The sequence below is a fragment of the Labeo rohita genome, chromosome 18 (genome assembly GCF_022985175.1).
Source record: "Labeo rohita strain BAU-BD-2019 chromosome 18, IGBB_LRoh.1.0, whole genome shotgun sequence".
Classification (NCBI taxonomy): Eukaryota; Metazoa; Chordata; class Actinopteri; order Cypriniformes; family Cyprinidae; genus Labeo; species Labeo rohita.
The window spans coordinates 17,450,787-17,594,965 of NC_066886.1; the positions used below are offsets into that span (position 1 = coordinate 17,450,787).

A 144,179-nucleotide genomic window follows, 5' to 3' on the forward strand; every position below is an offset into this window, starting at 1 on the left:
GTCAAGTTAACAACATTATTATGAGCAAATGAGTCAAAAGAGATATTTTTACATGTTATACTCTGATTTACACTACCGTTCAAAAGTTTGGGGTCAGTAAGACTTGTAAAAGAAGTCTCTTATGCTCATCAAGGCTGCATTTATTTGATTAAAAATATAGAAAAAAAAACAGTAATATTGCAAAATGTTTTTACAATATAAAATAATGTTTTTTATTTTAACATACTTTAAAATAGAATTTATTCCTGTGATGAAAAGCTGAATTTTTATCAGCTGTTACTCCAGTCTTAAGTGTCACATGATCCTTCAGAAATCATTCTAATATGCAGATTTATTATTAGAATGATCAGTGTTGGATAATATCAACAGTTGTGCTGCCAAATATTTTTTGGAACCTGTGATTTTTTTTTTCAGGATTCTTTCATGAATAACAAGTTTAAAAAGTACAGTGTTTATTCAAAATATAAATATTTTATAACAATGTAAATTATTTATTATTAACTTTTAATAAACTTTTAATTATTAACTTAATACATCCTTGGTGAATAAAAGTATTAATTTCTTTAAAAAAAAAAAGCAATAAAAATGTACTGACCCCAAACTTTTGAACGGTAGTGTATATCCAATAAGTACATATCAAAATAACGGTTCCAAAACTAGGTTTTTGCAGCAATGACATAAAAGAACCATTTCCTCAGAAAACTTTCAGTGAAGAGTTCTTAAAGGAACTTTATATAAAGAATTTTATATTTCTAAAGAATCTTTGTCCATTAAAAGGAACCTTGTTCTGACAAAAAAATTCTGTGGATATTAAATCTATTGTTATGGATTCTTAATGAAACTGTAGATGGCAATATAGATTTTATTTTCAAAAAGGTTCTAATTTTAAATAAGAAAGTTCTAATTTCTAATGTAATCTAAACAACTATGGCTTCCAATTGAAAAATACAAGCAAATAAAGCATTCAGTTATCTCTTTAAAGGCATAGTTCATCCAAAAATGAAAATTCTGTCATTAACTACTCACTCTCATGTCGTTCCAAACCCGTAAGATCTTTGTTCACCTATTAAACACAAATTAAGATTTTTTTTTTATAAAATCTGAGAACTTTCTGACCCTACATATAAAGCAGCGCAACGACCACATTTAAGGCCTCGAAAGGTAACGTGGAATAGAAGAAATTATTGAACAAAGTTGTTATTTTTGTTTTCTTTGCGCATAAGTATACTATTTTAACAATGTCTTTACTACCTTTCTGGGCCTTGAATGTGTCAGTTGCGTTGCTGTCTATGCAGGGTCAGAAAGCTCTCGGATTTCATTAAAAAATATCTTAATTTGAGTTCTGCAGATGAACGGAGGTCTTACGGGTTTGGAACGGCATGAGGGTGAGTAATTAATGACAGAATTTTCATTTTTGAGTGAACTATCCCTTTAAATATTAGGTTAATTCACACTACTGTATGTTGCAAATACAGGTATCTGGGCAGAAGCAAAACTTCCAGATGTTCCTGTGAGAAGATCAATGCCTGCGAGCCGCACAGGAATGTGGATTCTGTGGGAAAGCAGGACAGTGTTTCCGTTAAATCTGAGCTCCTGATAAATGACCTCACACATGACTCCCATATACCGCAGAACCGAGCCAGCTTTCTGTCTCCAAGATTTCACTCCCAGATGCTCACTATAACTTAAAATAGCTCATGAAGAGGATGTAAATATTGTCTTCAATGCATGCATTGTGGAGTAAAGTATTTTGCACATGGCTGAATATGTACATAGATCTGAATATCTATCCATCTATCTATTAGGGCTGTCAGTTTAACGCCTTTACCTAATTAATTAGTTATGAAAAAATAACGCAATTAAAATATTTCAACACAGTTAACGAACTGGCCCCGCCCCCAGACCTCTACATCATCTTACCATCCACACAGTTGATTGTAGATAACTATGATGCAGGGCAACAACTCTATAAATGCAGTTATGCCCTAACTGCATCGCCACCTGCTGGCAGATTTTGTTTCTTATTTAGAATCAATAAAAAAAAAAAAAGGAATATAAAAATTAAAAAAAACATTAAAGGGATAGTTCACCAAAAATTCTTAAATTCTGTCATCATTTACTCACCCTCATGTCGTTTCAAACTTTTTTTGTGGAACATAAAAGAAAATATTTTGAACACTGTTGGTAACAAAGCTGTTTTGGTTACCAATGATTTTAATCTTATGAACAAAAAATACTAAGATGTTTCTCAAATTATCTTCTTTTATGTTCCATAGTTTACGTTGTTGTTTATGTGTAATGAATTTTATGTTGGATCAAATAAAATATTTCTTTACAGTTTTTCACTGTAATGTAACTAAACGTTAACCAATTAACAGGTTTTTACATTTTTACCATCTTTTACTGTTAAAATTACAGTCATTTTGGATAGTGTAGCTTTATGTGGCAAATAGTGAATGACTCATAAATAATGAATAAAAACTATTGTTCACTTTCTTTCTTCATCTCCAAATACCCAAAAATCATCCTAATTTGTTGGCTATTTGAAACACCAGGTAAGAATAAAACTTCATGTTCTATCCTTATAGCTTAGCGATACAGCAGACTTCATTCTTGTTTAGACAAAGCTTAATTTCATTTAAATATTTTATCCATGATGTCACACCTCTGAAAACTGTTATCCACACAATTAACCAGCTTACCAGGAAACACGCACAGTAGATGTTGAATAGCTGACTTAATATCCCATCAATTGTTGAAGACTGGTTTATTTGCACATGTCATTTTGTACGGAAAGGTTAAGTAAACCAGTCAGGGATTGTCATTTTAGGGCTCCCAGTGGTACTGATCGCGCTGTGCATAAAAGCATGAATGATCTCTGGGAGTCCATACCACACATCTGCCTCTGAATAATGCCCTACTCCCTACTGCTCCACATCATGAATCACTCAGGTTTTTTGGAGAGGTTTCATCCTTTGGTGTGGTACTTCATTAATATTTCCAAAAATGTATCAAATGTACCAAACTGATTTTAAAAAGCACTGTCAGATTATAGAATTAGCTGAGGATTAACCTTGGATGATTTTAAACAACTATATATTCAAGTAGGTTGTCATGTACAATTACAAAAGTCCTAAGTTTTGGCCATGTATTTTTCTTTAACAGTTTCGCTGTGTTACTCTCACTGTAGCTTCACAGGGTTTTGATTGGCTGGAAAGTTCTAAACACCCTCTCATATTTTGGATCTAGGTGGCGTGATCACATAACAAGTTTACAACCCGCACTTGAAGAGGTGTTTTGAGTCAGAGCACATACATCTTCCCGTTCTCTCTATGCCTAACACAAGTTTGTGTAGATTCCGACTGGTCAGTCAGGCTGTGCTTGAGGCTTGGTCTTACCCATTGACATCTACAGCACAAACCAAAAAAATCGTACCAAGAATGGTGTGGGAACCACACAGTGTTCGTTCTCCTCAAACCGCAGACAGGAAAAACACTCTACAAGTACGGCACAATCTGTGCATCATCTAACAATAATATCTGTAAAATTAATATCTGGAAAGGTATCCTTAGTGATTGTCCCATATCTTCATGCCTGCTTACACCCAGAAATTTGGTATTACTAACAATTTGACAATTTTTTCTGAAAATATTAGGCTATAATATGTAGTACATCCATGTCAAGTAAGACTGCAAAAGACTACAAATATTTTAAATTTACAAATAACCCTAAATATCACTGTAGTTATTTTTTATGCACAAAAAAAGAATATTGGTATTTATTTATTTATATGAAATTATACCAAATACCTTAATGTCCTCAAAATACAGTAAACTGCCAAATAAGAGTTTAAGGATTTGTTAATTTTGTTTTAGCCAATCCTAAGTATATTTCTATATCTTTAAATGCGATTATTATAACAGAAGACAATAAACATTTTATATGGGCTATGTAAATATGCTTTTTAATTTTATTTGTTTATATTTTATTATGCTACGTTTAATAAAAGAGCAGTAAAAGCTAGGCTGTACATTTCTAATAACAATCTGGATGCATTCTAATTTGCCAATGATCAGAATGGTTTGCATGTTAGGACGTTTTTCGACAGAAAACATTAGGATAGGACAATGTTTGGTTGAGATACAACTATTTGAAAATCTGGAGTCCGAAGGTGCAAAAAAATATTGAGAAAACTTCAAAGTTGTCCAAATGAAGTTCTTAGCAATGCACATTACTAATCAAAAATTAAGTTTTGATATATTTCCAGTTGGAAATTTACAAAATATCTTCATGAAACATGGTTTTTACCAAAAGCAATCATTTTGACTCATGCAGTGTATTTTTGGCTATTGCTACAAATATACCTGTGCTACTTAAGACTGGTTTTGTGGTCCAGGGTCACATTTAAGCTACGTTGTTAAAGGTCATATGCAAACAAATACAAATACAAGATACAATACTTAATTAATTGTTTATTTAACTATTTTTATTAGCCTAACTCACGTTACAACAGCAAATAGCGTACTTTCAGTCCAACTGTCTTAAGCTGTCGTAATAAACATACCGTTTAGAATACAGTTACAAATAATTGAATGAATCTAATATGATTTTTCTGACGCCAATAACAAAACCTTTCTTAATGTAATATACGCTGATGATACACTCGGTGTCTGTTTTAACTGGCCTGCGGTCAACACATCGTAAATAGCCCATGAGTGATTTACAACCACAAAGATGGATTTTCATGCCACTGTTTGTAAGTAAGAAAAGGATGATAATCTGATTTTAGTCACTGTATGCATTTAGCAACATCTGTAGTCTTTTCATGACTTCTGCTTTGTTTACGAGACCACCAGACGAATTGTTTATATGTATTTTTATGAGTAAATAACCCCAGAATTTTCGGCAACGTCTGTGTGACCGTAAAAATGTTCGATGTAACTAATAACAGACGAGAATGAATATGGATTTGGATAATTGTAGCCTTCAAAATGTACGATTTGTAGCCTAATGGTCCGATAAATCACTCTGAGGCAAAGTCCATTTTATAATACACTTGTCTGAATAAATGAATCAGGCCTAATTATGTTTAACATTCATTCAGTGAATTTACGGTTCCTCGTCTGCAGCCAGTTCAACAGAGACAAAATCATATTTATGAAATCCAAAGACACAACAAAATTGTGAACGAAATAAAAAACATTTATTCGATTCGATAAATAAAAATATGTAATGTAGGAAAATCATAAACAGTTTGCGAGAGGGGTTTTCAGATTTTGCGGACACTTTAGAAAGTATTAGCCTGAATTTTTTTTTTCTGACTAAATAATTTCCAGCCTATTACAAAGTAAAAATATTCTAAACATTAAAAGTTTCAAATTAAATCTCCTTCGCCATAATTAAAAAGTGGCCGAAAATTGCAAACTAACAAGCAAACAAACGTTTGTGACTTTAGCACCAGTTTTTATTTTATTTAACCATTTAAGACATGTAAAACGTAATTTTAGCGGGGTGAAGAATGCTTATGAATATGCGTAAATTAATACATGTGCGAGCAAATTACAGTTTATAAACTGCTCAGATTGTTAAGGGCCTTCTTTTACCCTCCACCGGGAGATGTTCCGATACGGAACAATTATAAGATCCAACTGACAACCTGAGCATCAGGTGAAAATTAAACCATACTGTATGTCATTTCCGAAGAGATACATGAATAATGATAAATGAACACACAAACCGCAACTACTGTAGATGCCACTCACCATAGCATGAGATGAGCGCGCCGTCCTCCAGTTTGCTGTCTTCAGGAGGAGTTTTGCATGTGGGTCTCTGCATGAAAAGATGGTACTTGCTGTAGACGCTCTCGGGCGTGCTATCATCCAGTGACGGGCATTCTTGGTGGAAAGGACTCCGCGGCTTGTCCCCGTAAGTTTGACCTTTGGCGGGCAGGAAAGTGGGACTGTATTTGGAGTCGCTCGGCTGGAACGTCCTGTAAGGACTGGCCTGTTGGACTCTTCCTTGTCCTGATGATGACGAATAATATGAATCCATGGAGGTCATATCGCAGTATGAGACGCACGTATCTGCGTTCATACCGACAAAAAACAGAGGCAAATATCCTAACTTTTTTTCTGTAAATCTAAACGTCACCCTCGCTCGAGTCTCCTCTCATTCACAGACGGCCATGCACTTTCTCACACACCCACACCAGGGCGACAGCTGGAGTTGGTTAAAATGATTCAGATGTTTTCCAGAGACTAGGCAAAAGCAAATGCTAGAAAGCGTCTTTAAGGTTAGGAGGAGAGAGAGAGAGAAATGCCTGGACGGAGGATGTTGTCCTGGTGTCTGCTAGAGTCAGCGGTCCCGTCGTGATGAGAGGTCAGACTGTCGAGCACGGGAGCTTTTCCCTCTAACTAACATGTGAGAAACACAACGCATGACAGTAATGCAATTAAGGACAGGAATCACAGAGTATACGGATACGTAGATCAAGCAAATGCCATACGCAAACATTTTACAAATAAATATTTGGAAAAAACTTTCATTATTATTTAGTTAAAATAGTTCAATATTGTAATGTAGAATTTATGGGAAAAAGAGATCATTAGGCCTATAATGATAAAAGTAAGAACGTTTTTTTTTTTTTTTTTTTTTTAAAAAAAAAAAAAAAAAAAACATTTGTAATATAACAAAAAATTCTCTTTCACTGAACTGAGATTTACTACTGGCTGTTATTAAAATAGGGAAGAGTTGTGCAGGTTGAGTTGTAATACTAACGGTTTAATCATCTGCAAATGAGTTGAAAGTACGCTATTTGCTGTTGTAAGGTGAGTTAGGCTAATAAAAATAGTTAAATAAACGATTAATTAAGTATTGTATCTTGTATTTGTATTTGTTTGCATATGACCTTTAACAATGTAGCTTAAATGTGACCCTGGACCACAAAACCAGTCTTAAGTAGCACATGTATATTTGTAGCAATAGGCAAAAATATACATGGGAGTGTATTACAATAAACGGTCTTGGGACTAGTTTGGCTTCCAGAAACTGTCAAATATGTTTGCCAAAAAAGTACTCATCATAAATAGATTAGAAAAGACATTCCATACGCAATACAATATATTTTAAGCCATATACATGATCACCACCTTCCATGTTTTAGTCAAATGTCATGTTTTTTTCTGTATTTTCATCAGTATATTTTAGTATCACAAGCACCCAGATTGTTAAAAATAACAGCTGACAGCTTTAACTAACTAATGGCATCCATCTGCATCTCACCAACACAATTTGCTCAGCAGCATATGAACAGAGCAATGTTTTTGTTTGTTTGTTTGCTTGTTTGTTTTTGGCAAAACATACCAGCAATTTTACGTTTACATTTTCACACTGTAGACATTCAACTAGCAATAAAATACAAACACAAGTATATTTGTATAGTCACAGATCATTTAAGGTAATAAGTGATATATGTGACAAGTGTTTTCCTATAATTAAGCAGCATATTTTAGAAAAAGGAAGCTCTATAATATGTGATCTCTCTGAGATTTCTTTATGTAAAGAGAAACACCAAAATAAAACTCTTTTAAAACTTATGATTACCAGGGCATTCCTTATGATTTAAAAGTTGACATATTCCCTGGCAATGTAACTTGTGATCTTTGCATCGTTTGTGCCTTTAATAACAGACATAACCTGTACATTTGTGACCCTGGACCACAAAACCAGTAGCACGGGTATATTTGTAGGAATAGCCAACAATACATTGTGTGGGTCAAAATGATTAATTTTTCTTTTATGCCAAAAACATTAGTATCTTAAAAACATATATTAAATATGTTCCATATTTTGTGAATTTCCTACCGTAAATATATCCAAACTTAATTTTTGATAATATGCATCGCTAAGAACATAATTTGGACAACTTTAAAGCTGATTTTCTCTTTTTTTTTTTGCACCCAAAAGGGTGTATTTGTTAGCTGTATTTGAAATAAATATTGTCCTTTCCTAACAAACCATACATCAAGGGTAAGCTTGATGTATGAAAGAGCTGATGTATAAATCTCAGTTTCAGAAATTTGACTCTTATGGCTGCTTTTGGGTCACATATTTGTTAATAATCGGCATAATAAATAATTGTAAAAAATGTGTTTTAGGGTTTCAAGACCCTTTAACCATTACAAAGCGGCAGCACTGAGTGCGTTTAAGAAGGCTTAAAATATATTGTATTGCGTATGGAATGTCTTTTCTAATCTATTTATGATGAGTAATTTTTTGGCAAACATATTTGACAGTTTCTGGAAGCCAAACTAGTCCCAAGACCGTTTATTGTAATACACTCCCAAAAAATGCAGGTTTAAAAACAACCCAGCACTGGGTGAAATATGGACAAAGCCAGCAATTGGGTTAAAGGTTTAACCCAACCTTCTGGGTAGTTTTCATTAACTCAACTGTTGCTTAAAAATTACTATATTTCTTACTTTAAATAAACCCAAACTTGAAATTATATTTATTAAAATGTTAAAAAATAAACATAACATTATTTATAAAAAATAACATTTATTAATAAGTTAAATGAATAATAATTAAATAATAAATATTTTTAAGTTGCTTAATAAATGTTCACCTTTTGATTATTCCTGATGCCTCTTATTATGTGTCTGATTTTTAATTTACAACCTATTTTGGGTTCATTTTAAGCCAGCCATAGTCATTTTTGAACAACAGTTGAGTTACTCAGAAGGTTGGGTTTAATCCAAGCGCTGGGTCAAAACAACCCAGTTGCTACATTTGTCCATATTTTATCCAGCGCTGGGTTGTATTTAACCCAGCATTTTTTAGAATGTAGTAGAGTAAGATCTTTTTGACATGCTGGGTTTTTCCGTAAAATTACACACACACAAAAAGATGTGTACATTGTTATTTCATTAAATCTTCCCCAATTAGAAAATGATTTGCAAGGGGAGAAGCCAGTGGTTAGTGGTCACAGTCTGAGTATCCATCAACAAATGTTTGTTCTGTCTATCTAATTACATCTTTGACCTTCCTGTCAAGTTCAAGAATCAACAGGGTGAATAAGAAAAGACCAGATCAGATTTGGACCTGTACCTTGAAGGCTGTAGCTTATATAGCCTTAAACGATAACAGGAATGTTGGGAATTTGTGAAAGCAACAGAATGATTGACAAAAACAACCATTCAGTGGCACCACCGCCACATCTCTCAGTATCGTCATGGTTTTAAAGGTGTGACTCTTTTCAGTTACTCACCGCCTCAACACAATAAGTAGGTGCTATTCAAATGGAAAAAGTAGGTTTACAAAACTTTGCAGACTGTTCTTAAGGAGTATTTCCATATATGTACAAAACAAATCACTAAAATCCTTGTGAATTATAATGATGCTGGAAACAAATGGCCACATTACAAAATACACAACGCTAATCTTGTCTAGGAGCATGGAGGTGTCTAAGAGGGAGTCTCATAGAGATCTGTAATTGAATTCACATGAGATGGGTAGGAACTCATCTGATGAGCTGATTGAATTAGGACCAGTAGTTCCACTGATCTCTAATCAAATAAGAGCACCAAAAAAGACAAAAATGTGCACTATTCTCGCATTTTCTAAATGCTGGCGCTGGCCCTCGAAGTCACTGCAAACCCTTTTTGTGTAGTCATGTGTAGGAGAATCTAGTGTTTCTTTGGTTAATTTTAAATGTTAAGGTGACTACTGTAATAGCAAAGACAGTTACTTATAATTTAACACCAAAAAAAAGATATATATAATCTTTCCTTAATTTCACTACAAGTGAAATTTTTTTCATAATGTATTATTTATGTGACACTGCCTTGTTTGATGTAAATATATAAGTTACTATGGTCCCAAATTCCCAAAAGGATGCGGGTTTCAAAATGTTATTAATATTAATACAAAGCCATATTTAATAAAAGGCCATTTTAGTTCACCCCATCATTTTTGTTAAAGGCATTGTTAACTAAAAAAACTAGCTGAACACTCACTCTCAGCCCATTAGCATTTTTATGGATTATGGTATTTTGTTCTAAAGTGACGTTTTAAAGTTTAAAATGCCTTAATCATAGATTTGTTTCTTATGAAAACATGCAGCTTTTTCACTACATAAGATGGACTGAAGTTGTGTGGATTACTTGTGGATTATTGTGATGTTTTTATCAGCTGTTTGGACTCTCATTCTGATGGCACCCATTCACTGCAGATGATGCATTGGTGAACATGGGATGTAATGTTAAATTCTTCCTTTTACCACACTCATTCTAATTTGTCCTTTTGCCACTTACAGAACTCTTAGGTCATTTCACTACAAACCAAGCACTGAACACAAACTAACCACAATAGCTGATCAAAAAAGTATATGATGAACTGTAATTAGATTGCATATCCTGTGCGGTTTGCTTTGGCTCTAGAGATCCCAGATTGATGTTGATCTGAATTACAAAGACACAGACAAGAAATATTAAATCAAACATAGTGCTGACTGGGTCTGTCAGCAAGAAACGGTTAGTTAACTTTATCTTCAGGCTGAAGTGGACGTGATGACATCATGATGTGTGTTTCGAGAGAGCCTCTGATTGCTCTCCTTAGATTGGCCTCAGTCTTTTTAAAGAGATTCCTCAGTGGTATTTCTGTTCAAGATATGTCTGTATCAGGTTTCAGCTGAGTTAAAAGTGGAATATGATAATTCTGAAAACAAACTAAAAATGACTGTGGGATTCAAGATGAGTTTGACAGAGTTTTGGCTATTGGTTATTCCTCCCCACAAATATATAACAGCTTGAGACCTGAAACGTCTGTTTCATTGTAAATTCTGAAGGGGTAGTTCACCCAAAAATGAAAATTCTGTCATTAATTACTCGCCCTCATGCCGTTCCAAACCTGTAAGACCGTAGCCTTATACCGTAGCTATGAGGTCATGGAGGTCCGGACCTCGGTAGGTTTTTTTATGTTCAAAAATAAAATTTGCCGTTAAACTCCTCATATGAATGTCTTCATGACATGTATAATTCAGTTTTAACAGTTTGCATGTTTATCATCCGTGGTGTGAAAACAATCACTACAAGATGCTGCCAAATGCTGTGAGTGAGTGAGGGCAGGGTTGCCAGGTTTTCACAACAAAACCCACCCAATTGCTACTCAGAACTAACCCAAAACTAGCCCAATCGTGTTTTGGTGATGTGTAAAGGGTGAAATACGTGTTTTTGGCGGGATTTCCCTGGTAAAATTCAAATTTCAGGGGATAAATATCACGTTATTGGGGTCGCTTAAACCTTCGGATATGAAAAACAACCCACGGCAACAGTGTTAAAGTAGCCTGACTTGCCAACAGTGATGTCCCATTCACACGGGGCATCAGCGTTAAAGAAGTCCACTTCCAAAACAAAGATTCACATATAATGTACTCACTCCCTTGTCATCCAAAATGTTCATGTCTTTCTGTCTTCAGTCGTAAAGAAATTATGTTTTTTGAGGAAAACATTTCAGCATTTTTCTCCATATAATGGACTGGTATGGTCCCCCGATTTTGAACTTCCAAAATGCAGTTTAAATGCGGCTTTAAACAATCCCAAATGCAGTTGTAAACTATCCCAGCCAAGAAAGAAGGGTCTTATCTAGTGAAACGATCAGTTATTTTCATAAAAATAATACAATTTGTATACTTTTTAATGTCAAATGCTCATCTTGTTTTACTCTGCCTGGACTGTTTTTGTTCTGGGTCATGACAGTTAGGGTATGTCTCATCTAATGTTCTCCCTCAACTTCAAAATCACCCTATATCGCTGATTTACCTTTTCGTCAAGGGTGTTTGATCTTCTTTGTGTGTTCACTTTGTACAGACTGGGTCGGAACTTCTGCAGTGATGTAGGATGATTTTGAAATGATTTTTGAAGTTGAGGGAGAAAATACGATTTGAGATTAAAAAGTATTTAAATTGTATTTTTTTTTTTAATGAAAATAATCATTTCGCTAGATAAGACCCTTCTTCCTTGGCTGGGATCGTTTATAACCGCATTTGGGATCGTTTGAAGCTGCATTTAAACTGCCTTTTGGAAGTTCAAAATCAGGGCACCATACCAGTCCATTATATGGAGAAAAATCCTGAAAAGTTTTCCTCAAAAAACATCATTTCTTTTACGACTAAAGAAAGAGATGAACATCTTGGATGACAAGGGGGTGAGTACATTATATGTGAATCTTTGTTTTGGAAGTAGATTTAATGCTTTTCATTTACTTCAAATGGAGTGACGTCAAGCATTGCCGAACTGAATTTTGGGTCCGTTGCATCGTGTCACTGCCGTTGCTCGCAACGGAAGTAAAAAAATGTTGAACTTTTCAAGTCCCAATGCAGGCATCAGCCAATCAGATCGCCTTGTGCAAATATACTAGTGCAGACACTAGCCAAATCCGTTCGGTGTAGACGCTGGCCAATCAGCGTGAAGCTTCAGACACGCCCTCCGTGAAACGTTAACGCTGATGCCCTGTGTGAATGGGCCGTGAGCAAGGCCACGGGCGCAGCCTCTCTGTTGCCAGATTCAGCTGTTATAAGCTTTTTTGGACTTGTCATTTCCACTTAATTTGACACTTTAAAACCGGGGTGGCGAACTCTGGTCCTGGAGAGCCGCAGCCCTGCAGAGTTCAGCTCCAACCCTAATTAAAACTCAAATGCCTGTAGCTTTCTAGTAACCCTTCAGACCTTGATTAGCTTGTTCAGGTGGGTTTGATTAGGGTTGAAGCAAAACTCTGCAGCGCTACGGCTCTCCAGGACCGACGTTCACCACCCCTGCTTTAGAAAGTTAATGAAGTAGGACGTTGCAGTTTAGGGTCAGCGATATCTTTATCTTATCTTAATTGCAAAAGAATTGAAATAATTTTGCTTTATTTTTATATTTCAAGTTTTGTTTGTTTTAATAGCAATATCTGGCAACAGATTTTGAGTCTTACGGGTTTGGAACGACATGAGGTTGAGTAATTAATGACAGAATTGTCATTTTGGGGTGAACTATCCTTTTAAAATTGCAATATTTCTGGTTTGTTTTCTTGGATGGGTTTTGACTCTAAGTGTATTTTTTATAGATCCATTTTATGCACTGTTTCTCACAGCATTTCTACGGGTGGTTCAGCAGTTCATTTCATGCTGAAGTAGGAACAGAGGACCTTCTCAACCAGTAATTATCTGGAATGTCCTGACAGAGACAAGACTGAGGCTCTTTCATACTCTAATGAAAGTCATACTCCCTGTCTTAACATGGAAAGGACACTTGTTAAAAAGTGCCATGTCTTTATTCGAAGATGTCAAGGGTAAGACATTTGGGTTGACACATAGGGTTCAACCCATCTCTCACAATTAATTAGCACTGGTATGAAATTTTTTTACCTTAATAATTATATAATATTATTAGATAATGTCCAGAAATGTATATATACAATTAAAGATTTAATGTTATACACATTCAGTTATATTATATAACTAATCTTTACTTTCATCTTTATATATATACGGCTTGTAAAGTCACATGACTCAGGCTTTTAGGTACTGGTTAAAACTAAGTGTTGAAGACAAAAGACCCTCTCATCCCCTTTCCTCTTTACGCCTTGGGCTCACGCGGCCTGCCCACCGATAGCTTATTGAATTACAGCTAATATTTCAATTGATATCACATGGAGCGAAAATGTTTTTTAGTCACCCTCTAGTTCTAAACTTCCTTCAGTTCAGTTGAAATGATAAGAATGAATCATAGTCTTGATTCCCAACTGTTCTGCTATCTGTATAGAATAGGCTTATTGTATATTAGTGAATGTAAATAATGTAATTATCATATATAATTATAAGATCTGCAATAGAGCTACAGACTTTTACTGTAGAGTCTAAAGAAGGATCTGTCGTTTTTTACAAATGAGGAAACCTTTAACCATGGCACAGCTAAACAGAGCAGAGAAGGATTATGGGATATAGCAGCAAAGCTTGTTGTTACCATGAACCCATAAGGCCAAGGACATATTGCAGTTCATTGGCTACGGTATTCAATACAGTATCCCTTGCTTTGTATATGTAAAAACTAACAATGGGTTAGTATTGTTTAGAGGAATGTGAATGTTTATTTTTCACATCAGGCTTCAAATTCCTATCAATGTGGCTATATCTGTGTATTGTTTTAGGAACTTGTATTATTAATACTGACAGCTCTAAAGTCATCTCTTTTAAAGAAATGAGAGAAGTAGAATCTATTATTTTGAGTACATACATTATATGTATTTTTTTTTGTCAGTAATTCAAATGGTGAAATGTCTTCACAAGGTGCATTTAAAGGAACACTCCACTTTTTCCAACTCCCCTAGAGTTAAACAATCGAGTTTTACTGTTTTCAAACCCATTTAGCCGATCTTCGGGTCTTCACTTTTAGCGAAAAATGAAAAGTTGCGATTTTCTAGGTCGATATGGCTAGGAACTAAACTCTCATTTCGGCGCAACAATCAAGGAACTTTGCTGCTGTACCATAGGTGCAGTAGGCGCAATGATATTATGCAGCCGTCCACTCTGCCGGCTGCAACACTCCATCTACACAAACTTAGTGTCGGTCACTTTCAGGCGCTGCGTAATATCATTGCGCCTGCTGCACCCATGGTAAGGCAGCAAAGTTCCTTGATTTTTATGCCGGAATGAGAGTATAGTTCCTAGTCATATCAGCCTAGAAAATCACAACTTTTCATTTTCAGTCAGTCTTAGTACACAATGTAACTACAGAAGTGTCATGTTTTAAATAGGAAAAATATCGTCATTATATATGGTCATTTTTGAGCGAGATGCTATCGGTCTAATCAGATTCAATCATCTATGCTAAGCTATGCTAAAAGTGCTACCGCCAGACCCGGAGATCGGCTGCATGGATTCGAAAATGGTAAAACTCATCTGTTTAACTCTAGGGGACTTGGACAATGAGCCTATTTTCAAAAAAAGTGGAGTGTTCCTTTAATAATGTAATTAATGTAATATTGTATAATATTACAGTTTTACAGTTTAATATAAATGTTTTCAATTGTAATATATTTTAAAATGCAATTTATTCTTGCAATGCAAAGCTGAACTTTCAGCAGCCATTACTCCAGTCTTCAGCATCACGTGATCCTTCAGAAGTTGAATGCTTCTGCTGAAATTGTGCTACATTTTTTTAGGATTCTTAGATGAATAGAAAGTTCAGAAGAACAGGATTTATTTAAAACAGAAAACTTCTTAACATTCTAAATGTCTTTACTGTTCCTTTGTGTGCACGTGTGTGTGTTCTTCCTGCATCCTACATATCACAAGTTATTCATTTTGTGACAGTGAAGATTGTTTCAGAGTTGTAGTTTAAACAAAATGTTCTATTTTATTATCATTTTAATGTTTAAAGTTTTTCAAAATTTAATCTCGTCCTGTTCCCTCCAAGCTAATTTCTCAGAAGGTCAACCATCCCAAAGCACATCCTAGTGATGTTTTGAGCTGATTGAAAGCAGGCCTGTTATGGGAAGGGCAATTACTGCAAGAAACTGGATCAAACTCACATACTGAATCCAAAGTGCTGCCATTTCCCATCACCTACCTGAACAAAAAATGATCCCAGGCATCCCAGCATGTGTGCAGGTTTTGATGCCAATGTGGAATTTGTTGACTTTCCAGAAACCTTCTTAACCCTTCCTGTCACCCCATATCTGATTAAAAGCTGACCTTATGTGTAGTTCAGAAAAGACATGTCTTACACTGACCTATGATATATTTAAACAATACACTCTTGGTGCTTCCCGATGTCGTAGAAGAACCTTTTTTTATCTAAATGGTTCCATAAAGAACCTTTAAAATCTTTAAATTTGTTTCACAAAAGGTTCTTTGTGGTGAAAGAAGGTTCTTGAGATTATTAAATAGGTAAGAAAAAGATGGTTCTTTAAAAAACCTTTTACTGAATGGTTCTTTGTGGAACCAAAAATGTTTTTTTTTATGGCATCACTGTGATGAACCTTTTAAAGCACCTTTATTTTAAGAGTGTAGCACAAGCAAGAGCGTAGTTGGCTCAATCATCAGTGGTGATACACTCCAAACAATCAGCATGATTGCCAGCATAATATTGTTGTATACAACTTTTAATAAATGAGAACTAACTTACAGTGAAACTAAATGGAATCAAAGCAGAAACAAATGTCACATGTCTCTAGGCAACAGCAGTGGTGTTCCTTTTCTGACTGAATCCGTTTTTCGAATTAATCTGTGAAATGAAGGATTCAATGACTCACTCCCTTATCGTAAACTACTGGACTAACAATTCATCAACTGATTCTCTGACCAGAAATAACTGTATAAATTAGATGTTTATTGGTTTCTAATACCCTGCTGAAAAATCTAGCATCGCTGGTCACCAGCATAAGGTATGTTTTGCACACTAGGACCAGCATGGGATGCTGGTTGTTAGTTTGCTGGTTGCTGGTATGCTGGTCCCCAGCATGGTAAGCAGGTGGACCAGCATAAGGTATGTTTTGCATGCTGGGACCAGCTTGGGATGCTGTTGTGCTGGTGGACAAGCATTGTTTTTGAAACACATCAAGCAGAAACACATCAACTACTTACAGCTAGGGCCCTGTGATTTCCGTGATGTGGAAAACATGGATGGAATCCCAGAATCCAGTCATAACAATGGAATTTACTGGATAACGTGGAATGTCACAGAATTTGTCGAAGTTTGAATGAATTAATGAAAAGCAGGTCCAAAATAGGAAAACTCGTCGGATGTCACGCTGGGACATTTTCAGGAAATTCAGGGATCTATCAAATTCTGATCATGTTTGTGGAACTGAATCATGGCAAGAACAAATGAGATGTCTGAGGACCTCAGAAAAAATGTTGTTGTTGCTCATCAGGCTGGAGAAGGTTACAAAACCATCTCTAACAAGTTTGGACTCCACAAATCCACAGTCAGACAGATTGTATACAAATGGAGAAAAGTCAGGACACTGTTACCCTCCCCAAGGAGTGGTCAACCAACAAAGGTCACTCCAAAAGCAAAATGTGTAACAGTCCGCAAGGACCCCAGGGTAACTTCTAAGAAATTGAAGGCCGTTCTCACTTTGGCTAATGTTAATGTTTATGAATCCACCATCAGGAGAACACTAAACAACCATGGTGTGCATGGCAGAGTTGCAAGAAGAAAGCCACTTCTCTCCAAAATAAGCATTCCTGCCCTGCAGTTGGCTAAAGATCAGGTGGACAAACCAGCTATTGGAGAAAGGTTTTGTGGACTTTTGAGACCTAAACAGAACTATGGTTTAAATGAGAAAACACTGCATTTCAGCATAAGAACCTTGTCCCATATGTGAAACATGGTGGTGGTAATATTATGGTTTCGGCCTGTTTTGCTGCATCTGAGCCAGGGCGGCTTGCCATCATTGATGGAACAATGAATTCTGAGTTATACCAGCAAATTCTACAGGAAAATATCAGGACGTCTGTCTGAGAAATGAATTTCAAAAGAAAGTAGGTCATGCAGTAAGACAACGACCACAAACACACAAGTTGTTTTACCAAACAATGGTTAAAGAAGAACAAAGTTAATGTTTTTGAATGGCCAAGTCAAAGTCCGGACCTTAGTCCAATTGAAATGTTGTGGAAGGACCTGAAACAAGTTCATGGGAGGAAACCCACCAACATCACAGAGTTAAAAAATTGTATTGAGGCATGGGCTAAAATTCCAACGATGTTGTGCATGACTGATCAGCAGTTACAAGAAACATTTAGCTGCAGTTATTGCAGAAAAATGGGGTCACACCAGATACCGAAAGCAAAGATTCACATACTTGTACTCGCAGATATGCAACAAGTGTACAAGTAAGTGTACATTTTTATCTCATTTGTTTGATTGGGTTCTCTTTGTCTACTTTCAGGACCTGTGTGAAAATCTAGTGATGTGTTGGGTCATATTTATGCAGAGATATAGAAAATTCTAAAGGGTTTACAACCTTTCAAACAGATTTAAGATTTTTTTTCCCCACTTTCCATACAGCAAAAACTGATCTTCAGCTAAACTGTAAACTTACAGTGAAACTACAACAAATGCATTACTAGTTTTTTAAAGAAATAAAGAAATGTTTAACCTTTGAAGCATCAACTAGATATCTGAAATATACAGTTCTAAATGAAGCACACTCTTCTACTGCAATGTGGAGTTACAGTGAAAATGACACATCTTCTGAACTTTTGGTTCAGATTTATGTTTTGAGCTAGTCTGCTAACTGTAAATCATCATAGATGCGGGGGGGAAAGCTGTAAAGTTTAGAGTGCTGTTTCTGTAAACAATTACGTGTTGTGCAAAATGTATTGAGGCAGCTTAGAAGACAATACAGAAGAACAAAATCCATGCAGATTCTAGTATCAAACTAAAATGAGCTATGGAGATAAAGTGAAGTCAGAAAGTTGGAGGGAAAGATGCAGATGGAATAAATGATAGATTGTAGAAAATTCCCTAGATAATGAAAAACATTTCTTCCCTGTTTTGGACAGGGTTTGGTTTAGTGATGTTTTATCACTTGTCTGTTTATCCCAGTTTCATTTTTTCTAAACACTGACCTGAGTCAGTTTTCTCACAGAACATTTACCCTGTCATTATAGGCTTTGTCGAATTTTTCATAGTCACGTAAAATCATTTTATTTCCTAATCCACATGTGCAAAATGATACCCAAGAGGTTGCCAGCCAAAAATAATTGCTGCAAATAACAAATCTATGGAACACAATGGACACATCAATATGGAGTTTCAAAAGGCTATATGACAGCACCTTTGAACAAAGCATAGTCAGTTTATAATGAACTGCAGATGCACATGTGGATGTTCTATCTACTTTACATTTTCCATGCCCAGATTTGTGGGTTTTTAAAGATCGTACCACTGCAATCTATCTTGTGCTATCTTACAGACACTTTTCTGTGGGTTTGATCTACCTTTTGAAATTTCATTAGAACATTCATGCTTTATATGTTCTATGGGGAACCCAGAATTTGACTGGAATCTCATCACATTCACATGAATGACATCAGACATACTTTTAAAGGAACAGTTCATCAAAAAATGAAAATTTGCATAAGATGCACTCACCCCCAGATCATCCAAGATGAGTTTGTTTCTTCATCAGAGCAGACTTGGAGAAATTTAGTATTATATCACTTGCTCACTAATAGGTGCCATCAGAATAAGAGTCCAAACAGCTGATAAAAACATCAATCCACATACAATCCGCACAACTCCAGTCCATCAATTAACATCTTGTGAAGCAAAAAGCTGCCTGTTGGTAAGAAACAAATTCATAATTAAGGCGTTTTAAGTTTGAACCATCACTTCTGACCAAAATACAAATTTGTATACCATAATAATGCCCATTCATAATGAATGAATCCCCTGTTGTCCTCTCACATCATTGACATATTTTTTTAAAGCTGTCCTTGATCTGTGCATATTTCTCTCCTGAAGAAATGAGTGAGACATTGCTTTCTCGCTGGAGAAAGCAATATTTTGTATATAGAGGACTTTTAGTTGGAGTAAATATAGTTGGAAGCAAAGTTAAAATCAGTCTTAAAATCATCAAGTAATTGCTTGTTTGGACAGCTGTTTGGACACTCATTCTGATGGCACCCATTAATTGCAGAAGATCCATTGGTGAGCAAACGATGTAATGCTTCTCTAAATCTGTTTCGATGATGAAACAAACTCATCTACATCTTTAATGCCCTGAGGGTGAATTTTAGCAATTTTCATTTTTGGATGAACTATTCCTTTATGTTCAAGATCGCTGTCAAATTGGGATAGTTTTATATGTTAGTACACTGTAAAAAACAAAAAACACAATTTGTTGAGTCAGCTTAAAATAATTTGTTACCTTGCTACTTTAAAATTTTAAGTTCAGTCAACTCAAATAAGTTTCGTCAACTTGAAATGTTGTACTAAGTAACAACTTAGATATTTCCGTTTGTTAAACTTAACAGATGGTAAGTAACCCAGCTGCCTTAAAATTTTAAGCTGAATCAACTCAAATATCTAAGTTGTCACTTAGTATAATTTAACATTTCAAGTTGAATAAACTGTTTTTGAGTTGACTGAACATAAAATTTTAAGGCAGCCAGGTAACAAATTATTTTAAGTTGACTCAACAAATTGTTTTTTACAGTGTAGTTACTATTTTAGTCTTTAGTATCCCGTGGAATTGGGCTACATTAACACTGTTACCGCGGGTTGTTCCTGACGTCCGTTGAAGCTGAGTTGAAGCGACCCCAATATCATCATACTTAGCCCCTGAAATACGAATATACCAGGGGAACCCTGACAAAAAACGTGTATTTTATCCCCCGGAGTGCATTTTTTAACGGGGGACCCCCTTAGAAACGTGACTGGGTGAGTTTTGGGCTAGTTTTGTTGTGAACACTTGGCAACCCTGGTATTGTACATTATCCTATAGATCAGTGGTTCTCAATCCTGGTCCTGGGGTTCCACTGCTCTGTACATTTTGCATGCCTCCCTTATTTAATACATCTGATTGAGATCATCAGCTCATTAGAAGAGGGATCCATGAACTGAACTGACAAACTGATATTCTCAATCAGGTAAGTTAAATGCGGGAGACATGCAAAGGATTGAGACCAGGATTGAGAACCACTGCTATTGAGCTGTGTTCTCAGTCAACAGCTGAGATCTGATAGAGCCTTCAAGCGTTATAGACAGCTGGACTCCAGACCAAGTTTTTTTTTTTTTTTTTTTTTGGACAGTGCCTTTATCTGCCATCACACTAATATGTAAGCCTTTTAGATGATGGACCCAAGATTTGAATTCTTAGTCCAGCAGGACTGAAAGGTTTTCAAAGAGTCTCTGTGGCTCAAATGTTCATGTTTAAAACCTTTAATCTTCACCATCAGGCAGGGACTTGCAGAAGAAGCACCAGTTGTGGGTCAGTCCAATCCAGAAACACTTACATATGGGGAGCATTTCAGAATAACTTACAACTCCAAAAACATGTGTAAAAGCCATTGATGGAATGGAAGAAGATTTATGCTCCACAATAGAGCTGCATCAGCATCTCTCCTCATATTTTCTCATACAGTAGTTTCATATCAGAAAGTACAGGCTACTCTACGAGCAATGGAAATCTTGATGAAGGTTTAGAATAATGAAGACTATTTTGCTGTATTTTGAAGACTATTTTAGATTATTTTTGTCCTTCTGATTTTTATTATATTTCTTAAAGTAAACTATCTTCCTCTTGTCATTTTTGTAAAACGCAAAGATTTACACTAATTTCAATTCTCAGTCCAATTCTCACCTTTAACAAACAATTGACTGTGACTTTTGCCTCAATAATCTCCTAATTTCCTGCTTATTAATATTTAGTAAGGTAAGCCTAGTTGTTAAATTTAGGTATTGGGTGAGATTATGGTTGTAAGAATATGGTCATGCAGAATATCAGAATATAAACACCTAAAACGTTAATAATATTCATGGTTAATAATCAACTAGTCAATAGTGAGAATTGGTCCCTACACTAAAGTGTTACCATATTTTTCAATAAAAATGGAAAGTGTACATCTTCAATTATTATATCAAATGTCATTTCTGGTAAACTCAGATACCAAATTGACATTTTAAGCAAATCATACGTCATATTAGCAGATCAATAGTTCACATGCTGTCTTTTGTTAATGCCCATTTGTTTGGATATTTGGCGCCCCCCTCTGTTTAAAGCGAGAACACCAATGCCAATGATGAAGAGCTCCACAAACAACAACACACTTTTATAAAAACAGCTGCAAAACATAAGGACCATCTCACAACAGTGGTTGCCTGTTTTGAATCTTGTTCATGAGTGAGTGAAGGTACACAGCAGCGGTACAACTAACAAAAATGTCTGCGACTGCGTCAAGTGGATGTGGTCAGTCCGACCCAAGCCAGGCTAGTGAAGTGCAGCATTCACTTCTGCTCTGTTCAGACTGTCTCAACACTGGCTTCTGGTAAAGCTCAGCCCCAGAGCTCCTTCAAAGCTGGGAAATGAGATGGAAAACACGTAACAGCATTCAAACTCTGTTTGGAACCTGTGGCTTTCATTGCCCTGACAAGGTTTCCCCCCTCATGCAGGTCTCCCGTACTCTGTGAACCCCAGAAGGGTATGAATATAAAGGATAATACAGTATGGGATACAATATGTGATTATATGTGTTCAGGTGGATGTTTTTGTTAATGGATTTGCACGGTATGCAAATACGTATTTTGAATTAAAGATGAGTTCATTTGAGAATTAAAATATTCCTGATAATTTACTCACCTTGTGTCATCAAAGACATTCATATCTTTCTTTCTTCAGGCGAAAAGAAATTAGGTTTTTGAGGAAACAGTATTTTTCTCCATTTAGTGGGGATAAGCAGGTTGAAGGTTCAAATTGCGGTTTCAATGCAGCTTCAAAAGGGCTATACAGGAGGAATAAGGGTCTTACCTAGTGAAACGTTAAGTAATTTAAAAAAAAAAAATTAATAACAATTGATATACTTTTTAACCACAAATGCTGGTCTTGCACTAGCTCTGGGTCCACTACAAAAAAAAAAAAAAAAAAAACCTTTACAAAAAAAATAAAATAAAAAGATAATACAACGATGTCAGACGATTTTGAAGTTGAAAAAAAATGATATGGAGTTTTTTTGCTGTATTCAACCTTTTTGAACCAGAGTTCAAAACAGAGAATTAACTACGCATGACCTTTCCAAGTTGTATACTAGCATGGCAGAGCTAGTGATAGATAAGCGTTTGTGGTTAAAAAGTATATACATTTATATTTTTACTAGATACCCTTTTCCTCAGCTGGGATCGTGTAGACCTATTTGAAACTGCATGGAAACTGCAATTTGTACACATTAATCGCCAATGAAGTACACTATATGGAGAAAAATCCTGGAATGTTTTCCTCAAAAACGTTAACTTCTTTTCGACTGAAGAAAGACAGACATGAACATTTGGTTGAGTAAATTATCAGGAAATTATAATAATTAGTAAACTGATCCTTTAAGCTGCATGGCTGGATGTAAATGAGAACTTTCTCTCTATAGCATTAGACCTTATTCTGGCTGTGATTCGTTTGTTGTTCTGACAGTCGTTCTCATTTCTCACTTTGTAGGCCTACTAGTGTCTATGATAGTGGTGTTTAGTTAAGTAAAGTGCATTTCCTAACATTTTTTCTAAAAGAAATATTTAATTAACTAGATTGAAGTAAAAAATATTGACTAATATGACTAAATCCCATGGAATTTATAGCATTATGCTGAGAAGCATGCATTTCTTAAATGCATAATTTAAGTAAAAAGAAAAATACACAAAATATATCAGTCATAAAGCATGTCCAAAATTACATAAATAACCTAGGTTGAATTTGTTAAGGATTATGGTTACAAAGTTTGGGGAATGTAATATTCAAGGAAATAAGGTCAAAAATATTTTAAAATAATGTTCTGCTGAACATTCTATTAATCAAAGAATCCTAAAAGACGTATCATGGCTTCCACAAAAATATATTAAGCAGCACAAATTTCTTGAGCACCAAATCAGCAGAACGATTTCTGAAGGATCATGTGACACTTAAGACTGGAGTAACAAAAATTCAGCTTTGCATCACAGAAATAATTGACATTTTAAAATATATTAAAATAGAACAGTATTATAATTTTTATATTCAAATTAAGAGAATGAAAGAATAAAAATAAATCATCTTTACCTTCACATACAGTACATTAAAAAAATCACATGAGCCCAACTTTTGCACAGTACTGTACATTATTGTGTAGTATGTAATCAAATAGCATTTATTATAAGTAATTTGTTTCTGTCATTTATTTCTGTCATGTTGTTATGAGTAAGCAAGTCTCTCTCATGTGAGGAAGAATCAGTAGCTGTATAATCCAGAGTATACAAGTCATTTTTTATTCAGGCTCTAAGAAACATGTTTTCACATTTTATGACAACTGTGTTACTTTCAAACAAATAACACTATAATCCAAATCTAACCTTCTGTGAAAGTAGCAAAGGGAATCTGCTTTTATTGCAATACAGTACAAACTGTATTTACGCTGTTATTAAAAATAAACCAATAGAAAAACAAGTGTATATTGCTGGTGGCGATTTTTGAAAACGAAAATTTACAGCATGTCCATGGCATGGCTCCTGGAGCCAGAGAGATAATTATTCTTTTTTTAGTAAAGGGTTTGTTGCAAATGTTGACAGGATGTTACGTTTCGCTTATGACATTAGCGAAACACTACACTATGCTGCCATTAATTTTGGTCCACTCAAAAATGTCCTGCTCACACACAATGTCCGAATTGATGAGCAGGTAGCGATCTCCAACACAGAAGTGTTTCTGACAGGCAGCGCATTTGAAGCATTCGAGGTGATAGACTTTGTCACGAACACGCATGGTCATTTCAAAGGCCCGGATCCTCTTTTCGCAGGAAGCACAGAGCCCGTCCTGACCAAACAGTCTGTAGAGAAGGAAACATATATATATATATATATAGTGTACTTAAAATATGTTTTGACAAAAAATGCATATAATGTACTTCAACCCTGTAACGTCTACTGTTTCATATTTGATACACACATTTCTAAGATCTCTAAATTATGATCAAAGATTGGCAGTAAAACCTGTTGTACACAATCTACTACATGACTTTTTAGCAAGTAAAATTTTATTATCATTCTAAAAATTAGGTCCGGGTTTTGACAAAAATTTCACTGTTTGATTCTGAAGGTTTGCGATTCGATTTCCAATTCGATTCAATTCAATATCGATTTATTTTGGACATATATATCAGTTACAGTACATGGCAAATTTTCTCAAGGAAAAAAAATATGTAAACTATACATGAGAGTCATTATAATATTGAAGGTTACAATTCTCTGACTTATACAAATGCTTAAATTGCATAACAATTACATAATTATATGTCTACTCCAATTTGTTTTTGGAAATATAAACATTTGAATGGTGGCTGTCATAAAAAAATGACAGATTTATTCAAACATAAATTAAACATTGAAGAACAGTAAATGCTCTTCTCTAGAGTTCGCTTTTCTAGCTGACTAACAAGTTTGGTCGCAGAATATGATTTTTATGAGGTAAATGTGACTTTAGGTGACATTGTTAACCATTATTGACGTCTTTTAGTGGTTTAAACACTGATTAAGCTATTACATAAGACAGGATATGGATCTCGGTCAGCTGTAACATTACTTTTTTTTTAAGATACCTTTAGATGTTTATCCATGTTTATTTCATGTTGAAACTGGTATAAATCGGAGGAGATCAGTTCACGTGCGCTTTGTCGTGTTGCTTTTCTTGAAGTGAAAAGTGTCCAAGACAAGTTCCAAAGTTCCAAGTTCCAAAACAAACATTCATATATAATATACCCCCTTGTCATCCAAGATGTTCATGTCTTTCTTTCCTCAGTTGTAAAGAAATTATGTTTTTTGAGGAAAGCATTTCTGCATTTTTCTCCATATAATGAACTGGTATGGTGCCCCGATTTTGAACTTCCAAAAGAGTTTAATTGCGGCTTCAAACGATCCCAAATGTGGTTGTAAACCACGAAACAATCAGTTATTTTCATTAAAAATATATAATTTAAATACTTTTAAATTTTAAACATTCGTCTTGCCTTTCTCTCCCTGAACTCTGTGTATTCTGGCTCAAGACAGTTAGGGTTTGTTGAAAAACTCTGACCGTATTTTCTCCCTCAACTTCAAAAATCTTTTCAAAATCATCCTATATCACTGCGGAAGTACCGACCCAGTCTTTGCAAAGTGAACAAGCAAAGAAGATCAAACACCCTTAACAAAAAAGGTAAAACAGTGATATATAGGATGATTTTGAAGTTGAGGGAGAACATGAGATGGGAGTTTTTCGACATACACTAACTGTCATGAACCAGAACAAAAACAGTCCAGGCAGAGTAAGACAAGACGAGCATTTGGCATTAAAAAGTATATAAATTGTATTATTTTTAATAAAATAATTGATCGTTACGCTAGATAAGACCCCTCTTTCTCGGCATTTGGGATTGTTTGGAGCCGCATTTAAACTGCATTTTGGAAGTTCAAAATCGGGGCACCATTATATGGAGAAAAAATGCTGAATTGTTTTCCTCAAAAAAACATAATTTCTTTACGACTGAAGAAAGAAAGACATGAACATCGTGGATGACAAGGGGGTGAGTACATTATCTGTAAATTGTTGTTCTGGAAGTGGAGTTCTCCTTTAAATGGTGTTGAAACAGCATTTATTGTTTATTGTAATAAAATGGACAGAATTTGAAATATGAGCCTTTGTTTGATATCAAAAGTAACAAAGCACAAAGATTATTGCGATTGGATGGGAGATGCGCCACAATGTTCCCTTCATTTACTGAGACTATTCGATTCTTGGGATTTGATATTGTTATATCGTATCAATATCATTTCGTAAAAATGAGATAGAATTTTTTACCCAGCCCTACTAAAAATGCCTCTCCTTTAGGTCGTGGTACACTTGTCTTTTTGCTGTGATATCTTACAGATTTTTATAAAATAAACATAAATTTTATATTGTTAGTAGGATTTCAAGTTAACTGCTTACTGGACTGAAGCAACGTAGGTTTATTTGATTCATTCTTTTTTGGAAAAATTGTGTTAAAATCGGTGTATTAATCTCTCAGTCATCATTACATTTAACAGAAGTAGTTTGCAATACTATTACAAAGATCTCACTGATTTACATTACAAGCTATCAGACTTTTAGCATTTTGGCCATATGAATATCAGCATCTGCACTAATTAAATTACATATTTTGCTCAATTTGCATTTTGCAAAAACATTTGGAGTAATATAGACTGCCAAAAGTTTTAACAAATCGAGGAGAAGAGTGCAAAAAACTGTCTGAGGAACAAAAGGCATTTGTGGTTGGCCAAACTGAACCAGGATATCCAGGGCAAGAATCGACTTTGTTCTTATCATTTCCGGTCAGGTGGGTGAAATATTATGCTAATATCCTAATTAATTCTGCTTTTACATATCTTTACCACATATTAACTTTAGTTTGTCAAAATATTGCACCCTTTCCTGCTTACTAAGTCCCTCTCTATATGATTTAACAGCTTCCACACATTTTTTTTCATGTGGCTTAGACAGCATAAATTAGCAGAACAACATTAGTACATTAGTAGTACATTAACCCATTTGTTTACATCCGAGTATATCCAATATGGCCACACATCCAGGTAACCGACCAAACCATGACACAGGTGCACACCCTCTATTTTTAGCTGTACAAAACAGCTTGGTTTGCTCGGGTGCAAATTGGTGTGTCTTACTATATTATTTTAATGTATTATCTTATGAGCACACTGGTTTGTAAACAGTTTTACCGTTTACTGCAAGCTGTTATTTTTCTTGTTATTTCCCTACAGTGGCTAATGAACTCTAAGTCTCTCCCATATAGGCTTATTTCCACGTTGAGGAATAAGGTGGATGTGAGCCTTAAAAGCATAAAAGTATGATACTTAATATTGGTCACCTTCTATTGGTGGCATGTTAAAACCAATAAATGGAATATGTCTCAAAACACAATACAGAAAACCATTTTTTAACAGTTTTACTGGTTAAACGTTGATGGTTTGTAATGTATTTGTAGTGGAAACCATAAGAACTTTCTGTGATGGTTCTATTGTTTTTTTTCAGCAGGGATACTAAACGTTGTGTAAAAGTTTAATAAACGGTTCCATTTCATTTTTATATGTCAGGCTTCACAGAATTAAAAGTTGAAAATCCTGTCAGTCTCACCTGAGGTAGTCTCTCCTGCACAGCTTCCTGCCAAGTTTGTAGTAAAGCCTGCGGCCCACCTCCCCTAAGCGGCAGCCGCAGAGGTCACAGCTCAGGCAGTCCTCGTGCCAGTACTGCTCTATGGCCTTGAGGAAGAACCGGTCCCCGATGCTCTGCTGACAGCCGCCACAGGTCAGCAGCGACGGCGGCATCTGAAGCACCTCGTCAACGGGTTCCCTGTGGATTAGCGGCTCCATTAAAACATGCGATACACCTTTATGAACACCAGATGGCACTACCGCTTATTGTATTGAAAACACTAGCATAAAACTATCGGTTATGAGTGTGCCATACAGATAAAACATGTAAACAGATGCGCAACTATTTTTTTAGATTTAGAAAATGCTTCTTTTCTTTTTTCTACATGTTTAAATGTTTCTTTTTGATTTGTTGATAAATGTTTGCTTAAGCTGTAACTACTGTCACGTGATCCCATGGGAGAAAAGTGTGAAGTGCAGTAGGCAAATGAGACGCTTTGGTTCAGTGCACACACACTTAAATTAACCCATTTATTCCCACTGCTCAAACGTTTGAGTTGGATATTAATACTTATAAAGCAAAAGTGCAGTTTTGTTTTCATGTTAAAATGCATTTTACACAGTCACATGACCAGAGCTGTTTAATCCCCTCTGAATAACGTCTGTTTTATAGCTTCATTAAAAGAAGCATGCAAAACATCTAAGCATTGCCATATTTGGTACATATAATAATTAAAGGGTATATTGTGAACGTAGCCTATTATTAACATTAGGTTACGCTGTCACTTAAATGATCACAATATATAAACATATCAGCGTCCCCATTATAAGAAGACTCATTTATTCACATTATGAAATCATAGATATATTGTTACATTAAATGAAACTACGTAAATAACATCATTGCTTTACCCCCAATAAAAACTGGTAAAAATATAGAAAATTATGCTACGTATTGCAGCTTTGTTTAGGAGCAAGTGTGCCAAGTCTTACTAAGTTTTTAATAAAAAGTTTCCTACAGGGTACAATTGTGGCCAGCTAGGGATAAAGCATAGCTTAACTTTATATTATATTATATATGTATTTATTTTTCTATTTGTAATATAATGCAGCGCTCCATTAGATTTTTAATGCGTAAATATAGAGAAAATACATGTGCTACATGCGCAATCAAATGAGTTAAGGCGACTTTACATTAGTCCAAATGTGATTTTACATACAATTAATCGTCATAACTAACATTGGCACAATTACACTGTGACTTACATTTATTAAATTAAGAGACTCTTGCGTAAATAATGTAATAACCAACACGTTATAATATTTTGCACTTTTTTTGGTTGTATTATATGCAAACGAACACAATAAACATATGGAAACCGAAAGAATGCATAAATTAATGTCTTACTTACTCGTTCGTTTCCAGTGTTTTCCGTTCAATTGTAGATGCCATATTAAATACTGTTCAGGAATAATTGACTAGTGCATTTAATACGCGCACTTCCAGTCAAATATGTCCCACACTCGCCGTATGCGGAGCTGAAAGACCACCAACGTCCTGCAAAATGAAAAACGCTGTAGAGATGCACCTGCTTTGCTGCCTTCTTAGTGCACTAAAGATCAGCAACCTACAGCACACATTATTTACGCTAAATTCCAAGTGCATCCAATGTAGCTTTTTTGCATTCAATTGTCATCCTAGCCTATGTTGTTTCTGAATGATACGTGGTGACAGGCAGATGTCCCCTAGCCGCGTTGTTTAATTACTCCACCAGTGCAACTGCGGGACGATTGTGGCGTTTGCGTCAAGCGTGGTTTCTCCTCTGTGCTGCATTTTGTGATGCAAGTCTCCACAGCACTGTCCCGTAGGGCTGCTGTCTGTGGTCCCGTTATTGTAGGACAGCAGGTATTTTTAAATGGCCCTGCCCCCTCAGTTTCTGCTTTCTTTTCCGACTTCCTGCTCACGACCGCTCGACAATGAGAGGAAATAGCGCTCCTACATGCCGCTAGTCACCAGTCAATTATAAACCCGTCGGCTCGTGACTGGGGGGGTCACGAGCTCAAACGAACAGGCTTCTCATCAAATACCTGGGATCCAAACATTAAAGAGATTTAGGAAACACATGTAATTAACAATGCGTTAATGTTTATGAAAACGCAGGGAAAATCCAAGGACAGCTGCAACATTACGGGGACCTTGACTCCTTGTCACAAGAGCTCTGAAGCCCTTTGTCAGTAATTATGTAAGTCAGATATGAAATAAGCTGTATTTGAATTTTATTATAAATTCTTTAATTTATATAATGCATAATTAAAGCGATTATATAATTTATAGATGTTTTAGTCCTTGGCAATAATGATGTAAACCTTTAAAAGGTTATACAGGGGTTTCAAACTGGGGTCCACAAGCGAGTGCTGGGGGTCCGTGCAAACCTTTAGAGAAATATAGTGTAAAAATGTAAAACTAAATAAATAAATATTTAAATTAAAACAAAGAAAATGAAATAAATAAAGAAATAAATAAATAAAAATTCTGGGGAACCACGGAAATGTTTACAGAAAAACATTGTTGAAAAATTAAAAATAAATAAAATTAAAACAAATAAAGAAAAAATATTAGATATAAATAAACATTTTATATAAATAAAATGAATATATAATAAACATAAATATAATTAAAACAAATAAAATGAACAATAAATAAATACAAATACAATAAATACAAAATAACAAGACAATGCTGGGGTATGTATGTATGCATATAACAAATATATACATACATACATAAATTAAAATTAAAACAAATAAAGATGAACATGAAATAAAAATACAGATTTGATATAATAAAATTATATAATAATTGTAGTAAAAAGTAATACATAATAAACATTATATTAAAATAAAAATTTGTCACAAGTAAAGGGATGAAATAAATTAATAACAAAATAGATTACAAAAGAATACATTTTTTGAAAAGATAAATAAAATAAATGGATAAAAACAAAGACAGATGATAGATAGATAGATTTATAGACATGTATTTATAATATGTGACCCTGAACCACAAAACCAGTCTTGCACGGGTATATTTGTAGCAATACCCCAAAATACATTGGATGGGTCAAATTTATCAATTTTTCTTTTATGCCAAAAATCATTAGGATATTAAGTGAAGATCATGTTCCATTAAGATATTTTGTAAATTTCCCACCGTAAATATATTAAAACTTAAGTTTTGATTAGTAATATGCATTGCTCAGAACTTCATTTGGACAACTTTAAAGGTGATTTTCTTAATATTTTGATTTTTTTGCACCATCACATTCCAGATTTTGAAATAGTTGTATCTCAGCCAAATATTGTCCTATCATAACAAACCATACATCAATGGAAAGCTTATTTACTCTGCTTTCAGGTGTTTAATTTACAATTATGACTGGTTTTGTGGTCCAGGGTCAAATATTCACTTTTCACATTATAAACTAGGCATTCATACATAAAAATTTATAGCTGCCTTTTAAATTTCATGATGGGGTCCGTGGCATTTAGAAGACTGAAACCTGTGCCTTAATTCACAATGTGAATTACTGTTAAAGGCATAATCATATGAAAACACATTCATCTGTAATTGGCATGCAGCTAACAAACACAGCAAATGGCTTTTTCGAACTGTTTTCTCTTGATCTATCTCCTCACACTCATCTCTGCTTGATGTCGTTGGGGAAAAGTCCTCTTATCTTCAGCCAGAGCAGCTCGGGTAGTGTCAGCAGCAGTACTGGGCCAGGAGATAAAAAACACCATGCACAAAACTGTTGGGACATTGAATGTGTCCCAAACATCATCAATGCTCAGGGGTCTTCAGTTGCAGCATCTCAGCCAAATGTTGGCTGTGCCAATTTGGCCCTGATTCTGTGAGGTCAATGATCGCCCTTCAGCTAATTTTACTATTCTGACTTGAAAAACATTTCATCCTAATAAATATAAAGGTCAATTGAGAGTGGGAACAATTTTTGGTGAGCACAAAAGACATATTCCAATGTGTTTGTGTGTGTGTGTAATTATATATGGTTAATGTACAATATTTAAAGAAACAGATTTCCCACAAATCCAGATGATAACATAACTAAAACATTCACTTCTTTGCTTTGAAAGTTTGTTTTTTAATAGCTGTTAAACTGTGTGCATAAGGCGTCCACCATTTCCTGTGGATTGGACACAGCAAACCCAGAGGATGTACAGGAAATGAGCACAGATGAACCTTGGCAGGGGGTGGTATGAGCCATGCTGACTTCCTACTCGTTTCACTTGATCACCCTGTTGGACTCTGATTGGTTGGTTAACTCCAGATGGCCCCCCTTGATAGGAGAAGGGCTTTTGAGACAGCGCCTCGGAAACCACTGACTGTCAACTCATCTACTTGGCAGGAAAAGCTTTCTTAACACAGGGTAGGTTTCCTTCATAAATGGTTAGGGATGTAGTCAACATATCAACACGGCTTGTGACATCTCTGTATGGTAGAAATGTTATTAAGTATTTTCTAAAAAATGATGTGTGTCGTGTATGTGATATATGCAAAAAAACATTCAATACAAGTCTGAGAGCCACAGCAACATAAAATATTATGCAAAGTGCAAAGTAGTCTTTCAGCAAAACTGAAATACATTTAACACAAGCTAAACTTTTTTATATTTTCAAATATATTTTATTTTCATAAATTGTTTTTACAGTACACCTGTTGCAGTAATTTAATTAACTGGTTGAATGTTACAAAGGTCAAAAGTAAAAAAAAAAAAAATAGCTAATAAAGGCCTTAAAGGGATAGTTCACCCAAAAATGAAAATTTTGTCATTATTTCCTCACCCTCATGTTGTTCTAAACCTGTATGTGTTTCTTTCTTCTGCTGAGTACAAAAAAAAGACATTTTGAAGAATGTTGGTAACCAAACAGTTGACGGTAGCCATTGAATTCCATAGTATGGGTAAAATACCATGGAAGTTAATGGCGACCGTCATCTGCTGCACAAAAGAAGATATTATGAAGAATGTTGGTAAGCAAACAGTTGACGGTAGCCGGTAGCCGGTAGCCGTTTTCCATAGTATGGGAAAAAATACAATGGAAGTCAATGGCTACCATCAACAGTAGCACAAAAGAACATATTCTGAAGAATGTTGGTAACCATCTTCTACAGTATGGGTAAAATACCTTGGAAGTCAATAGCGAAAATTTAGCCACTGACTTCCATAGTATGGAAAAAAATACTATGGAAGTCAATGGCTACCATCAACTGTAGCACAAAAAACAACATTTGGTAGAATGCTGGTGACCAAATAGTTGACGGTAGCCATTTACTTCAGTAGTATGTGAAAAATACTATGGAAGTCAAGGGCTACCTTCAGTGACAGCCCAAATGTACATATTTTGAATAAAGTTTGTAACCACACAGTTAATTGTAGACATTGACTTCCATAGTATGGGAAAAATAATACTACTGAATGGCTACTGTCAACTGTAGCACAAAAGAAGACATTTTGAAGAATGCTGGTAACTAAACAGTTGACACTAGCCATTGACTTCCACAGTATGGGAAAAAATACCATGGAAGTCAATGGCTACCATCAAGACATTTTGAATAATACTAGTAACCAAACAGTTAACGGTAGTCAGTTAACTTTTCACAAGACTGTGATGAGGCGTTTTAAAGGTCATCATTATCATAAATCCTTGAAATTTTCATATTTTGATTTTTTAAAAAATGTATGTACATTTATAACATTATACTTTGTATTATATCACCTTTTAATCAAGTTACAAAAAACGAGTTAACGATAATGCGCGGGTGTTTCTAATGCCGCGTCTATGGGAGTGATGATAAATTTGACATTGTTCTCTCTTCTGACTGTCTCTCTCGATTTTTTCCTTTGATTGAAAGTCGTGAAAACACCATTGTGGAGTTTTTCTTTTGTTATTTAAGCAAATGGGAATGCAAAAAATATATTTCTGGTACACTCCCATTCACCGCTCTCGACTTCCGATATGAAAAACCCGGAAATGTGAGAAAGGTCCTTTGAATTCCATGCAAAAAGTTTACAGTAAATGATTGTTGCATAAAGTACATGTTTAGGCCATTGAAACTTCATACAGATTTAACCAGAAATCTGAATACTCCTTAGAGTCCCGGTACTTTGGCTCTGCAAGAGCAGGCTATGATTTATTGAAAGTCCAGCCCTAATAGGAAATGCCACTGGATTGACTGATCATTTGCCATGGAACATGCCTCACCTCAATAACAAAAAACTGAAACCCATTCTCTTACTGGATTTGTTTGACATATTCTGTTTTAATTAGGCTCCAGGCTACATTTAGGAAAAGAGATCCATCACAGGCTGAGTAATCACAGTAAGGCGTACTTCCTGTAAGGAGAGAGCCTGGATGTGTTGTTGACTCTCTGATAGCATATACTCTGAAACAGCAATAGCCAGGCTACTGCTTCCTGCCTCATCTCAGCTTTAACTATTGTTGGCTCATTTTTTAAGAAGCTTGTGTGAACACAATTATTTAGACTAAAAGTAAAGTAAAACCGTCGTGACTACAAGTTTGTGATGTGTTCTTTGTAAACTTCAGACAATCAGTGATCAAAGCGGAAGCCAGTTTGTGAAACTGACAGATATATTAATGGACTTTAAATGTTTAAGTTGAGGACTTCTGCTGCTGTTGCTAAACACAACAGAGAGCGGAAATGAGTCACTCGTTGAAAGAAAGCTTCACTCTCCCACGAGATCTTCCTCTAATCAGTATTATTCCTGAAAGAAAACACCCTTTCAATAGAACAGTGCTATCAAAGAGCAGAGCAACCATGTTAACTGCTTCCTGTATTTGCCAAACAAAACCTCACGCAATTACATTAACATTGTTTTTGAATAGTTTATGAGTTTTACAGTAATAAGAACCCAAAAGAAGCTTTGTTTTTACATCTATCTATATGAAATTATTTTTGCAAAATAAATACTTCGTAAGAGGAATACAAATGCGTAATAAGCTTGAAAAGATTCACATGCAATCGGAGAATAGAATTTATTTTTATATTTATTTATTATTTATGTGCTCAACCTCATACAAATAAATTAGAAAATGTGAATGATGGCGTAATAATTAGTATTTTTGTAGTTATTTATCGTATGTACTTATGAATTTATTGCTTGCGCATTTTTTTTTATTATTATTCCTCTTTAAAGAAGGAAGGTGGTGCACAGAAAGTTCGAGTCGACCGCATTCACTTCAATCTATCTGCTGCCATCTGCTGGACTATAGTTTGATTTCCATTAAATAATTACATTACATAATGACGTATCGTTGCAAACACTTGTTTGGTCGTGTAAAAAATCATAAACGTATTATTTTTTTTAATAAAGACTTCATATTTAGCCGAGAACCAAAACAATAACAATTATAAAGTTGGCGAATCGAGGAAGGGAGGATAATTTAGCATGATATAATCGTGGAAGTGGTCGTTTAGCACGACATAAAACGTGTTATTAGCGAATTAAAATAAAACACAGTTCCACAATAAAATAGGATAATAATGCTCTGTTTATTTCCCTTTATCTTCATGTTTATATAAATTCAGCCTGTTCGTGTTTCACACGCGTTCGGTGACAAATCCAAACGAGAAAGCTTCCTGCGCCTGCTTTGCTACTGAACAAAATATTAGTATTTTCCGCCATCTTCGTGATTCCTACTTACGCGTTTCAGTAATTATTCTATATTGTAAGTAGTATATTTATCATACAAGACGTAACCGTAATAATACACTGCATATAAATATCAGCAGGGCACAGGCAACATCTTGGTCGACTCTAAACGGGGCCCTTTCTCATTATAAACCTTTTCCTCGCCTTTCAGTCGCTCTCAGTTGTCGGTGAGGCCGGCGGGGCGGATCCCATAGTAAATTGGAAGAGAAAATAAGAGCAACACAACCAACACTTCGGCTTATTTGCCTCCAAACGATTACTTTTCTCCCTTGTGGACATATTGCGCATAAAGGTGAGGATAAATATGGATTCAAATCACTGAACGTTATACAATCTGGCTTCTGTAGTGATTTGAGTTTTCAGTCTAATACGCGGACAATGGGTTGCTATGACAGTGTTTTGGAATTTGCACTCTGCTTCTGGCTTTTGTGAAATATCTCTGTTTTGAAAGTTTAAATGATTAAAATACATTTTGGTAGGCTTTTATTCATTGTGCTTGCCTGTCAAAGTGTAATACTAATCTCGTCTGTATGATTTCGTTATATGGAATTAACGTTATGTGATTATTTTAACATGTATAATTAATATCTAGCACTTGGAATCTTAATTGAAAGATCTGGTCGATCTAATTGTAAAAGTAAGTAAATATGATATGACCGAAAATGAAACCATCATCGATCACCGCAGCTTCAAATTGCGTGTGCCATTCATTCGTCTGTTTCAGCCCCTAACTTGTTCTTTATCCTTGATTAGATGCCCTCGGCAACAAATGGCACCAGGACTCTGAAGTCTGCCAGCCCAGACTTGGGATCTGCTCCCGGATCAATGAACCAAATCACAGCCACCAACCAGCTGACTGGAACCCAATCAGAGGCCATGAAGCAAGTGCTGGTGGTTCTTGAAAAGAAAGTGCGCAATATGGAAAAGAAAAAGGTACTGGTTTCTTTTACCAGTCTGTAACGTGTCAACACTAGCATAGCTGATACCAACATAGAAAAAAAAATATATATAGTACATTTTAATTGTCTCAGAAAGCATCCCAATAAACCACATAATTCGCTTCGTTATTTCACACAATCTGATCTTAGTGTATATTTCTTTCGATTATGTAATCACACAGCAACCCTGGAGCTAAATGGTGTGACCTGTTTGTAAATAGACAATAATTTGATTTGTTATTGTTTTAGTGTCAGTAACGTATTATGAACTTTGATCGAGCGTTTGTCCCTTAGGGAAACCTTTAACGCAGTTAATCAGGCCCATTAAACGTTTATGAAACCAGTGCTCTATTTATATGCCTTATTAAATCGTGTTGTATGAACATCTTAATTATAAAGGTAAATCACTTATAAGTTGATGTAATTGCGTCGCATTAACTGTTCTTTGTATGGTCAACCGCAAAGGCTAACCGGCTAGCGTTTGTAGTTTTAGCACATGCTAAGTTAGCTGGTTAACTTTTGACGTTATTTAATTTGTCTTGACAGATGTGTTTACGTAATTACATATTTGCCTTCTCTATATAATCCGCGATATGACGCGAAGTTGTTTCTTAAAAAATTTTTTTTGTCAGTTTCTCCGATCAGTGTTTTTCACCCGCACATGGAGATAAAGCTAACATGGCGTCCTAAAACAGGTTCGGCATGCTAAAAATGGGGAAATGTCGGGGCAAAATTGCATTTAAATAAGTTGGTAATGTTTTGGATGGTTTCAGGCTTGTGCTGTCGTGGGTTTGTCCAGGTAAATGGGTCAGAGGCAGGTGTGTCTTCAGGACACGCTGTAAGCGCCTTTGAACCCTGCAGGTTTCTGAGCTTTGCTTTTATATTCGTTTGTTTATTCGCTTAATAATGCTGTGTCAAAAAAGTAAGGGGTCTGTTTCGGTAGTGGGGAAAAATGTTATTTTAAAAACCTGTTGAACTGTATTGTAGAACACAAAAGTAAATCGTAAGCAGAATGACTGTTAGGTCATGATTTTTGTTTTCTGTAAAGTGCGTAAGTCATTTCCTTTAAGGGATTTATTTAGTTAACAGTTATGGCATCATGCCTTGTATGACTAACAAAAAATGCTGAAAAATTGATCATGCCATGATTTGTCTGGGCTGATTCTAACTTAATGCATTGGTGGAAAGTGAACTTGCCATCTCTCACCAGCTCTGTGAAATGGGATAATCCCTACATAACTTAAACGCATGCTGGAGCTTTCTGGAACAAAGTCCTTGCTCTTGATCCACTTTGAATTGGAAGTTGGTTTCATAATTGCAAATATTGTAATGTACATTTATTTTACAAAGGTTTTTGCTGTTCAGTCAAGGATGCATAGAACTAAGCAAAAGTGAAATTGAAAAACATGGATAATGTAACAAAAAAAATCTGTCAAATGCTGTTATTTTAAACTTTCTATTGAAAGAATCTTGAAGATTTCAGAACTATTTTCTAAAAATATTAAGCACCACTAGATCAGCATATTGAAGTAGTTGCTGAAGGATCTTGTGAAACTGAAGGCTTATAGACTTCGTTCAGTAACGCATACAAACTTACTGACTACAGAATTTGTAAAGAGAGTGTACACTACCAGAATTTTATTTATTTGTATTATTTTTAAAGAAATCTCTTCTGCTTACCAAGGCAGTTTGATCCAAAATACAGCAAAAGCAGTTATATTGTGAATTTTTTTTTTTTTCATGTATGTATGTATATGCATATGTAATTTATTCCTGTGATCAAAGCTAAACTTTCAGCGTCATTACTCCGGACTTGTTGCATGATCCTTCAGAAATCATTCTAATATGCTGCTTTGCTTTCAAGAAGCATTTATATTTTTTATTATTATTATCATCATCATTTTTTTTTTTTTTTTTCTTTGAATAGAAAGCTCCAAATATCAGCATTGATCTGAATAAAGAGGTTTTGTAATATTATACACTCAAAAGCTATATTTATTTATTTTTTTTTTTTTTATTATAAAAATTAATACTTCTATTTAGCAAGGATGCTTTAAATTGATCGAAAGTGATAAAGACATGTATAATGTTACGAAAGATCTATTTCAGATAAATGTTGTTCTTTGAATTTTCTACTCAACGAAAACTGAAAAAAAATTCTAGTCATCTCTTTTTAAATGTTTTTGAGAAGCAAATCAGACTATTAGAATAATTTCTGAATTCATGTGACTGGAGTAATGATGCTAAAAATTCAGCTTTGAAATCGCAGGAATTAATAAACTCTATTTTAAAATGTATTCAGACAGAAAACGGTTATTTTAAATGGTAAAAATATTTCAGAATGATGTTTTTTTTACTGTACTTTGGATCAAATAAATGCAGGCTTGGTGAACAGAAGATACTTCCTTAAATTTTTTTTCTTTTTTTTTTTTTTTTTTTTTTTTTTTTTTTTAATGCTTTGTCACACATCTTTTTTTCAGAGCAAGCTTGATGACTATCAGGCCAGAAACCGCAGTGGGGAACGTCTTAACCAGGACCAGCTGGTAGGTAAACGATTCATATTTTTGTTGTTCATTAATTATTTTTCAGCTTTCTGAAATCTGTCCTTTTTCCTAAATCAATTTAGGAAGCCCTGTCTAAGTACCAGGAAGTAACCCATAACCTTGAGTTTGCACGAGAGCTGCATAAGAGCTTTTTGGCATTGGGTCAAGAAGTGAGTACATGAAAATTTAATTTTCTCTCTTCCATGGCCCAAGGACCTCCAGCTTGTTTTTTTGTGTTGTGAATGTGTGTAGATGTACAACAGAAATTCACTGGAAGGTTTATATGCATCAGTGAGAATCCTGAATCTCCTGCAATCTGTTGCTTTGGATAGATTCAGAAGAGTGTTAAGAAAGCGGCACGTCGCGAGCAACTCCTGCGTGAAGAGGCGGAACAGAAAAGGCTGAAACGGGTTTTGGAGCTGCAGTTCCTTCTCGACCGACTTGGGGATGAAAGTGTGCGGCAAGAGCTACTACAAGGAGCCGGAGGACCTTTGCTGCTTACCGAGAGTGACCTTACTTCCTTGGATGAGTTTTACAAGCTTGTGGGGCCTGAACGTGACCAAAACATCAGGTGAAGTAGACTGTCAGGCCAATCCACACTATTTTCTCTGTGTAGAAATTGTTTGCAAATGAAAATTATGCTGTAAACAAAGTAATGGGTGTTGTTTCATGTGTAATGTGAATTTTCACTCACTTTTAGATGCATTTGGATTTCTTGCAGAATAAATTTTAGACAGGTTGATAAGCATTTGCAGAGCATGTTAAAGAGGTAGTTCACCCAAAAATGTGAATTCTGATATATTTGATTAAATCCGTGAGCTTTCTGACCCTGCGTATACAGCAATGTAACTGACACTTTCAAGGCCTATAAAGGTAGTAAGGACATCATTAAAATAGTCCACAATGTAAGTCACTTAATAACTTGTTTATTTAACCGCTGTTTTAAATTTATCTCGTTTACAACTCCCCTAAAAAAATATATTAAAAGCTGACTTCTTAATTCACTCATTTTAGTTCATCACCATCTTACAAAGTTTCATTATAATTAACGAAGCTTTCTGCACTGCACAGTAAATCTCTTATTTACACTCGGTCAAAAAGGATTCATGAGATATGTCTGTGATGCATTACTCAACGTTGCAAAAATGCGTAGAAACCTTTGAAGCTCCCCTCAGTGCAAACACAAATATGCTGATCGGGTCATTTGCACCGGTGCTCCTAAATATTTTTTCATAGTCGCACGCAGTAGTTTTCAGTCGCTAATGTCACTGAAATGATCGCACTTTAGAGCCCTGTCAACTGTAATTTAATAAAGCTAAGAGAATTCTTTTTCGTGCGCAAAGAAAACACAAATAATGGCTTTATTCAACAATTAATTTGGTCACATGGACTGTTTTGACGGTGTCCTTACTATTTTTGTGGGCCTTGAATGTGTCAGTTGTGTCAGTGTCTATGCAGGGTCAGAAAGCTCTCGGATTTTATCAGAAATATCTCTATTATTGTTCTGAATATGAACAAAGGTCTTATGGGTTTAGAACAACATGAGGGTGAGTAAATTATTGAAAGAATTTAAATTTTTGGTTGAACTATCCCTTTAAGTATAACAGCGTCTTTGTAACTATTTATTGTCGATTTGCCAGTGTGCATCTAGGTAGATTTATTTATTTATTTATTTTTTTTTTTAAATAAAGGAAGCTTAAAGGATTACTTCACATAAAAATAAAAATTAATTCAGTCAGTTACACAAGACTTTTGTTCATCTTTGAAACACAAATTATGGTTTTTAATAAAACATTATTAAAGAGAGAGATTTCTGTCCCTCCATTCAAAGTCCATTTCACCATAACAACCTTATAAAAAAGATGCATATGAATCAAGTGGTTTAATCCAGGGCTTTTGAAGAAATGCAATTTGAGTGAATTTATTTATTTATTTATTTTGTGTGTTTTGTCATGTTTTGGATTGTTTATTCATAATGGGATGCTTTTATCTTGCACAGATTGACTGACCAGTATCAAGAAGCATCGCAGCACTTATGGGAACTTTTGGAGGGGAAGGACAAGCCTGTAGCAGGAACAACATGTATGTCAAATGGACTCTTAAAATTTCTTTTTAGTGTCTGCTAGCTTATAACATCTATGCGTAAGAAGTTTAAAATGAAATTTTTGTTTGTTTGTTTTTGTTTATGTGAGGTGTATCAGCCTTTTCTGGGTTTTCAAGGAATGAAATTGTTCAGCCACTTTTTCTTTGTTTTCTAAATATAAACTAGTATCTGACTGTACTGGAAACTATTTCCCCATGATCCAATTACACTTTTGTGCATGCTGGTACAAGGAGATTTACGTTTTCATGGAAAATCATGTAATATGCTTTGAGAGCTTTCGCATGCATTGTTTAATTTACAAAAAACCTTTATGGTGATCATGATGGTCTTGAGTTTTTGGAAAGGTTTGCCAAAGCAAGACGTAAAAATAGGCAGAGGTTGCATAAACTGCAGCATTCAGCCATGATGCATGTGCTGACTCAGCAGTGAGTGGAGTGGCATCATCCATATCCCTGGTCTCTTGTATCGGAGCATGATCCTGCAGCTGCGTGCTGGGGAAACTCTCCAAGGACACTAACGATGAAAGATAACTTGATCAATGAGGGGAATCCATAGGTCATATTTTTATTTGAGGCACAGAGTAGTCTTAATGCTAGCATGTTAATGGCCAGTTAAAAGGCACATTAAAATACCGCTATTGCTTAATTTGAACTAGTATAAAAATATCAATCCATCACCTACAGTAGCCTTGCCATAGAAAGCTTCTAGCATCTAGCACTTCTTTCAGTGGTGTTCAGTGGCAGATCATGTGGCTCATGGCGTATAAATACATCCATTTGCTATGCACCAGCTGGGCTGGCAGTATGCAGTATGATGGTCCTCTATAATCATTTAAGCTGTTCAGTATTTTTTAGAAACATTTCTAGAATTATTTGAAATAAATGTTTATTCTGCATTGGATGCATGAAATTGATCAAAACTGAGAGTAAAAACATTTGGTTCATAAGATTGCTTTATTATTATTTTGTTTTTAAACGCGATGCTTAAAAGTATCATAGTTTCTAAAGAAAGGGGGGGAAAACGACTTTATGCAACATGACCGTTTTAAACATCAAAGAAGTCCACTTCCAGAACAAAAAATTTACAGATAATGTACTCACCCCCTTGTCATCCAAGATGTTCATGTCTTTCTTTCTTCAGTCGTAAAGATATTGTTTTTTTGAGGAAAACATTTCAGGATTTTTCTCCATATAATGGACTGATTATGGTGCCCCGATTTTGAACTTCCATAATACTGTTTAAATGCGGCTTCAAACAATCCCATATGTGGTTGTAAACTCTCCCAGCCGAGGAGGAAGGGTCTTATCTAGCGAAATGATTGGTTATTTTCATTCAAAAAAAAAATAATGTAAATACTTTGTAATCTTAAGCGCTCATCTCATCTTGTCTTGCTCTGCCGGAACTCTGTGTATTCTGGCTCAAGACAGTTAGGGTATGTGAACTCCAACTGTATTTTCTCCCTCAACTTCAAAAATTCTTTCAAAATCATCCTACATCACTGCAGAAGTACCGACCCAGTCTTTGCAAAGTGAGCATACAAAGATGATCAAACACTCTTAACAAAAAAGGTAAAACGGCAGTGTAGGACAATTTTGAAGTTGACGGAGAACATGAAATGGGAGTCGATATAGCCTAACTGTTACGAACCAGAAAAAACAGCGTTCAGGCAGAGTAAGACAAGACGAGCGGTTGACATTAAAAAGTATATAAATTGTTATTTTTATGAAAATAACCGATCGTTACACTAGATGAGACCCTTCTTCCTTGGCTGGGATCATTTACAACCACATTTGGGATCGTTTAAAGTTGCATTTAAACTGCATTTTTAGGAGTTCAAACTTGGGGGACCATTATAGCCGTCCACTATATGGAGAAAAATGCTGAAATGAAATTTCTTTATGACTGAAGAAAGACAGACATGAACATCTTGGATGACAAGGGAGTAAGTACATTATCTGTAAATCTTTTTTCTGGAAGTGGGCTTCTCCTTTAAGAACTTCTTGAGCACAATCAACATATTAGATTTTTGAAGGGATCATGTTGCACTGAAGACTGGTTGCTGAGAATTCTGTTGTGAAATAAGGAATAAATTGCATGTATCCTTTTACTGTTCAAGATTTGTTTTTGTCTCTTGATCCCAGTGTAAACACCGCCTTGTCTTTCAGATAAAGCACTGAATGAAATGTTGGAGCGGGTTTTGCAGAGCGGCTACTTTGACAGAGTGCAGTCTCATCAGAACGGAGTTTGCACAGAGGAAGAGGAGCAGACGGCTGCAGTGGAAGTGTCTGAAGCTGAGGAGCACCCTCCCGACACGGGTAAAACACTCCCTCTTGTTTCATATTGCTTAATCTAGTGACTGTCATTCTGAAACTAATGCAATACAGACTGATTTTGCAGAGAGTGACCTTTATGTCTCCTAACAGAGGTTGAAGTAACGGAAGAGTATGCAGAACCTATTGCAATTGAGGTGACAGAGGTGAGACATGTTGGTTAAGTCTTTTGTAAAATGCAAGCTTTTAACAAGTGATTTCTAACATGGGAGTTCAATGTACAATGAAAATGTGCAAAACTTCCCAGTCCAAAAAAAAGCATTTATAGAAAATACACATCAAAAAACACAAAAATAAATCTGATCTTTATGCATGATTTATTACTCTAACAGAGTAGATGGAGCTTGTAGAAAAGCAGAAATGCCCCTCTTAACAGCACACAAGTGCTGTGCTTGATTTTCACTTTTCTGTTAAATGTTTATCACGCCAACAAATTTAAGATATTAATTGCATCAAACATTCGTCTTGGTGTGAATGGGCACCGAGCATGTTCCATGGGGAGGCAGTGTTCACTACCCCAAAGCTGCTTAGCAAATTGTTACATGAAATAAAGTAAATAAAACCTCAAATAAAATATAAAAACGTTGTTTTTTTTTTTGTTTTTTTGAGCAAGTTTACAAAGCAACATTTCTCATTTTCATTTAGTTCAACGTGATGTACTAAAATAAAAATAAGGCTGAAATTAAAAAAAAAAAAAAAAAGACGCTCAACAAAAATACTGCAACTTCAACTAAAATTAAAATTAGAACGGAAGTATAAAAACTAATTCGAAATATTGATAAAAAAAAAACCTACAGCTACTATAGTGTTTCAGTGATATATAATAACCGTGTTTTGCACATGAAACGAATTAGAATTGGAAAGAAAAAACCAGGATTTAGGGTAGAAACATTTGTTGTGAGAAGTAAGCAAATGACAACAAAAAAGAATAGTACAGCTGTTTTTGGTGCAAACAAACTGACACAAGTTGACTTCTGAATGTTTTTGAACCTTAAAATTGTATGATTCTGCTGAGTGGTTATGTTCATTTCTATGCTCTATTTCCTCTTGATTACCAATAGTTTTCTTGAACTTTTGTGTGTCTCTCTAGTTTGTAAATAGGCAGTTTGTTATGGAGAGCACATACAGTACTGGCGAAAAGGAGCAAAGAGAGGAATGGAGTGCGGAGACTGAGGTAAGCTGCTCTAGAAATTGCATTGCAGCCTGTGTAGACTTATTTTTGCCCTAGTTTCATATTTTGTGTATGGATTGGTGGTTCTCAGCCTTTTGGACTCCAAGGGTCCCCATATTGTCCACAATAATATTTAAAAGCTGTAGCCCCCCTTTTGTAATTTTATTCTTGAATGTGCTGGAATTATGAGTGTTCATACATTAACTTTCCGTGAGTATTAAATCAGAGCAGCAAGTCTTAAATTCATATGATCATGGCATTAATTTTCAAGGGATTGTTTCCTTATGTGTTTTATTTTAAGGTGAAGCGAAAGCGTAATTCCTGTGCTTAATATTCATTAAACAATATGCAGTAGATGGTGGTATGTGCTGCTTCATCTGTCAGTCACCCGAAGAAGAACTTGTCATAATAATAATAATAATAATAATAATAATAATAATAATAATAATAATAATAATAATAATAATAATAATAATAATAATAATAATAATCATTATCATTATCATTATCATTATTATTATTATTATTATTATTATATATATTTTTTTTTAAATAGTAACAAAAATCATTAGTTCAGTTAGAGAACAGTCAATACAGTTAAAACTGAATGCGGCTGCTCAATGCAGTGTGCCGAACAACGGTCGCATCACAGATCAGATTTCATTTATCACCTGAAGAGAGTGAGTCAAGCTGACTAACGAGAAGAGAGAGGTGAGAAAGATAAGACCGTGGTGGACGAGTTTCAAAACGAAATGCAAAAGCACCTGTTTTGTAAAAAAAAAAAAAAAAAAAAAAAAAAAAATGGATTTTGAAAAGCCTGTTGACTTCTGCCACTTATCTAAGGTGATAGTGGAAGTTTCATTTATTTGGTCCCACAGTGTTTGCTGATTTCTATTTAACTATGTATTTTCTTTTTTTTTTGTTTTAATACATTACATCAAAGTGTATGCCGTGCTTCCAAGCTTTCTTATTCGTTTTGCTAATAAACGTTCTACGTTTATTTATTTTTAGTGTTTACTGATTTTCGGTTTTGTATACCGATTTAAACTTTGTAAATAATTTTTTATTAGGCACATAACATGGTGTATTTTTATACGTTTTGTTAATAAAACTGTTACTATGTTAATGGTGCTAATTTAAAAGTGAAAGTAAAATGCGCATACCGCTTTTACAAGCTACTTTAAACTGAAGGAAAGTGAAGAAAAGAGGGAAAACTCAAACTAAAACCAATTAACTGCTTGACGCAGAATTGTAGCTAATTTGAAAGTGAAAGTAAAATATGCACGGCACTTTTACCGAAGGAAAGCGAGGGAAAACTGAAAGAAACTAAAAACAATTGCTAGACGCTGAATTGCTGCTAATTTGAAAGTAAAACTAGAGCTGAGAGAACATATTCCTGTATTGTTTTTCCTTAAGTTTTCTTTAGTTGGTCTTAAAAGGTCATAAAGTCTTAAATTTACCCTCATAAAACCTGCAAAAACCCTGAATAAAATATTAATTAGAATAATTGATTGATAAAATTCCAGTAGTTTGGGGGTTAAATTTATTGTATTTATTGTTATTTATTTATTTATTTATTTATTTAAGTTTGTGATCATGAGGTTGCTTGAAAGTTTGCTGAGGCCCCTTAATGGGCTCTGGCTCCCAGGTTGAGAACCACTGGTTTAGTGTGTAATTCTAAAGCCTATTTTATATATTACAGGTGGTTAACTCCATGCAGCCGGTTCAGACCACCCCCACCCCTGTCGTCCCAGAGCCCCATCCTCTGACCACGGTAACTCCGACACCCCCTTCAGACCCTGTGGTTAGACAGCAGGTGGTTCAGGATCTCATGGCACAGATGCAGGGACCATACAATTTCATGCAGGTGGGCTTTTTTTTTTTTTTTTTTTTTTTTTTTGCTGGTTTGTTTTATTTGGCATGTGGTTTGTATGCACACTAAATGCTCTCTTTGTTCCCAGGACTCCATGCTTGATTTTGATGGGCAGTCTCTTGATCCGGCTATTGTATCGGCGCAACCCATGAAGCCGGCTGGTATGGAGATGCCACCGATGGTTTGTCAACCAGGTATGTTAATATTTCCACCACATGGGCATTTAGCTTTATAGGTTAAGCATTTCAGATATCCTTAACCTTTCTGGGCTTTTGGTTTCTCAACCTACAGCTCACCCAGAGTCTCGCCTCGCCCAGCCTCCCACTGTTGGCGTTCAGCCTGAACCCACACAAGTGAGTGTAGCCAAGTTCTTCTGAATGGAAATGAGTTTGTTGAACTGTCTGGAACAGAAAGATGAGAGTATTGACTTTAGATCTGCGTGAAGATAAGTGTGTGACTTTATTTTGTCTGCAGATCCCCATGGTCTCTCCATCACCAGAAACCTTTTCCACACCGCCTCCTATATATCAGTCTTCTCATGCAGCTGATCCCCGACCACAGACAGACTCCATTGATCCTATTCAGGCAAGTTATCAAGCACCCAATCATTTCATTAATTAAATGAGTTCTCCAACTTCTAATGTAAGCAACGTTCTCTCTCAAAAGCAGTTTTTGGCAATCAAAAAATTTCTTGTCCTCTGTAGGCCTCAATGCCCCTGACAGAGCAACCACCTCCATCTACGGCGCTCTCTCCTGCCTCCCAGACCCAGGTGATCCAGCCCGGATCCAAACCCTTGCACAGCAGTGGCATAAATGTCAACGCCGCCCCATTCCAGTCCATGCAAACGGTAACATGCCTGAATGAAAATGACTAGCGGTTAAGAACATTTTAAACTGGTCAAATCAGGATGACTACTCTTTAAAAGGATACTCCACCCAAAAATTAAACTTCTCATCTCTTCACCTTCATGCCACCCCAGGTGAATGACTTGAATAGGATAGTTCACCCAAAAATGAAAATTCTGTCTATAATTACTCACCCTCATGTCGTTCCAAACCTGTAAGGTTCATCTTCAGAACACAAATGAAGACATTTTTGACGTCTGAATCTGAGAGCTTTCTGACCCTGCATAGATAGCAAGGCAGCTACCACGTTCAAGGCCCAGAAAGGCAGTAAGGACCTCGTTGAAACAGTCCATGTGACATCAGTGGTTCAACCGTAATGTTATGAAGCTATGAGAAAACAAAAATAACGACTAACAATTTAACAAAAGACACAGATTCATCAACTGGAATTGTATGGTTTACCATTGTGGTTATTGAAGCATCAACTCATCCATGTTCATCTGAAGAAATAAAAAAAACCATACATACAAGTAGGTGTGAGGGTGTGTAAAGGAAGAGAATTCTCATATTAGGGTGAAGTATTCCTTTTAGATGGCAAACTTTGTGTGCTGAATATTCTAACACTTAATATTACATATTCACTTATCCTTGATCTGTTCTTCCTGACAGGTGTTCAACCTTAATGCGCCTGTCCCACCAGGTAATGATACGGACTCAATGAAACAGGCCAGCCAATACCAGAATAGCTACAGCCAGGGTTTTAATAGCCAGACGCAGCAGCACCCTGTGGAGCAAACAGACATGCCGCCAGAGCAGCTCCAGTCTGGTGAGGAAAATCTTCAGAATCTCTTAGATCTTATTTTAACACCCACAATATAATCCTGTTTATATAGTTGAAGACAAAAGTTTTCATGCAGAATCTGCAAAATGTAAATTATTTTACCAAAATAAGAGGGATCGTACAACATGCTTGTTGTTGTTGTTGTTGTTGTTGTTTTTTTTTTTTTTTTTTTTTTTAGTACTGACCTGAATAAGATATTTCACATAGGAGATGTTTACATATAGCCCATAAAAGAAAATAATAGTTGAATTTATAAAAATGAAGTTTACATAAGCTTGATTTTTTTTTTTTTTTTTTTATTTAATACTGTGTTACGTGAATGATCCTGAATTTACCTGAATATGTATATATATATTTTTTTTTTTTTTTTTTTTTTTTTTTTAAATATAGTAATAGTTGTTCATGAGTCTCTTGTTTGTCCTGAACAGTTAAACTGCCCGCTGTTCGGCAGAAAAATCCTTCAGGTCCCACAAATTCTTTGGTTTTTCAGCATTTTTGTGTATTTGAACCCTTTCCAACAATGACTGTATGATTTTGAGATCCATCTTTTCACACTTAGGACAACTGAGTGACTTGTATGCAACTATCACAGAAGTTCAAATGTTCACTGATGCTTCAGAAAGAAAATTGATGCATTAAGAGCTGGGGGTGTAAACTTTTGAACAGAATGAAGATGTGTACATTTTTCTTATTTTGCCTAAATATCATGTTTTTTTTTTCATTCATTACTGCCCTTTAGAAGCTACAGTAGATACTTGCATGTTTCCCAAAAGACCAAAAAAGTTACATTTACCCTGATCTTCAAATTTAAAAAGTTTTCACCCCCTGGCTCTTAATGCATCATGTTTCCATCTGAAGCATTAGTGAGTGTTTGAGCTTTCTGTAATAGCTGCATACAAGTCCCTCAGTTGTCTTCAGTGTGAAAAGATTAATGAAAAGAACATCAAAAGATCTCACAATCATCCAGTCATTGTTGGAAAGGGTTCAAATACAAAAAAATGCTGAAAAACCAAAGAGAAATTTTATTGGCAGTAAAATCTTATTTGGGTCAGTACTAAAAAAAAAAAAAAAAAAAATACCATGCATTTTGAGGGATCTCTTGTATTTTGGTAAAATAATTAACATTTGCAGATTCTTCAAGGTGTATGTAAACTTTTGACCTCAACTGTACCCGTTTAATTCCGCTGTTTTATCCCTGTGTTGACAGTAGTTGGTGCCTTCCATTCTCAAGACCAGTCACTCCCTAATTCCACTGGTCCTCAGCCAATGTCCCAGCAGCCAGGTGGCCAGGGCAACGGGTTCAACCGGCAGACTCAGTCTTTCTACAACAGCAGAGGGATTTCTCGTGGAGGTCCTCGTAACTCACGTGGTATGATCAATGGCTACAGAGGACCATCTAATGGTTTCAGAGGTACAGAACCACATTGTGTTTGTAGTAGTCGTATACAGTGATTCTCATTCAAAGATCATTTAAGTCAGTGATGGAAGAATCTTTAGAGGTTTTCGTATTTATTTCAGGAGGATATGATGGTTATCGCCCACCCTTCTCCAACTCTGCAAACTCTGGATATGGACAAACCCAATTCAGTTCGCCGCGGGACTATTCCAACAGCAACTATCAGCGGGTAAGGTCAAATTTTTATACTGTAGTGAGTTTCTTTTTATTGTTTGAGCATTAGTCTCAACACATCGTTAAATTACTGTTGAGACATTGTCATTTGTCTTCTCTTTAATCCTTTTGCTTGTCTTTTCACAGGACTATCAACAGAACTATAAACGAGGTGCTGGCCAAGGTGCTCGAGGGGTCTCTCGAGGAAACGCTCAAGTCATGCGACCTTAAGTTTTGTGAACTGAGTTTACATCTGGACCACATTGAACATTCAGATACTGAAATGCATATGTCCTGGCTGTTTTTTTTGTTTGTTTTTTTTGTTTTGTTTTTTTTCCCCCGTTCTCTGTTTCTTGGAATTGATTGGACAACATCTGCCCTGATACGTTAAAATGGAGAAAACCCAGTGTCAAGATTTTAAACCTACCCTGTGTTTCTAACAGATACCTGTGAACTTGAAAGACTTAATTTATTTTTTTGTAGAAAATAAAACTCATACCTGCCACAGCTGATCCAAGATTGGGACTTCTCTTACTACCCCATGGTTCTGTTCACACTAATTCATTTTGGTTCTAAAATGTTTCTTTTGGTACAATTTAAGATGCTCCCCGACTCTCAGTTTGTAAAGTGATATTGCTTCAAGAGTTTCAATAAAGATGTGTTGCATTAAATGCTGTACTGCTGTTTGGGTTTTGTGTTGTTGTGTGGGGTGTATTTATTTATTTATTTATTTATTTATTTATTTATTTATTATTTTTTCCCCTCCCCTCTTTAGCTTTATTTGGATGTCTATACTACTAGTCAAAAGTTTTTGAACAGTAAGAGTTTTATTATTATTAAAGAATTCACTTCTATTCTTTGATCCAAAATACAGCAAAAGCAGTAATTTTTTTTTTTTTAGCTATTTAAACTTTCTATTTGAATATATTTTCAAATGTAATTTATTCCTGTGATCAAAGCTACATTTTCAGCATCTTTACTCCAGTCTTCAGTGTCACATGATCCTTCAGAAATCATGCTAGTATGCTTATTTGCTGTTCTAGAAAAGATTATCAATTTAAAATGGTTGAGTATTTTTTTTTTTCCAGAATTCTTTGAATAGAAAGATCCAAAAATCTGCATTTATCTGAAATGAAAAGCTTTTGTACATTTAAACAATATACCATTCCACACAATTACTATAAATTGATCAAAAGTGAATATACTGACATAGAAATCTTTTGTGACATTATATTTCAGATAAATGCTGTTCTTATGAACTTTATAGAATTCATCCATGAAACCCGATAAAATTCTACTCGGCTTTTTTTAACATAATGTTTTGTTTCTGCACCAAATCAGCATATTAAAATGATTTCTGAAGGATCATGTGACTGGAGTAACGATGCTAAAAATTCAGCTTTGAAATCACAGGAATAAATTAAATTTTAAAATGTATTAAAATAAAAGCTGTTATGTTAAATAGTAAAAATATTTGTAAAAATTTTACTGTTTTTGCTGTACTTTGAATCAAATAAATGCAGGCTTGGTGAGCTGAAGAGACTTCTTTGAAAAAATATTACAAATTTTACTGTTCAAAAACTTTTGACTGGTAGTGTATCATTACACACTTGGCAGCACTGTCTTTTGGTTACATTTTTTTAAGAAAACGAATCTGAACAATATGGTAATACACTGTTATTAGCATGTAAACATGCCAAGTAAATGCTTTTATTGAGCTGAACTCAAAGACTTTTTCTATGTAAACAAAAGGCCTATTTCTCTCAAATATTGTTTGCAAATCTGTCTAAATCTGTGTTAGTGAGCAATTCTCCTTTTGCCAAAATAATCCATCCTCCTCACAGGTGTGGCATATCAAGATGCTGATTAGACCGCATGATTATTGCATAGGGTGTGCCTTAGGCTGGCCACAATAAAAGGCCATTCTAAAATGTGCAGTTTTACTGTATTGGGGGGTCTGGGAGGGTCTGTATCTTGTGTGACCACCATTTGCCTCACGCAGTGCAACACATCTCCTTCGCACAGAGTTGAACCGATTGTTGACTGTGGCCTGTGGAATGTTTTCCATAACATACGCCTGCCCATACCATAACCCCACCGCCACCATGGGCCACTCAATCCACAATGTTGACATCATCAAACCGCTCACCCAGACGACACCATACACGCTGTCTGCCATCTGCCGTGTACAGTAAAAACCAGGATTCATCCGTGAAGAGATCCACCTCTCCAAAGTGCCAGACACCATCAAATGTGTGCATTTGCCCACTCAAGTCAGTTACGACGATGAACTGCAGTCTGGTCGAGACCCCGATGAGGATGACGAGCATGCAGTTGAGCTTCCCTGAGATGATTTCTGACAGTTTGTGCAGAAACTCTTTGGTTATGCAAACTGATCATTGCAGCAGCTGTCTGGGTGGCTGGTCTCAGACGATCTTGAAGGTGAAGATGCTGGATGTGAAGGTCCTGGGTTTGTGTGGTTACACGTGGTCTACGGTTGTGAGACCGGTTGGATGTACTGCCAAATTCTCTGAAATGCCTTTGGAGACAGCTTATGGTAGAGAAATGAACATTCAATTCATGGGCAGCAGCTCTGGTGGACATTCCTGCAGTCAGCATGCCAATTGCACACTCCCTCAAAACTTGCGACATCTGTGGCATTGTGCTGTGTGAAAAAACTGCACATTTTAGAGTGGCCTTTTATTGTGGCCAGCCTTCCAGTGTTGCCAACTTCTTTCAATGGAAAGTAGCTAAACCCCGCTTGAAAAGTCGCTAGATTGTCATGCGCTAATTAACATATTCGTGACGTCAGTGTGTCATATTGTCTTGCCTCTCCGTACTCACATGCTGCACTTTAATGCAGCAAAATGTTGTCAAGGACCAGCATGAACCAGCATAAACCAGCTAAGGACCAGCTTAAACCAGCATCAAAACATACCTACCAGTATATGCTGGTTTTTTCACCAGGGTTCTTAATATAAAATGTGTACAGGAATATCATTGATGATACCGGAGATGATTTGAATGCCCCACTACATATTCTCAGGTCCTGAGCTTGCAATACATCTAACTCCTTCGAGATTTGATTCTGCTGCTGACATGTAAGCTATACATCCATAGTCAAGAACAGATCTCATGAGTGCCCATGTTTTGTAGAGATGCCCTACTTGCTCCCCAATCCTATCCTGATCATTTATTTTTTTTGCTTTAGTAGCTTCTTTGCAATCATTATTCCACCAAGGTACACGCTTGGAGCTTCTGAATCCTGTACTTTTAGGTATAGTTTCCTCAGCTCACTGAATAATTGCATTGACTAGTTTATTGTTGAATACATTTATATCCCTATATTCTCCTCTCGTAGAGCCACAAATCCAAATTTCTTTAAAAGATTCCCAATTTACATTCTCCAGTTTCCATCCAGGAATTCCTTTTTCCTTTTCAAAACAAATTTTTGTACCAACTTTAATCAATATTGGATAATAGTCACTCCCTACAGTAGTATCTTTAGACACACTCCATATGCAGATCCCTGCTATTGAACTAGATACAAAAGTTAGGTCAAGTACTGCTTTTCTGTGTTATGCATATTATTATATCTTGTTCCTTCTCCATTATTAATACATACTAAATAAATATATTATACTCCCTCACAATAAGTTATGTGAATTAAAATCACATGAAAATGTGGGCAAATAAAAAAAATGAAATGGGGGCAAAAACAAAAGCGTTGCGTTTATAATTTTGGTCAGTGTAAATAAAAATAACAAGCGGGTTTTGCGGAAATTCTGAACAGGCGTTATTATGGACTGCTATATGTCTGTTTTTGGGTCCATCAGGTCGGGGTCCTTCTGCCGAGGATTCCCACGTGAATGTACGAGCATGATAGTTTACTGTAAATGAATCGTAGTTTTTTTTGCCCAAAAGTTGTATTTAACACTTTAACGGCGTATTTTGTTTTGTCGGGGAACATTTGAGGTATGTCTTGTAATATGTATACACATGTTGAAAATAAACCTAGTTTTGTTTGAACGTGTTTAAAGAATGTCAAAGGCACTACAGTGTTTACTTAACACTGTAACACTAAGTGTTTCACTTAATGCATTTTATATGTAAAGCTGACTTTGTTGTGTTCGTGGTGACAGGGTGCAGTTGGGAAAAAATGGCAACTTTTCGGAAAAAGGTGGACAATCGCATTCGTGTCCAGATAGAAAACGGTGTGGCACAGCACCATCGGTCTATGTTCGTTATAGTTGGTGATCGTGGCAGAGATCAGGTAAAGCGTAACTGTGTTTAACACTACTGTAATACAGTAACTACGTTTGCTAAGTCTCACTCATATGTGCATTTGCATCCAGGTTGTCGTTCTCCACCACATGCTGTCTAAAGCAACAGTCAGAGCTCGGCCATCAGTGTTATGGTGCTACAAAAAAGAGCTGAGCTTCAGCAGGTATGAACATTTCATAGTAGCTCCCCAAACAATATTAGATGTTCACAGACAACTGTGATGGCAGATGCTTATTCATCTACAATCTGTTGTTTTCTAGTAATCGAAAGAAGAGGATGCGACAACTGCAGAAGAAGATCAAAACAGGCACGCTCAACCTAAACCAGGATGATCCTTTTGAGCTCTTCATTGCTGCAACCAACATCCGATACTGTTACTACACTGAAACACACAAGATCCTGGGAAACACCTATGGCATGTGTGTTCTGCAGGTAATACCAAATGTCTCAGATAGGACCTTCAAATTACTGTGGACTTTATTGCTTAAAGGAGAAGCTCACTTTCAGAAAATATTTACAGATAATTTACTCACCCCTTTGTCATCTAAGATGTTTATATCTTTCTTCAGTCGTAAAGAAATTAGGTTTTTTGAGGAAAACATTTCAGGATCTTTCTAAGAGTCAACCGATTATCTGCGCTGATATTAGGAATTTTTATGATTATCGGTATCTGTCTTTTTCAAAGCCGATTTGCCGATAAAGTAATTTAATTTTGAAACACGCTGTTTGGCTCTGATGCTGATGCAGCCTGTTGGAACTCACCACTCTGTGGCCGAGAGCAATCTCCACCCACCGCCAGTCTGATTTGTTCGAGAGTCATGAGTCCGACCAGTCAACACGGACCATTCTCTCACACTGAAAGCGCTTCAGTGTATGAAGGACCAGAAATGACTTAAGTAGAAATAAATAAATAAATAAATATATAAATACAGAAATAAATAAATAAATGTAGAAATACAGAAATAAATGAATGAATTAATAAATAAATCATTAAATGCTGAAATAAATAAATGCAGATATGCATAAATTAATGAATAAATAAATCTGTCAAAAGTGTCATTTTTAATTGTTAATTTTTGTACCATTTGTGTTATACACATTTTTATTTCTACATTTATTTATGCATTTCTACATTTATTTATTTTTGTATTTCTGTGTCCATATGTTAATAAGGTAGGCGGTCCTAACCTCTCTCAATGCAGGATTGGTTAAACAGGAACGCTGTAGTTGCAGCTGTACTACTTTGGTTACTACTAGTTGCGTTTAATAGCAAATGATATAGATCAGGTGTGGTGAACGTCGGTCCTGGAGAGCCCTGCAGAGTTTTGCTTTAACCCTAATCAAACACACCTGAACAAACTAATCAAGGTCTGCACAATTACTAGAAAGCTACAGGCAGGTGAGTTTTAATTAGGGTTGGAGCTGAACTCTGCAGGGCTGCGGCTCTCCAGGACCGGAGTTCGCCACCCCTGATATAGATCATGCACCAAATGACTACCTTCTGTTTCATTTGTAACGTGTAGTTGATGACTTAGTTCAGCTCAGTGTTGATATGGATTTAGACCTTGATCTAGCTATATTTGCCAGTGTTATGATTTAACTGGTGGCCGTGTTATCTGGTGAACGACCACATCAGATCTGCCGATTCTGAAAGCAAAACTGACGTGATATTAAGCTTTCTAATGAAGGCAGACTTGCTCATTACATGATTTTGGTACTCTTGTAAAGATTACAAATGATTGATCAGTTGAGTTGACTTTTTGACAAATAAAAAATTGCTCAAATGCTTGTCTTGTCTAGCTCTGTGTATTTCAGTTTAATAAAGTAAGGGTAGGTCAAAAAACTCCCATCTCATTTTCTCCTCCAACCTCAAATTGTCCTGCATTGCTGCAGAAGTACCGACCCAGTGTTTACAAAGTGAACGTGCAAGAAGGATCAAACACCTTTACAAAAAAAAGTTAAAACAGCGATGTAGGATGATTTTGTAGTTGGAGAAGAAAATGAGATGGGAGTTTTTCAACATACCCTAACTGTCTTGAACCGGAATACACAGAGTACATGCAGAGCTAGACAAGAAACTAATTTTTTTAAAAACTAACCAATCGTTTTGCTAGATAAAACCCTTCTTCCTTGGCTGGGATTAGAGCCCTTTGAAGCCATATTTAAACTGCATTTTGGAAGTTCAAACTCATGGGCACCATATAGGTCCACTATATGGAGAAAGATCCTAAAATCCTAAAACATAATTTCTTTATGACTGAAGAAAGAAAGACATAAACATCTTGGATGTCAAGGGGGTGGGTAAATTATCTGTAAATTTTTGTTCTGGAAGTGAACTTCTCTTTTAAACCTGTAAAGCCTGACATATTAAGTAATAGTCAGAAAAACTTAACTTAATTTTTCATTGATTCATCAAAGTCAGTAATGATTTCATAGCAAAAAGACAACATGTACCACAGCCTGAAGGCAAATGTTTTGAATTATAGTGAAAGGCCTTTTACTTGTAAAAACTGATGTGGGTATGTAATACAGTAGGGTTTTGCTTACAAATTTGTGTGTCAAATATGATACAGAAAGCTTTATAGAGCTAAGTTTTTCTTACTTCGTTATAGGACTTTGAAGCTCTCACTCCCAACCTTTTGGCTCGAACTGTTGAAACTGTGGAAGGTGGAGGGATTGTGGTCATTCTTCTGAGGACTATGAACTCACTGAAGCAGCTGTACACAATGGCAATGGTAAATGGCCTCCTAAAGGGATAATTCACCCAAAAATAAAAATTCTGTCATTAATTACTCACCCTCATGTTGTTCCAAACCTGGAGGACCTTCGTTCATCTTTGAAACACAAATGAAGATATTTTTGATGAAATCCCAGAGCTTTGTGACCCTGCATAGACAGCAAAGCAACTGGCATGTTTAAGGCCCAGAAAGGTAGTTAGGACATTGTTAAAATAGTCCATGTGACATCAGTGGTTCAACCGTAATTTTATGAAGCTAAAAAGACAAAAATAATGACTTTATTTAGCAATTGCTTCTCATCCATGTCAGTCCTCGGTGTAAGTTCATGAGAGTATCACAATGCATGCAGGAGCTGGCGTTCTGACGTAGAACCCGGATGCGCTGCACCTTGTTTACATGGAAGATGCGCACTATTCCTAAATCAGAGAGGATGGCTTATTTGAACCAGAATACACAGACGATGAACTAAGAGAGATGGATGTCGGCTCCTGCGTCAGCAGCACCTCTTGTGAACATGCGATGAAGACTGACATGGAAGAGAAGAAATTGTTGAATAAAGTTGTTATATTTGTTTTCTTTGCGCGCAAAAAATATTCTTTGTAGCTTCATAACAATAAGGTTGAACCACTGATGTCACATGGACTGTTTTATATCCTCACTACCTTTCTGGGGTGCTTAACCGTTTCAGTTGCATTGCTGTCTATGCAGGGTCAGAAAGCTCTCGGATTTCATCAAAAATATCTTAATTTGTGTTCCGAAGATGAACTAAGGTTTTAACTAAGGTAAGTAATTAATGAGAGAATTTTCATTTTTGGGTAATCTATCCCTTTAATTGTTTGTATAACAATATTATTTTGGTAATATGTGTGTTAATATAATTATTAAAATGAATTTTTTTTTTTTTTTTTTTTTTTTTTTTCCACCCCCAGGATGTTCATTCTCGATACAGGACAGAGGCTCACCAGGATGTTGTTGGAAGGTTCAATGAAAGGTCAGTCTTTTGACATTCATTTACAAAACCCTGGATTATAATGGACCTTTCTTACATTTCCGGGTTTCTCAGCAGCGGAAGTCGTCATAGTTGAGCAGTGAATGGGAGAGTACCACAAATATATTTTTTGCATTCCCATTTGCTCAAATAGCAAAAGACAAAGACCACAATAGTGTTTTCACAACTTTCAAAAAAAGGAACAAATTTGAGAGAGACTGATAACGGCAGTCAGAAGAGAGAACACTGTCAAATTTACCATCCTTCCCATAGACACTGCATTAGAAACACCCTTACATTAGCATTAACTAGTGTTAATTAGCATTAACTAAGAACTTTTAGCATAGCTTAGCATAGATCATTGAATCTGATTAAACCGTTAGCATCTCGCTCAAAAATGACCAAAGAGTTTCGATATTTTTCCTATTTAAAACTTGACTCTTCTGTAGTTACATCGTGTACAAAGACGGATGAAAAGTTGCTATACTCCCAAAGGAACTATACTCTCATTTCAGCGTAATAATCAAGGAACTTTGCTGCCGTACCATGGGTGCAGGAGGCACAACTCTGCATCTACACAAACTTAGTGCTGGTCACTTTCAGGCGCTGTGTAATATCATTGCACCTGCTGCACCCATATCGACCTAGAAAATCGCAACTTTTCATTTTTCGTCCATCTTTGTACACGATGTAACTACAGAAGAGTCAAGTTTTAAATAGGAAAAATATTGTCATTATATATGGTCATTTTTGAGCGAGATGCTATCGGTCTAATCAGATTTAATGATCTATGTTAAGCTATGCTAAAAGTGCTACAGTCAGACCCAGAGATCGGCTGAATGGATTCGAAAATGGTAAAACTCAATGAGCCTATGTTCAAAAAAAGTGTTACTTTAAAGGATTTATGATGCTGATGACCGCTGAAATGCGTCATCACAGTCTTGTGAAAAGGGTCCATATTTATACATCTGTTATTTATTTATATACTTAAATTAATCTGAGTTGATTTGCAGTAGCCTGTATATATTTTCCTTCTGATTAGATGTGTGATTGTGTTTTAAAATTCATTTTTTAAGAGCTGCAGGTTTGCTGTGTTTTTTTTTTTTTTTTTTTTTGTGGCTGCAGAGTTTGGCCGAATATTTTGTGATTTATATATTAATTTAATAATAACATTTAACATTTTATGATTTTATTTTGAATATAGTTATCAAAAAATAAGCATTAAGTAAAAATATTACTGTTGTAATACTATTTCACAGTCAAATAAAAAAAAATCGAGTATTTAAGAAAAATTATTTTATTTTACAATTCAACTGTAAGATTACAATACTAATATTTAAGCCTGAATTTCTTTTATTTATCAAACTTTTATATTCATAGACTAGCACAGGGAGCCTTTGAATGGATAGTTCACCCAAAAATAAAAATCGTCATTAATTTCTCACCCTTATGTCATTCCAAACCTGTAAGACCTTTGTTCATCTTCAGAACACAAATTAAAATATTTTTGATGAAATCTGAGAGCTTTCTGATCCTGCATAGACAGCAATGTAATGACCACATTTAAGGGCCAGAAAGGTAGTAAGGTCATCATTAAAATAGTCCATGTGACATCAGTGATTCAACTGTAATTTTATGTAATTTTCAATGTCACACGCATGCGCCATGGTACTCTCATACGGTCATAAAATTAAGGTTGAACCACTGACGTCACATGGGCTATTTTAACAATGTCTTCACTACCTTTCTGGGCCTTGAACGTGGTAGTTGCGTTGCTGTCTATGCAGGGTCAGAAAGCTCTCAGATTTTATCAAAAATATTTTAATTTTTGTTCTGAAGATGAACGAAGGTCTTACAGTTTTGGAACGTCATGAGGGTGAGTAATTAATAACAGAATTTTCATTTTTGGATGAACTATCCTTTTAAAGCTTCTTTGTTAACAACAGGTTTACGTTCTCAAAGTGACGCAAACTCTGATTTTGATTTTATTTACTTCAGCCCTATTCTGAGATGCTAGTCTTATTTTCCCCAGGTTTATCCTGTCTCTTGCCTCCTGTAAGACATGTGTTGTGATTGATGACCAACTCAACATTCTGCCAATCTCCTCTCACATTACCAACATCAAACCTGTCCCTCCAAAGACACAGGTGAGCCTTGTTCATACCTGGACAGTGTTTTGTTTGATTATTAGCTCATATGAATTCCATAATCTATGTATTTACCAACAGGATGATGGACTGTCTCCAAGGGAACAAGAGCTGAAGGACTTAAAGGAGTCTTTACAGGACACACAGCCAGTTGGTGTTTTAGTGGACGGCTGTAAAACTATGGACCAGGTATAATCAAACTAACTCTTGATGAAATCTTGATGTTCATGTGTTTCATGTGGCCCAACTTAATATTTTATTTTGCCGTGTTTATGTCTTTAGGCCAAAGCAGTGCTTAAATTCATCGAGGCTATTTCAGAAAAGACCCTGCGGAGCACTGTAGCTCTGACTGCTGCCCGTGGTCGAGGCAAATCTGCTGCACTGGGATTGGCTGTAGCTGGAGCTGTTGCTTTTGGGTATGTAGTAGGGTGTTATGAATACGCTACATTAACCTCCTGACTGCAATTTTTGCTAATAAATAACATACTGTGTTTGTGTTGTACTTTTCAGCTATTCAAATATCTTTGTCACATCACCCAGCCCAGACAATCTGCACACGCTGTTTGAGTTCGTATTTAAAGGTTTTGACGCTCTCCAGTATCAGGTAATCATCACTGAACATAAGAGCAGATATGATGTATTAACAACCAGACTTTATTATCCTAAAGAAGGTATAGTTCACCCAAAAATGAAAACTACCCCATGTCCTGGCTCTTTCAAACTTTATAATAGCAGTGAATAGCTGTTGAGATTTTGAAGCAAAATAAAGTGCATCCATCCCTCATAAAAAAGTACTCCACATGGCTCTGGGTGGTTAATAAAGGCCTTTTGAGGTGAGTCGATGCATTTGTGTAAGAAAAATATCCATATTTAAAACTTAAAACCATAATCTCTAATAAATCATTCATTTTTGGGTGAACTATCCGTTTACAAGAGTTTGTTGCCGTAAATAAAACAATTAGTTAAACCCAGTGTTATTTTTGTATCAATAATATACTATTGCAGTTGTTTCTATTATTTTGAATTGGTCTAAGTTAAAAAAAAAAAACAGCCCGTTGTCCTCATCGGGGTCTCGTCGTCGTATTAGTCTTGAGTGGGCAAAAGCTCCCTGTTTTTACTGTACAGGGCAGATGGCAGACAGCGTGTATGGCGCCGTGTGGGTGAGCGGTTTGCTGATGTCAACGAGTGGCCCATGGCAGCGGTGGGGTTATGGTATGGGGAGGCGTATGTTATGGACAGCGAACACGGGTGCTTTTTATTGATGGCATTTTGAATGCACAGAGATACCGTGATGAGATCCTGAGGCCCATTGTTGTGCCATTCATCTACGACCATCACCTCATGTTGTAGAATGATAATGCACAGCCCCATGTTGCAAGGATCTGTACACAATTCCTGGAAGCTGAAAACATCCCAGTGCTTGCATGGCCAGCATACACATCGGACATGTCACCCATTGAGCATGTTTGGGATGCTCTGGATCGGCGTATATCGTGTTCCAGTTCCCGCCAATATCCAGCATCTGTCAAGAGACTCTAAATCAGGCATTTATGCATACATTTATGGAACATACATTAAACCAATTTTTCTTTTAATTCTAGGAACATCTGGACTATGAAATAATCCAGTCTTTGAACCCAGATTTTAACAAAGCTGTGATTCGTGTTAACATCTTCAAAGAACATCGACAGACCATTCAGGTATTCTGACCTCCATCTCTGCATTTCCTTTCCATAATTGTAACTTTTTTCTTGCAAATATTTGTCGAGTCGTGGAATCTCAAATACTTTCTTTGCTTAGAGTTGGTTTATTCCACTTCAGTATACATGTATAATGTGAAACAATGTAAAAACATGTTGATGAAGTGCATTCTACCTCCTTTATAAATCAATAATAATCAAGTATAATTTTTCTAAAGTCTTGCTGATGTATTTTGATCTGCAGTACATTCACCCTGCTGATGCGGTGAAATTAGGCCAGGCAGAGTTGCTAGTCATCGACGAGGCTGCTGCGATCCCACTGCCTTTAGTAAAGAAACTACTTGGGCCCTACCTTGTGTTTATGGCATCTACAATCAACGGGTCTGTATTTAAAAAGTGGTTACATTTTGATCTTTTTAAAATCCTGTAATAACAATCCAGTAATGCTTGTGTCAACATGCAGGTATGAGGGCACCGGTCGCTCTCTGTCTCTTAAGCTGATTCAGCAGTTAAGGCAGCAGAGTGCAGACAGCCAGCAGAACCTCTCGGCTGAGAACAGAAACACCAGCACAGCCAGGCTGGCAGCAGGTAAAATATAATACCACATTAGAACCAGAATTTGACAAGTGGAAAAAACACTGCTGATATGTGTATGATGTGTAATCCACAACGTACCTGCTCTGCAGCACGAACCCTTCATGAGGTGACCCTCCACGAGTCTATCCGATATGGCCAGAGGGACCCTGTGGAGAAATGGCTGAATGATCTGCTATGTTTGGACTGCCTGAGTGTCCCACGCATCATTTCTGGTTGTCCTTTACCCCAGACATGCGACCTGTATCCTTTACAGACATCATGCTGATTTAATAGAATGGAAGCCCATTTCTGCCACCTAACAAAAACAAAAATCATGCTTTGGTAAATCATAATTATCAGACAAGAAGTCATAATTATGGGATAAAAGGTCAAAACTATGGCATACTAAGTCATTACAAGTTTTAAAAACTTATAAGATTAAAAAGTCATTATGACAAAATTAGACTTTGTCATAATTATGACTTCTTTGTAATTATGACTTCTGGAGGCAAATTTACTTGACAGGGCAAATTAACGATAGAGCACGATTCCATAAAACCACTGATGGGAGGGGAAAATTCTGTGGGTAATTTACTGACAATGCGCACATTAAAGAACACAGACGCAGCCAAATTATTTCTGTATTGACCAGCACAATCTACCAAGAGCTGTGCAAATTACCACCTGCTTTAAGACATGTTTTTTTGGGAGTTAAATAATGGCGCAAATAGCAGTAATTTGACAAATGTGCAAATGTTAGTAAATCACATTGCATGTTTAATTTTAATACTCTCATCTCATAAATTTTGTGTCTGAAAGGGAAACTCTTACAAATGCATTTTCAATAAGGTCAGGCACAAAATGAACTGTGCCCAAACCTTTTCTGCACTAATTCTTCAGTGCACAAATTTAGTAAATCCTCTTACTTGACAGTACTATTTTAACGCTAAAAGGCGGTTTGTGCTAGCGCAAGCTGTTAGTAAATCTGGTAGTAAATTTTTACTTTTTACATCATAATAATGACCTCAGTTTCGACTTTCAGTGTTTTATGTCATAAAGATGACTTATCAGACTTATCACTATTATAATTGACCTTTCGCAAACAGGCGATGTGACCAATCATAATGCCGAATCCGTCATTCTGTCCGACAAACAAATCAGATAGGAGAGTAGATTAACTTCAGTGGACTTAAACTTGAAGCATTATGCGTACTGACGTCTTTCCGCGGTTTAAATAAAGTATGTGTATATGTGTGTGTGTATATATATATATATATATATATATATATATATATATATATATATATATATATATATATATATATATATATATATATATATATATACACACACTACCGTTCAAAAGTTTGGGGTCGGTACATTTTTATTGTTTGTTTTTTTTTTTTTTTTTTTTTTAAGAAATTAATACTTTTATTCACCAAGGATGTATTAAGTTAATAATTAAAAGTTTATTAAAAGTTAATAATAAATAATTTACATTGTTATAAAATATTTATATTTTGAATGAACACTGTACTTTTTAAACTTGTTATTCATGAAAGAATCCTGAAAAAAATTTTATCCAACACTGATCATTCTAATAATAAATCCGCATATTAGAATGATTTCTGAAGGATCATGTGACACTTAAGACTGGAGTAACAGCTGATAAAAATTCAGCTTTTCATCACAGGAATAAATTCTATTTTAAAGTATGTTAAAATAAAAAACATTATTTTATATTGTAAAAACATTTTGCAATATTACTGTTTTTTTTCTATATTTTTAATCAAATAAATGCAGCCTTGATGAGCATAAGAGACTTCTTTAAAGACTATTACAAGTCTTACTGACCCCAAACTTTTGAACGGTAGTGTGTATATATATATATATATATATATATATATATATATATATATGTGTTCATTCATGTTTTTTTTGTGTTTTAGGTAAAGAAAAGACGAATGGTTCATGTGTCATTGATCTGATAAGGCAATACAGTGATCTGTAACAACACATTAAAGAAAGGCCAAAAACATTTTAAAGCTGAGACCTTGCTTCGTACCAAAAGTAACCTGCTCTGTCTTGTCTGTTGGCATGTTGTCAGTTTCTTCTTTGCAATGTATTTTTCACTGTGTGAGAACATGATGCGTAGTGTGAGAGGGGCATTTTTTTGTCGGACATAGAAACAATAACTAAGGAGAGCAGGTTTTTGCAAAGGGTCAGTTGACTTGCCAAGGCATGTGGCAGAAATGGGCTTCCATATTCTAGCTTGTCTTGCACATGTTTTTATCAGCTATCATCACCCCCACCATGCATAATAACACATGCCTCAACATTACATAAAACACTGTCTCTGATATATCTACCAGACATTAGATTCCTTTAATCCTTTATTCCAGTTATTATGTGAATCGAGACACATTGTTTTGTTATCACAAAGCTTCTGAGGCTTTCCTCCAGCGTCTTATGGCACTTTATGTAGCATCGCATTACAAGGTAAATAAATATCATGAGTATTACAGCAGTGGTTCTCAACCATTTTTACTCACAGGATATTCAAAATCTATTGCTTTTTTCAGCATTTCTGTCTTAATTTGTAATAAAAGCTGTCTGTTTTTTTCTGTTTTCTTTTTTAAATATGGAGAACTGATAAAATTAACCCAAATTATTTGCGATTTTAGAGGTTTTAATAACTGTTCTTCAGTTAATAGTTCACCCACAAATAAAAATTGTCATTAATTACTTACTCTCATGTCATTGTAAGCCTGTAAGACCTTCGTTCATTTTCAGATCATGATGTCCTTACTACCTTTCTTGGCCTTGAATGTGGTTAGTTGTGTTGCTGTCTGTGCAGGGTCGGAAAGCTCTCAGATTTCAGTAAAAAAAATATCTTAATTTGTGTTCTGAAGATGAATGATGGTCTTACAGGTTTGGAACGACATAAAGGTGAATTAATGACTGAATTTGCATTTTCTTGGGGTGAACTATACCTTTAAAAGTTATTTGGGGGTTACATTTAGGTGTTTTTAAGCGTTTTAATTTAGATTATCTTAGAATAATCTAAATTAACATTTTCTGGACCCCTGGTTGAGAACCACTGTATTAGAGCATTACATTATTATTTTACAAACTCTAAACATCAAACCGATATTCACTCAATCTCCTCTTCCTCCTCAGAATTCACCTAATGATCTTCAGATGCTCTCAGATGCTCCTGCTCACCATCTCTTTTGCCTGCTGCCCCCTGTCCCACCCACACAGAATTCACTCCCAGAGGTCTTAGCAGTTGTCCAGGTGTGCCCAAAACTACTTACAGTGCTGCTGAATCTCTGTTGAAGTTATTGTAATGAAAGGACTGTAGAGTGAAACCTGTGTTTTTTGTTACAGGTATGTCTGGAAGGAGAGATCTCGCGTCAATTTGTCCTCAACAGCTTGTCCAGAGGGAAGAAAGCTTCAGGTGACCTCATTCCATGGACCGTTTCGGAACAGGTAACAAATCCTAATTTAAAATGAAACTACGCTACAGTTGAAACTACAGTCTGGCGTCAACATTTATTTTTAAATTCTAACTTTTCTTCAGCAAGGATGCATTAAATTGATAAAAACAGACAGTAGAGACAATTACAATGTTACTAAATATTTCTATTTCCAATAAATGCCATTGTATTAAACTTTTTTTTGGTCATACAATCATGAAAAATAGTATGATGGTTACCACAAAACTTACTTTTGAACGGTAGTGTATGTAGATTATTTGCCATACTGTCAAAAAAATGTTTCAAAAAGTGAATCTGAAATGTTTCTGATGCTCTTGTGTTTTACATTTAGTTTCAAGACCCTGACTTCGGCGGCCTCTCTGGGGGCCGGATTGTTCGTATTGCAGTGAATCCTGATTATCAGGGGGTAAATGTCTTGTACAACCTCAGTGATGTTCAGTAAAACTTACATATACAAGATGCTGCATTATTACCTTGTTTGACCAGTTATGTCATTGCCCATGTGTGATTTATTGTGCCACTCTTTAGATGGGTTACGGAACCCGTACGTTGCAACTGCTACAGCGATATTATGAGGGGCAGTTTCCACTTCTGGATGAGCAAGAACAGACAACGACTAACGCGATCACATCTGTGAGCAGTGAGGTAATTTTGTTTATCACTCAAAAATGTTCATGGAAGTACACTACCAGTCAAAAGTTTTTGAACAGTAAGATTTGTAATGTTTTTTTTGTTTTTAAAGAAGTCTCTTCTGCTCACCAAGCCTGCATTTATTTGATACAAAGTACAGCAAAAACAGTAAAACTTTGAAATATTTTTACTATTTAAAGTAACTGTTTTCTATTTGAATGTGTTTTAAAATGTAATTTATTTCTGAGATTTCAAAGCTATTTTTTAGCATCATTACTCCAGTCTTCAGTGTCACATGATCCTTCAGAAATCATTCTAATATTCTGATTTGCAAACTTAAAAAAAAAACCATATTATTATGTTGAAAACAGCTGAGTAGAAATTTGTTTTTCAGGTTTTTTTGATGAATAGAAAGTTCAGAAGAACAGTATTTATCTCAAACTGAGCTTTTGAATGGTATAGTGTATAATGTTACAAAACCTTTTTATTTTAGATAAATGCTGATCTTTGGATCTTTCTATCCATCAAAGAATCCTGAAAAATGTACTCAACTTTTAAATATTGACGATGATGATGATAATAATAATAAAATGTTTCTTGAACAGCAAATCAGCATAATAGAATGATTTTTGAAGAATGATGTGTTACTGAAGACTGGAATGATTGTATTGTAATATTGTAAAAAATATTTCGTAATGTCACTGATTTTGCTGTATTTTGGATCAAATAAAGGCAGGCTTGGTGAGAAGAAGAGACTTCTTTAAAAACATGAAAAATATACTCATATATTAAAAAGTTTTAGTATGTGTAGGTAGTACGTTCTATAATTTATGTAGGTAAACATAGCTATATTGAATTATGTTGGCGACATAAGTGAAATACAAAATATAAATATGTAAAAATATTTATCTTTGTGTTCATATAGTGAATATTAAAAGTAAATCATATACAAAATATTGCTTGATTATATTTAACTAGATCTGTTTTGTATTTTAATTCTTACATTAAACAATTTGAAGTTAATTCAGAATGTCACGTTCAAAGGGTCTGCATTTAGTCGATCAAAAATACAGTACTTGTACAGTACACTGTTTTTATTGCAATGTAAAATATATATTTGAATGTATAAAATGTCATTTATTTCTGTGATTGCAAAACCATTACTCCTGTCTTTGTCACACAATACTTTAAAAATCATCCCAATATGCTGATTTATGCGTTTGTTTGAAATAGAATATTTGGCAACGTTATAAAATATATAATTTTATCCTTGCTAAAGAAAATTACTCATTTCTTGAAAAAACAATTTCAAAACAGCGATTATTTATTATATCCAGAACTGATTAAAACTGATATGCTACCCTTAGTTTTACCTTTTTGTACAAGACCAGTATTAAAGGGATAGTTCACCCAAACATGAAAATTCTGTCATTAATTACTCACCCTCATGTTGTTTCAAACCCGTAAGACCTTTGTTCATCTTCAGAACACAAATTAAGATATTTTTGATGAAACCCAAAAACTTTCTGAACCTGCATAGACAGCAGCGCAATTGACATGTTCAAGGCCCAGAAAGGTAGTAGCAGATTTTCTTTTTCATTCCTGTACAGGCTGTCAGTCTCCTGGAGGAGGTGGTGTCTCCCAGGAAAGACCTGCCACCGCTGTTGTTGAAGCTGAATGAGAGAAGAGCCGAGAAGCTGGACTACCTCGGGGTGTCTTACGGTCTCACTCCTCAACTACTCAAGTGAGTTGCTTCATACAAGCAGGTTTTACACTGATAATTATACTGCAGCACTGTCACAAAACATGTTAGTGATTCCTTAATATTTCTTTCTTTCTTTCCCATCCAGGTTCTGGAAAAAGGCTGGATTTGTGCCTGTTTATTTAAGACAGACTCCAGTAAGCAAGCAGCATTTTCTTTTTTAGCATTATCAAGATTTGTAACTTTGTAATAAGCGTGATTCCTTATGTTGTGACTTGTAGAATGACCTGACAGGAGAGCACTCATGCATTATGCTGAAGGAGCTCAATGCTGAGGAGTCTACAGAGCAGGACCAGTGGCTCTCTGCTTTTTGGAAGGGTCAGTATCTAGTGTCTCATAATAATCTAATTTAATAGCTGCAGTTGACCATTTAGAATAAAGCAGTGATACAATGCTCTTTCTGATTTCAAAGACTAATATTTCTTGTGTTGGACAGATTTCCGGCGGAGGTTCCTTTCTCTGCTATCCTTCCAGTTTAGCAAATTTAACCCAGCCATGGCCCTTAACATATTGCAGAACAGGAACGCTAAGGACGACAGCCCAGAAGGTACAGACCCACATCTGCCACCTCATTAAATTAAACGTTGTGTGTTGGTTTTATAACTTTTGATGTATCTGTGTCTTCTCAGCACTTACCAGTGCAGAGTTAGCGGCAACATTTACTCCATACGACCTAAAGCGTTTGGAGATGTATTCAAGAAACATGGTGGACTATCACCTCGTCATGGACATGATCCCTGTTGTTGCACGCATGTTTTTCCTCAAACAACTGGGAAACATCACACTTTCTACTGCCCAGTGTGTAAGTTCACCATGTGTGCTTGTAGTATTTCTATGAATTCTCTTCATTCTGTGACTTGTCTTAGAAAACAGCATTTATTTTATTGCGGTTTCCAAATATCATTCTAAAAATTTCCTTATTATTTACTCACCCCTATGTCATCCAAGATGGTCATGTCTTTTTCTTCAGTTAAACAGAAATGAAGGTTTTTGAGGAAAACATTCCAGGATTTTTCTCCATATAGTAGACATCAATGGGGATCAATGGGTTGAAGGTCCAAATTGCAGTTTCAGTGAAGCTTCAAAGGGCTCTACATGATCCGAGCTGAGGAATAAGGGTCTTATCTTGCAAAACGATTGATCATTTAAAAAAAAAAAAGTATATACTTTTTAACCACAAATGCTCGTATTACACTAGCTTGACCTCATGCATTACATACATACGTTGAAAAGGTGACATGTGACATCAGCAGAAGTACTGACCCATTGTTTACAAAGCAAATGTGCAAAGAAAGTTAAATCCCCTTTACAAAACAACGAGGTGGGACTATTTTGAAGTTGGAGAAAAAAATTAGTTTTTCACCCTGCCTTACCTTTTCAAACCGAAGTACATGACCTTTTCAAAGTTGAGACAGTGCAAGATGGCCAAAAGTATATAAATTTGTAATTTTTTTTTTTTTTTACAAAATGGCCAAACGTTTTGCTAGATAAGACCCTTATTCCTCACCTGGGATCGTGTAGAAAACTTCAATTTGGATCTTAAACCCGCTGATCCCCATTAAAGCTCACTATATGGAGAAAAACCTGGAATGTTTTCCTCAAAAACTTTAATTTCTTTTCAACTTAAAGACATCAACATTTTGGATGAAATTAGTAAATTATCAGGTTTTTTTTTATTTTATTATGGAAGTAAGCTAATCCTTTAATGGTAAACACATTAAAAATGAGCAGACAGACTGTCATGTTTATACATTTATAAGCTGTTTTCTCGCAAAAGTTGGTGTGACATTGTCTCCTAGGGCTCCATTCGCACACTAGGTGAAAGTTCCATAGGTAGTCTGGTGCTCATCTTTCACGTCGTTCTGCGTTTGTGTTCTCTAGTTCAAGCCGGCAATCCAAAACAGCTAATCTAATCACTAGTATACAGGCAAAAGTTCACTTCAAGAATGGACAAAGTGCATCAGTGAGTTTGAAAAGGTGTTTGATACAGTGCAATTGAACAAGAAAGTGCTGTTTATAATATTATATTTCATATGAAACTGTAAGAAAAAGTGATGAGGATGTTGAAGATGTTTAAAGAAGTTCACTTCCAGAACAAAAATTTACAGATTATGTACTCACCACCTTGTCATCTGAGATGTTCATGTCTTTCTTTCTTCAGTCTTAAAGAAATTGTTTTTTGAGGAAAACATTTCAGCATTTTTCTCCATATAGTGAACTTCTATGGTGCCCCGAGTTTGAACTTTCAAAATGCAGTTTAAATGCGACTTCAGACGATCCCAAATACAGTTGTAAACGATCCCAGCTGAGGAAGAAGAGCAAAATGAGCAAAATGATCGGCTATTTTCATTAAAAAAAAAAAAAAAAAAAAAGTAAATACTTTTTAATCTCAAACGCTTGTCTTGTCTTGCTGCCTGAACTGTGTATTCTGGTTCATGACAGTTAGGGTATGTCGAAAAACTCCCATCTCATGTTCTTCCTCAACTTCAAAATTGTCCTATATCACTGTTTTACCTTTTTTTGTTTAGGGTGTTTGATCTTCTTTGCATGTTCACTTTGCTAAGATTGTGACGGTGCTTCTGTAGTGATGTAGGATGATTTTTAAAATGATTTTTTAAGTTGAGGGAGAAAATACGATTGGAGTTTTTCGACATACCCTAACTGTCTTGAGTCAGAATACACAGTTCAGGCAGCAAGACAAGATGAGCGTTTAAAATTAAAAAGTATTTACATTTTTTTTTTTTTTTTTTTTTTTTTTTTTTTTTTAATGAAAATAACCAGTAGTTTCGCTAGATAAGACTCTTCTTCCTCAGCTGGGATCGTTTGAAGCTGCATTTAAACTACATTTTGGAAGTTCAAACTTGGAGCACCATAGCAGTTCATTATATGGAGAAAAATCCTGAAATGTTTTCCTCAAAAAAACATAATTTCTTTGCTACCGAAGAAAGAAAGACACAAACATCTTGGATGACAAAGGGGTGAGTACATTATATTTAAATTTTTGTTCTGGAAGTGGACTTCTCCTTTAGTGAAGATGTTTATTGCAGCATAGCAGTGACAAAGTACATGGAGTACCTTGGGTTCAACAGAGTCGGAATGAACCCAGAATATCCCAATCTCAAACCTTTTATACAGTTACAGTTTCATCTCTTAATGTAAATGAAGTTGCTCCTTTCGTAACAGCTGTGGTCTGTATGTTAATTAAGTTCTGACACCCCTTTGTCTGAGGTGGCTGTTAGTGTCTCAAACCCATTCCCATTCTGCAATTGGTCACCTTTTGCTCAGGATGTGATTATCCCAAATGGTCTAGAAACTAGAAGAGACTTTCTTCTTCTCTGTAATAATTAAGCTGTTTTGGGAAATGAACATGATTAAACATATATATATTGTGGAGTGGAATCTGGGTTGAGGCAGACTATAGATTCTTACAAAACAGAGCATTTATTCTAGCCACAAAAACATTAATAAAGTTCACTATCTGTTCCAAATCACTGTTAATTTAACGGAAGTCTATGGGAGGGTATAACAGGATTTTGAACTTCCAGAGTCGTAGCTAAGCACCACTGACAGATGTTGAGTAGTGCTGCCATTCTAATGGTAAAAATGTGCTATTTGGAGTTTTAGCTTTGAGACTGACTTTCCATCTGTGGTATGTGTTCAAGCATGTGTATAAAACAATCCATTCTTTTTTCAGGCGTTGTTGTTGGGAATTGGGCTTCAACACAAGAGTGTAGATGAGCTGGAGAAGGAGATTGAGCTGCCTGCTTCTCAGCTTATGGGCCTGTTCAACCGTGTCATCCGTAAAGTGGTGCAGGTGAGTCCAAGCCCTCTGTCTTTATGTTTCATACACACACTGATTAAAGCAACACACAAGGATTAGCACTAAACCTTTATATCAGACCACTGCCACTTGAAGGAGTGAGACATATACTGCGTAGATCTACTCCTTTACCCATTCTAGTCTGTATTGTTGTTGTTTTAGTGTATAGCTACAGTTCTATTTTATCTCTTCCGCAGTTCTTCAATACTCTTCAGGAGAATGCGATTGAAGCAGAGATGGTGGCCACCAAAGATATAAGCATGGAACCAACTGTGCAGACACTTAATGAAGATCTGGTATGAGACTCAGTTGTTGTTTTGTGATATATACTCTATCATTTAAAAGTTTGGGGTCGGTAAGGTTTTTAAATGTTTTTGATAGAACTCTCTAATGCTAACAAAAACTGCATTTATATGGAAAGTACATTAAAACAGTAGTACTGCAAATTTTATTTTATTTAAAAAAAAAAAAAAAACATTGTGATGGCAATGTAAGTACTCTAGTTTTCAGTGTCACATGATCCTTCAGAAATCATTCTAATATACTACCAGTCGTAAGTTTTTGAACAGTACAGTTTTTAATGTTTTTTTTAAAACAATCTTTTCTGCTCATCAAGCCTGCATTTATTTGATCCAAGATACAGCAAAAACAGTAAAATTGTGAAATAATTTTACTATTTAAAATAACTATTTTCTATTTGAATATATTTTAAAATATAATTTATTCCTGTGATCAAAACTAAATTTTCAGCATCATTACTCCAGTCTTCAGTGTCACACGATTCTGCAGAAATCATTCTAATATGCCGATTTGCTGTTAAAAAAAAAAAACCTTTTTTTTTTTTTATTATTATTATTATTATCAATATTTAAAACAGTTGAGTACTTTTTTTTTTTTTTTTTTTTTGATGATTCTTTGAATAAAAAGATCCAAAAATCTGCATTTATCTAAAATAAGCATTTGTAACTTTATACACTATACCATTCAAAAGCTTGGAGTCTGTATAATTTTTTTTTTTGGAAGGAAATGATAGAAAATAATACTTTTATGTAGCAAGGATGCTTTAAATTGATCAGAGAAGACATTTGTAAAGACATTTATAATGTTAAAAAAGATTTCTATTTCAGTTAAATGCTGTTCTTCTGAACTTTCTATCCTTTCAAGAAACCTGAAAAATTCTGCTCCGCTGTTTTCAACCTAATAATAATAATAATAACAATAATAATAAGAAGAAGAAAAATGTTTTTTAACAGCAAATCAGAATATTAGAATGATTTCCAAAGGATCATATGACTGGAGTGTTAATGATAAAAATTCAGCTTTGAAATCACAGGAATAAAATGCATTTAAAAATATACTCAAATAGAAATCAGTTATTTCAAATACAAAAAATATTTCAGAATTGTACTGTTTTGCTGTACTTTGGGTCACATAAATGCAGACTTGGTGAGCAGATGAGACTTCTTTAAAAAAAAAAAAAAAAAAAAATCTTACTGTTCAAAAACTTTTGACTGGTAGTGTATGTTTATTTGGGGCTGAAGAAACATATCCATCTTATCATTTTCATTGTTGAAAAACGTTGCTGCTTTTTCACGATTCTTTGATTTAGAAAGTTCAAAAGAAAGCATTTATTTAAAGCACAACATTTTTTTTTTTGTAACAAAGTATTTTAAAATTGTATTTTGTCCTTAGAATGATGCAGCCAAAGATTTCCAAGAGAAAAACAAACAGGACATGGACAAGATTAAAGACATGAATCTTTCAGAGTGAGTATTCCCAAAGCAGCAGTCCAAACTGCATTTATTTAAAGATTTATTTTAAGCCCTGAGGTTTCATGACTAAAGCGTTTTAATGACCGCTTTATCTGTTTTTAATATGTTATAGTAATATATTATGTTTAATAAAGACATTTTTCCATTAATTGATATATGCAGTGCAGTGTTGACAGCTCTCATCCATTCTGAATTTTTCACGAAGGTACATAATTCGAGGAGATGATGAGGAATGGAACCAAGTGTTGAAGAAAGCAGGACATACAGCTGTTGTTAGCATAAAAAGGTAAGCAGAGCTATATACAGCTTGGGTAGGGGACGTTCTGTCTGGAATCATAAACTGCAATGAACTCTGATCTTTGTGTTTCCCCTCTTTAGTGACAAGAAAAGAAAAATGGAAGGCATGAATCAGAAAGAACAACGGGAAGGCAAGAAGATGAAGAAAAATAAGGACAAAAAGAGCAAATTTGGGAAGAAACCATAAAGAAATGGACTTGTTTTGAAATGTATTCGTGCCGTCGTCTTTCTCTGCTCTGTAGATAAATTCAAGACATGAGTCCAAATTAAAATATCACTTTCAGTAAGAATTTTAGAGACGACTAAATTGTTTTAACATTTTTGTAACAAGACTCTGCAGGTATTTTCAGACAAAGAAAATAAAGTTGTACATTGTTGTTTTGTTCTTTTAACCACATTTCAGATATTAATACTCTCATGGTGTAGACCTCATTTAATTTCAGAAGCCATTTGTAAAATAAATGATAATCTTATGGTGCATTACTGTTTACAATGTGTACTCAAAATAGCCATTTGCATCTATTATGTTTCAATACTATTGCAAATACTTTTTATATTGCTCTCAGAAAGCGTACTTGAATTTTTCACCCATTGGAAGTGATATTTTGCAGTGCATATTACAAAGGAGTATTAGGTTTAATATGGGAAAATGTAAAATCTCAGATTACTTAAAAGGTTAAAATCCACTGATCTTTGTACTCCCATGGTTTAGCCATTCATTGGTGGATCTTTACAACCCTTAATTGCTCGATAACGGGCTGTGCTGCATTGTCGTACTTTCTTCAGGATTTCCGACAGAATTTTAATATAATTCTTAGTCGTTTTGAGAAAAAACAACTCAGCATGGAGATACCTGTAGTGGATTTTAATGTCTACGAACTGGGAAAGACCAATGTAGCAGTTCACAACTTGGAGAAGTTGAGTAACGGACTAAGAAGAGCTTTTACCGAGGTGGGATTTGTTTATCTGAAAAACACGGGCATAAATCAAGACGAGGTTTGTTATTTTTAACACGTTTGCTACGAAAAGTTTCCTAGTAGTTTGTGGATGGCTTGCTATTATTATTCTGTCCATTGTTTCAGGTGGACAAAGTCATGGGGGTTTCAAAAAAGTTCTTTAGTTTGCCAGAAAGCATGAAGAAACCTTTCAGCAGAGGCCGTTTCTCCTGTAATGGAAACCACGGATGGATTTCGGTAGAAACGGAAAGGCACGTCAGATGCTTTTAGCTTCAGAAACATTAATGCTAAAACTTCACGAATGATGGAGAAACATTTTAATGTTTTTATATCCTGTCTATTTACAGTTTGAACCCTCGACGTCCTGGTGATTTGAAGGAGGCGTTTAATACAGCATCCTTGAGCTCGGAAATCGTACTTATACTTATATTTCTTGTCTTCTCCCCTTTCTTAGCGTCTCCTAAATGCGTAAACATAACATACCGTTGAGAATAGTGCACATCTATATTTTTGAGTTCCTAAAAAGTGACTTTGAACGTTGGTTTCTTACGGAACCCCTAAGGGAACATGACGATTATTAAGCCTCTACGGTATGCAATATGATATCAGTGAGGAATAAATTATTTGTGATGTTTTTCCTGCTTAAAATTGGATACTATAACATTATCAATAAACATTTTTAGAATTTTTTTTTTATTTATTTTTTTAAAAGTTTGTTGCCTCAAGGCAACATTGTACCACAATGGACAAAATGAAACATTTGATATTTTCATGCAGAAAAAAATAATCAATTTATTTAAAACACCAATTTCTTTAATCAAACATTTAAACAAATAGATTTATCACACTTTTGATGTTTTGCACACACAAGCACATGCATGTAAAATCTCCTTTCTCACTAATGACTCCTCACTGCTTGTAAAAGGCTGAGGAAGCACTTCCTCTCAACAAAATATGTGCAGATATTATGAATTACAATTCTTATAAATGCATTACAATATCATGAAAAAATGCAAATACATTTAGATAATTCTAACTTTTTTCTTAAAAAATACCAAATACATGTATGCTATGCTATATGCCTGGTATGGCCATATGTGATTCCATTACGGTACAATGTTGCCTTGAGGCAACATGCAGTTTTTTTGTAATTTCCTATGATATATTTGATGATATATCATGAAAAGTTTTTGAAAATACTTCTTTACTAATCAGTGAAGGTGATTCAGATTTTTTGTTGGAAATTATTAAAATGAAAATTGATGAAAACTGCACCTTTCTCTGGACAAAATATGGAGTCATGTGTCATGTGCACATGTCCTGAGAGAGGGAGCAAAATAGACCCCTATGGGTCATGTGATCACTTTTTTGCAATTTCATTTGTTAGTATTTGACTTCTTCTTTACTAAGATAGCATTGATTCATTAAATGGGTGGCTCATTTTATTTAAAAAACAAAAATAATATGTGTTGCCTGGAGGCAACACGGTACCATAGAGGGTTAAAAAAAATCGCAAATTTCCCGGGGAACGCATTTTTGCAAGAGAACACAAAATAGTTAAAATATTTGTCGTTCCATCTCATTTAAAATAATAATAGAGATAATTAGATAATAATTATCATATATCACAGTTACTAATAATTCTTATTATAATCATCAATATGTTGCTGCTTAATATTCACTATTTTTGGGATTATTGATGACTGGAAAGCTCAAAAGAACAGCACTAATTTGAAATAGAAATATTTTGTAGCATTTTAAATGTCTTTACTTACACTTCTCATCAATTGAATGTTTCTAAAGTGTTTTTTAATAGCACATGGCGGTTTCCACAAAAATAAAGGATTACTTCCTGAACTAATAATTCCTAATAATTTACTCGCCTGTATGTCTTTCAAGATAATGTTCATCTTTCTTTCTTTAGTCGAAAAGAAATTAAGGTTTTTCAGGAAAACATTCCAGGATTTTTCTCCATATAGTGGACCTCAATGGGACCCAATGGGTAGAAGGTCCAAATTGCAATTTCAATGCAGCTTTAAAGGGCTCTACGAGGAATTAGGGTCTTTTCTAGCAAAACGCTGTGTCGTTTTCAAAAAAAAAAAAAAAATTAAATATCTGCGATGTCCACTATTCACACATTACATCAAGTTTCAAAAGTCAAGCACGGTTAGAATTCGTCTGTGTAACTGGGATTAAAAATTTGAGTGGGATGAAAAACTCCATCACATTTTCTCCTCCAACTTCAAAATTGTCAGACATCGTTGTTTTACCTTTTTTGTAAAGGGCAGTAGACTTTCTTTGCACGTTTGCTTTGTAAACACTGGGTCGGTACTTCCGCCAGCATCACAGGTGTGTGATTAAGTAATGCGTGAGGTCGAGTTAATGCAAGATGAGCATTTGTGGTTAAAAAGTATATACATTTTTTATTTACTTTTCTTTTTTAGAAAATGACTGTTAGCTTTGCTAGAAAAGACCCTTATTCCACCACTCTGATTGTGTAGAGCCTTTTAAGGCTGCATTGATACTGCAATTTGGACTTTGAACCCGCTGACCACCATTGAAGTCCACTATACAGAGAAATCCTGGAATGTTTTCCTCAAAAACCTTCATTTTTTGACTGAAAGAAGAAGGACATAAATGGCAGAAAAAACAGTTTTTTAAAAATCACCGCTAGCGTCGTCTGCCTCTGTTTACGTGGAAAAAACACAGCATTAACATTAAGCTACTTTGAGGAATCCTGACTTGATAACCCTCCATTCTTAATATGTTCAGAATTGGCCTTCAGAAGGAGTTGATGATTTTCAAGATGTCCAAGTATCATTTTTCCTGCGCTGTAAGGAACTCTCTCTCAGAGTGCTCCGACTAATGGCTCTTGGTTTGTGGGGCTGGAAGCAGAGGTCTTTCTCAGCGCACATAAGCTTATTGGAAGTAAGTCAAATTATATACACTACTTTTTCCTCTTAGTGAGTCAGTTGCTGGGAGGCCTACAAGACCTTTATGCTGTGGGTTGTTTTAAGGTGATGTGAATGGAACAACACTACGGGCTCTGTACTATCCTCCGGTGAACAGCACGAATGTGAAGGAAAATCAGATGCGCTGTGGTGAACACTCTGATTATGGTAGTATCACTTTGGTCTTCCAAAGCCCAGAGGGTGGACTGCAGGTGAATACCAATATAGCACAAGAGAAGATTCATTTTTAATGTGGTCTTTTATCATTTAGGATTATTTTGGCTCCTCGGATTATTTTAAATTTTGGCTCCTCCAGGTCCTGAACCGGGCTGGTGAGTACATTTCAGCCCCCAGCATTCCTGGAACAGTTCTGGTTAACATAGCAGACTTGATGCAAAGATGGACCAGCGATGTCTATGTCTCTGCCGTAAGTTTATTTACTAATATTGCATTTAATTGTGCAGTGCAGGCAGTGTTTGTTTAATAATTTTCTATTGTTTTGACCCTCAGGTTCATAGGGTTTTGTTGCCCCCTGCAGGTGACTCTGGCACACGCCAGTCCTTGGCCTTCTTCGTACAACCGGATGATGAAGCCATCATTTCATGCTGCGATGGATCAGATAAATATCCTCCTGTGAAGTCAGCTGATTACCTTCTATCAAGGTTCAAGGATTCTTACGGCAAAAAGTGAAATGTTATGATTTAGTATGTTAGTGATAATGATCAGAGCACACAATTGGCGAAGCTAAGATAATTTAATACATTGTAGAGAAACATAAAGCATAGTCATTTACTCTTGAAATCACAAAGGATATTCAAACAAACCAAAAAAAAAACCAAAAAACAATCCATACAATTTTTATGCTTAATTAGATTTCAGTATGATTTATACATTTATACATTGTTTACAGTAGAACACTCGTTGAAAACCATGATACCATAATGAATTAAAATAAAACCGTTTGAAAAAACAAAAATCACTAGCATTGCAGTAGTAACTCATCAAAAATGTGACTATTAAAAGTGCCGTACCAGAAGAATGCTGAATTGTGGGGCATTTAGCTTGACATGAAGTGTATTTGTTGCCCAGGTATAATATTAAAAGCCTAAATGTAAAGAGAAATTTATCCTATGAGGTTTGGGCATGTTTGTGCAAAGACTGACAAGAAATTTACAAGTGCAATAAAAATAGTTAATTTCTCTGAACACAAGTTTCAAGTACAATCCCTGTCCTCACAAACTCTCTGCATTTTGATTAGAGAATATGAATAGAAGTGTCCACAGAGAATTCTGTTAACCATTTAACATACTTCAGCAGCCTATTCTGGGATACCGTAACTCAGTATTTTTTGTATTTGAGAATACCACAACAATTTGTTTGATTGCTTTAAGCCAAGGTCTTTGCTAAGTGACAGTAAATGCTCTATTTCAGGGGTGGCGAACTCCGGTCCTGGAGAGCCGCAGCCCTGCAGAGTTCAGCTCCAACCCAAATAAAAACTCACCTGCTTGTAGCTACCTAGTAGCCCTTCAGATCTTGATTAGCTTGTTCAGGTGTGTTTGATTAAAGTTAAAGCAAAACTCTACAGGGCTGCGGCTCTCCGGGACCGACATTCGCTGGTCTATTTGAATGTGAGGATGGAAATATTTGACACTGCATACAACATATAAACATATTACACAGACTGAGAAGAGCTTGAGCTGCTAAGAATGTGTGGGGAGGTCTTGCTGGTGACCTTGTACCATAGGCTGACTGTCCCCAGGTAGTATTTCCACAGCAGAAGGTACTGCATTTGACAGAAACAAACAAACAAAAAAATGACAGAAAATCAATATTTGGTTCATTATGATAGGGCAAAATGCCTGACTAGAAAAACAATTGCACTGACCTTTGGTTTGCACTGGAGGCTCTGTTTTCTGTGTTTTCAACCGCTCCATGTGCTCCACCGCCTAAAAGAGAAGATTGGTATGTTGGAAAGTGTTGAGGTGAGAGAATATTAGCTTCAAGACATTTACATTATGTTTTAAAAAGGGAATATTTTAGTGAAAAGAATATCAGCTAAAGCAGTGCAACAAAACTTAATGATATACATTTGTTTAAAGTGCCCCTATTATGCCATTTCCAAAATTTGCGCAGAGTGTAATGTAGTTGTATGTAAATGTAAAGGATCTGCAAAGTTATAAAGCCAAAAGTGCATAAAATAATAAGTGCTAAAATGTAGCTGCAAGCAGCGATTACCGGCACTTAAGGAATTTAAGCATATATGAAAAAAGACATTATTTAGCAAACTTGTAACCACCTAAATCAATACTTTGGCAAATATTTAATTTCTATGTAATGGAATATGGTCATGGAATTTACCAAATATTGTTTTTTAACAGTTATGACTGGTTCGATCTCCTTAAAACTTTGCATGCTCGTTTAGAGTCACCTGTCACATGTGCTCAGCAGGTTTTGTGAAGTTTTGAGTTTTCCTTAAGGCTTTATAGGATTTTGGGTAAATTTAAACAGGCCCCTGTAAGAAATTATAGTCTGCCTCGACCAAACTTCCACTCCAAGATATTTAGTAGACTATTCTCCTTTCGCTACAAAGAGCTTAATTATCAGAGATGAAGAAAGTCAGCAGTTATGTTGTTAATAGACCATTTGGGATAATCATATCCTGAGCAAAAGGTGACCAATTGTAGAATGGAAGCGGGTGTGGGACACTGAGAACCATCTCAGACAAAGGGGTGTCAGAACTTAATAACATACAGACCACAGCTGCTACGAAAGGAGCAACTTCATTTACATTAAGGGTAGTAAACTTTAACTGTATAAAAGGTTTGAGCTAAGGATGTTCTGGGTTCATTCCGACTCAGTTGAACCCAAGGCACATGTACTTTACCATTGCTATACTGCAATAAACATCTTCAACAAGATCTTCTACGTCCTCTTCACTTTTTCTTACACCCCTTTTCTAAACCGACCCCGTTATAGCCTCCCAAAGAGTACATTTCAACATTTTTTAATATTTATTGGCCTAGAGAATTGTACTGCAGTGATTTTTCCAGATTGAGCAAAAAACCTAGGACTAGTTGGCAAAAGTAGGTTTTTGACATCTGCTCAATCATTTAACAAACGATTTGATTGACAGCAGTGGTTATAGAATCAAATAGTCCAGAACGAGGAGTTCTATCCAATAGGGCTGTGTATTGCCAAGAATCTGGCGATACGATATGTATCACGATACAGGGGTTGCAATACGATATGTTGCGATACATTGCGATATTATAAACAAGGCGATATATTGGGATATTTCTTATTTTATGAATAGGACATAATTTTAGGAAAGCTGTAATTAAGAACACACCACCATATGCAAACCATTCAGTGTTACTGAATCACTTTTTGTGCAGTACGAGTAAAGCGGGAAAATAAAGTGCTTGCAAGATTTTTAGTTATAAAATGTAAGCTTTTATAAACAGGCCATATATTATTTTAGACCCTGCTTTATAATTTAAGTTTACATTTGTAACCATGTCAGATCATTTTGATCTAACGTAAAAATTACATCTGCTTAATATCAATAAAAAATAAAGTGCTTACAAGATTCCTAAAGAAAACAAACTTATTTTAAAATAAATTAAATACAGATATTGGATATTCTGAGAACCTTTTTGTTCAGAGAATTTCAAAGGTTTTGAATTTCGCAAGTCAGTAATTATGCTCCGCGTGGAATCGCCGAGACTGTGACGCGAGCCCCACCACGAGAGAAAGTGGCGGGCAACCGCACAGCTACCCCTCCATTAACACTAACATTAGTGGCGTGCCCTTATGCTAGCATTTCCTGTCCGTGTTTAAGTTTAGAGATAAGACTGCAATCTAGCGGTCAGGATATAAGCTCAAAACAAAGCAACTGTCATGAATCTTGTATGATTTTTTTTAAAAATATATCAATATTCCGTTTTTGAGAATCAATACAGTATCGCCTAACAAAATATCACGATACACACGTGTATCGATATTTTCTTACACCCATATGAAATGAATATTGTGCAGATGTGTGAAAAACCGTGCAATGTACAACAGTTTACGCCGCTGAAGAATGCAATATCGCCCCCAGTGGCCGATTTCTTTAAAATTTCTCTCAGACCTTTGGGGCTGTGAGTTGAACAGGCCCACTGAGTTTCGTTTAGATTGGCCTCTGGTAACCTTGTCTTACAGGTTCGTAGGCCAATAGTGGCCATGTTTTTTGAGATATGCAAATGTCCTGGTAGACACTTGTAGCACTTCGGACCAGGTCCGTGCACATTGATTTTCATGCTGATAGGACAAACGGTTGCCAGGTATAGCCATTTTTATGTTTTTTCCATTCAAATAGCGCCACCAAGTGGCCAAGCGACACAACTTTTATCCTGTGACCTCAGACTGAACTCTTATTTAAGTGTTCTAAGTTTGGTGGAGATATCTTATTCTGTTCAGGAGTTATAGGCATTTTACTAAAAGTGGCACTGCCCCTTTCAAACGTTTTGGTGCCCCTATGCAACAGTGAGTCAAAAGTTCAGTTTTTTTGGACAATAATTGGTATTCACTCTCCAGAGAATCTTTCTGCACTGGTTTGGTTCAGATCGGGCGAAAAACCTTGGACTAGTTTGCAAAAGTAGGTTTTTCAAAAAATCCAAAAAAACACGAAAATTTTGCCAGGCTCACGGTCGAATCTGAGGCATGCAAGTCATGTCCGACGTGATCCAAGGATTTCAACGACATAAGACACCTGAGTCTGCGACTGATGGTTTAGGAGTTATGAGTGATTTTGTACGTTTGTTCACTGTAGGGCCCCCGTCAGGCCGATTGGGGCGAGTGTGAGTACTACCATTCCTCCAAGTTTCAAGTCTGTACGACATACAGTTTGGTCTGCACAATCAGTTTTATGTGGAGATCGCTGATCAGTGGCTGCACATCATGGGGTAACACGTGCATAATTCCTGCCTATGTTCTATGTTAGCCGGCCATGAACAACTTGACCCCACCCTCAAACTTAATTTCAACACGGGATTCATTAATGCTTGCTCTTGAAAGATAACTCAGTACCCCTCCACTGAATCACAATGCTGTGAGTATGATAAATAATAGATGTTTATATTTTTTATCGAACATTCAAAAGACCATTCACAACAGACTGGGTTATCTGACCAATCAGAATGGAATAGACTCATGGAAAGAAGGGTTTTTTTTGGGACTGAATCTTTGAACTGCTTTAAACAAATTGTTTGAGAATCGCTGGAAACTGCATGTTTTGAGAAAACAAAAGGGTTTTTTGACCTTGCATGCAAACGTAATGTAGGAGACTCCCAAAACAATATTAGAAACCTTAAAAATGATATAATAGGGCACTTTAAAAGTGTGGTATCAGTAATATTTTAAGCTTTTTAAAAGATTTTTATGCGATACATTATGTGAAACTGTGATATATTTTTCACTAGAATTCTTAGATGAGTATAAGTTAAAAAAAAAGGCTTTTATGTGAAATATAAATATTTTGTAATAATATAAATAAATGCTTCACTGCCATTTTTAAGCAATGTAATGCATCCTTGCTTTATAAAACTATTAATTTCTTTAAAAAATCTTATACATTGTTTTTTTTTGTTTTTACAGTCGAAATAATTTATAGTTATTTCCCACTGCAGTAATGACAATGCAATTTCTTTGAATAATAGTAATGTGAATGGGGAGAGGTGCTTGACTATTGTCACAAAAAATCTTAATGGCACTAAAAATATCTAATTTTTTTTAAGGTTTTTTTTTTTTTTTTTTTTTTTTTTTTTTACGTTTTTGCCTTTATTATGATAGAACAATTCTCAGAAAGGAAGTGAAGTGGGAGAGAGTGGTGGGGATGGGATTGGGAAAGGTCCACGAGCCAGACCTTATCTAACTCATGTTAGATAACAACAACATGTCTTATTTCTTATATTTTCTGACAGATTAATTGCCATGACCTGTTAAAGATTTCAATAGAGAGGGGACTTAAGGTCATCAGGACTGATAATAACTCAAAAATATCTGTGACATTTCCGTGACCTTTTAAAATCGTATTAATTTCCGTCACTTTTCCAGGTCTGTAAATCACACTTTTAAAATTGTCCTGGGTTTGGAGGTTTTCCAAGATTGTGGGAACCTGGGTATCTCTCACTTAGTAGCTAGCTCCAAAATTAGTCCTATCTAGTTATTTAAATTTATTTGTTTCTCTCTCGCTCTCCTACCCGCTGTAGCTCCATTTTCTGGGCATTAAGCTGTTCCTGTTGTCTCTCCAGCTCCTCTCGCTGTTTCAGCAGTTCATTTGACTTCAAGTTCAGGTCTTGCTCCTCTCGAGCAAGATGCTCCTCAAACTCTCTCAACTCATCTTCAGTGTAGATTGGATTCTGTTCTAGAGTCTCAAGAGGAAGCAAAAGGAAGGACATTTTTATATGAAGAAAACAATTTTATGAAATGTACACTGCTGTCTAAAAGTTTGGTGTTTGTAAGCATTTTTTTTTTTTTACCAAACCTTTGAACAGCAGTGAACCTTTATTTTTAATGGAAAGCATTTGACAAATGTGACCCTGGACCACAAAACCAGTCATAAGGGTCAATTTTTTTTAAATTGAGCTTTATACACCATATGAAAGCTGAATTGACAAGCTTTCCATTGATGTATGGTTTCTTATGATATGGCAATATTTGCAGGGATACAACTATTTGAAAATCTGCAATCTGAGGGTGCAAAAAAAAATCTAAATATTGAGAAAATCACCTTTAAAGGTGTCCAAATGAAGTTCTTAGCAATGCATATTACTAATCAAAAATTAAGTTTTAATATATTTATGGTAGGAAATTTACAAAATATCTTCATGGAACATAATGTTTACTAAATATTTAAATAATTTTTGGCATAAACGAAAAATCTATAATTTTGACCCATACAATGTATTTTTGGCTATTGCTACAAATACACCCGTGCTACTTAAGACTGGTTTTGTGGTCCAGGGTCACAAACAGGAAAGATTTTGTTTTATGTTGACCCCAAAAGTACAAAAAATAAAAATAAAAATACCTCCCATCCATCTGGCTCTAGAAATTCTTTTCTATTTGTGGCAGTAATAAATTCATCTAGTGAAACGAGCCTGTCTTTGTTGGTGTCGACCTATGGACAATACAAAAAAAGTGTGAACCATCTTTGAAATAATATCATCAGCACAATGAAGGATTCAGTCGCCTATTATAATGCCCCCACCTCGTTCATTACATGTTCTCTCATCCGAAGTCTCTCCTCTTCCATTTCCACCATGTCATCCTCTTCATGTGTGGGATCATAGATTTTCTCCAGCTGAACATGGTGGATACAAGCATCAGATTTAGCAGCCCATTAAAAATCTTCAAAGTACTGAAGTATGATAGCTCTGAATGGAAAGGTTATTAAGGGGAACCTCTTTGGTAAACAGTGCCTCGAGCTCTTGCTCATCAAAGTAGCCATCTCCATTAGTGTCTGTAAAAGCAAACACATGTCACAGTCGTGCTGTGATATGAAGTGTTCAGAACAGAGTGGCTCACTGATCTCACCATGTAAGTTGAAGAATGTCTTTGGGTCAAAATCGTTGGGATCCAAACCATCAGCTTCCTCCCAGACCTCTTTCAACTGGTCTTGACTGCCCTATTTGCACACATAATACAGACCAAATTGGAATGGAGACAGATCTGAATATGGTCAATTAAAAAAAACTAATTGTTTATATCACAAACTAGCTTGTTTAATTATTATAATAGTTCAAAGAATGTGTCTTTAGCTTACAGGGTGATTGATTTTGGGATGGTCTGCATGTTTCTTCTTCATCTCTTCATAGTGTTCCTCCTCTTTTTTGCGTGCTTCCTCATCCAGTGTTTTAAGATGTTCCCTCCGTTCATGTTCCTTCGTCATCTCGTACTTCTTGAAGTCTTCGTGTCGTTCCTTGTCGAAGTTTTCCAGGTCATTTGTGGCCTCAATTTGATGAAATGAAACAAGCAGAAAGGAAAATGTAAATTTGTGGAGACCAACAGATCATTTGAATAGATCTCTATCCAACATAAGAAAATAATCTTTAGTTGCACTTGGCGAACAATAGGTGCTAATACTGTTGATTCTCACTGGTGTTTGCAAATCAAACATGAAAAGAGTCCGTTAGAAGTTTTCTTTACAAGTTTTTTGCTTTTGAAGGGCACCTATTATGCAAAATTCACTTCTACATGTTTGAACATAAATGTGTTTTGGCAATGAGTGTACACCCTATGATGATGAAAATCCCTATAAATCAATAATCAGTAATAAGCGGGGTGTTTTACAGGCCCCGCCCACAACTGTTGATAGACACTGACGCTGCCGTATTAGCATAGATCCCGCCCTGAGTTAGCCGCACGTGTTCACGTGTTTATGCAAACATAAACTTGTGTGTTTTTTGACAGTTTAAGCACAATAAGACATGAAGGAGAACTTAGTTTAGTACTCATATACAGCCGCTTTCTGTGTGCGTGCTTCGCATGTGGGCGCTCAGAAAACCGTATATCAGAAGTTTAAACTGATATGGCTTTAAAATGCATGATTTTACTGCCATAGACATGATAATAAAATCCAAACATGTTTTTTTTGTCAGAGTATCTGAGGTATCTGTTACAGCACAGCCCTGTTCTGGAAAAGAGGGCGGGGAGTAGCAGCTCATTTGCATTTAAAGAGACATGCGCTAACAGCCTGTTTCTGCTCTTTTTCTACTCAAAATAGACATTTTCAAAATTATATAATAAATGATCTGTGGGTTTTTTAAGCTGAAACATTCCCAGACAGATTCTGGGGACATCTGAGACTTCTATTACATTTTGTAAAAAGGGGGCACGTAAACCAGCTGTTTATAAGATTTTTACCTTAAAATATCAGCTTAAGAATCATTCTGATAGTACTGACTTCTAATAAGGTGAATGACTTCTGTTTCTTTCCTTCGCTCCACCCAGACATCTGTTCTGGGACTATTTAAGTTTTAGCAAACGAGTATGAACGAAATTTCACCAAAATGGTAGACTTGTTTACAGCAACAACAAATGCACTTGTGCAGCTATACATTGTAATTATGACAGTGATATAGCTCCAAAGTTGCAGAAATACACTAAACTACAAATAGTATTTGTATTGCGACTTATTATCATTTGTACATTTAAATATGTAACATATTTACATTACACATTACATTTCTGCATTTTATTTAAAAAACGACATTGCATTCAGGGTGTACATATTATCAATTCTTTCATTCCCTAAAAATAGAACCCATGATATTGGAGTTGCTAGTGTTTTGCTCTACGCTACAGAGATACAATTATAAGGTTTTTATGACAGATGCAGTTACACAGAGAAAAGATTACCTGCATTTTATTCACAAGTATGCTAGGAGAAACAGCTACATTTATGGAAGCCTGTTTCCGCCACAGAATTAAAAAAAAATAAAAGAAAGTAACTGTGACGTTGTAACTGTGAAATTGGATATACAAAGACCTTTTTCTTAAAACTGCGTAATATAAACTTGCAATTGCGAGAAATAGTCAAAATTGTGATATAAACTCGCAATTCAGACTTTTTTCTCAGAACTGCATGATATAAACTTGCAATTCTGACTTTTTTCTCAGAATTGCGTGATTAAAAACTCGCGATTCTGACTTTTTTTCTCGAAACTGTGAGATATACTCACAATTCCAACTTTCTCAGAATTGCGTAATATAAACGTGTAATTCTGACTTTTTTTCTCAGAATTGTGAGATATAAACTTGCAATTGCAAGGTATAAATTCTAATTTTGAGAGTTTATATCTCAAATCTTAGTTTTTAACCCACAATTGTGTACTATAAAGTCATAATTGCAAGATTATAAACTCCAATTTTGAGGGAAAAACTATGAATTGTGACTTTATATCACACAATTCTCAAAAAGTTTTTTTCTTTTTTTTTCTCAGAATTGCGAGATGTAAACTCACAGCTGTGAGAAAAGATGAAACACGAGATAAAAGAGAGAAAAGTCGCAGTTAACTTTTTCATTTTTATTCAGAGACAGAAACTTGCTTCATTATAAATCAATAAATTCTGGGGATGCACCGAAATGGAAATTTTGGGCTCAAACCGAAAATTCTGAATGCCCTAGCTGAAAACCAAAACTGCTTTGTAATAATTATTTACTATTTTATTAAATAACATAAAGCAATTTTGTAAGACTTTTTAATTTAACTGAATAAGTTTAATGATACTAAGTTAAAAAAACCTCTAAAATAAATAAAATAAAAAAATAATAAGACAATAAAATAACCAAACTTTTATTAAAAATTAAAATTGGACCGAAAATATAGTAATATTAAATATTACATAAAAATTTCCTATTGGCCCATTATTTAAGTGGACTTTGATTTTCTGGTGAGCATGAGTGAGCAGTACTTCAAAAAGTGAAAATGCAATTTTTGGCGGCCAAAAATTTGGTGCATCCCTAATAAATTCCATTGTCATAGGGCAGTTTTTTAAAAATGTATTACAGAATAGGCTAATAAATATTTATGGTCAGTACATTTTCTTATTTCACCTGGCAAAAGGTCATTTTGGACTCTGATTGTAAAACTGTGATTGTAAATAAAACGAACAGGATGTCAGATTTGGAGCCTACCGATTTAATGAGACGATCCAAGTCTTCCACTTCAAATGTATGTGGATTCACGTGATCCAGATGCTCGAACTGTTTCAGAAGTGCTTGGTGGTCCACTGTCATACCTTGAGGGAAATTAAAAGCATCTCATTTTTCATATATGCTTCTTGACTTTGCAGCAGGCTAGAGTTACAGAGTTTATAAAGTAAACTGTGATATGGGGAGTTTGATAAATGACACTCTCAGATACAACATATTATATATCCTTGTAAATCTCTGAGCCTGGTGACCGTAAATGAAACAAGATAGAGGGAATTTCAAAATATTCTCTATTCTCAAAACAATAACAAAAACAATTTTGCTTTTAAAGTGCTGCTTGTAATACCTTTATCTCCATTCATGTCTTGTTTGACTTTGATTAGGGTGCGCAGTCGGTTCACTTCTTGCCTCTTTAGCTCATCGAGTTTAGTCCGCACATGATGGCTGACAAAGTCCAACTCTTTAGCTAGTTTCCCTTGCTGTTTTCACAGAGAATGAGAGGTGAGCAATAGGGTGTTTAGATAATCCGATTAAGCCTCTGCAAAGTAGAATTGGGAAATGAAGTGCTGCAATACCTTGATGTCTTCCATGTCTGTGTTATGAAGTTTCTCTCTGAAATGTGGGTCCTTTTCCAGGAAATCAATAACCTCTCTGAGATATCGATCATAGTGTAATCCAGTGTCCTAAATGAATTCAAATTAGATGTACAAAGTGGAGTGAGAAAAAAAAAACTAGGGAGACTAAATCTTTTTAAACCTGTGTGATAAGGAACATTTGCAAAAAGACTGAGCATTTAGAGTTAGTCTATGTAAGTTCATCACTCCTTATTTATGGCACAGCTTTATATAAGCATCACATCATATATACTGTATATGTACAGTCTGCTCACCAAACCTGTCTGAAATTTTCACTCAGCATAATAGAGAAGCGTCACACCCATTTTAACAGCAGACTAACATGTCTCTATTCAGAAGTTTCTCTCCGAAAGACAGTATGAAAAAGCATATTACTTACTGCACTTTTAGGTGGCTCGAGTTCCTCAGCTGGAGGGCTCACTTTGGTCTTATCCACAGCAACTGGAAGTGCATCCAAACAAGCCCACAGAAACAGTACCAAGCAGAAGTGTGACAGTCTCCACATCTGTAAAAGGACACGAACATCACCACTATCATTTCTGATATATATAACTTTCTAGATAGAATTACTGCATATTTGATATGTGAAGATGCTTTAATGAAGTAGTATTAATAATGATTTATATATTGTTTTATGATATAATTATATCTTGAAAGATCTAGAACTACACTACCAGTCAAAAGTTTTTGAACAGTAAGACTTTTAATATTTTTAATATTATTTTAATATTATTTTAATATTTTTAATATTATTTTAGTCTCTTCTGCTCACCAAACTTACATTTATTTGATCTAAAGTACAACAAAAGCAGTAATATTGTAAAATATTTTTACTATTTAAAATAACTGATTTCTGTTTGAATATATTTTCAATTGTAATTTATTCCTTTGACTTCAAAGCTGAATTTTTAGCATCATTACTCCAGTCACATGATCCTTCAGAAATCATTATAATATTCTGATTTGCTGCTCAAAAACATTTATTATTATTATAGATAGATAGACAGATAGATAGATACACACACACACACACACACACACACACTAAATAGTGACAACTATATAGTTCTAGATAATATTTAATACAAAATAATGCACAAATCGCCACTGTACAATTATAAGGTTCTATCTGCATGAGCAGTTCTGAGAAGTTTTTGCATTCCATATACTTTTATACTTTGTTTCCTAAATAAAAAGTCCCAAAATGTACACAAATTCACATAATCACATAAGGTAAATAAGTCGTCACAGAATAAGAATATGTAAATAACTCAGTCAGAAATGTCAGAACCGTATAATTCCGAGATGACGAAATTATGGGTATTTGTTTTTTTAAAAAAGGAATTTCCTACAAGCACAGCGTGACGTCACTAGCACGTGCACGATAAACCTTGACAATCCCTGTCTGTCAGAAGGAAGTCATCATTTTCAGTAATTACGAGTAAATAAATCCAAATTATGTATTCAGGATGAAATCATATCGGCAACACATTAGATACTAAATGACATTAATTCCTTAATTTCTTTATCTTTGAACACAAAACTATATTACTCCACCATAAGCATTATCAGTTGTAAAACAAAACAGAGCAGCTGACATAAGTAGCAACAGGTGAACACCTACCCTGAAAGATCCCCTGAGAGTAATATTTACAAACTCGATGCTGCTGTTTTCGTTTTGATCAAGCGTTACAGATATAACCGCTCTGACAGCTCATTTGCAACTTGTTTTACCTGATGTGTGCTAAACACAGTTCCCTAATGTAAACCCCGCCTGCTAAGATGTGTAGTCACGCCCCTCTCTCTGGTGATTGGACAAACCATCGCGCTTCCGCCTTTGAGTTTTTTTCGCGTTGCTCTGTCATTGAGCATACAATCTGTCTGTCAAAGGTTCCCATGGTTACTTGGCAAATACGCAGGTTAGAAGAGGTACGTGGCGTTCACGAGTCCACCGTTACACAGCTTCAAATATGAAGAGCTGAGTGACTGTGATTAACGAGTCTTTTCAATGCTTCACAACAAGCTAAGCTATTATAGCAAATGTTGTCTTGGCTGTGTTGTTTGTAAGGTGGGTCATTACGATGCTTTCCAGAATGTTGAAACTGGAACAAATATTGACTAATGTCAATGTTTGGTTTAGCATGTAAACAAATTGATAGGAACCACTGTATAAGTCAGTGGTCGGAACATAACGTACGTCAAACATATTTTGTTGTCACTTTCTAGCATATTTGGGCTCAAATAAAACAATTCCGTACACCATTTCTTTAAAATAATGCTTTATTTTCATTTTCCAATTTGTATGTTTTTGTATCATCAAGTAAGATGTTTATTTTTAGACAGTGGTGAGTTCGCGCCAATTTCCAGCCGTTTTCAATATTTTCCTCACATATTTTGATTATCTCTCCCAGTCTATTAAATGTATGTATACCTCAGAAACTATTTAGAATTAATTAAAAAGAGCTGTTGAATGTCTTGAATTTTTTTCATTATGTATTTGTTTTTGACTTTCATAGATAAAATCTAAATAAATTTTTTTTAAATTTTGTTTTTTAATTTAAAGCTAGATCATAGACTACAGCTCTGGGTGTTAAAAACTGAGCACAGCTCATTATTACACTAAATTCTAGACCAAATTAGCAATTATGTGGCTTTTACATTGACTGCATTGTAGTTTGCTTCTGCTTCCTTGTAGTATAAATATGTGAGGGTTTGCTCTTAATATCCTTATGATTTGCAATGTATATATCTAGCCATTAGATGGCACTTAAAGTCTACCAATGAAATACTAAGGCGCCTTCTAAACATTAGCAGATATCAAGTGCTTTTGAGTCAGTGTTTATATAACTGAATGGAAAGATATGTAAGTTTAAATTCATTTGTAATGCACAAGTTAACTAATTTTTGATGTTTTTATATCTGTGAACATGTATTCTGTTTTGTTTGAGTCTGATGATTCTTTGGCATTTGGTCTTATTTGTTGGTCTTAAAACTCTGTTTGGCTAGTTGTTTTGTGTTTGTGGTTTTAAACAAGCAGATGTGTTTGTATTTTGTTCTGAATGGTTTTCTTTTCTTTTATTTTTTTTATATTTATGTATTTATTATATTACATTGTACTGCCTATTTCTTTGTAGAAGGTACTCAGCTGGCCAATTTAAGTGTTTCTAACTTTGTAACAGCTGGGAAGAAGAAGAAGAAAAAGGAGCTTTAGGTTAGTTGGGGAGAAAAAAAGTTTTTAAAATCTACAGCATGCTGTTTTTTTCTTGACATACACTACCAGTCAAAAGTTTTTGAACAGTAATATTTAAAAAGAAAAAAAAGAAAAAAAGGAGTCTCTTCTGCTCACCAAGACTGCATTTATTTGATCCGAAGTACAGCAAAAACAGTACAATATTGAAATATTTGTACTATTTAAAATAACTGTTTTCTATTTGAATATATTTTAAAATGTAATTTAGTCCTGTGATTTCAAAGCTCAATTTTTAGCAGCATTCCTCCAGTCGAATGATCCTTCAGAAATAGTTCTAATATTCTGATTTATTATTACTAATATTATTATGTTGAAAACTGAATAATATAAGAATTTTTTTTAGGTTTCTTTGATGAATAGAAAGTTCAGAAGAACAGCATTTACCTGAAATAGAAATCTTTTATAGCATTATAAATTTCTTTATCATCACTTCTGATCAAAGCATCCTTGTTAAATAAAAGATAAAAATAAAAAGATAAAAATTATTTCTTTCACCCCACCCACCCAAACAAACAAACAAATAAAATACCATCTCCAAGCTTTTGAATGGTATAGTGTATAATGTTACAAATGCTTGTTATTTCAAATAAATGCTGATCTTTGGATTTTTCTATTCATTAAAAAACCTGAATAAATAATAATAATAATAATAATAATAAAATTTTTCCTGACAAAGCAGATTAGAATGATTTCTGAAGGATCATGTGACACTGAAGACTGGAGTAATGATGCTAAAAATTTAGCTTTGATCACAGAAATAAATTACATTTTAAAATATATTCAAATAGAAAGCAGATATTTTAAATAGTAAATATATTTTACAATATCACTGCTTTCACTGTATTTGGATCAAATAAATGCAGGCTTGGTGAGCAGAAGAGACTTTTTTAAAAAACATTAAAAATCCTACAGTCCAAAAACATTTGTCTGGTAGTGTATAAGGTGATATTATGTATATTTAATATAATGTGTTTCACTTTTGCTGATCTCTTTGTCATTATTTCATTAATTAATTTTACATGCTGTACTCCCAAGGTAATACAGTCAGCAAAATCTGCTTTATTAAGTGCAGACCATCTAATTTGGTTATATCTACATTTAGAAAAGTCTTTTAAAGAAAGATTATTCGGTCCTGCTTGTGTAATACTGCATTTGGACATCATCTAAGTCAGAGTCACCATCTTTATTTGTTCCCACCTTGTCTAACCCTGAGCATATGTTGTTCTCATAACCTCCTGAAAACAGCTGCTGTTTAAAGAATCTTATCTACAGATAAAGTCAATAGAGCCATCTGGTGTTTTTTTTGTAGATTTAATCTACAAAACAACAAAGACATTTGAGCAATATAATTAAACTGTCTGTTCCCATGTCTGGAAATACATGAATAAAATTAATACTAGAATATAAAGTCCACTAGTGAAAATCCTGTTTTGCATATTTCTAATTTAATATATTAAAATAAATAAATAAATAAATAAAATACAATAGGTGTTCTTATTGCAGGCCTACTGTTATTATAAATATATATAATATAAATGTAAATAATATGTAATATAAATACAAGCATATATTAAATATACAGTACTTTTCTAAAGTTTGAGGATGGGGAGAGTTTGAAAGAAATTAATATTAATTTATTTGGCAAGGATGCATAAAAATAATAAAAAATGTCAGTAAAGCCTTTTACATTTTTACAAAAAGCATTAAATTAATGCTTTCTATTCATCCAAAAATACTGAAAAATGTATTATGGTTTCCTCAAAACATTAGGCACCACAACCTTTTTTTTTAACAATATAAAAATGTTTTTAGAGAAGCGAATCATCATATTCAAAATTATTGATGTAGTTTATGTGATTGGAGTAATGGCTGCTAAAAATTCAGCTTTGCCACCACAGAAATAAATTACATTTTAATAACAAAATAATATTTTTAAAATTTAATTTTTCACATTATTACTGTTTTTATTGTTTAGATGAATTGATCAATAATAAATGTAATCAAATCAATTTAGTCTTGTTGAGCCAAAACATTTGAAAAATATTACTGATATCACATTTTTGAATGGTATTATATACAACTTATTTTTTTTAGTATAATAATTTGAAAAGCTAAATACAGAATCTGAAATTTTTTTTTACATTAGTAACATAATTTTGTTTATTTCCACTTTTAAATTAGATTATGAGTCAAAGGTTTTTAATGTGGTCTCATATTTCCAAATTGTTCAGTAGTGATATGAATCATGAACATCATGTGTCTCAGCAATTCAGAAATACACGGTAGTGTGAATGAGGAGAATAAGGACTCTAAAATGTTTTGAACCAAAGAGCAAAAATAGTGGGAGTTTAGTGGGAAGTTCTAAGTTTTTGTACTGACACACTTTACTAATACACCGAAGATCAAAAAGTATGACGTATCCCTGCAGTACAGCTCCAGTGCTTCAAGGTGCAGGAATCAACCCATATTTCCATAACTAGACGGCCTCTGTGATGTTGCATGGCTGTAGCAATTTACCACTAAACACCCCACACAGATGCTAAAGGTGCTGTCTTGTGCAGGCGTATAAATAAGGCATAAGCCTTTGTGATTGGAATGAATATATACATGTGGGTCTGAGGAGTCGCAGAAGTACCTACGTGTGAAGTGCTGACAAGGCTGTGGGGCCAAACGGCCGGCAAGAACTCCACAATGCAGATGGATAGAGGAGGAGTTCTGCTTCAGCTCGGCTATGATTTATCGGCCTGAGAGGAGACTCTGCATCTTTATGTCTGTGTGTGTGTGTATGCGCTCGTGTGGATCCTGTGTTGTTGTGAGTGAGATTTATGAATTCTGACTTGATTTTCATGTGGTGTTGATGTGACAAACGTTTTTTTTTCTCCAAGCTTCTCTAGGAGATATAGAAGGGGTGTCTAAGGGGATGTGTATATACACTGCTGGCCAAATGTTTGGAATAATTGTGATTTAAAACAACAACAACAAAACAACAACAACAAAACAGTTTTTAATGCTTGTGTTCTATTAGTGCTTGCAAGAGTTCAAAATTAGCAGAGGCTTGTGGCAAAAATGCCACCAAAATGAACAAAAATCCCCCATAAATTCAAGACAAACAGGCACAACTAAACAACAAATTACATCTGTCGCAATTTAAATTAAATGTGGTATTACATTTAAATTCCCTCACAATGCTTCAAATAGATTTTACACGCTGTTTTGTGTAGCGTTGAGCCTTACAACCAATCAAACTTTTCTGGTGAACTTAGGAACGCATTGGCCAATCAGAGGTGCCTAGATTAGTCAGTGCTCAAAATTAATTTCGTAGCTTCAGAGATTATAACGGGAGTTTTTGCATAATTTGTGCTAGACTCGTACATGTTTGTCTGTGAAGCCAGAATGTGAGTGCCCAAAACGAAACAAAAACATTTTTGTTTTCTGTCGATATTATTAGTCATTACTATAATTTAAACCCCCGATTTCAAAGACAAGGCTTAAACTTAGTCCTAGGCTAAAAATGTAAGTCTGAGGTGTTTCAGCTTAAAGAAAGTTGCACTGACTTATTATAAAATATATCAGTGCCTTTTATTGTCTTAAGATGCACACCAGTAATGTTTTTTCTAAGCACGTTTATAATTACTTAAATGTCCTAATTAAACTATGGCCTAATCCTGTTTTAGTCTAAGCCCTGTCTGTGAAACCAGGCCAAAAAGAAATAATCTTCAAAAATGTCAGTCTATTGTTATTGACAACATTAATTGATTAAAGTAATTGGGTAAATTAAAGTATTTGACATTTAAGACAACATATGGTTTTTATTATAATAAGGTGATTATAAAAATTGCCTTCATAAATGTAAACAATGCCCCTGGAAATCAATTCCAGGAAACAAATATTGGCCCTTAATGGAAATGCTGATTTCTGACCCTGTTGCAGGTGTCAGAATTCTATTAATGGTTGATGCATGTTCACAAAATTATGGATGTTAATTTTCAGCATCTAGATTTTCTAGCACTACTGCAGAGCTCTTCCTGCTAAATGGTGTCTTTGTCTTTAATGGACTTCTTTTGTGTGCCAACAGGTCTGTTTTCCCATCATGCATTTGCCGTTCTGTTTGGTGTTCCTTTAAAGTACACCGCTTCTGCTTTCCCAAGCAATACCTCAAACAAGTCAAACTCAATATACAAAGAGCCAAGGTGGATGCTGCTGCTTCAGCTTGTGCCAACCCATGATTGACTATTTGAGGTAATTGATTGTAGGCTACTGTGTATCCTCTCTCATCTGCACTGCTTGATCAGCACACGGTGAAAAACCTGGCAATAGATAGTAAACATACCTTGAAAGCAGGTAACCTGAAATGCTTTGCTAGCATGTCAGTTAACTCACCCAGATGCATCCCATATAAGATTAATCAGATCATAAAAGAACATAAAAGTAATATTACAGCTTGCATCTGTGTGAAAAGACCCAAATACACAAGTGAACACTATGGGCAATTTAGAATGTGTAAGTCCTTTTAGGAATGCGCTATTTGCATAGCAGAACACTAAAACATTAGGATTTCACAAAATTATAAAAATGTGTTTACAAAGTGAACATGCAAAGAAGATCAAACACCCTTTACAAATAAGGCAAAACAGCGATGTAGGACGATTTTGAAGTTGGAGGAGAAAATGAGATAGGAGTTTTTTGACATACCCTAACTGTTATAAACAGGAATACACACAGTTCACACAGAGCTAGACCAAGACGAGCATTTGCAGTTAAACAGTTTATAAATTGTACTTTTTTTTTTTTTTTTAGAAAGTAACCGATTGTTTTGCTAGATAAGACCCTTCTTTCTCAACTGGGATCATTTAGAACCCTTTGAAGCTGCATTTAAACTGCATTTTGGATGTTCAAACTCGTGGACACCATTGAAGTCCACTATACGGAGATTATTCCTGAAATGTTTTCCTTAGAAAACCTAATTTCTTTACGACTTAAGAAGGAAAGACATGAACATCTTGAATGACAAGGGGGTGAGTACATTTTGTTCTGGAAGTGACCTACTCCTTTAATAACGCAGCAAATTTGATCATTTAAATTCATTACTGTGTTAAGAAAAGCACAAAACATCGTTTTTAGTTTTTGGATGAACTGTCCCTTAATTTTTTTTTTAAATATGGATTTTTATTTTTCTATTTTTATGAATATGGAAATATTAAATTCCTTTTTTAATGAAATTATACTCTAAACAAGAGCTAAAACTGCCAGTTTAGAGCTAAAAAGGCCATATAATGTTGGATGAACTGGATGAACCTCAGCAAGTTAAAAAAAAAAAAAAAAAAACTACAAAAGTACATGTACTTGATTTTTCATTTTTCAGCCTTTTAAAATAAGCTTTTCTCTTCATGACTTGACATAATTGGATGAAGGAAATGAACTCAAGTCTCACTCACATGTCATTGCCTCCAAGTTACCTTAGAATTCACCATCTGGAGCCAAGAGAGGTGTCTATGCAGCTTCAATGAGAATATCAAAGACTCTCCCAAAAGATCTTGTGTCTTACAATAAAACAGAGAAGCTTTTGAAGTGTCACTGTTCAAATATGGCACTTGGCTTTCAAATAAAATTCAAGTGACTTGGAATGCTGCTCTCTAGGAAAGGACCGCAGTGCATTTCAAATATACGCCTTGACACTCTGCTGAAGAGTGATTTCACTTGGAAATTGGAAGGAAAATAGTCGGACCCTTTTGACAAATGGCAGTTCGCTTTGTCAGACAAGAGACAAGCATAGTTTCGCTATTTCTGCTCATGGTGCAACATTGTTGTGTGTTTGTATGGGGATTTCAGCACCATTTAACACCAATAAAGCAATTGCTTATATTTCTGATAAGAAACCTCAGCGCATTCTCTTGGTGTATATATACATTGTCTATTTTATTCGACAAATTGTCCAGTGTTTTATGCTTTCCATCACTCCTCATCTTGATGCGTGGCTCTCTGTTAACTTAATGGGCTAGTGCTCTTCTGCCCTAGAGCACTGACTGTAACGTTTGACTCATAGTACATTAGACCTGCAGTGTTAGCAGTGGGAGGAGAAAGACCGAGACAGAGGGAGCATGTGCATTGTTAAGTCCTCTCAAAATGGGTCAGGCCTCTTAAACAGTCTGGCTGTGCTTTATTTCACGTTAGTTATTTGTTAGCCGGTAGAAATAGATTTCAGACTTGCGGCGTCACGGTGTGAATCCTGATTATTCTGGACAATAAAACAATTTCAAACCGTTTACCAAGGTAAAGGGTGGCGGATGTGGCCACGAACACAAACGCGAACACACACCTGTGTTCTATTCATTATTGTTCCTCCCAAATGCTGGAAGCACATGCAGGATCAGCAGTAGCGGTCACAGCTCCGCTCATTATTATTCCATACAAAAACAACACCGACCTAACATCGTTTCCTTCATACGCAGCTAGTCAGCTTACAAAATAGGGTCAGGGTTCGTAAATGGAAGGCCATGTTCTAGAGTCTCTCCTGCACTGCCAGTATTGTCCCAGTGCAATTTGCCTGTGCACTTTCCTGGCTGTCCAACTGACCATTTGCACAGACTTTGAGTTGCAAAATCTAATAAAACACCAAAGTGATTCTAGCATATGGGGAATGTGGCTTGGCAGGCACCATAATTATATTCACTTATTAAAGGGGACATCGGATGCACAATTCACTTTTACATGGTGTTTGCTCTACAATGATAAAAATCCATTCACTCCTTTTTTTTAATCCTCCCAAAACCTAAACAGTCTCAATTATAAAGCCATTTTGATTTTCTGAGCAGTATGATGTCATTTTGCTCAGGCCCCGCCCACGACCACTGACAGTCTGTCCCGTATTAGCATATTTCCACCCTTAGCCAGTTGTACGCTGTCCGGCATTTTCTCCGCGATCAAGCAGCTGTAGCAACAACGTCTTGTAAGCAGTGCAGGTGTTTTGTAGTTGGAAGTAAAAGTGAACATAAGAGTCTTCATTTTCTTTCAAAACAGAGTAACTGAGGACCAGGGTTGCCAAGTTTTCACAACAAAACCAGCCCAATTGCTACTCAAAACTAGCCCAAAATGTATCCAATAATATTATCATTATTGGGATCACTTCAACCCACGGACTTGAAAAACAACCCCCGGCAACAGTGTTAAAGTAGTCAAATTCCGTAGGAAAATCACAGACTTGGCAACGCTGCTGAGGATAGAGTAGATTTGTAGTGTTTTTAATGGTAACACACCACCGAATACACAAAAAATGGAAGATAGGTGTGTGGTGAGCAGTAGCTAATTATCATTTAAAGAGACATGCACCGAAATGGGTTGCTGTAAACAGAACTGTTCAAAAGGGTGTTGTTTTACACAACAATTGAGGAATTTTAACCGAAGTATTTTGTAGACATTTCATGAAGACCATAAAGAGTCATATCAACTTGTGGAAAATGGGCATTCGATGTGCCTTTCAAGGAATAGCACTGAAAATTTGCTAAAAATGTGCTCACCCTCAGGCCATTTAAGATGTAGATGAGTTTGTTTCTTTATTGGAACAGATTTGGAGATATTTAGCATTCAGCTAAATATTGCTCACAAATGAATTCTCAGCAAATTTCTCCACATGTTTTCTGATGAAGAAAACGCATCCACATATGGGATGGCCTGAGGACAAATTTTCAATAGATTTTCATATTTTTAATCACGAGACCTTCAAGTGTTAAAACATCTAACCAACCAAAGATTTTAATGGTGGTGTACATAAGATATTTAATCGTGGTTTAATTGTGCATTTTGTCAATTAAAGTCACACTTTGGTTGGAGTAGACTTTGAGCTAAAATTAATTAATTTAACATGGGTATTTTTGTAAGCAGATAAAGATTATGACTTAATCAAAGAATTCTGTAAAAATAAACAAAATAAGATTAGGCCATATTTTAGAGTCTCTACTGCACTGCCAGTGCTGCCCCAGTGCAATTTGCCGGTGCACTTTTCTGGCTGTCCAACTGACCATTTGCACAGACTTTGAGTTGCATCATTTAATAAAACACTAGAGTGATTCTAGCATATGGGGAATGTAGCTTGGCAGGCACTGTAATTAATTAAGTTTCCTCTTTAATCTACATGTAATTTTATGATGCTCTATCAGAGAACTTTGCTGAGAACGACACGGCTGGCAGGACTTTAGAGGCGCTTATAAAAGAGTGATTGTGGAAAGCATATTTGTAACAGGCCCTGTGGCCTACATTTCAGAATGTTCCTAAAAAAATTATATTCATGGCTCATATTCGTGGCTCTTGATCTTCATTCCACCTTACTCGGTTATTCACTTAATCATATAGTAAATTAATGTCATTTTTCACCCTGGGAAGGTTCCGTTCTCAATTAAGATAAATTACTTCCATGATGAGTAAGTTCGCATGATTGTATCAATATCTGTCTCTCACCATCTGTTTTGAAATGCACAGGGAATGGGTGCGCTCTCCTGCATGGAGGGGGTGGACGAAATGGAGAATAGTAATGACAGTAGAGCAACAGTTTATTGTTGAGGAGGTTTGCTTTGGTTAGCTTAATGATGTGTGAAAAATTACATTGTGTCTTTGTGGAACTCTCAAGAGGTGTAGTCTATCATAGTCAGAGTGCTGATTCCTTTGATAGGACATTTGTGACACCGGCAACTCCATGAATCAGTTTATCCAAAGCAGTTGTGTTCATAAAGTCTGCAGATAATCAGCAGTGCACTTTAGCATTAAAGAGTAAAAAAAGATTTTAAAAAAGATATAAAAGAATATGCTTAAGTGGGAACTGAGTGTAATGTTTTGGGTCACACTGCAATGTGTTTAAAATTAAATAAAATTTACATATATGACACAAGTTTCATTAAAAATGACATTAAAGTATATTTTAGATATTAGATTCAATTTATGTTAAATACATTTAGTTGAACATAAAAGTGTTTTTGACCCACCTAAGTAGGAGTTAAGTACAACTTTATACGAAATATGCTCATTTATGGTTGTTTACAATATACAGTATACAATAAAAAAAAGAGAAATGTTTATTTAGTACTGTCCTGAGTAAGATATTTCACTAAAAGCTGTTTACATATAGTCCACAAAACAAAAAATTGCTAAAATCATTAAAATAACCCATTAACTCTTGGTTTGGGAACTCTTGGTTCTTAATACTGTGCGTGGTTACCTGTATGACCTACGATCGATTTTTTTATTTTTTTTTGCAATATCATTCCCCCTCTTTTGAAGCAACAAAAGATACTTGCATGTTTCCTGGAAGACAAATTAAGTACAATTTACCTTGATTTTCAAATTCAAAAAAAGTTTTCACCCCCTGGTTTGAGTCCCTCAGTTGTCCTCAGTGTGAAAAGATGGATCTCAAAATCATGTAGTTACTGCTGGAAAGGGTTCAAATATGCAAAAGCCAAAAGAATCTGCAGGACATGGAGGATTTTTCTATAGAACGGTGCTCAGTTTAACTGTTCAGAACAAACAAGGGACTCATGAACAACTATCACAAAATAAAAAAAACAGTTGTAGATCATCCAGGTAACCCCACACATTATTAAGAATCAAGGGTTCACAAACTTTTGAAGGGGGTTATTTTAATAATTTCAGCCTTTTTTTTGTCTTGTGGACTGTATATAAACATCTTTTATGTAAAATATCTTACTCAGGACAGTACTAAATAAAAAAGTAACATGCATTTTGTTTGATCTCTCTTATGTTGTTAAATTATTTACATGTTCACAGATTCTGCATGGTGATTCCAAACTTCTGCATGCAACTGTACTTTAATGTAATTTCTATTAATACTTATATGTCATGTATTTAAATATATTTGTAACACAGCAATAGTGATTAAGTTTCAATTTAGTGTATGTAAGGTATATTAACTTTAAATGAAATATCAATCAAGTATTATAATCAAGTGTTACTGTGTTAGTCAGTACATCACAATAAGTGTATTTCTTAAAGGGGTCATCAGATGCCCATTTTCCACAAGTTGATTTAATTCTTTAGGGTCTTAATAATGTCTAAGTCTACATACTTTAAAAATTTCTCAGTTGTAGTGTAAAAAACACCCTTTTTACCTTGTCAAAATCAGCCCTGTTCAGAGGGAACCATTCTATTGCATGTTCCTTTAAATGCTAATGAGCTCTGCTCACCCCACCCCTCTCTTCTGTGGGGTGATGAGCCAGTCTGTTTACTTTAGCCGCATTTAGCCGCAAAACTTGCTAACTAGAACATTATTAAGAAAGGCCATTTGCAAAGATGCATAAAAACCTTTATAGTCACTTCTGCTGTAGGTGAAGCTTACAGATGATTTATGCGAACATAGACGCATTTATGTAGATTGCCGGGCGTTTAACTGTTCACAGCTCAATCAGGGTGGGTCTAAGGTAAGACGGTGATGTCAATCAACTATTGTTGGAGCGGCCTTTGTCAGCGTGACGTCACACCGACAAGAAGCTGAGAATGGCTTGATTTGAAAAAGGGGATATTTCTTACAAAGACTACAAAAATACCATTAGGTGGATTTTTATTATAATAGGGTGGTTGTGTACACGCACTGCCAACACACAATTATGTTCAAACAACATGTAAAAGTGAGTTTTGCATCCAGTGACCCTTAAAATGCCAAAAGATCATTAAAACGATGTAAAATGTGCTTTGAGGTAAAGCTTTTAACTTGACATTATTGTGAAGTGCACTTTTAAGTGTGCTAAGAAACATAGTTATGGAATTGTACTGTCTTTAAGTGCACTAAAGTGCCTTTTTTCAGTGACTTAGTTATACTATCTACACATTGCACATTCTAAACAAATAAGCACACTTATTTTTCACAAGACCAGTAGAATTCTCCTGTGCTGATTTTATGGAAAATCTAGATTTGGTAGTTGACTACTAGTCATACACTGATACTGAAATTCTTGCTGATATACCAGTAAGCTCTCTTTTTATTTTATTTTATACTTGAAAAATAGCTCATTATAAATGTATGCTACTTAAACTGAAAATTCTAAACAGCAGTATAATATAGTAAGATAGATGAGTATTCCTTTTGAAATCTGCTATTAAAAACAGTATTCTGTTTAAATGAAAAAATAAGAAGGGCATATAGAGAAAGGAGCTCTGGAATGTTGGTTAGCTAGTCCTTGATAGAGAATAGAGCAGGGAATTTGAATAGTTTATACTGTTATACTAGGGTATTAGCAAAAGTGTGTGTGTGTGAACTGCACAGTTCAAAGTAACATTAATTAGGTTGCGGTACGTTTTTATTTTGAAGAGATGAACATTTATTCATTGTTATGCACAAATGCAAAAACTGCTATCATTACATGGTAACTTACACTGCCTTAAAGGGATAGTTCACCCAAAAATGAAAATTCTGTCATTAATTACTCACCCTCATGTCTTTCCAAACCTGTAAGACCTTCATTCATCTTCAGAACACAAATAAAGATATTTTTGATGAAATCCGAGGCTTTCTGACCCTGAATAGGGGGCAACCGAACATGTTCAAGGCCCTTTTACTTTTTCTTTGAATAACCAGGGTTCCCACTGTTTAGAAAAACCTGTAGATATATATCTACAGATAGATATGATATGATATGTGATTCTTGACCATAAAACCAGCCATAGTAGCAAGAGTACATTTGAAGCATTAGCCAAATAATCATTGTATGGGTTAAATTATCGATTTTTCTTTTATGTCAAAAATCTTAAGTAAATATTATTTAGATATTAAGTAAAGATCATGTTCCATGAAGATATTTTGTAATTTTTCTTCTCTAAATGTATAAAGACTTAAGTTTTGATTAGTAATATGCATTGCTCAGAGCTTCATTTGGACAACTTTAAAGACAATTTTCTCAATATTTAGATTTTTTTGCACCCTTAGATTCCAGATATTCAAATAGTTGTATCTTGCCCAAATATTGTTCTATCCTAACAAACCATACCTTAATGGAAAGCTTATTTAACTTTCAGATGATGTATTTGAAAAAAAATGACCCTTATGACTGGTTTTGTGGTCCAGGGTCACGTATGATATGATACAATATGATGTGATACTATGTGATGTTCTATTAACAAAATTCAGGAGAAGCACGCACAGATAATGAACTCAAATTAACCAATTCAGCATAAGCAATCACGTCGTCCATTCCGCCAGCCCGGGAGGGCGCCCATAAATAATCTAAGCAGCCTTACCGTCCTCATCTCTAGTCGTCAGCATCCCTCCTCCACCCCGACTCCTCGCCATTAACCCTTCTGGGGTGTAAGCGCGGGTCCGGGCTAAGGGGCTGAACTCGGACCCCTCTCCCCGGACGGGTGGAGTACCCCGGGCTTGGGAAGAATTACCGAGGGTTAAATCTTTGCAGTAATATATCTCTGTGCTTTTAATTTGGTGCTAGATAATGGAAAAGCTATCTAAATCTTAAAACAGGTGAAAACAATTGAATATCCAATATCTTTAAATTAAAAAGGAGCTAATATTGGCTTATACGATATGGTGCTGATATATTGCACATCCCTAGAGAGCTCTACACTCTTATTGATTGTTAAAAGCATAATAAAAATTGGCAAAAAACACACCGTAAACAAACATCCAAGGTGCATGCGGGGGATGTGTAAAAATTTATGAATGCTTGGATTGCTGCAGAAATTTGCGTAGGTCTCAGTGTGAGCCTAATCAGTTACATTTTTCATCGTCTCCAACAGGCTCTCATTACCGCACTGATACAGTAAAGTGGTGAAAAACGTAGACTTTGTCTTTTTAGGACAGATCTAGAAAAAAACCCCACAACAAATATGTCAAATGTGAGGAATCCTCTGCAGGTTGTTTGACTGAAGCTCAAGTCCTTTGTGCTAATTAGAGAATGAAATATTAATTGACAGTGATGCTGTTAATTAAAATACCTGAATGTGCACTGAAGTGTACAGCTCCTGCCAAGGTTTGCTGCTGTGTGTTGGCTGATGAGGTGCAGTTGGTAGCCAGTGATCTTTTTTGAAGAACAGAGCCACGGCCTTATGCTTTGATACAGTTTCATATCTAGGTATCACAAGCTCTCTGGCTCTCAGACTGTTTGATTAGCACTTGCAAGATGTTCTCTTAGATCCCCTGACTTCACATAAACAAAAGTTCTTTAACTACCGTGGGGGAGGAGGCCGATGTTGTGGGAAGATATACTACAGATGAATAAAGCGAGGGTGCTGCAAGGACAAGGTAAGCAGCGCCATTCACATCTAGATGTAAACCTAACACGATTTTCCAATTGACCCAAGCCGAACGAATGCCACGAGTCCCAGCGTTACAGAAGTGACTCAGACGTCTTTGAAATATGTCTCGCTTTAGCAGTCGTAGCTGCTGCTCTGTGACATCAAGCTCGGAGAAAGTTGATTGCGGCATGTCAGCTCTTGCTAGAGAATTTTGATGGGATAAATATGTTTGCACTGACATTTTGGGAGAAAATACCAAATCTAATGTTTGTATAGTGTATCCCGCTGCGATTTGGGAAAGAAGAAGAAAAAAAAGTTAACCGTGCTAGTGCAGGATGTTAGTCATCTGTGGATCTCTCACACAATTGTTTTCTTAGAACCCGCACAATAAAACAGGGATGAATCTATCTTACTATCTTGACTCCGGCTCAAAAGAATATGGCAGATTGGCCAAATAAGCCTGTGCTTTTGCTGCTTTGTGCCGAGTTGAATGCTAATGATCTTTTACTTCAAGTACAACAGGAAGAGTGGGACGCAGGAACTGACCTGCAGTTCCTCACTGTATTGGAGGTACTGTGAGTGTTCCTCTGGGATATAATTAAACTTCCTCTTCAAAGCTGACATGGCACAAACAATCCTGCACTGAGCTGAGCTATTTGTAATCAACCAACATTGCGTGATCTGTGTTATTTAACTGGGCAGGTAAATTTAAGCACTATCCTCTGGTACAGTGACCATATATCATCTTTTTGCCACAATGCTGAGGCTGAGTATTAAAGGAGAAGTCCACTTCCAGAACAAAATTTACAGATAATTTACTCACCCTCTTGTCATCCAAGATGTTCATGTCTTTCTTCAGACGCTAAAAAATTATGTTTCTTGAAGAAAACATTACAGAATTTTTCTCCATATTGTGGACTTCAGTGGTGCTCCCAAGTTTGAACTTCCAAAATGCAGTTTAAATGCAGCTTCGAATTGCTCTAAACGATCCCAGTCGAGGAAGAAGGGTTTGCCAAAACGATCGGCCATTTTCTAAACAAACTGACAATTTATATACTTTTTAATCTCAAACGCTTGTCTTGTCTAAGTCTGCGTGAACTCTCATCTCGCTTTCTTTCCAACTTCAAAATTGTCCTACATCTCTGCAGAAGTACCGAACCAGTTTTTACAAAGTGAACATGCAGAGAAGATCAAATGGCCTTTTCAAAAAGAGCGATGTAGGATGATTTTGACGTTGAAGAAGACGAGACAGGAGTTTTTTGACATACCCTAACTGTATTGACCTGGATTACACAGACTACATATGCGCATCGCAGAGACAAGACAAGACGAGCGTTCGAGGTTAAAAAGTATATAAATTGTCAATTTCCAAACATAATTTCTTATCGACTGTAGAAAGAAAGACATGAACATCTTGGATGATAAGGGGGTGATTAAATTATCTGTAAATTTTTGTTCTTGAAGTGGACTTTAAGATTCAAATGGCTTAATATAACGTAAATGATTTCTCTTACTGAAATATGTGACGCTGGACCACAAAACCTTAATTCTTAGGTAGCATGGGCATATTTATAGCCAAAAATACATTGTATGGGTCAAAATGATAGATTTTTCTTTTATGCCGAAAATCATTAGGATATTAAGTAAAGATCATGTTCCATTAAGATATTTGGTAAATTTCCAACTGTAAATAGATCAAAACTTAATTTTTGATTAGTAATATGCATTGCATTAAACTTCATTTGGACAACTTAAAAGACGATTTACCTCACCTTTTTTTTTCCACCCTCAGATTTCAGATTTTCAAATAGCTGTATCTCAGCCAAATATTGTCAAGGGTCACATATGTAGTAGAAAACCCATGTAAGATTTACATTATTTAAAAAAATCCACATACACTCTTAAAAATAAAGGTGCTTTAAAAGGTTCTTCACAGCGATGCCATAGAAGAACCATTTTGGGTTCCATAGAGAACCATTCAGTCAAAGGTTCTTTAAAGAACCATCTCTTTCTTACCTTTCTGAAGAACCTTCTTTTACCACAAAAAACCTTTGGTGAAACAGAAAGGTTCTTCAGATATTAAAGGTTGATTATGGAACCATTTAGACAAAAAAGGGTCTTCTATGGCATTGTGAAACACCTTTATTTTTGTAGTTACATATTTTAGCCTATGAGGTCTTTTAAATCAACCTGAATCACTTCTTACCCAAACTCGACGTGCATAAATTAATTTTTTACATGAAAAACCTGACCCGAGACAGAACCAATGAAATTAGACCCAAGTCTGACCCGACCCAACGAAATGTATTCTTCTTTGAACCCGACTGGAGCCGAACGTAAACGGCATTGACGTGTGCATAGTCTGCAGCTCTGCAGTCATTCAGGAAAAATCCTGGCGTCCTGCTGACTGATTTGGCCACTGCTCCTTTACTTTCATTTATTTATTTACTTATTTATTACTTACTCAATATTTTTGCCTGCCTGATGGATTACTGTTATTTCTGAGTTTGGCTTTCAATTGTGACCAGTGGATTTGAAAAATAAAAGAGATAGTATGATAAAAATTAAATCGACAGCCTAATAAATAATGGATTCACTAGAGTTGTCTGTAACTTACCTCATCTCTGGTGAAGGCTTCTGCACACAAAAAAGAAAAGCCCTGCATGAACACGCAGAGTAATGAAGCGAGTGGATTTTCCTTTCCTACATGGGTTTCTCAAAAATGAACTTAACACGAACTCAAAAGTAGGATCTTAAAAGAATAGGTTTTATCGGGCCGCTCAGAAAAGCACATTTATTTGAATTACCCAAGACCCGAGGCCACTAATACTGAACCTGACCCGTGTCCAAGTAACTCGTAGAAGTTTTGGACCCAAACCTGCTTGGGTCTCAGGTCAAACCTTGGGTTTTCAGATCCAAGTGGACCTGTGAAGACCTCTGCTATGGGGGCCACCATTATTTAGATGACACAGAATGGTTGCACTCGGTGAGCTAATGCCACTACATGTTACTATTTTTACCGCAACGCAACTTGGAATATACAACTCAGAAAATAAACTACTGCACTCAGAAAAATAATTCATTGGATGAACTCAATTTAATTGAGGGCAGGACTTCCATCCAATAAATATGTGTAACCCCAACTCATAAGAAACAAATTCATGCAATGAAATGTAATTTATGCTTGTTGAACTCAAACTAAAACTTGTCCAACTTGTCAGGCATTAGCCATAAAATGGCTTTGTTATATCCATAGCATGCCCAAAGTAGTTGTTTAATTTTATTATTAAAGCAACTATAAATCATGTTAGCAGGTCCTCAACCCAAGCACATGCTCTACACTTCACCACAATGGTAACCCCCAGAAACACTAACATACCAGAAACGTAGAAGTTACCATTGATTTTTCCCCACAAGGAGTCTAAATGCCCTCCTTCAGTGGCTGTGGCATCATGACCAGCGTTGGCATGTTTACATCCGGCCAGGATGGCATCTAGCGTTTCTTGCCTCTGCCATATGCTAGCTCTTTCAGTAGCTGTGGTCTACTAAAAGCCTCAGGGTTGAAGTGGAGAGAACAAAGACACAGGTCTTTAGAAAGGCATCTTCCCATTCTTTTCTCCTTTTCTTTTCGCTAAGAAAGCAGTGAAGACTTACATGGCTTCTCTTGTTGTCCTCAAACTGAAAATTACATCCAAAAGCTGTGCAATGTGGCATTGTATCAATATTTTCTGAGTTGTTTTGCAGTAAAAATAGCAACAGGTAGTAGAAGATGCTCAACAAATGCAACCATTTCACGTCATCGAAAATGATGGCACCCCCTATAGTCCAAAATATGTATAAAACAATGTGGATTTTTTTAAATAACGTCCCTTTGAGTTCCCTTTAAAACAATAGGTGAATAAAGTCAAAACTAAAGAGGACGTAAAGTGATGTACGGAGAGGATATGTAACGTGGACGCTGAGGCGGAAGTTGAAACCATATGCGGAAGTTTATTAACAGCAGCAGTGTACAAATAAACAGGCAGAGGGTCAATAAACAGGAAAGGCAGTCCATTAACAACACAACACAAACGTAATCCGAGCAGCAGAGAGGTAAATCGAGGCAGTGGGTCAGATACCGGGGAATCAGTCCAATATAACAAACGTAGCAACAGGGGTAGTCCAGAGAACGATAGTCAGAGGCAGAAATAGGTCAAACCTTGTAAGCAGTCCACACAGGCAAACAATCCAAACAAGGGTGATCCGTAAAGTCAGAAGTCCATAAACAAAGCAAAACAGCAACAGGTAATCCAACAGAGTACATACAACGCTCAGTAAGGCAGATGAAACTGGCAATACTTCGCAAAGTATTGAGCACATGGCCAGTCTTTAAATAGTGACAAACAGGAAGTAACAATAGAAGCAGCAGAGGGAGCATGCAGGCAGTCCTAGGGTGAGGGCTCCCTCTGCTGGCATGGCATTACAGAATCCCCCCCCCCTAGGAGCGACTCCTGGCGCTCAAAACAACAACAGTCCAGGTGGGTGGGGGAACAGAGGCAAAACAGGGGGTGGGACGGAGGGCCAGGACCATGTAGAGCAGGTGGGTCTGGATCGTGGAACAGGGACAGACAGTGAAGCACTGGAGGACCTGGACTATGGAGCAGTGGCAGACAGTGGAACACTGGAGGTCCTGGGCCGTGGAGCTGTGGCAGACAGTGGAACACTGGAGGTCCTGGGCCGTGGAGCAATAGCAGACCGTGAAACACTGAAGGGTCTGGGCCTTGGAGCAATGACAGACAGTGAAACTTTGGAGGACCATGGTGGGGCAGGCAGAGCAGGCAGAACAGGAAGCCATGGTGAGGCAGGCAGAGCAGGCAGAGCAGGGAGCCATGGCGAGGCAGGCAGAGCAGGCATAACAGGGAGCCATTGCAGGGCAGGCAGAACAGGCAGAGCAAACAGGAGCAGAGATATCCACAGTGGGACCAATGACATGCATAGCAGAGCGGTGTGTTCATGCATGATTTTCTTGGCTGTGGCATGACAGGCAGAGTTTCATATGGGTCTTCTTGATTGCGACCTGGCGGGCAGAGGGTTCATCCTGGGACGCCGCCCCCATAGGAGGATCTACAGCATGCGCTGACACCTCTGGGGGCATGGGCACAGATGCTTGGGCAGGTGAGGCAGGGAAGTTATAAATGGGCCTCCTGGCCGTGACAGGACAGGCAGAGAGTCCTTGGGGAAACGCCGCCCCTTTAGGAGGTTCTGCAGCCAGAGCTGCTGCTTCTGGGGGCATTGGCGCAGACTCTTTGACAGAAGAGGCCTCTGGCGTAGACTCGTGGACAGGCGAGGCCTCTGGCGTAGACTCGTGGACAGGCGAGGCCTCGGGAGCAGACTCGTGGACAGGCGAGGCCTTGGGAGCAGACTCGTGGACAGGCGAGGCCTCGGGAGCAGACTCGTGGACAGGCGAGGCCTCGGGAGCACAGTGTGCAGCCCACACACTGAAGATGGCTACGGCCATTACAGGCAGCACAGCAGATAATGGGGTGTCTGTTGACCTTGAGGGTGCTGATGATATGGGCTTGTGGCTTGGGAGCATGGGCTCTGCGTGGCTTGGGAGCGTGGGCTCTGCGTGGCTTGGGAGCGTGGGCTCTGCGTGGCTTGGGAGCGTGGGCTCTGCGGGGTCAGCTGATACGTGAGGTGGCTTGAGAAGGTCAGAGGGGACCTGGTGAGATTCTGGTAGAATAACAGTTTTATGACTTGACTCAGGGAGGCCTGCCGTGGCCGGACTTGACTCAGGAGCAACAGCAGTAACCTGACTTGGTTCATGGAGATCAACTATGGTGTGGCTTGGTTCAGGGAGATCAGCTGTGGCTTGACTTGGTTCGGGAATAACAGCAGCAACTTGACTTGGCTCATGAAGATCTGCTGTAACTTGGCTTGGCTCATGAAGATCAACTGTGACTTTGCTTGACTCAGGAACCACGGCTGTGACTTTGCTTGACTTGAGGGCTACAGCTATAGTTTTACTTGACTCAGGAGCAATAGCTGTAACTTGACTGGACTTCGGAAGAGCAGCTCTGACCTGACTTGACACAGGAAACACAGCTTTAACGTGACTTGACGCTGGAACAACAGCTGCAGCTTGACTTGACTGTGGAACAACAGCCGTGACCTGACTGGACTCGGAAACTTGACTTGACTCAGGAAACGCAGCTGTAACTTGACTTGACTTGGAAACTTGACTTGACTCAGGAAACACAGCTGCAACGTAACTTGACTCAGGAACAACATGGCCTGGCTCAGGAACAGCTGTGACTTGGCTTGACTCGTGGGGCACAGCTGCGACTTGGCTTGACTCGTGGGGCACAGCTGTGACTTGGCTTGACTCGTGGGGAACAGCTGTGACTTGGCTTGACTCGTGGGGAACAGCTGTGACTTGGCTTGACTCGTGGGGAACAGCTGTGACTTGGCTTGACTCGTGGGGAACAGCTGTGACTTGGCTTGACTCGTGGGGAACAGCTGTATCTTGGCTTGGCTCGTGGAACACAGCTGTGACTTGGCTTGGTTCATGGGGAACAGCTGTGGCCTTGCTTGACTCTGTTGCTTGACTTGACTCTGTTGCTTGACCGGGCTCCGTAGCTTGACCGGGCTCCGTAGCTTGACCGGGCTCCGTAGCTTGACCGGGCTCCGTAGCTTGACCGGGCTCCGTAGCTAGACTTGACCCTGGAACTAGACTTGACTTGGAAGCCTTGGACTTTGGAGCAGCAGCTGTAGCTTCCGCTGGATTCAGGGGAGGCGAAGTATTCTGTAACGTGGACGCTGAGGCGGAAGTTGAAACCATATGCGGAAGTTTATTAACAGCAGCAGTGTACAAATAAACAGGCAGAGGGTCAATAAACAGGAAAGGCAGTCCATTAACAACACAACACAAACGTAATCCGAGCAGCAGAGAGGTAAATCGAGGCAGTGGGTCAGATACCGGGGAATCAGTCCAATATAACAAACGTAGCAACAGGGGTAGTCCAGAGAACGATAGTCAGAGGCAGAAATAGGTCAAACCTTGTAAGCAGTCCACACAGGCAAACAATCCAAACAAGGGTGATCCGTAAAGTCAGAAGTCCATAAACAAAGCAAAACAGCAACAGGTAATCCAACAGAGTACATACAACGCTCAGTAAGGCAGATGAAACTGGCAATACTTCGCAAAGTATTGAGCACATGGCCAGTCTTTAAATAGTGACAAACAGGAAGTAACAATAGAAGCAGCAGAGGGAGCATGCAGGCAGTCCTAGGGTGAGGGCTCCCTCTGCTGGCATGGCATTACAGGATATTTCTCAATATTTGCTTTTAATGACCCTACAAGATCAAAATATATTGGGGAAAGAGAAAACATGTATGTATTTAAATGACAAAATCATTTGCAAAGAAAAGCAAATGAATATGGGTTGTATTTTATTAAGCAGAAAATACATCTAAAAACTAAATGCTCATTAAAGCTTACACTGAAGAATATAACAGTTATCAATATTTAGTTGGTTTTCCATTGTTTTTGATTACAGCAGTCATTCTCCAGGGCAATACTCAATAAGTTTAGCTAATGTGTTGTATGTAATTTCTTATGACACAATTTGTCATGTTTTATTACATTGTTACAAATTAAACAGTTGAGTGTGTGCATTAGTTTAACGGTCCAAGCACAACGATGCAATATGCTTACAAAACAAAAGGTGAATAAAGGGTGAGGATGTCAGTTTTCCTATGCCGGATATCAGTTTTGACCACTGCTGTATGGTCACCCTAATCAATGTTATTAAAGAAATTGCCAGGCAGTTTCCTGCAATGTATTATTGTGACTAATAAGAGTCACATATTTTATAAATGAAGTGGAAAATGTGAAATATAGTTGAATAATATATCAAACTCAATGATTCATAAATGAATCAGTTTCAATTATCTGTGTATGATTGCTCAGTCAGCATGCTTGAAAATGCGTTTGAAAATACAGCACATTATTGTGCTGGCGTGCAATTTCCGTGCAGTTATTCTAGAACATTCTGACATGCTAAGAATTTATCCTCATTCTATTCACGGGATGTCAGAAGTGTCCCGTTCTCCTGGGGCAAACAAATCTCAGTCTGACATTGATTTATTGACTGAAACTGATGGAAACTTTCAGAGGCACAGTCCACAGCTCAGTATAAAGAGGGATTTTCTTAAATAGCATTGGCCAGTGATTGTATTAAAAAACAGTTTGGGCCAAGGACTGGTGGTATTGGTCAGATTATAAAAATAACAAAATTAGGGTATTCATTACTCTTTTTTTTTTTTTTGACACAGTTCTATTATTTTGAGACTTTTTTGGTATAGTTAATTGTAAACAGTGTTTTCATTTTAAAACACTCTCCATCCACACTAGCATTTTCAAGTGTTTTCCAAAAGTTTGTTATCCACACTGAAATGTCACAATATGTTAAATTCTATGGAAGCCCAAAAAATCTTGAAAAAAAGTAAAGCCAGAACTGTGAGATATAAACTTGCAATTCTGAGAAATAAAGTCAGAATTGCAAGATATGAACTCACATTTCTAACTTTTTTTCCCCATAATAATTACGCAATGGTGATAAAGTCAGAGATAAGTCCGACTCAAAAAGTCTCACTGAGGTAATACAGATGGAACAGACAAAAGTTTTCACACAATTCTTATGGCAGGATCATTTTATTTTCAAAAATATCTTATAATTCATTGATGCATCCAGGTCGCAATCACACACCATTATATGTTTAATCTAGGGCTGTCAGTCGACTTAAATTTTTTAATCTAATTAATTAATAATCTAATTAATCACATTAATTTGTGAAAAATGCACAAAAAATTATTTAGAGCAATTTGTGTTGAATAGGAAATTATCAAGTAGACATTACAAACTGTAGTTTTAGAAAGAAATATTTTACACATAAACATTTAGACTGCAACGGCCCAACATAAACTATGGAACATAAAAGAAGATAATTTGAGAAACATCTCAGTATTTTTTGTTCATATAATGAAAGTCATGGTAACCAAAACTGCTTTGTTACAACAGTCTTCAAAAAACTTTCTTTTATGTTCCACAAAAGGAATGTTTAAAACGACAGGAGTAAATGATGACAGATTTTTTTTTTTTGGGGGGGGGGGGGATGAACTATCCCTTTAATGTTGTTGTTATTATTATTATTATTTAAATGAAATAATACTCTAAATAAGAAACTAAATCAGCCAGACTCTCTTCCATTCATTCAGAAACTAAACACCGCTGTATTGGTCGGAGACATGCAACAATTCTGCTATGGCTTCAAAGCTAATATGTTCTCTGCAAAATTGAGCAAAAACACACAACACATAGTTTTTAGTTTAAAGTTTAGTTTAAAAACCTAGTGTTTAAAATATAGCACAATATCAACTTCTTATTTGCTAAACTGTTGTTTAAAATCACATTTAAGCTTGTGATAGATTGGGACAAAATCAGCACTCATGTCATATTGCTGCCCGTGTGATATGTGATATATAATATGAAACAAAACACATACAGGGGCATTTTTTTGCACAGCACCAATATCTTGAATTTTAGGGCATAACTGCATTTATGGAGTTGTTGCCTGCATCATATTTGTCGACAGTCAATTGTATGAAATATAAGATGATGTACAGGTCTGGGGGGGCGGGGCTAGTGCATTAACTGCGTTAAAATATTTTAATCGTGTTATTTTTCATAACTAATGAATTACGTTAACGTGTTAAACTGACAGCCCTAGTTTAATCTAAAACACAACTGCCTTCATGTTTTGCCGCAGGACAGCAATTGTGAGTACATTTTCTGTCATCTTTGCAGGACCGTCCTTCATCCTTTGCAACAGTCACATGACTAAACGTGTCATTGTTTTCAAAAGCCGACATTTTCTCAGTCCACACTACAACATGAAAACACAATCATTTTCAAAATTGATTTTGGAGAATGTTTTTAAAAAGCTGTTTTCCTTGACAAAAACACTGTTTTGGTATGGGCGGAAAGCCAAAATGGAGAGAAAAAGAAATTTTTCTTTTACCTTGACTGTGTATTTTGTCATAGACAAAAACTGATATAGAAAATAAAACAGCTAATGTAATTTTTAGTTTTACTCTTTAAAATATGATATTTTAAAAAAAAAAGCTAACTTTAATAAAAAAAAGCTAACTTTAATAAACAAACATTTTTTATGAATTTAAGCCCTTTCGTGTGACTCTTTCGTGGAAAGTGCTCGCTGCATCCTATGCAAATAATGTTTTACAACCAAGTAAATGTGTTGCTACTGGTTACCATCTACACTGGATAATGGAATTTCAGTACAGTTGTTTGGACAGAGCTCTTCCTGTGATCTCCTTTATCCCTGTCTCTATCTTCCTCTGGGTTTTCAGTTGAATAGCCCTGACTGTAATGCCCCTTCCATCGTGTGTATCTCTGACTCCAACACAATCTGTATTTCATGCATCTCAGAGCCTTTAAAGCAATGAAAGATAGCATAACTGAGGTTTACACTGGGCCGCTGAATCCCAGATTTTGGGTGATTTTCATGCTCCCTTAGGTACTTCAGCATGTTTAGTGTGAAGGATGATCGTTCCCTATAAGAGTGAAGGTAGCTCTGAAATTTCACAAATGGTTACACTAACCCTTTTTCATTTTACGAAAATGTTTCACTTTTGGATAAGTTGTAAAATCAAAAGAAGATCAGCAGCCCGTGAACAGACATAAATAAATAACATTTCATGCATTAATTATTTATCATAACGGGTGATATAAAGTAACATTAATACTGAAATGGAACTCAAATGGGAAGCATCCATAATCCATATCCGAAGAGGACAGAAAGCATTAATATTTTTTACAACTTCAACGAATTTTTGGGGGGACGTAACCTTATTTGGCCAACAAACCCCACTGTCCTAGATATTTCAGCTGAGATAACACCATCCATTGATTTCAGCCACATAAATCTTGCCTTCAGCCAATTACAGCCACAAAGATTTTATTTATAGCTTTGATCAGTAAACAAACGCTGAACGCAAGAATAAAAAATGCAGCTGACTTCCTTTTTACAGACTGTTTCACAACAAATTACTGAGTAACCGAGTCATTTATTCTATTAAAATTCTCACCCATTAGTAAATTGCAAGCAATGCATTGTACATAATGGCACATTATTCGTCTTTGATTCAATCAATGCATACAGTCATGCGAAAGAAGTAATATTTATTCCGAAATGGCAAAATATCAACACTGCCAAATGGTTTGCGCTCACAGCTGGGATATTCTGTAGGTTATTATTCTAGCAGTTCCGTTCGTGAAAACCTCTCAAAATAATTGCTATTTTGCGTAAATTAATTATTCAGGATGTCATATTCTTTTACCCCACTGTGCATTGTATGTTGAGTTTGAGAGACAGGGAACGGCGTCAGACATGAACAGTGGAAAAGGCGTTTAATTCATGGCTTTACTCTAGTGGAGCACTCTCTGGGGCGGCATGTAATGCTGATTGCATTTCCTGCACCTGTCAGGGAAGAGCTGTGCAGCGATGGCTTTAGATTAAAGCGGCTCTCTAGAGGAGGTGAGGAGAGGACTTCATTAAATCATTGACGCGCCTCCTCTCTCTACTGCATGGCATTAGATTCAGACATGCCAACCTTCCTCTCCAACTCTCCAAAGCACTAACCATCTGTTTCTTCTGCCCACTCTGCCTGCCTTTTTTACTGCCACCATTAGGACTTTATCTGCCTCCTACGTAAACAGCTCAGTATTTATAACCCAATCTGGTCAAGTTAGGGTAATTAGTTACAAGTTGAAACATAATATCATTGTAAATTGTTCATGTTTCAGCGGCAGAAAATCAACTGAGGACAAAGTTGGCTGTGCCTGGACTGAAGAAAAAAAATCTGTAATTTTTCAATGCACTCTTTGTTTTAGTGTAATGAGATCATTTATGCTTTCTTGTAACACAAAAGAACACATGGTCTCATTCACTAACTATTTATATGCATTTTTTCACTAACAAACATTGATTCATCAGTAGCTTTCATTCTAAAATTGATTGTAAATTTATGGAAAAATATAAGGAATTCTACACAAAGATATTTCATTTTGAATATGTTTCACATAAGTGTGTAATTAGATTTAAAAAATTAATTACTTGTAGATTATATTTTTAATTTTTTAAATTTATTTATTTTTATTATGATCATTACACCAAATATTTACTTATGGCTCGTTTCTACTGAGTACAGTACAGTACACTCTAACAAATGCTGGGTTAAAAACAACCCAACTTTGGTTATTTGGCAACCCAGCGGCTGGGTAAACATTGGACAGAACACATGCTGGGTTATTTTGACCCAGCTGGTTGGGTTAATAGTTTTAACCTAACATGCTGGGTTGTTTTATTTGAATCAACTACTTTTTGGAAATCATTATATTGCTGGCTTAAGATGGACTGGAACTTAAAAAACCACACAGAATTACTAGAAGCGACAGCAATAATCAAAATATGAACATTTATTATTAAGCAAGAACACATGGACAAAATACAAAACAAATTGAATTTATTTGGGTGAATACAGCATAGTTTACAATATGACATACCTTTAAACTCGTATAACAAGCATTTTAGACACGAAAATGTAGCATTTAAAAATAGCATTTTTAATTTTAGTGTATGCAACCGTTCTCTGTAATTGCTTTTTACTGAAATAGCGCTAATTCTTGTGCCGGTGTGTCACTGAAATCTGAGCCGAAAAAGACTGCTGTTCGTCGGGGTAACTGCGAAATTCAGACTGCGGTTTCGTGCTTCACTTGTAGCTGAAAGATGCCATGTCTGACTCCAAAACCTGCCCATTAAAGGAGAACTCCACTTCCAGAACAACAATTTACAAATAATTTACTCACCCCCTTGTCATCCAAGATGTTCATGTCTTTCTGTCTTCAGTCGTAAAGAAATTATGGTTTTTGAGGAAAACATTTCATTTTGAACCTCCAAAATGCAGTTTAAATGCAGCTTCAAAGGGCTCTAAACGATCCCAGCCGAGGAAGAAGGGTCTTATTTAGTGAAACGATCTGTCATTTTTTTCGAAAAAATAAAAATGTGTACTTTTTAAGCACAAAAGCTCGTGTAGCACAGGCTCTGGGATGCGTGTCCATGACGCTACGAATCACATCTAAGTTCATCGTCTGTACTTCGGCTCAAAAAGGTAGAGTATGGCGAAAAACTCCATCTTATTTTCCCCTACAAATTGAGAAGAGGACATTGTTGTACCTTTTTATTTGTAAACAGCGTTTGACTTACTTGCACTTCCTTAGTCTTTGCGTGTTCGCTTTGTAAACACTGGGTCTGTAGTTCTGCGTGACCTTTCAATGTGATTCAATAGTACGTAGCGTTGTGAACGCGCATTCCATAGCTAGTACTACACAAGCTTTTGTCTTTAAAAAGTATACACATTTTTATTTTCCCCCCAAAAACGACAGATTGTTTTGCTAGATAAGACCCTTCTTCCTCGGCTGGGATCATTTAGAGCCCTTTGAAGCTGCATTTAAACTACATTTTGGAAGTTGAACCGGGGCACCAATGAAGACAATTTTATGGAGAAAAATCCTGAAATGTTTTCCTCAAAAACCATAATCTCTTCATGACTGAAGACTGAAAGACACGAACATCTTGGATGACAAGGGGGTGAGTAAATGATTTGTAAATTGTTTTTCTGGAAGTGGAGTTCTCCTACAAACAGTACTGACATTAGAGAACATATTTTAACATCAAACTAAATTAAACTCAATACTATAAAGAATAAAATCCAATTATTTTATTCAAGGCAAAAGGTGTTTCCATCACGTGAAGTGACATCTCATCCTTGTATGTTGCATTGTGTAAAATAATATAATCTACAGCTCAGTAAAGACTTTAGAAATGAAATAAAATGTATACAAATCTTTATTTCGCTGAAGAAGTGCACCAAATCAGCTGCGCTGAGAACCAGTGTTTCCCGTAGAGGACTCAAAAAGCCCACACTCTGAGAATTTATGTCTTTACCAGATGGAAATGCCAGACTACCATATTATTTTTATGAAAAATTATGCTTGGGGAAACATTTCATTCATGACGCGTCTGCCATATTACTATAGCGTATTTCATATCATGGCAACCACAGCATCTCAACATAAAAACAAAACAAAACAAAAAAACGCTGTGCTCTCAAGTGCTCTCAACAGTGCGTTTTTAGCAAAGCGCCTGCCAGTTTCAGCTGCCAACCAATGCTTTGGTGGACACGTGGCTTAACTCAGCAGCTGGGTTGGCAGAAGTAGAAAAAAATGGTAGAAAAAAAACAACCCAACATTAAAAATGACCCAGCAACTTAGTTACAGAAAAACTACCCAGCGCCTGGGTGAAAAATATTTATAATAACCCAATAAAATGACCCAACAATTTGAACCCAGCATTTGGGTTAAAAAAAAATAACCCGGGACCTGGGTAAAAATATTTAAAACAACACAATAAAATGACCCAATGGGCTAAACCAAGCATTTGGGTTAAAAAAAATAAGCCAGCATTTTTTACAGTGTACGATTCGGGACTGAACACCCTGATCCAGCTTGCGTTTCCACCAGCAACAGTACCCTAACTTGATAGGCGTGGTAAAGTAGCGATCAAGGATAAAGTGCAACAATAGCCATTTCTCAATATTGATATAAAGCACAGTGTGAGTTTTAATGAACAATAGCCATTATAAAAGTATTAGTAAAAAGTATAAGAGGCTTATATAAGAGGAAATAAAGACAAAAGCAAGCAATTCAGTCAAACATTTGCTACAAAGTCAGCATTGTACTATGGTAAAGTTCAAAATAAATATATAAAGTTAAACGTAACTTTGTGCTCAGCCAAAACGATATGACAAGGAACAAATAATAGATTCATGAGACCAACGTTTGACTGTTAGATATACCCAAAATTAATTGTATCTCATGTTTAATCACTACAGAGATATCAGAGCCAGTGGCAAATGTCAGAAGGACGGATACATGGGCACTAAGTGCCCGTTGATAGCCTGGAGCTCACATCTCCAAAATCGGCATAGCAAATTTTCAAATAGGTTCTATCTTTATAAATAGTTCACAGATTTGATTTTTAAACAACTACGTTCTTGCGTGAAAATATCTTAAAACTACATTTCATGACACAATAACAATAATAGTTTAAAAATTATGCAGGTTTTTGGCCAATGATGTTTCACAAGTCCACAAGAACAAATAAGAATGCATTGAGAAATGACTATTGTCTGTGTTCTTTCTATGAATTAATTAATTACATTACAAAAAATGCTGGGTTAAAAACTACCCCTTCTTTGTTATCTGGCAGCCCAGCACTGGGTAAATATGGGACAGAACACATGCTGGATTATTTTGACCAAGCTTGTTGGGTTTTATACATTAACCCATTTGCTGGGTTGTTTTTTGACAGAGTGCTGGGTCAGTCACTTTTTAATTTAATTTTAAATAATAAAAATGCACTCTAAAATCTGTTTTATAAATATATAGGAAAAGAAGAGTTCATATATTTTTAATCAGTGGCACGCCAGTCTTTTACAATCATTGAACACTCAAAAACATTCAGTGAACGTTTTTAGGACGTGACAGGAGTAGCAAGAACAGTCAATGGGAATCTGTGGGAACACTTTAAAAAAATGCTTTAAAATGGGTTATTTTTTTAACCTAAATGCTGGGTTCAGCCTGTTGGGTCATTTTATTTGGTCGTTTTTAATATTTTTACCCAGGTGCAGGGTTATTTTTTTCAACCCAAACGCTGGGTTCAACTTGTTGGGTCATTTTATTGGGTTATTTTTAATATTTTCACCCAGGTGTTGGTTAGTTTTTCTGTAACTAAGTTGATGGGTCATTTTTAGCGCTGGGTTATTTTTTTTCTACCCAACTGCTGAGTTAAGCCTGTCTCCACGACACCTGTCTCCTAGCTGCTGAGTTACAGTCAGAGCGCAAGCTTTTTCAGTCCTCTACAGGAGAGAGTGGTTCTTAGAGCTGCCGATTTGCTGCACTTTTTCAGCAAAATAAAGGTTTGTATACATTTTATTTCATTTATATCATCTTTACTGTGCTGTAAATTGTATTACTTTACACAACTCAACATAAGGATGAGATGTCAGTCAGCAGCGGTCACTTTGCATGATGGAAACGCCTTTTGCCTTGCATAAAATAAATGGATTTGATTCATTTATTCATGGAAATATTCATTTTATTCGTACTGAGTTTAATTTAATTTGATGTTAATATGTTGTCTAATGTCAGTACTATTTGTTTATGGGCAGGTTTTGGAGTCAATCACGGCATCTTTCAGCTATTAGTGAAACGTGAGGCTGCGGGCTGAAGTTCGCAGTTATCCCGGCGAACAGCATCCCTTCACACGCTCAGATTTCAGCGATGCACCAGCACAAGAATTAGCGCTATTTCAGTAAAAAGCGATTACAGAGAATGGTTGAATACACTAAAATTAAAATGCTACTTTAGATGTTACGTTCTTAATGTCTGAAATGCTTGTTAAATGAGTTGTAAACTATGTTGTATTCACCCAAATAAATTCAGTTTGTCTGTATTTCATGTGTTCTTGCTTAATAACGAATGTTCATCTTTTGATTATTGCTGTTGCCTCTAGTAATTCTGTGTGTGTTTTTTATAAGTTCCAGTCCATTTTAAACCAGCAATATAATCATTTTTAAACAACAGTTGACTTAAATAAAACAACCCAGCATGTTTGGTAAAAACATTTAACCCAACCAGCTGGGTTAAAATAACCCAGTATGTGTTTAGTCTATATTTACCCAGCGCTGGGTTGCCAAATAACCCAAGTTGGGTTGTTTTTAACCCAACATTTTTTAGAGAAATAAAAAATGAAGAAAACTGCTATCGGTAAGCTGTTCCAGTTCATAAATGCATGGCGTGACCACATCAATAGTGCTCCTATTGTAGTCAGTGGAGTGCACGGAAGCGTTGTTACATATAACAGAGAAGTCATGTTGTGTTTTGGCCCTGGTCGTGCATTCGTTTGGCAGGAGGTGAAATTCTATGGTGGCGCCTGAGCGCCATTCGCTTTGACTGTAGATCCATTGAATGCTGTTTGTTACAGAAAATCTACCCACCAGGGTAAAAAATTAAATGTAGCCCAATATAATGACCCAATGGGCTAACCCAGTATTTTTGTTAAAAAAAAATAACCTTTTTAAAGTGTAGCTTTTCATCAATTCACAAACACAGATATGGATGGATATGGTTTTGTTTTCACTGTGGGGCTGCTAACAGAGCTCATAATACAAACGCATCGGTTATTGCCTTGGTAATGCAAATGTTTACATACGGTATGAGATGTAAATAGTGACCACGCTATGGAGGATGATCAGATTATGTTTACTTCACTTAAATAACACGCTACAGAGACAAACTAGTAGCCAAACAACTGACCAATCCTGAGTAGCGACAACAATGCATGCATTCTGACAGAATTCAGAGCCGAGGACGATTCCTAACAGTGTTGTTCTGAACCAAACTCAAGTGGAAACATGACATCCTATTGACTTTCACTGTGGATATAAAAACACTGTGACCACTTTCTTGAGTTGCACATACTAGTTCATAATGACATTTTTTTGTGGTATACTGTCCCTTTAAGCGTAACTGTTATCCAAACTGTTATCTAAACTCATTTATTTCCTTACCATTGCAGCGGGCCTTCAATTCACCTACATAAACAAAAAACAGACAACATACTGTAGCTTTCCGGGCAAAATGCCACTCAACAGAAGTACAGCACTACACCAGCCTATTTACACAGATTGCTGAGGGATCCAGGGTTAATAGCAGTGTCAAGTGCAATTTTAATGAAATGCTACATAGCCAGTGATCAATATGTGATTACCCTCAACTTAACAAGGCATAACTTAGACCCCCAAGCAGTCAGAAGCCCCTGGACGAAAATAGTTTAGTGTTTTTAAATTACTCATACATACCAAGTGTTTCAAATCAATAATGGAACTGGAAGTAACAATGTACACGGGAAAACAAAGTATATACCTTACAATATATTAAAGTCAACCAGCTGAAGAGTCAGAAAAGTTTCTTCGTGTGTTGCGAGATACTACACTATTCCTCAGAAAGAAGAATGGATTTCTTTGAGGAAAAATCATAAAGGGATAATTCACCCAAAAACATGGAAGTCAATGGGGTCCAAAACAACACTGATCCATAAAGTGACTTTTATTTTTCAAAATGTCTTCTTGTGTTCTGTATTCTGTTTTTTTCTTTGGTAGAACTATTCCTATATCATTACTCAGGAATTGACTGTTTTATTTTGTTTAACAGGATTTAACAGGGCATTATCATCTTGTATTTCCAGTAGATTTGGGTATTTTTAGAATTTAAAACATGCCTAAATGTTGTGTGGGTTTTTCCACCCCCAATAAAGCCTGTAATCTCAAATTGCATTTTTCTGCCAACCAACTGAAAAAGAAGGTTTAAAACAGACAGCTGTGAATACAAGCCATTCAGTGACAAGGTGAAAGGGACACCTGCAGAATCACTCATGTAAATGGGTCTGCGGCAGATCTTATTTAGAAAATGTAATTAGCAAGGTGAAATAAATACACAAGTTAATTCAGTCTGATGGAATTGTTGCCCCTGACAACAGTATATGACATGCTGCTGGTGACAATACTGTATATATCAAACCAGAAAGCAACTAGCTACATTATGTATGCAATATAATATCTATGTGTGTGTGTATATCAGTTTTATTGATTATATTTTATATATTATTGTTATTATAAAATGTAACGTATCATGTTGACAGTATGTGGCTGGAGTGTAGTGCTCTGTTGTATTCCAGTGGTGAAAAGCGATTTTGTGACATTTACTCTCTCATATATTATTTATTCATTGCCTAAAATGCCTCACTTTGAAACTGTCAGGTGCTGTTTGCTATAGCCAGACCTACTTTGATTCGTAAAAGTCAAGGCTTTTAGCAAGACGTGCTACAAATGGTTGTGGATTCCGTCTTGTTTGCTTAAACTAAAAATGTCACCATTGCAGCCTGACCTATACAACGTGTTTTTTGGACATTTTTGCTTTTGTTATGATAGGACAGTATGTTAACTAGAAGTGAAGTGGAAGAGAGTGATTGGGAATTTTAAACGAGCTTGGGACGTGGATAGCGCACCGACATGTCGTCCTGTTGTGCCATCCATGGGCCCATCATGGTTTCTTATACCATTATAGATCTGCTCTATATTCAACATATAGGACAAAAATCAGGGTTTGTGAGAGAATTGTAGGTGGTTCATCAGTTTTACTAAAATCGAATAATAATTAAAAGGATAGTTCACGCAAAAATAAAAACTCTGTCATTAATTTCTCACCCTCATGTTAGTCCAAACCTGTAAGACCTTTGTTCATCTTCGGAACACAAATTAAGATATTTTTAATGTAATCCAAGAGCTTTTGACCCTGCATAGACAACAATGCAACTGAAACATTCAAGGCCTTGGAAGGTAAGGACTTTGTTCAAATAGTCCATGTGACATCAATGGTTCAACCTTAATTTTGTGCAATGAGAATACTTTTGTGCGCAAAGGAAACAGAAATGACCACTTTATTCCACAATTTCTTCTCTCATTGTGGTATTCTCATAAACGCGTGTTGAAGACTGACACAGAAGAGAAGAAATTGTTGAGTAAAGTCGCTTTTTTTTTGCTTTCTCTACTGATGCAGGGTTGCCAGGTTTTCACAACAAAACCTTCCCAATTTCTACTCCAAAATAGCACAACTGCGTTTCAGAGGGAGCCCCTGGTAACAATCGCATTTTGGGGTGTAAAATACATGTTTTTTTGTTTTGGGTTTCCCTGATAAAATTTGCATTCCAGATACTAAATGTCACGTTATTGGGATTGCTTCAACCCACGGACATTAAAAACAATCTGCAGCAACAGTGTTAAAGTAGCCCAATGGTAAAACCAGCCTGATCTCATCACAAAAACATACCTATGGGAACTTTTTCACTAGATGCAAAATACGTACCAATAAATTGATATCACTGCAGTTTCTAGCAGAAATGTCCACTGAGTGGCGCCAAAAGAGTTTTTGTTTTTTTTCTGTATATTTTCAGTAAACATGGTACGCTTTATGTGACGTTGGTTTTGTATGTGTCACCGCAGTTCTGACTTGAAATGTCCGTTGAGTGGCGTTATAACTCTAATGCTCAGTGACGTTTTTAAAATAACGTACACTACACCAAACCTACCCGATAGTATGAACAAAAACACATGTGACGTAAAAACGTAATCACAAACATTCTGTTTTAGCTTCTTTTTCAATCTCTCATCTTTCAGCTCTTTCATTGTGAGTCATGTTTTTCACAGAATTCGTACCCAAAGAATTTCACATTCTAATTTTACCAATCCGGCTGAGCTACCGAGCAAGTTTGTTACATTCAGAAAGTGAAACATACGGAGCTGTAATCATAAATGTGTACGAAAACGATTACAAGTGTTTGTTGTTTTACCTCCTCTAGCATTCATTTCTGTTGGAAACTGCAGTGATAGTGGTATGTACCCACAGGTATGTTTTCTCATGAGATCAGGTAGATTTTTTATCTCATCGTGGTACTCTCGTAAACGCTTGTCGAACACTGACAGAAGAAATTGTCAAATAAACTCCTTTTGTTTTCTTTGCGCACAAAACGTGTTCATGTAGCTTTATAAAATTAAGGTTGAACCCCTGATGCAGGGTTGCCAGGTTTTCACAAGAAAACCCACCCAATTGCTACTCAGATCTCACCCAGAAATTCTGGGGGGTAAAATACAAGTTTTTTGTTCTTTCCTTGATAAAATTTGCATTCCAGGGGCTAAACATTTGGGTCACTTCAACCCACAGACATGACTAACATAAAGTAGCCCAATTCTGCAGGAAAACCATGGACTTGGTAACCCTGCACTGATGTTATATGCCCTGTTTTAACAACGTCCTTAGTACCTTTCTGGACCTTGAATGTGGTAGTACCATTGCTGTCTGTGCAGGATCAAAAAGCTCTTGGATCGACATGAGTGTAAGTAATGACAGAATTTTCATTTTTGGGTGAACTATCCCTTTAAATCATAAACATATCAAATTAAACCTCTACTAAAATAATAGGAAATCTTATGTTTGCCTTCATGTCATGTGACCATTAACCAAAATTAGACAACTGCGAACACAAATACATGTTGTTAAATTATTGAAATATTAACTTAAAATCCCATTGGGTACTTAAAATAAATATTTTAGGTCTTTCTTCTAACAAAAACCCGGCGAGGGTGAAAAATACCCATGACACTGTTCCTCTGGGCCCCATGTTGTGAGCTTCCTATAGCAAGTTATGAGTCTTTGTATGTTGCCGTGGATACAAGTGATCTCAGAATGGCAGCCCTGCCATAAATGTCAGTTTTGTGAAGCTCGACGTACAGTTTTTGTGGTGATTGGGTCGCAGAGGACCTTATTTATTTTTGTGGTCATTTCTGAGGCTGTGCTTTTGTGGCACTTAGCAACCAGGCTGTGAAGTGTCAGTCTGTCTGTATTGATGAGCTTTGGATAGCTACCACTGGTGCCTTTCACCACTGCTGTTTCTCTATGTTTGGCTGTCTCACTGGAGGCATTAAAGGATGATTTTCTCTAAAGCTGCTTTGAAACAATATGTACTATGAACGGCTCTGTACAAATAAAATGGATTTAGCTGAAATATGATGTCAAACTGCTTTATTTATCAGAGAAATAACTGGCATTTTAGACACAGATTGTTTGTCTTCTTCTAAAGTTTTTTTAGTTTCTTATGAGGATTTGAAAACTTACATATCAAAGTGTTAATTGTCATACTTTTTAAATAGCTGTCACATACTGCCAATTTACAAATGAACCTGAAATAATTAACGTGACTCATCTCTGCAGCTGCATTTGTAATTGTCATATAATTATTTCAAAGTGAAGCTGTTGTGTGTCTGTTATTCTGTGCACCTTCTTCTGAATTTACTATATATCATACACAATGTTTTCTCAGCTGCCCACTGAACACTAAATTATCTTTTTAAAATGACAGTAAATGTGTAGGTTTATTTTGTATATTCTGTATTGTTTGCTGTTGGGTTTGCTTTATATGATCATTATAAGTGCTTGTTATTGTTGAACTTACTGTAAGCTCAGGTACATGTGTGAGTCTGCCCATATTTGCACAAGGTTACAGCGGGTCATCTTTATCTGTTGTTCTGCAGAAATATATAGAAATCGTGATACTGTGCTGGTACCATGACACAGTGATAGTGGGCTACTGTATTGAGAGGTAATACCATGGTACTTTGATATACATTGACTACTACTGTTCAGAAGTTTAAAGAAGTCCACTTCCAAAACAAAGATTTACATGTAATGTACTCACCCCCTTGTCATCCAAGATTTTTGTGTCTTTCTTTCTTCAGTCATAAAGAAATTATGTTTTTTGAGGAAAACATTTCAGCATTTTTCTCCATATAATGGACTGCTGTGGTGCCCCGATTTTGAACTTCCAAAATGTAGTTTAAATGCAGCTTCAAACAATCCCAAATGTGGTTGTAAACGATCCACGCTGAGAAAGAAGGGTCTTATCTAGTGTTATGATTGGTTATTTTAATAAAAATAATACAATTTATATACTTTTTAAATGCCAAACACTCGTCTTGTCTTACTCTGCCTGGACTGTTTTTGTTCTGGTTCATGACAGTTAGGGTATGTCAAAAAATCTCATGTTTCCCTCAACTTCAAAATTGTCCTATATCGCTGTTTTACCTTTTTTGTTAAGGGTGTTTGATCTTCTTTGCATGTTCACTTTGCGAAGACTGGGTTGTTACTTCTGCAGTGATGTAGGATAACGTATTAACTAACATGAATGAACAATGACCTATACATGTATTACACTATTTATTAATCTTTGTTAATGTTAGTTAATAAAAATAAAGTCATTTATAGTTTGTTCATGTTAGTTCACAGTACATTAACTAATGTTAACAAACACAACTTGTGGTTTCAAATAAAGCATTAGTAAATGCTGAAATTAACATTAACTAAGATTAATAAATGCTGTAAATGTATTGTTCATTCTTATTTCATGTTAACGAATGTAGTTAACTACTGTTAACAGATGAACCTAATTGTAGTGTTACCAAAGAGTCTTAGGCTCATTTGTTTAAAAATACCGTATAAACAGTAATCGTGTAAAATATAATTGCAATTTTAAACAACTGTTCTGTTTCTAATCGATTTTAAAATGTAAATTGTCTTCATTGTGACATGATCCTTTAGAAGTAATCTAATATGCTCAAGAATAATTTCTTATCATTATCAAACAGTTGTTGCTTTAATATTTTTGTAGAAACAGTGATACATTTTTTCTTCAAGAGTTCCCTAAGTTCAAAGAACAACATTTATTTGAAATAATAGAAAACATACTCATTTGTTAGTGAAATTTGCATTTTGCATTTTATAATGAGCCCGATTTGCATATAAAAGAGGCATGTTCAATCTAAAAAAGTAATGGGAAATGACACTTCTGTCAATGATTTAAATTTGCCTTGTCTGTATGTCAATTCTAAAATTCATTTAAATGATGGCAAAGCAAATGTAGACACTCCACTGTCAAACTCCATCATTTAAAACTCAAAAATTCAGGTTTGTAATTATGTAATTTAATTAGCTGTTATTATATAAATTAAATGCTTCACATTTATTCTGAATTCATGCCAACATTTAAAGATTTAGAATTAATTAATGGAACTTTAATTTAATTTCAATGTTCACGGTCCCATGCTCTTTTAGTCCATTTAGCTCTCGGTTAAACAGGATTGTATGTGGTTAGTTAGTCTCGCTTAGCCAGACGTTCAGACTGATAGAAGAAGATCTGGGAACTGGGAAATCCTGTATATTTTAACCAACCTGATGACGTCTTTGAAACTCCTGAAGCTTTTCCAATTTTGTTTCCCATATGCTTCAGATGTTCAGACAATGGTCCTAGGTGTGACATCTGAGGCTAAGACTAGTGGTTAGTGAATAAGACATTAGTATTTGCACAGAAATCATGTGCAACTGTTTAGTGAAGTCACCTCTGAGATGTTTGTCCAAAATATGATTGAACATTTAAAAGGAATTGCTTTCCTTCTTCAATATCACATAATTCCTGCAGCACCTCAACTGCATTTTACTGCCTTCATAACAAAACCTTGTAATGCTTCACTCTTCATTTTGCAACACCAGCTGTTTGGTCTCCCTCTCAGGGACGTTCTTCACCTCCTCCTTTGCGTGCCCTCACGCAACACTTAACATTCTGCTGCCTCTGCTGTCCCTGCATCCCTGACACTCTCGTGCTGTTTAGAAGAAGAAAGATTTCTGCAAGGTTATAAATTCGCCTAATGATTCATTAGTCATCATTGCAGTCATTATTTGGGACATCAGTAGCTTGCTGATAAACTGTGAAAGCCTGTTTGCGCCATAGAATTAACAAAAAAACAAAAATGAGAATGTAAACTCAAAACAAGTCAAAATTACAAGATTTAAACACAGAATTGTGGGAAAAAAATCATTTTTTTTTTCTTCCTATCTCACAATTCTGTTTATGTCTTTTAATTCCGACTTTCTCAGAATTGTGAGATAAAAATTCGCAATTGCCTTTTTGTTTTTAATAAAAAAAAGTGACTTTTTACAGTTGCAAGGTTACTTTTTTTCCACAGTTGTGAGTATATACACTATATTGCCAAAAGTATTCACTCACCTGCCTTGACCTACATATGAACTTAAATGACATCCCATTCCTAATCCATAGGGTTCAATATGACGTCGGTCCACCCTTTGCAGCTATAACAGCTTCAACTCTTCTGGGAAGGCTGTCCACATGGTTTAGGAGTGTGTTTATGGAAATTTTTGACCATTCTTCCAGAAGCGCATTTGTGAGGTCACACACTGATGATGAAGGCCTGGCTCTCAGTCTCCGCTCTAATTCATCCCAAAGGTGTTCTGTCGGGTTGAGGTCAGGACTCTGTGCAGGCCAGTCAAGTTCATTCACACCAGACTCTGTCATCCATGTCTGCATGGACCTTGCTTTGTGCACTGGTGCACAGTCATGTTGGAAGAGGAAGGGGCCAGCTCCAAACTGTTCCCACAATGTTGGGAGCATGGAATTGTCCATAATGTCTTGGTATGCTGAAGCATTCAGAGTTCCTTTCATTGGAACTAAGGGGACAATCCCAGCTCCTGAAAAACAACCCCACATCATAATCCCCCCTCCACCAAGTATTACACTTGGCACAATGCAGTCAGACAAGTACCGTTCTCCTGGCAACCGCCAAACCCAGACTCGTCCATCAGATGGCCAGATGGAGAAGCGTGATTTGTCACTCCAGAGAACGGGTCTCCACTGCTCTAGAGTCCAGTGGCAGCGTGCTTTACACTACTGCATCCGACGCTTTGCATTGCACTTGGTGATGTATGGCTTGGATGCAGCTGCTCGGCCATGGAAACCCATTCCATGAAGCTCTCTGCGCACTGTTCTTGAGCTAATCTGAAGGCCACATGAAGTTTGGAGGTCTGTAGCGACTAACTCTGCAGAAAGTTGGCGACCTCTTCACACTATGCGCCTCAGCATCTGCTGACCCCGCTCCGTCAGTTTACGTGGCCTACCACTTCGTAGCTGAGTTGCTGTCATTCCCAAATGCTTCCACATTCTTATAATACAGCTGACAGTTGACTGTGGAATATTTAGAAACGAGGAAATTTCACGACTGGACTTGTTGCACAGGTGGCATCATATCACAGTTCCACGCTGGAATTCACTGAGCTCCTGAGAGCGACCCATTCTTTCACAAATGTTTGTAAAAACAGTCTGCATGCCTAGGTGCTTGATTTTATACACCTGTGGCCATGGAAGTGATTGGAACACCTGATTCCGATTATTTGGATTGGTGAGCGAATACTTTTGGCAATATAGTGTATCTCTCAATTCTGACACTTCTCAGAATGGTGAGTTTATATTATACAATTGTGAATTATCATCTCACAATTCAGACTTTTTTCTCATATTTGCAAGTTTATACCTCTCAGTCATCACAGTTGTGAGGAACAAAGTTCGATTTGTGAAATATAAACTCAGAAATGTCGGAATTTTGAGGTCAAAAGTTGCACTTACCTTTTTTATTTTATTTTATTTTTCTTTGGCAGAAACAGGCTTCCGTAATAAAGACACAGTGGCACTGTGCTCTGTACTCCAGTCTCTCTCACTTCTTGCTTGCTTTATAGGGACCTTTCTGCTTACCACAACCTTTACTGCTCAGCTAGAACTGTTCTCTTCCCACTGATCAAAAGACTGCCATGTTGAAAAATGGTCATTGTAAGAATAATGTATCTCTATTAGTTGTGCTCAAAGGTTGGATACCTGACTAAAAACTAGTATTATGCTCGAGAAAACCTAGAGAAACATCTCCTCATAGTTAGAGATTAAAGACTTTTGTGGAGCTCAGAGACCTTTATGGTTTATTCACACCAAGCACTAATATTCATTACAAATATGATTTTGAATAGCTTTAGGCAGTGGATTCTTACTGTACTAAAAACTGGAAAAGAAAAACCTGGTAATTAGTTAACTGTAAGTTACCTTACCATATCCACCTTTTTCTTCTGGTTCATTATCTGCTATAGGGAAATAACAAGAAGAATAACAATGTGCAGTAAACAATAAAACTGTTTGCACTATAAACCAGTGTGTTTATAATTAAGATAATACATTAAAATAATATGGTAAAACACAACAATTTGCAATATCAAGTAGCAAAATGAGCTGTTTTGTACAGCTAAACAGCTGGAAACGGATGAGACCAGAAGCCAGAACCATAAAATGTACAAACTTTTATGGGAAGAAAAAAGTGTATAGGGAGAAAATTTAAATTATTTAAAGGGCACATATTATTTCTTTTTACAAGATATAATATAAGTCTTATGTGTCCCCAGAATGTGTCTGTGAAGTTTCAGCTCAAAATACACCACAGATCATTTATGATATAATTTTAAAAATGCCTATTTTGAGTGGAAGCAGGAACAGGCTGTTATAGTGCCACTCAATGGACATTTCAAGTCAGATTCATGACACGTTCAAAACCAACATCACATAAAATGTACCATATGTATGTTCATCTGTTCAACCTTTTAAATATTTTAAATATATATATATATATATATATGAGATCTTATGAGATCTATAATATATAAGCACCAGTATGTCATCACGTAATACCTGAAACACTGTCACTGTAGTGTTTGTTTGTTTGTTTGTTTGCTTGTTTATTATTGGTGTATCTCTGTCCACTTTTAAATATGTATATACATATTAAAATATAACTGATAACATAAAAGTGTAAAAATAAATAAAGTGTAAATCTAATAAAAAAAAAAAAAACAGTCAAACAAACTATAACATTTTTAAATTAAATGACACTTTTTGTCGGTTTGTTTCAAAAATCATTTTGCTAGATAAGACCCCTCTTCCACGGCTGGGATCGTTTAGAGTCATTTGAAGCTGCATTTAAACTGCATTTTGGAAGTTTAAACTTGGGGCCACCATTGAAGTCCACTATATATTGAGATAATTCCTGAAATTTTTTCCACAAGACACATAATTTCTTATCGACTGAAGAAAGAAAGACACGGACATCTTGGATGACAAGGGGGTGAATACATTATATGCAAATTTTTGTTCTGAAAGTGAACTTCTCCTTTAAAACACATGATTTCAGCGCAATACACATGATAATCAAAACCAAACATGTTTTTTGGCAGAGTATCTGAGCTAAGCTATTCTGGAAAAGGGGACAGGGAGCATCAGCTCATTTGTATTTAGAGAGACATGCATGAAAACTCTAATGCTCCGTAATGTTTAAAATAACTTACCATCTGCACTACACCTAAACCTACCCGATAGTATGACAAACGCGAATGTGACGTAAAGACGCGATCTTAAGCATGCCACTTTAGCTTGTTTTTCTCTCATCTTTCAGCTCTGTCAGTGTGAGTCATGTTTTTCACAGGATTCGTACCCAAGGATTCCAGATTCTACTGTAAGTCCAATTAGGCCGATTAATTTCTGTTGGAAACTGCAGTGATATGAACAAATTGGTATGCATTTTGTGTCTTGCGAAAAAGTTCCCACAGGTAAGTTTTTGTCAGGAGATCAGGTAGCAAAATTGACTGATATTCATAATAATACAGATGGTAAAATATAAAGCCACATGATAAATAAGAGTTCATCGTAAATGGCTTGTTCATTACACACATAATGCAATGTTAAACCATACAGTTTTTCACAATATACTGTTTGTCAATGTGACTTACAGTTAACCAATTTGCTGTTTTTTATTTAGATTTTTAATGTTTCTTGTAAAGATTACAATCATTTTTAACGTGTAGTGTTTCTGTCTGATTTCATCTGTCAGCCCTAAAAACACAGGCCTACCACTGTACATTCCGTCTGTCACTAGACATTAGTCTTGATCTTGTCTATTTGTCACGTACCATATAGCTCTCTGAGACTGTTTAACTGTCGTCTTTGCAGGAAACAAACCAGCTGAAAGGTGTTGTTGTACAGTTGCATTTGTTTTTTGTTCAGACCAACAGATATTCGTTTTGCTCTCGGTGTGAATAGACCATTCGGCAGCGATTTGTTTCACTTCTTAGTTTTGCATTTGGTGTGAAAGGGTCTTTATAGTTAAATCAGGATATTTTTGCTATTTGAGAGCCTGCACTACAGTCTAATTTGTTTATGCAGACATCTGCCTGCTTGTCACGGCTGATTATAGTCCTCAGCAGTTGGCTTTATTTAGATTCCTATATATATTTCCCATTCCGCCGTCACTGGACATGTAATGACATTTCAGTTTCAAAGCGAAAACATATCTCTGGTAAATTAGACCTGTTTTTAAAAGCACCATTAACTCATTTCGTCCTCTTTCCAGCTCTATATCCCAGGCATTTTCATCCACCATTACCCGTCATAAACATTCAGTTTCCTTTTATTATGTGATAACTTGAGGCAACTGAATATTAAGTGTTTTTCTATTTGTTAAACACTGGATTTCCATCCACATAAAAAATAGTCCATCAAATGTCACTCAGTTTTCTCTAACAATGAAATGAATGTGCATGAAACGGACCGGTCATTTAACATGTTTTAATAGCTCCCTGCTGTCTGTGATTAAATGTCTTTTAGCGTGTGCTTTGCTGCTAGGAAACGAGCATTCTCTGTGTTGTTAATAGAGTGATAGGCAGTTACAGCTTTCCTCTGGCCATAAAAGGTGTTGGCGATACCGTACGGGTTGCACACGGGCTCGTTGCGATCATCCGCCAACCCTCTCAAAGGCTTTTACGCACTGGGTTCGGAACACCAAATTGCTGCTTCCCTCTTTCCTGATTTTTCAACTTGCAATTAGCTGTAATTTGTCTGTTCTTTTTCTCCGCGGCTGTATCATGACTGACTGACGACCACATCCTGATGTTTGTCTATTGTCTTATGCGAAAGGCTTGCAGCGCGATGAAACAAACATTTCACACTTTGTTCTGACACGGATGACATCTCCTTTGTCTGCTTTGTGTGCTGCAGTAGATTTTGATGGAATGGATTATTTTCATTTGTATGGCTGCCTGGTTGTGTTGATGTATCTGTTAGAGCGAAATCTGTCGCATACTTCAGTATCAGGCTGCGGCAGATGGCTTCAGAAATAGAAAGCCTACAACAAGGCAGGCCTGTCTTGTTTAGCACACAAATAGTAGCGTTCATCGTTCTCAGACAGTGCAGAACTGACTTAAATGATCCTCCTTTGTCTCCATAAATTGTCTTGACAGGAGTCTCGCTTTGTGAAAAAGAAGTTTGCTTAATTGTATTGAGTGCAGTCTTGTACTGTAATTCAAATCTTAAAGGAGAAGTCCACTTCCAGAACAAAAATTGACAGATAATGTACTTACCCCTTGTCATCCAAGATGTTCATGTCTTTCTTCCTTCAGCCATAAAGAAATGTTTTTTCAGGGAAACATTTTAGCATTTTTCTCCATATAATGAACTGGTTTGGTCCCCCGATTTTGAACTTCCAAAATGCAGTGTAAATGCGGCTTTAAACGATCCCAAATGCGATTGTAAATGATCCCAGCCGAGGAAGAAGGGTCTTATCTACCGAAAAACAATCAGTTATTTTCATAAAAATAATACAATTTATATACTTAATGTCAAATGCTTGTCTCGTCTCACTCTGCCTGAACTGTTTGTTTTTCTGGTTAATGACAGTTAAGGTATGTTGAAAAACTCATCTTCTCAAAATCTCATGTTCTCCCTCAACTTCAAAATCGTCTTATATCGCTGTTTTACCTTTTTCGTTAATGGTGTTTGATCTTCTTTGCTTGTTCACTTTGCCAAGACTAGGTCGGTACTTCTGCAGTGATGTAGAATGATTTTAAAATGATTTTTGAAGTTGAAGGAGAAAATACGATTGGAGTTTTTCAACATACCCTAACTGTTCAGGGAGAGCAAGACAAGACGAGCGTTTGAGATTAAATATTATTTAACTTGTATTTTTTTAAAGAAAATAACCGATCGTATCGCTAGATAAGACCCTTATTCCTCGGCTGGGATCATTTTCAACTGCATTTGGGATCGTTTGAAGCTGCATTTAAACTGCATTTTGAAAGTTCAACCTGGACCTCTCCTCTAAGTATATTTTTAACAAACTGAACTTGCAGATATTCATTTTAATGAAAAGAAAGGTCATTTAAGTGTTATTAAGGGCAGACAATACAGGCGCTGTTTTTTCATGCACCTGTCAAGTTTGAGATTTTGGGCTTTTTGGCTTTTCATAAAGTGTTTTTTCAGACTAGTGGAAAGAAAACATCCAAAAGACACTGTTAAGTGTTTCTTTTATAGCACTTTATCTATTTGTGTTAACAGATTTCAATTACAATACATATTTTTAAAGGCTGTTTTTTTCTCCTACACTGAGCCATAAATCTCCACTTCAGTAGGACTTACAAACTGCACATTTTCTATTCCTGTCTATATTCTGAAGGTTTTTACAGAGGGATTTGTTCATATATAATTTGCATGATTTTATACGTTTTATTTCCCAAAAAACAGGAAAAAAAGGTGTCTGTTCTAATTTTTTTCTGAATTATGGAGAGATAAAATGAAATACCCCAAATTCCCTTTGTAAAAACTTTACTCTAATATGTCAAAAAAAAAAAAAAAAAAAAAATTGAAACTGTGCAGACCAGTTTAGATTTTTGTACTAGAAATGTATGCAAATTAGCGCATATTTCAATAAATGATGACTCATTCGCATATTTAAACCTAACATTTTAGAAAACTTGTAATACATAAAATGTTTGCAATTATCAATGTAATCAATCAACTGGGTAAGTAAGGTGATAACCATTAGTTATTTTTTTTTACCCTGTTCAACTGCAGTGTCTTGTCTTAAATAGAGTAAGTAAACTTAAAAAGTGCATTTTGTAATGTCAAATTAGCCTAAATTTCACTTTAAAGTACATTGTAAATCATTGTTTTAATAAAAATCACATGTAAACTACATAATTATTTAAAATTTACTAAATTGTTTCTATTGATTGTCATATTTTAGTTTACCATAATGGTTGTCACTACACAGATCAAAATTAGAGTACAATCTATAAATACTTGTCTTTTTCTAAAATATTGTTAATCCTCATCACTCAAAATTTGAAGGAATATTAGCTGTAGGTATATCACTGTTCTGCTAACATGTTTGACAAAATAACCAAGGCATTTCAACAAAAAATCTTAATTTTGTGAAAAATGCAGTAAACAAAATTACAAAATAGTAACCACTGTAGCACTACTAAAACTAAAATTTTACAGGGTTACAGCTGCCAGATATTCTACTTCAGATAGGAAGTGTAGAGGCTCTTGCTTTTAATGGCTTTAGCACATTTGCAGCTGCGGGACATCACTAGTTTTTCAGATTGCGTTGGTGTGATCTTGGTTAACTCTTCTTCCACTCTCTTCCAAAGTTTGGTAACTGTAGTGTGTTTCTAACTTTGTGGCCAAGAATTTTCAATCAGGTTTAGATTGGGACTCTGGCTGAGCCATTTCTTTATTTTAATGTTTTTAGCTTCAAGGAATTGCTTTATGTGTTTTGCAGTGTGACTGGGATATTGTCTTGCATAAAAATTGCAAGATGATTGGGAGATGCTTGCAGGGAAGGAACTACATCTTGCTGAAGGAGATTCTGGTAAATATTTGCATTCACCCTGCCATGTATCTGTATAAGAGGCCCAACTCCTGCTGCAGAAAACATCCCTCAAACCGTGACACTTTCCCACCTCCACTGACTTCTTTATTCCCTTGGGCTTCAGTCTTTCCTCAGTTGGATGCCGAACAAAATGTTTCCCCCTTTAGACCCAAATAAATTAAACTTGCTCTCATTACTAAAGTGAACTTTGGACCAGTTCTCCTTTCTCCACAAAACATGCTTCTTAGCAAAGATGTGCTTAGCCTTTTGATTCTTTCTGGTGATGAGAGGTTTGGTCACTGCAGAGTGCACTTTCAGTCCGTCTTCTCTTAAACGTCCTGAGACAGATCCTTTCCCTGTTCAGCAATGAACTGGCAAGCAATTCCAGCTGCAGTGCTTAACCGATTCTCCATTAAGAGTCTCTGCATTATCCTATCTTCTCGTGCATTTGTCTTACATGGACGACCAGCCTTTTTGAGGGACTTCAGTGAAATAGTGTCATTGTAAACCTGCAATTTTCGAGATATCACAGGTTTGGAATGACCAACTTCTCTCATAATGCCGGAAAGTGTCATCCCTTTGGCCTTGATCTGGACAACCTTTTGTCACAGGGTTTCAATCACTTTAGAGCACCCCGCCATCCTGCATTCTCTGCTAGTTTAATAGGGTTAGTCATATAATTAAGGAATTTAAGTCTAAATCTGTAAGTGTTCTCAAATTTTGATCAGAGTTTTTTTTTCCATTTCAGTTTTTTATCCTGTGCTTCAGAATACAATTAATTTATGAAATATGCTTAAAAAAACTGCCTTTCTACTCCTGTTTGGATAGCTTTACCTAAATATATATTATTTTCAACAGCCATTCTGGCCCTGAAATGGGTGCGTCTCTTATGCCTTGTCAGTAAATTGGGACCTGTTTTGACTGGCTAACGCAATCGCATAGAGAAAAAGAATCATTAATCGTAATTTACAGGCAATGCATTATGAAATTGTTTATTTACGCTTCGCACTATAGCTCTTGTCAGATCCAATACAGTTGGCTGCTTTATCTTTCAACAAAAGTAACTTTGCAAACTCTGTGCCTCGTTTATCAAATAATCTTTAGTCGAATGTTTCAAACAAACATAAAATCCTCAGACACGATCCAGTACACCTTTAAAAGTAAACCATACACCTTTTGGAAGCTGTTTAAATCAGACACATCAAAGTGAATGTTCCTTCACTCTTCCATTTGTCTTGTTGTCAGAAGTAGCTCAAGTGTGAAGTATGTCAGAAATGGAATTATTTGCTTCTGTGGTGAGGTGATGTTAATGTCCATTATAGACAGTGGGCGTGGCCAGGTGATGTAAAATGATTTGTCAAGGTCTTGCTCTGGAGGCAGTTACAGTCATGGCCAAAAATATCGGCATCCTTGCAGTTCTGTCAGAAACTGCAATGCCTCTCTCAGTAAATTGTTCCAATTGCAGATGTTTTGGTATTCATGTGCTTATTGCTTTTGTTTGCACTGCAACAACACAACAAAAAAGAAAAGTCAAACTCAATAAATTTTCACACAGAACTCAAAAATGGACTGGACAAAATTATTGGCACCTTGTCAAAATTGTAAGAAATAATTGCTTTTCAAGCATGTGATGCTCCTGTAATTTGTATTTAGACACACTTGTGGCAAGTAACAGGTGTGGGCAATATAGTAATTACACTTGCAACCAGTTAAAATGGAGAAAAGTTGACTCAACCTTTGTGTTGTGTCTCACACTGAGCATGGAGAAAAGAAAGAAGTGTAAAGAGTTGTCTGTGGATTTGAGAGAAATAATTGTGGAAAAACATAGACAATCTCAAGGCTACAAGTCCATCTCCAGAGATCTTGATGTTCCTGTGTCCACTGTGCATAAGAGGTTTACAGCCCATGGCACTGTAGCTAATCTCCCTGGATGTGAACGGAAGTGCAAAATTAATGAAAAATTACAACGAAGGATTGTTTGAATGGTGGATAAAGAACCCCGATTAGCTTCCAAACAAATTCAAGCCGATCTGCAGACACAGGGTACAACAGTGTCAGCTCGCTCTATCCGTCGCCATCTGAATGAACAGGGACACTATGGTAGGAGTCCCAGGAGGACACCACTGCATAAAAAAGCAAGACTGGAGTTTGCCAAAACTTATGTGACAAAACCACAATCCTTCTGGGAGAATGTACCGTGGACAGATGAGACAAAAGTAGAGCTTTTTGGTAAAGGACATCATGGCACTGTTTGCAGAAAAAGAAATGAGGCCTTCAAAGAAAAGAACACAGTCCCTACAGTCAAACATGGTGGAGGTTCAAAAATGTTTTGGGGTTGCTTTGCTGCTTCTGGCACTGGATGCCCTGACTGTGTGAACGGGGATCATGAAATCTGATGATTACCAAAGAATTTTGGGGCGCAACGTAGTGGCCAGCGTCAGAAAGCTGCGTCTCCACCAGAGGTCATGGGTCTTCCAGCAGGACAATGACCCAAAACACACTTCAAAAAGCGCGCTGGAGAGTTCTGAAATGGCCAGCAATGTGTCCAGATCTGAATCCCATAGAACACCTATGGAGAGATCTCAAAACAGCAGTTGGGAGAAGGCAACCTTCAAATCTGAATGACCTTGAGAAGTTTGCAAAAGAAGAGTGGTCCAAAATTCCAGTAGAGAGGTATAAGAAACTCCAAATTTGGTGCTACCAAATATTAAATTAAGGGTGCCAATAATTGTGTCCAGTGCATTTTTGGGTTCTGTGTGTAGTTGTATCAGATTTTACTTTTCTTTTCTGTGTTGTTCCAATCACATTACAGCCTTGACGTCACTGAATTTCAGTTCAGAATTGTGCGACACAATTGCTGTTTACGGTTACCATAGGAATGAATGGGAAGTGGCATAAGCTGAATCCCACCTGCACCTGGTCGTAAAAAGTCAGTGACTTCTCTTATAAAACAGCATTTTTGGTGTAAACTCTAAAAATAGTTAAATACAAAAGTATTGTAATGTAAAACATGTTGAAAATTAACTGATACGTGGTTGATTAATCTGTGTATCATTCGTCCATTCGTTTTTTGATTTAATATTGAAAGAAGAAAAATGAGAAAATGGCTCATTTTTCGTTTTTTCATTTTTTCCAGAAAAACGAAAAACAAGAATTCAGCTTGATTTTTAGTTTTTCGTTCAGGGGTGGAAAAATGAATAAACAGCTTGAGCATTCGATTTCTACACATGGGTGGAACGAAACGCCCCTTTCTGCTCATTGGTCAGCCGAAGATCAAACCATGCCTCCATCAGTTTTTCCGCAGTTTCGCGCAGAATCATTGTCCTCCGCTGCTGCAGTTGAACGGATAATTAACGTGTTTATTGCAACTACATTTAAACTTTTTCTCATCAAACAACCACACTAACGAATAGCTTGACACAATCCGTACCGGGGCAGAGCCTCAAAGTGCCAGGGGGTGCGCAAAATAATTTGCTATAGCCTACCGTATTTTCTGGACTGTATGTCACGTTTTTTGTTTTTTTTTTTATCATGAAACATGCTGTGATTTATTCCAAAGTAATTTATACAAAGCATTTAACATCACATATGCTTATTTGGGGTGAATTTTGCACTCATTTTGATTTTACGCAAATAAAAAGACATTTTTTCGAATGATGTCCTGCTCTTATCTATATGACTGTAAATGACAGAATATTAAGTTGTTTCCGCTGCTGAGGAAACAAATTCAAGTGATGGCGCTGGCACTGGCGCCTTGCACGCTCAGAATCAGTGCACTGTTCATTATCAGAGTAAAACACTGTCATCCAAACATATTAATAGTTATTAAGCCTAATTAAAAGTATCTGTTGTACGATAGCCTACAGGCTAAAGGTATCATCACTTGTATAGCTGCTCACTGTTATTTTACTTGCATATTATTGGGACCCGACTGAAGAAGCCTTCTTTGCAAAAATATTTTAGCAGGTAAATCGCAAACAGGCTATAGAATCTTTGGACTGAATGAGAGACGCAAGTCCAATATATGTTATGTTAATATGTATATGTATGTATATGTATGTATGTTATGTTAAAATAAATATTTATAATGGCACTTATTTAAAATAGGGTAGCATACTTTTATTTTATATGGCTACTTATATATTTTTTTATTCTTGGTTGTTTTCTGAATACCATTCATTTAAGGATTTGCCATGAAGTAAGGAGAGGTAAATGTTAATGTTTATGTGTACAATGACAGCGTGGAGAGAAAAAACAACTTGCTCTGGAAGTTTAGTTGGCAGAGAAAATAAAACATCAATTATTTGACAACAATTAATGCCCAATATTAATGAAATAATAATGAAATTAAATCAGCAGAAACAAAGTCATGACTGCTGTGTATTTACACTTTACTACTGGTCTGCACTTGACAGGGCGCGTTTATCTGCTTAGACTTTATTTAACCCATTGCACCTTATTGGAACTGTATGAACTATATGTTAGACCTTGTTATCTGATTGGTTTATCGATCTATTTACTTGTTTGTTTGTTTGTTTATTGGAAATAACTAAATAAATGTCCTGCTTGCACTTTTAATGGCAGACAATCATATGACTTCAACTTTTTTTAATGTGGCATCAAACCCTGCCAACTAATTCAAAGCTTAAGTAAATTTATGTCTACATAGAAGATAGCTCATCTAGGGTTTGCCCCCGGTACGGGTTGTGTCGACCCATTGTTAGTGTGGTTGTTTGATGAGAAAAAGTTTAAACGTAGTTTCAATAAACGCCTTAATTAACCATTCAACTGCAGCAGCGGAGGACTATTATTCTACGCCAAACTGCGGAAGAACTGATGGGGGTGTCGTGGAAATTCTCAAAGCTAATCTGACTTCACCACAGACAACTCAAACAACTAAATAAACTACAGTATCTCGAGCTAATTCCCAGAATTCCTCGAATACAATATAATCCAATACTTCCCTGAAGTATGGTGACGGTGTCCCGTCAAGAAGCTACTATCACTACCTCAATCACACATGGCATGCAGGTCTTTAGCATCTATACACTCTCACCGCCCTTCTCAGCTGTACGCTGTTACTTCAGCCCGAGGACGGCTCTATAGTCTTCCAACACTATCACTGTCTTTGCGGTGGTCTTTTGAGCGTAGAGTCTTTAGTACTCATATTCCTCAGCTGCGCAGCATATACCAGACACCACTCCCAAGTTGCTCTTTGCAGGAATGCAAGTTTTATTCACGGCCAGGAGCCCACTGGTCACAACAACCAAGAGAGACTCCCTGAACAAAAAGATACATGTACATTTATACCTTATAGTTGAGTAAAAATCAATATCACTCAAGTCTTCTTCACTGTAATTGGTTACACTGATCTGGTCATTGGTTAGTCATATGACTTAGTTCTACTGTTTAAGCACTTTTTGGGTAAGTATAGATTATTTAATCATGGAGACATGGTCTTTGATCTGAGCATCACTTAGACTGCACTTTTCTAAACAAGTCTATGTTGAACACACCCTTTTGACGTATTCTAAGGCCATTAAATAAAAATTTCCATCACAGGGGCATGGTTTGATCCTCGGCTGACCAATCAGTACAAAGGGGCGTTTCGTTCCGCCCATGTGAAGAAATCGAATATTCAAGCTGTTTATTCATTTTTCCACCCCTGAACGAAAAAACGAAAGATCACGCTGAATTCTTGTTTTTCGTTTTTCTGGAAAAAAAATGAAAAACAAGCTGTTTTCTCATGTTTCTTTTTTTTTTTTTTATATTAAATCAAAAAACGGATGGACGAATGATACACGGATTTTGATTCTTTTAAATGATGAGCTGTTTCCTCTAAAAAGCTGTTTATTCAGCGTAGTGAAGCCTCTATTCATCTATTAATCTATTCAAGCTGTTACGCTTTTGGTTGCAGGCTTGCCTTCTATAGACTTTGTCACAAGTTCCACAG

At 36.0% G+C, this 144,179-nt stretch overlaps 6 protein-coding genes across 7 annotated transcripts in view; 3 read left to right on the top strand and 3 right to left on the bottom strand.

Moving 5' to 3' along the window:
* alx4b (ALX homeobox 4b) overlaps window positions 1–6,354 on the bottom strand; it is a 21,328-nt gene extending 14,974 nt beyond the window's left edge. Inside the window, exon 1 of the mRNA XM_051135047.1 lies at window positions 5,763–6,354. Within this exon, the coding sequence (XP_050991004.1) occupies window positions 5,763–6,093 (331 nt within the window). The 5' untranslated portion in view covers window positions 6,094–6,354. The remainder of the gene's footprint in view (window positions 1–5,762) is intronic.
* Window positions 6,355–23,977: 17,623 nt separating this feature from the next.
* Window positions 23,978–29,843, bottom strand: lmo2 (LIM domain only 2 (rhombotin-like 1)). The gene is made up of 3 exons (XM_051135065.1): window positions 29,315–29,843; window positions 27,886–28,101; window positions 23,978–24,550 (listed from the first exon to the last, which is right to left on the bottom strand). Exons 1-3 carry the CDS (start codon window positions 29,353–29,355, stop codon window positions 24,328–24,330), a joined length of 480 nt encoding a protein of 159 aa, XP_050991022.1. The 5' UTR covers window positions 29,356–29,843; the 3' UTR covers window positions 23,978–24,327.
* Window positions 29,844–35,801: 5,958 nt separating this feature from the next.
* On the top strand, window positions 35,802–50,576 carry caprin1b (cell cycle associated protein 1b). Of its 2 annotated transcripts, none has more exons than XM_051135039.1 (18): window positions 35,802–35,942; window positions 36,404–36,583; window positions 39,069–39,131; window positions 39,215–39,301; window positions 39,464–39,702; window positions 41,131–41,213; window positions 43,401–43,550; window positions 43,659–43,711; window positions 44,656–44,739; window positions 46,439–46,603; window positions 46,698–46,803; window positions 46,901–46,962; window positions 47,084–47,194; window positions 47,314–47,457; window positions 48,125–48,281; window positions 49,504–49,707; window positions 49,815–49,921; window positions 50,053–50,576. In XM_051135039.1, the coding sequence occupies exons 2-18, from the start codon at window positions 36,404–36,406 to the stop codon at window positions 50,134–50,136; spliced, it is 2,079 nt and encodes a 692-aa protein (XP_050990996.1). In that variant the 5' UTR covers window positions 35,802–35,942; the 3' UTR covers window positions 50,137–50,576. The 2 variants fall into 2 exon arrangements, with proteins under 2 accessions (XP_050990996.1, XP_050990998.1); XM_051135041.1 differs by having other exon boundaries at window positions 49,507–49,707.
* Window positions 50,577–53,727: 3,151 nt separating this feature from the next.
* Window positions 53,728–74,529, top strand: nat10 (N-acetyltransferase 10). The gene is made up of 29 exons (XM_051135036.1): window positions 53,728–53,880; window positions 54,048–54,178; window positions 54,261–54,352; window positions 54,450–54,621; window positions 56,802–56,924; window positions 57,857–57,918; window positions 59,948–60,062; window positions 60,144–60,251; window positions 60,345–60,478; window positions 60,573–60,666; window positions 61,664–61,762; window positions 62,007–62,143; window positions 62,226–62,350; window positions 62,449–62,599; window positions 64,741–64,837; window positions 65,519–65,635; window positions 65,729–65,830; window positions 66,170–66,244; window positions 66,367–66,483; window positions 68,079–68,212; window positions 68,319–68,367; window positions 68,452–68,548; window positions 68,667–68,777; window positions 68,860–69,032; window positions 71,925–72,044; window positions 72,248–72,346; window positions 73,743–73,816; window positions 74,028–74,108; window positions 74,201–74,529. The coding sequence occupies exons 2-29, from the start codon at window positions 54,065–54,067 to the stop codon at window positions 74,304–74,306; spliced, it is 3,078 nt and encodes a 1,025-aa protein (XP_050990993.1). The 5' UTR covers window positions 53,728–53,880; window positions 54,048–54,064; the 3' UTR covers window positions 74,307–74,529.
* A 324-nt stretch (window positions 74,530–74,853) lies between these two features.
* si:dkey-10o6.2 (uncharacterized protein LOC100124608 homolog) lies at window positions 74,854–78,954 on the top strand. Its single transcript, XM_051135052.1, is given in 8 exon segments — window positions 74,854–75,115; window positions 75,202–75,326; window positions 75,423–75,489; window positions 77,848–77,952; window positions 77,955–78,003; window positions 78,093–78,238; window positions 78,343–78,453; window positions 78,537–78,954. Coding segments are annotated over 8 exon segments (936 nt in total). The 5' UTR covers window positions 74,854–74,962; the 3' UTR covers window positions 78,717–78,954.
* On the bottom strand, window positions 78,767–91,145 carry nucb2b (nucleobindin 2b). Its single transcript, XM_051135044.1, has 13 exons — window positions 90,985–91,145; window positions 89,740–89,865; window positions 89,301–89,408; window positions 89,072–89,204; window positions 88,708–88,811; window positions 85,834–86,019; window positions 85,605–85,695; window positions 85,472–85,530; window positions 85,279–85,371; window positions 85,099–85,188; window positions 84,269–84,439; window positions 79,912–79,972; window positions 78,767–79,809 (listed from the first exon to the last, which is right to left on the bottom strand). Exons 2-13 carry the CDS (start codon window positions 89,863–89,865, stop codon window positions 79,727–79,729), a joined length of 1,305 nt encoding a protein of 434 aa, XP_050991001.1. The 5' UTR covers window positions 90,985–91,145; the 3' UTR covers window positions 78,767–79,726.
* Between the last annotated feature and the right edge of the window lie 53,034 nt (window positions 91,146–144,179).

What these genes read in the sequence shown, in the direction of transcription:
- lmo2 (XM_051135065.1), bottom strand. Translation starts at nt 29,355, where the DNA reads ATGGCATCTACAATTGAACGGAAAACACTGGAAACGAACGA. An exon ending in AAAACACTGGAAACGAACGA is followed by an intron (nt 28,102 to 29,314) that starts GTAAGTAAGACA and finishes GCTAATCCACAG; the next exon opens with GGAACCCGTTGACGAGGTGC. An exon ending in TGCAGGAGAGACTACCTCAG is followed by an intron (nt 24,551 to 27,885) that starts GTGAGACTGACA and finishes CCTTCTCTACAG; the next exon opens with ACTGTTTGGTCAGGACGGGC.
- caprin1b (XM_051135039.1), top strand. Translation starts at nt 36,404, where the DNA reads ATGCCCTCGGCAACAAATGGCACCAGGACTCTGAAGTCTGCCAGCCCA. An exon ending in TTGCAATTGAGGTGACAGAG is followed by an intron (nt 43,712 to 44,655) that starts GTGAGACATGTT and finishes GTGTCTCTCTAG; the next exon opens with TTTGTAAATAGGCAGTTTGT. An exon ending in TTCAGCCTGAACCCACACAA is followed by an intron (nt 46,963 to 47,083) that starts GTGAGTGTAGCC and finishes TTTTGTCTGCAG; the next exon opens with ATCCCCATGGTCTCTCCATC.
- nat10 (XM_051135036.1), top strand. Translation starts at nt 54,065, where the DNA reads ATGGCAACTTTTCGGAAAAAGGTGGACAATCGCATTCGTGTCCAGATA. An exon ending in AAAGAGCTGAGCTTCAGCAG is followed by an intron (nt 54,353 to 54,449) that starts GTATGAACATTT and finishes GTTGTTTTCTAG; the next exon opens with TAATCGAAAGAAGAGGATGC. An exon ending in TCACATCTGTGAGCAGTGAG is followed by an intron (nt 66,484 to 68,078) that starts GTAATTTTGTTT and finishes ATTCCTGTACAG; the next exon opens with GCTGTCAGTCTCCTGGAGGA.
- nucb2b (XM_051135044.1), bottom strand. Translation starts at nt 89,865, where the DNA reads ATGTGGAGACTGTCACACTTCTGCTTGGTACTGTTTCTGTGGGCTTGT. An exon ending in AGACATGAATGGAGATAAAG is followed by an intron (nt 88,812 to 89,071) that starts GTATTACAAGCA and finishes ATTTCCCTCAAG; the next exon opens with GTATGACAGTGGACCACCAA. An exon ending in TAGAGCCAGATGGATGGGAG is followed by an intron (nt 84,440 to 85,098) that starts GTATTTTTATTT and finishes CTTCCTCTTGAG; the next exon opens with ACTCTAGAACAGAATCCAAT.